This window comes from Cydia amplana, chromosome 26, assembly GCF_948474715.1.
Source record: "Cydia amplana chromosome 26, ilCydAmpl1.1, whole genome shotgun sequence".
NCBI lineage: Eukaryota > Metazoa > Arthropoda > Insecta > Lepidoptera > Tortricidae > Cydia > Cydia amplana.
This window is the reverse complement of record NC_086094.1, coordinates 4,927,939-5,060,131: the sequence shown is the minus strand read 5'-3', so window position 1 is coordinate 5,060,131 and position 132,193 is coordinate 4,927,939. Positions and strand designations below refer to the sequence as shown.

General features: G+C 40.3%; 4 protein-coding genes and 2 non-coding genes across 6 annotated transcripts; 2 read left to right on the top strand and 4 right to left on the bottom strand.

The window, feature by feature from the left end:
- Nucleotides 1–1,963: 1,963 nt before the first annotated feature.
- Nucleotides 1,964–8,348, top strand: LOC134660062 (cytochrome P450 6k1-like). Its single transcript, XM_063515762.1, has 6 exons — nucleotides 1,964–2,609; nucleotides 3,354–3,475; nucleotides 4,199–4,301; nucleotides 6,052–6,157; nucleotides 7,483–7,651; nucleotides 8,130–8,348. The coding sequence occupies exons 1-6, from the start codon at nucleotides 1,964–1,966 to the stop codon at nucleotides 8,346–8,348; spliced, it is 1,365 nt and encodes a 454-aa protein (XP_063371832.1).
- A 1,357-nt stretch (nucleotides 8,349–9,705) lies between these two features.
- On the bottom strand, nucleotides 9,706–20,976 carry LOC134660335 (uncharacterized). Its single transcript, XM_063516085.1, has 3 exons — nucleotides 20,838–20,976; nucleotides 10,765–13,299; nucleotides 9,706–9,813 (listed from the first exon to the last, which is right to left on the bottom strand). Exon 2 carries the CDS (start codon nucleotides 13,072–13,074, stop codon nucleotides 10,768–10,770), a length of 2,307 nt encoding a protein of 768 aa, XP_063372155.1. The 5' UTR covers nucleotides 13,075–13,299; nucleotides 20,838–20,976; the 3' UTR covers nucleotides 9,706–9,813; nucleotides 10,765–10,767.
- A 15,667-nt stretch (nucleotides 20,977–36,643) lies between these two features.
- Nucleotides 36,644–126,876, bottom strand: LOC134660061 (uncharacterized). Its single transcript, XM_063515761.1, has 51 exons — nucleotides 126,693–126,876; nucleotides 124,823–124,939; nucleotides 123,249–123,371; nucleotides 121,498–121,683; nucleotides 119,709–119,846; nucleotides 117,746–117,882; nucleotides 117,124–117,253; nucleotides 115,248–115,331; nucleotides 113,883–113,978; nucleotides 112,183–112,277; nucleotides 110,878–111,025; nucleotides 108,608–108,736; nucleotides 107,645–107,758; nucleotides 105,412–105,526; nucleotides 100,338–100,447; nucleotides 98,411–98,547; nucleotides 97,613–97,743; nucleotides 96,840–96,955; nucleotides 95,350–95,383; nucleotides 94,165–94,247; nucleotides 94,030–94,072; nucleotides 92,797–92,918; nucleotides 83,347–83,460; nucleotides 81,583–81,702; nucleotides 80,807–80,957; nucleotides 78,925–79,027; nucleotides 78,167–78,281; nucleotides 77,212–77,397; nucleotides 76,421–76,483; nucleotides 75,295–75,390; nucleotides 74,320–74,472; nucleotides 73,980–74,120; nucleotides 73,640–73,795; nucleotides 73,125–73,280; nucleotides 72,107–72,196; nucleotides 71,033–71,161; nucleotides 67,207–67,322; nucleotides 65,962–66,138; nucleotides 64,088–64,166; nucleotides 63,019–63,147; nucleotides 60,814–60,936; nucleotides 59,986–60,163; nucleotides 53,974–54,961; nucleotides 52,210–52,331; nucleotides 48,972–49,100; nucleotides 42,958–43,108; nucleotides 41,292–41,394; nucleotides 40,167–40,288; nucleotides 39,157–39,272; nucleotides 37,561–37,708; nucleotides 36,644–36,741 (listed from the first exon to the last, which is right to left on the bottom strand). The coding sequence occupies exons 2-51, from the start codon at nucleotides 124,863–124,865 to the stop codon at nucleotides 36,655–36,657; spliced, it is 6,855 nt and encodes a 2,284-aa protein (XP_063371831.1). The 5' UTR covers nucleotides 124,866–124,939; nucleotides 126,693–126,876; the 3' UTR covers nucleotides 36,644–36,654.
- LOC134660233 (uncharacterized) lies at nucleotides 57,387–58,804 on the bottom strand. Its single transcript, XM_063515978.1, has 3 exons — nucleotides 58,402–58,804; nucleotides 57,814–57,921; nucleotides 57,387–57,562 (listed from the first exon to the last, which is right to left on the bottom strand). Exons 1-3 carry the CDS (start codon nucleotides 58,802–58,804, stop codon nucleotides 57,387–57,389), a joined length of 687 nt encoding a protein of 228 aa, XP_063372048.1.
- On the bottom strand, nucleotides 97,035–97,107 carry Trnaa-agc (transfer RNA alanine (anticodon AGC)). Its single transcript has one exon. It is a non-coding gene; the product is annotated as a tRNA-Ala (tRNA).
- Nucleotides 126,877–128,156: 1,280 nt separating the features above from the next.
- On the top strand, nucleotides 128,157–128,260 carry LOC134660341 (U6 spliceosomal RNA). Its single transcript, XR_010097877.1, has one exon. It is a non-coding gene; the product is annotated as a U6 spliceosomal RNA (small nuclear RNA).
- The last annotated feature ends 3,933 nt before the right edge of the window (nucleotides 128,261–132,193 follow it).

Here is a 132,193-nt window from a genome sequence, read left to right as displayed (position 1 = left end):
ACACGATATAGTTAGAAAAACTTTATTTTTTAATTTTCTCATTTACCCCCCAAAAATGGCCTCCATATTTAAAATTCATTTATTTACGTTACACGTCCATCTTTGGGTCACAAACCTACATATGTGTACCAAATTTCAACTTAATTGGTCCAGTAGTTTCGGAGAACGGACAGACAGACAGACGAGTGATCCTATTAGGGTTCCGTTTTTTCCTTTTGAGGTACGGAACCCTAAAAACTGGTTATAGAACCATTCGCTTCGTTCAGGATTCAATGTACGCCCTCGCCGCTAAATATGTCATTTTGCTCCCTAGTGACACAATTTTCTATTTGGTTATCTCAGAAAACGCAATAACAATAAAAAGTTGACTGACCTACATAAAGGATTGAAATGGAACGGCCCGACCTTTCGATATCAGATAAGCTCAAAGTAACCTTCAAGTTATTCGAACGCAAACAATTATCAGACAAATTACGTGATTCATGTCACTAGAGGTACATACAGGGTGTTTAACTCTATTGGGGAAGAGAGGGGAACCTCATATCATCGCAATATATCGTGGCAATAAACATTATTTTATTTTTATTTTTTTATATCGTCAGGTGACAAGCAAAACTCAAGCTAACTACCATCACAAGTTCATAACCATATTAGTACTAAAAGAAGGTTGATTTTTATTTCAATATTTTTTAGTAATTAGTGAGTTTTGCTTGTCACCAGAACCCGTACCATGAGTCACTGACAGTGTCAAACTGACGCTATCGAGAACGTAATTTACTTTCTATACATCTCGTTCGCACTAATATGCGAGTACGACGAGCGAGATGTATAGAAAGTAAATTACGTTCTCGATAGCGTTTATGTCAGTGCCAAACTGATAGTAGCCGTACTGACGATATATACGACAGGTACCGCGTAAACTTAACTAAATTTAGTCCATAACCTACAACTTTGGTCCATTCAAGTTTTTTTTTTTCTTTTTTTTTTTTTTTTTTTCATTTATTTAGGTAAACAAACAGCCACTACAAGTTATACTTATTACACTAATTACCATAATATCTACCATATGTGTGGCCCACGGCGCTTACCACTAATTATATAACTATAACTAATAATATTTATTGAGGGGCTTTAGTCCATTCAAGTTCGTGTAATTAGTATATTGTGTTATAAACTGAAATAGATGTCATAATATATTAAAGAAAAAGTGACAAAGCCCTCCAGTGGTGAAGGCCGGATTCGAACCGGGGTCTTTAGCAATCCGGGCTAACGCCTTGAACCCCTATTAGGCCCCCCGCCACGGTGGAACCCGTCCCAATTTCTTGACTATATTGTGTATTAAGAGCTGTAAACAAGAATTTACGAACGAGTGTGAATTGAAGCCCGAAGCCGAAGGCTAGAGCTAGGGCTTAATTAACACGAGTTCGTAAGTCCTCTACCTACTGGGGCCCGTGGCACATACAAGACTTTTCATCACACTGGTGAAGGAAAGAAGGGGGAATAAAACTTCGCCTAATTTCGGACGCCCTAAGTTAAAATTTAGGATTTTCGGACCGGATCGTCTACTACATATAATAAATAACACCTATTTACGACCAAATGTGATTTAAATAACTATCGGTATACCCCAACAGTCCCTATGTAATTTTAATCTCTAGGTTGCATTATTTACATAATATGTAGACATCATGTCTACTCACATCACATGCATCGTGTGAGCGAAGTGAGAACTACTGCAGTTCAACATTAGAGTTCTTTTTGAAATCTTGTTGCCTATTAAAATACTGGTAAATAAATAAACACAGGACTTCTTAAAAAAGGAGATCTTCGCATCCGCTGTATGATGCGCACATTCATGATTGCAGAGAAATCTTATAATTTATTTAGAACAAAACAGTCACCCAAATTTCGCCGTTTCGTACGGAACCCTAAATCATCATATAAAGGTCCACCTATGAAGCTAATGCCACAGTCCACATTCAACATGGAATCAAGCAACAGTTTTATCTTCATATCACTGCTGTTTCTTGCAATTATTTGCATCGTTTACTGTCGTAAAAAGCTCTCCTACTGGTCTAGTCTCGGAATAGAGCAGCTGCCATCTCCTCATTGGTTCTTCGGGCACTATAAGGAAGGAATTCTATTTCAAGCAAGTCCAGGCTGGCATTTAGGCCAGCTGTACAAGCGAGCTGGCGACGCGCCGCTCGTCGGCTTCTACATCTTCCACAAGCCATGTTTGCTTATAAAAGATCCTACGATCATCAAACAGATATTCATTAAAGACTTTAACAAGTTCCCTGACAGACATTTCGCGGGGAATACTCAGAAAGACAGTATCGGCTTGAGGAACCTGTTCGCTGTGAGGGGTAAGGACTGGAAGTATATGAAGCAGAAGATGGGTCCGGTGCTGAATAAGTCGTTGAGGCAGATGCTGCCGCTCATGACGGAGGCTGGGGAGCCGATGATGCGGCACATCGACTTGAACATGGGCAAGGAGTTAGATATGCAGGATTTGGTTTACAAGTCGACTGCCGATCTGATCGCGAGCGTGGCGATGGGGACGAAGATTGACTCTTTTAGTGATCCGAACGGAGAGCTACCTCGTCGTAGTGAGTTTGTATTCTTACTTATTTGCATGTTCGTCTTTTGAGCGTCGGCGTCTAGTCAGCACTATGAAAAATGGCGTCGCCGTCGCTGCGCTGCGACAACTTTGCGTCGAGCAGCAGCCATAGAGTTGACCAGACGCCGACGCTCGGGGACGCTAGTGTGGGGTGGCACCCCGCTTGACTGACCAATCGTAAACTTTATTCCAACGTCATACAAATGCAAATAGCCCAGCCAAGATGAAAATCGTCGGTAGAAAACGTCAATCAAAACATAAAGAATGTAGGTATGAAAATAGTCGCATAACTTTTCGTAGCTTTTGTCCCCCCGGCTCCCAGTTAAGAGTGTTACGCTGCGTCTTACGTAAGCGCGATAAGCGAAGCGGCGCGGTGCGGCGCGGCGGGCCCACGGCGTTCGCGTTCGCAACGAGATCGCCCACGTAGGCCACGTAGGACACTTCTATAGGTATCAAAGGATTGATTCACCCCGCGCCGCATCGCTTCGCTTCGCATTCGCGTGTTGTTCGCCCACGTAGTACGCTGCGTTACTGTTAGTGCTAAGTGTGTTATTGCAATAATATCTTGCACAACGAAGGGCGCAAACTCTTGTTATCCAACAAAAGGTTTCTCAAGTCTAAGTCTGTAAGGTATCTTAACTTAACTTATCTACCCGTATAGGCCTTAATACTCGTAGTTGCTTCATACCTACATAATATTGGATTAAATTAAATTCGTTCCAATATCTTGCAGTGTCGGAATACTTCTACAGCTTCGAGCGCATGCTGGCGCTCGTGTCCGTCTTCTTCATGCCCGACGCCGTAGACTCGGTAATCGGATCCCTCCTCTTCTTCAAGTCTAAGTTCATCAGAAAGGTGGGTCACAAACGTTCGGTTTTCACCGGCTGTATTTCTGTAGATACTGACCAAAAATGGTACCTAACGCTTTGAATACATTTTTAGGGTACCGTAGCCAAAGGGTAAAAACAGGAACTTATTACTATAATATATGTATAAGACTCCACTGTCCGTCTGTCCATCTCATGAACCGTGACAGCTTATGACATTTTCACAGATGATGTATTTCTGTTGCCGCTATAACAACAAATACTAAAAAGTACGGAACCCTCGGTGGGCGAGTCCGACTCGCACTTGTCCGATTTTTCTAATATAGACAAGAGAGATCATACTTACATATTTTAAGAACCAGAATATTTTAATATGACTTAAAGTATAAATAAAAATTAGGCTTAAAGTCCGTTTTATGATGTCCATAGGAAAGAACTTAAAGGATGACTCATGTTAGAGCAGTCCGGGTCCGGGCCGAGACTTCCGACGCTTTCTGTGATGGGTGATCGGAGATCACTTGATGCTTAATATAGAAAACTGAAATGTCGGAGGCGGCCTAGCCAAGGTGACAATCGCTATCGCTTCGACAACGAATCCCTTTGTGTCTCTCCTAATACGAAAGAGTGATAGAGAGACACAAAGCGATTCGATGGCGAAGCGATAGCGATTGTCACCTTGGCTAGGCGATTCGCCCCGTACCGTTCTTAAGTCGTCCTTAACCCATAGGTACTAAATAAGTTTTTGACCCAGGTGTTCTGGACCGCGATGGAGGAAAGAGAGAGATCGGGAGAGGAGAGGGGAGACTTTGTGGACCTCGCTAAAAAGATGCAGAATGAGCCTCAGAGCCCGTACGGTAAGCATGAGCCTCAATTCATCCGCCAACCCCCTTGACATGCACTTCGTTTGTCGCGACACTCGTGACATCTAGTATCAAGTAGCGGTACTGATAAATCCGCTACTACCGCTAAATGTCGACTACATAAATAAGCAGGGTTTTGGTTACGGGCATGTCAAGGTGATTATATTGCGGTCCAGGGCCATGTTGCATAACAAACTACAATGTAACTATTAATATTATAAGCGGAACTCCTTTTTCACAACAACAAACAATACACACAACAACAACAACAACAACAAACAAACAATATATACGGACAGAGAGTGTGGAAATGCGTCTTACCGAGCACCTTGAATAGATTTTCATTGGAACTATTAAAACTTATAGAAGGACGGACGAGTAAACAAGCTAGAAATATTATTAAAAAATACCTACTTAAAATGAGAGGGCAGTGCACCGAAATCACTTAATTACGGCCTTGTCTATTATGTACCTAACCATTAAAAATGAATTTGTAAATAATTTAAGACTCCTTAACTCAAAAATCTTTTTAAGTTAAGATTAGTAGTTAAGTTTAGTAAGTAATACAATGTCTTTTTACTGAAATAAACAGTTTAATTTTTTTTTTTTTTTTTTTTTTTTTTAATTAGTGAAATTAGAAAAGGAGTTCCGCTTGTAATATTAGTTGTAGTTTGTTATGCAACATGGCCCAGGTCGCGTAGCCAACGTGCTAAACGCTTACGCTCCGTAGTAGCGAACGATACGCAACTGGGCGTTTTTTTTTGTTGTCCCCTACACTTTTTTTTCAAATTTGGGATTTTTTATGTTATTTCTACTCAGAATCACGAGCTCTTTCTATCCTAATAGGAGAAAAATGTGTCCCAAAATTTCCATACCTTTTTCGATCTTTCCATTACGCGACCGCCATACAAAGTCTATGAAAAATGGTGACGGAATGGAAATAAAAACCTTAGGACACTTTTTTCTCCTATTAGGATAGAAAGAGCTCGTGATTCTGAGTAGAAATAACATTTTAAACAATCCCAAATTTGAAAAAAAAAGTGTAGGGGACAACAAAAAAAAAACGCCCAACTGTCACTGTCACACTAACATGGAAGAGTGATAGAGAGACACAAAGCGATTCGGTAGCGAAGCGATAGCGATTGTCACCTTGGCTAGGCCGCCAGTAATTAGTCTCTTACTAAAGTAGGTAAGTATTATTGGGCGCTTTTATACTTTATCTTGGTCGTCAACGGTAACAACACGATTTTATCGCAACGAATCAGCAGGGGCAAAAACACATTCTGAGATTACAATGTCGTCGCTTGTACACTGACCCGGACACAGAATAAATAATAGTACTAAGTACAGAAGACTCACTCTCTAACAAAACGCGTCTGTTACGATCAGCACAGATACTTATGGCCGCTAGGTGGCGACAGCGCCACGCGCGGCTTATGGCTTTCCCCAAAATTGGGGCCGGAACGGATGTACTTTTAGCTACCTGTAGCAAAGCGACGAAATCGCGGAGTGAGACACGCCTGACCTGGACGTTTACGATGAATCGTGGACGATATCAACAATCTTACATTTTGGTCTCCTGGCCCCGTAAGCGGTAACCGTAGCCCATCGATGCCTGTGACGTCAGTAACAGTGATGTTTTACAATTGTCGCACCTGTCGCCATAGTAAAATAGGGGCCGCTGTGTTGCTAAACGCATAAGCATGTAGGTATCAAATGCCACGCAATCGCCAATATGTTTCAGAATTCTCTGGCGACAACCTGATACACCAAGCCGGTACATTTTTCTCCGGGTTCGAGTCCAGCGCCGCCACCGCCGCGTTCACGCTCATGCAGCTTGCTAGGAACAGGTCTGTGAACATGATGGTTCTTCTACACGATGGCCCAGCGCTGGACCAGCGAGATGGCCATGTGATGGTTATGACTACTCTACACGATGGCCCAGCGCTGGAACAGCGAGTTGGCCATGCGATGAATCGAGAGCACGCACTAATATGGAATGGGGCACGTGTGGATGCGTACGCCCCATCGCTGGCCCACTACCTTTGATGTACGCACGAAAAACCGACACCGTGGCCATCCCATCGCCATCCCGCCGCGCCATAAGCCATCCGACACCCCCTCCGTCTCTACACGCTGGCCCATCTTAGTGGGCCAGTATGATGGGCCATCGTGTAGAGGACCCATTAATAGAATTTAAATGGTGCCACTGGTTGCATTGCCTAATAAGAAAGTCGATGTGTGTAATGACCAATGCACACGCGTTTCATACGACGTTTTTCAACACACTTGCGAGCAAAAAAACGTATCTAAATCATCAATTTTAATTGTTAAAACAGTAAAAGTAATTTTTTTTTAAATAGTGCATGGCTCTAAATGTGTTTGACGTTTGGGTTATTTAATCGTTCTTGAGATATTTATAGCGATGTGACGGAAGAACAGAGTAGCGCAATAAGAGTTCCTTTTTAGGTAAATATAAATCTCTTATTAGGGTTCCGTAGCCAAATGGCAAAAAACGGAACCCTTATAGATTCGTCATGCCTGTCTGTCTGTCTGTCTGTCCGTCTGTCCGTCTGTCCGTCTGTCTGTCCGTCCGTATGTCACAGCCACTTTTCTCCGAAACTATAAGAACTATACTGTTGAAACTTGGTAAGTAGATGTATTCTCTAAACCGCATTAAGATTTTCACATAAAAATAGAAAAAAAACAATAAATTTTTGGGGTTCCCCATACTTCGAACTGAAACTCAAAAAATTTTTTTTCATCAAACCCATACGTGTGGGGTATCTATGGATAGGTCTTCAAAAATGATATTGAGGTTTCTAATATCACTTTTTTCTAAACTGAATAGTTTGCGCGAGAGACACTTCCAAAGTGGTAAAATGTGTGTCCCCCCCCCCTGTAACTTCTAAAATAAGAGAATGATAAAACTAAAAAAAATATATGATGTACATTACCATGTAAACTTCCACCGAAAATTGGTTTGAACGAGATCTAGTAAGTAGTTTTTTTTTTACACGTCATAAATCGCCTAAATACGGAACCCTTCATGGGCGAGTCCGACTCGCACTTGGCCGCTTTTTTGAAAAAAGGGTTTTGGTACGGAAACCTAACCAGAAAGAGACGTGTATTTTCAAATGTATTATACCTATGGTTAATGTTATACAATAATCAGGTCTATTCAAGAGCGGGCGAGGGCAGACGTCCAACGGGCGGTGCAGAAACACGGCTGGACTTACGAAGCCTTCGTGGACATGAGATACCTGCAGCAGTGCCTTCAGGAGACCATGAGGATACATCCGCAGGTGTCCACCCTGGACCGCGTCGGCGGGGAGGACTATCAGGCAAGTTAGACTTACAAGGCGTTCTAGATATGACTGATGAGATAGGTACCTGCAACAGTTCCTGCTGACCATGAGGATACCTATTCCTACATTCACAGGAGGTGCTACCCTGGACCATGCTGCTCGGTCTATCGGTCAAGCTAAGTTGGACTTGAGTTATCGGTTTTATGTCGTTCGTCTTCAAATTAGTGTGGTACTAGACAGGAGGCAAGAAGGCCACGGAGGATTTTCCTGTTTCTGATGCGCGTTCAGATCGTGACACGTGACACTTTTATGGCACCGCTGGGGCAGTACGTAGGTGCACGCAAAGCCCACTCCGAACGTCGCTTCGCCCGACCTTTGCTATGATATGCACCGCATGCGTCCAGTACATAGGAGCTTGCAAAGCAGCCTTATGCTAGCGGCCCGCGGCTGAAACTTGATACTATAATTATAACCATATGTACAAACATACTATACGTATAACATATATACACAGATACCAAACACCAACATAACCATAAAGAAAGGCACAGCCGTGTACGTTTCCATCTACGGGCTACATGAGGACCCGCAGTACTTCGAGGACCCCGGGACCTTCGACCCCAGCCGCTTCGACCAGGGCAGGGGAATTTCCGAGGCCTACATGCCCTTCGGAGCCGGGCCCAGGATGTGTCTCGGTGAGTTTCAGGTCCACGCCCAAGTTTCACCAGCTTGACAATTGGCACCTGACGGTAATCAATGTAATCATTTCCTGTACCTACCTACTTTTCTGGGCCGTTGGTAACGACGTTACATCGCGACAATGTTTACTACCTAGTTGGACCAACAATGTACGGTGTCGGTGAATTGAGACGCGTAGGTATTATAGTTTTCGAGAAATTTGACTTGTTTCAATCATGATGTGTTTCAATTGCCCCCAGTCTACCCTATTACCTTTTCTTAACCTTTTCAGTAGGTAGGTTCAACGCCATACACCGATTAATCGGTCACAGACCACAGAGCAACATCGACCTATACGTGCATAATACATAAAGTTCAACTTCGGTTTTGACACTTCAATGACGTGGCGTCCGAGTGACAGCTTTTGTGTTTGACGTGGTTTGACACGGCATCGAAAAGGTTAATGTTAATACCAAAATCGCATTATCTGACGGATGGATTTACCCGAGTTTGAAGTTTACGATTGTCAATAAGATCGATGTCAGGCGACCAGGCGACAATTGTCATCGTGGTCAGGGACCAGTCACGTGACATTTTTTTATATTATTTCAGGTATGAAGATTGGGTACTTACACTCTAAAGTAGCGACTGCGATGGTTCTGGCCAGCTACGAAGTGTACCAAAACCTCGATGAACGACTGACCCTGGACCCAAGGTCCACGTTCACCGCGGCTGCCGACGGACTCAAGCTCCGGTTTACGAAACTCGACGACGAACAACGGATACCTACAAATGTAGTTTAATTACTACTAATAAAACTATTTAAATTAATTAATTTGCGTTTAGAATTTATCTAGTTGTATCCACAGCTACTTTTTATATTATTTTTATCATCAATATTATATTTATTTATTATTTCAAATAACAAATTGCACCTTACAGCTAATGCCAAAGCGGCACAATACATATAGGCACGTACTTGCAAAGTTTTAAAACGATACGGCTATTAGAAGAAGGTTATGGCTCCTCTACACGATGGCCCAGCGCTGGACCAGCGAGATGGCCATTCGATGGTTGAGAGCACACACTATGTAATGGGCCACGTGCAGATACGTACGCACCATCGCTGTCCCACTACCTTTGATGTGCGGAAAACCGACACCGTGGCCATCCCATCGCCATCCCGCCGCGCCATAAGCCATCCAACACCACTACATCTCTACACGCTGGCCCATCTTAGTGGGCCAGTATGATGGCCCGTCGTGTAGAGGAGCCATTAAATTAAAATTGCAAAATTGTATTATATTCTTACAAGCGTTGTTAATACCTATATTTTCCGACAAGGTTCACGATGACGCACCGCACACGATAGGCGTAGAGACTAGAGAACAAAGGGTTAATAAAAAAAGCGATTCAATTATAAAATTATTTATTTCATTTATTAAAATTTCATTGTAAAACGATCCACTTAATATAGGGCTCGTGTAGTAACAGGCCGCGGCGGCGACACACAGGCATAACTGCGGACAAACAGACATACCGATTAATATGTACAATGAGACCATACGGAAAACCATACGGAAAGATAAGTAAAGAAAGAATGGTAACTCCATACATCAGTTTTCTTACCAAAACGCGAGTTATTTCGTAGTCGACATCTAGCGTCAAGGTAGTGGAACTATCAGTACCGCTACTTGACACCAGATGGCATAAGTTTCGCTACTGACGAAAAATTTACAACTAATATTATAAGCAGGAGTTGAAAACATAGTTCCGGTTAAACCGGTTATAATATTAGCTAAAAATTGAGATTTTGTTTGCCGCTACATCTATTGTCAACTAGCAGAACTGATAATGTCCGCTACTTGACGCTAGATGTCGACTACGAAATAACTCGCGTTTTGGTAAGAAAACTGATCTGTGGAGTTACCACTCTTTCTTGCGGTAAACTAAAATACACCTCGAAGAACTTATAAAGTAATTATATAACCTACTCATATAAGCCCAAGCATCGTACAGTCAGCAGCAGAAGTTGCTAAGCGGGCGAGGTGTTCAAAATTACCTTGACACGCTCTTATTCTCTTAACAATAAAGTCGCGTCAAGATCATTTTGCACAACTGGCTCGCTTAGCAACTTCTGCTGTTGACAGCTCTCGCGTAGAATGATGGTCCCTAAAGTCCCTGACAGTTCAGTTTAACATGGGGTAGCTGTCAGTGCTGTCACGTAAAATGTTTGTAGACCTTTTTTGGAAGTTTAGCACTAATATATTTAGAAACTAGCGACCCGCCCCGGCTCCGCGCGGGTTAACAAATTATACATAAACCTTCCTCTTGAATAACTCTATCTTTTAAAAAAACCGCATCAAAATCCATTGCTTAGTTTCAAAGATCTAAGCATACATAGGGACAGACAGCGGGAAGCGACTTTGTTTTATACTATGTAGTGAAGAATGAATCAGTTGTCAACTCACCTCTCACTCATTCGCGGACACATCTAAATTAACATTAACATAACTGGCCCCCATATTCTCCCTGTGGCGAGGCGACACCACATGCCTCTTGGCGTTCTCGGTCTCCTCAACGTCCGCGTCGCACACCCCACACTTCAGCTTCCCAAACTCGTAGTACACATACTTGTTCCGCCCCAACATGTTTATATTATGCTTCAACTCTAGGTAGAAACGGAACACGTTTTCAGAAGTGGGCTTCTCAGGGAAATGGTCAGCGAACACCAAATGCATCAGCAGCGAGCGGATCGAATTGAAAACCCCTTTGCATGTGACGCAGTTGAAAGAAGCACCTTCGCTGTTAAGGATGTAGTTCCCTTTCATGTACACGCTGATTATATCCCCTTTGTTGGCTTTAGTCACAGCTTCGACTAAAGCGTTCTGATGTTGGACACTTGATAAAATATGGGTTACGGCTTCGGGAAGATCGGGGAATGTAGCGTCGCAGTATTCACACTTAATCTCCCCAGCGGCGGTAACTTTATTGTGATGTAGGAGTTCCTTGTCGACGTTTTGCTCGTAGAGCGCAGAACGGATCAACTTAGCGATAGTCTCGATGTGGAGATCGCTTTCGAAATGCTCGACGATGGCGGCGAAGGAAGGCAATGCGACGAATTTGGGGCAGACGGCGCAGACGTAATAGTTGCCGAAACTGGCATAATACTCGGAAGGTCTGCACTGGTTCCTGTACAACAGCTGGAGTTTGTGCGGCGCTGCGTTGCGCAAATGCTTCTTCTGACGGATATGGTTGAAGAGCACCTGTCTGGGGCCTTTTAGAGTCATGTCGCAGCAAGAGCAGTAGTTTGCGATCTTTCCGGAAGGCTTGATAAAGTTCTCTATAACGACATGGTCTCTGTTGTTCAAAGGCTTTCCGATGCTGGCAAGGAACTTAGCCCAGTCCAAGCTCTTCGGTCCCCATTCGTCAGGAATAGCCCCATCTGGGTTATTAGCCTTTACTTTCCGGAATATCTTGTCGGAAAGCTTTCCTAGGTGGTTCTCCTCTAGGAGATGGATCACCGCAGCTTCGATGGAATCTACGGAAGTCTTGCACAGCCCGCAGTTCAGTCCGTTGGCGTCCTCGCTAATGCTGTGACTGAATAAAAACTTCTGATTCATCTCTTTAATATCCTCTATGTTTCTGCTATCTATGGAAGACGGAATGTGCTTGTCAGCCTGGAGGATGGAAGCTAGGTTGTGGATGTGCGTTTCGCTGAACACATGATTCAAAACGGAATCGTAACGGAATCTAAGAGTGTAATACTCGCACGCCATGCAGAAAAACGCGCGTTTTCCCGTCCTGTCATCAACTAAAGATAAAAGCTTGTGGTTAAGGAGTAACTTAACGATATAGTTCTCAATGGGTCCGTAGTAACGGTATTTCTTAACTTGATTCTTGTTCGGTTTTTCAGGAGCGTCGTTGTCTTCATTCTCGAAATTTTTGTTCGCGTCAGCAGAGAAATGTTGGTTCACATTGTCCTTAATACTCATAATGATCGGTGCGACGGAGCTCGTGAGAGCGGAGAAGTCCACCTTGTCCTGACAAAGTTTGTCGAATGCCACGTGGTAGAATTTCATGGCGGCGTCAATGCTAGCTTCCGAGTTATCGGGCAAATGTCTAATCAAAGACGCCTCAAGTTTGCTCGAGAACAATCGATCTAGTTTCTCAGTAGGCTTGTTGTTCATGATCTGCATCAAATGCGCGGCGATGTCGAGGGTCTGCGCAGGTGTCTCACCGCACGCCATGGCCGAGAGCCTCCGAGACATATTCGGCAGTATTATAGGCTCCGCGACGTCGATGCTCTCCCGTTTCATGACCTTGGGTTTCGGCATGTGGACCTCCAAGTTGAAATGCTTCTGCAGGGACTCCATCAGTGGCTCCTCGTCGTTCAGCTCTATCTCCACGTTACAGTCAGTACATATGTGCACCTGTTGAGCGTTCTCGTCACTCAGAATCTGCTCCGTCTTCAGCAACTCGGGCACCTCGCTCACCGGGAGACTGTTGAAGCGTTGTCTCTGCAGACTACTCTTCTTCTCAGTCGTAAAGATATACTCCACCTCGACGCCTTCGCGTTTTTGAACGAACACCTTTCTATGGGTCTCGTTCAAGTTGTTCAGATATTTCAAAATGACAGGACTCTCCTGCGTGAGCGGGTGGTAGATGACGTTTCGGAAATGCACCGCTAGACGCTTCACGTCCGTAAGTTTCCGGAAGGAGAGAACGTTGATATCCTCCATCATTCTGGTGACATCCTCAATGGATCTGTCGGTAGCCATGTTGGCTTAAAAGATTAAAAAATAAAAACTGTACAATGATATAGACTTCTTGGAATTTTCTGCCAAGATATGAGTCGTTTAGCTAAAGAGCTAATATATGCGGAGCTTAAAGCTTGTTGCCCGTACGTGGCCGAGGTTGCGATGAATTTAAGGTCGGAAGAGATTCGTCGAATTTGGATTTTTTTTAAAAGCTGGTTTGTGTGGACTATCACCGCATTTCAGGATCTGGAATGAGAGAAAAAGCAACATTAGCAATATATCTAAGATTTCACAAAAAGAGGAAAGTTTTTTTCACGAAATCGCAATATGGCAGATGGAGTACTAGTGTCCGACCGAAACCGGATTTTTTCTACCTAAGCCTAAGATTAGGTTTTGCTTTAGATTTGGCCGAACCCGAACCTTCGGCCGAAAATCCTGCCGAAACCGAAACTGGGCCGGACACTCCCGAAAATACAGTCCTACACCTTCGGCCGAAACATGATTTTTTTGCTGAAACCGAAACAGATATTTCGGTCGGACAAAGGCGCTTATCAATGGCGTTTAACTCGCTTAACCGGTTAAATAACAACCCGTTACAAACTATATTCGTTAATTTCGTTATAATTGAATAGGTTAAGTGCATACTTCAAAACGGTCTTTGGCTAAATATAAACTTGTCTTATGATTATTAGCACTGAAAGGTTATGAAATATGAATCCCTGGTTTCGATGTATGAAGTACTGTGTCTGAATCGCATTATAGTAGGTACCTTTATAAGTTTGTATGGTAACATGTGTCAACACTGTGATTTAAATATGTGAATTTGAAAAGCAAAGAGCTAAGCTAAACAACGTGAATAATATTCTGATACCTTTGACTACATTACGATCGAGAAAATGCGTTTCGTGTCGTAAAAAGATAGCGGGCATGGAAAACTGTTATTACAGTCTGGGTGCTGAGGCCCGTTTCTAAAAAGCTTGTAACTTGTAATACAAGCGGATGGCACTTTTTGACAGCTGTTGTTAGACTTGTTAGAAAGGGACTTTCACTTGTATTACAAGTTACAAGCTTTTGAGATACGGGCCCCTGGTGCGCGAAGGCGAAAACTTTTCGGAGTCGCACCAATTCTTTTACCTTTTTGGTACGGAACCCTAAAACAAACGGAGCGAAAGATATAATATCATAGACTACGGACTTTTCCAGGGGTTCCGCAACAAATGACAATTGAAACCATTATACATACATACACATAAATCATATTATCACGCCTCTTTCCCGGAGGGGTAGGCAGAGACCACGAATTTCCACTTGCTACGATCCTGACATACCTTTTTCGCTATAATCCATGTGTTTTTAACTTTAACTTCACTAAATTACGGAGTTTTTAAATGCCCTTTTATCTAAAAAAAAATGCCCTCCCATATTTTATTGTTTTTAAAAATAAAGATATATCTGATTACCAGACTGATAAGTAAATCGTAGTGTTATCTAAGTGTAGTATATTTAATTAAATGCACATAACGAGTACATATAATCAGTGATTATACGGCAACAAATTATTATTTGTTTATCTAACTAAAGAATAGTTTCGAGGGCGATTCCGAAAATATCTAACTACAACTTCACTTGATAATTAATAATTATAGTAGTAGTAACGTTAGAATTATTATTATGCTCTTGTATATCTGATTAGATTGCTACATTTAAATTATAATACCTATTTAAATTCGTATGGAAAATAAGATTATTTTCTGTTTACTTAGATAACAAATTTTAAAAGTCCAAATAATCTTTTACTTTTTGTATGGGCATTGAAACTTTCCGAAACGTTAAAATTAAATTTCTTATATTTCTGTGAAATTTTCAAGATATTTCTGAGAATAATTCTGACTTTTTGGAGACTTTCCGCAACTTGCACTTCTGACTAACTATATTTCGTTTTTTAGCATTAGAAAGAGGGTAAACAATCTTTTTATTGAATAACACTTTTGAATAATAATAATAATTCATTTATTTCAAGTAACATGACTCATATAATTTGTTAGTATACATTACATTAGTACACAATGACAAACGTGTAACAATACACACAGGGGCTATTCATAAATTACGTCATTTCGAATTAGGGGGGGGGGTCTGGACATCGGATGATGGTAGCTGACGTAGGAGGAAACGGGGTCATTCGAAGCATTATTTTTGGATGATTGGGGGGGGGGGTCAAAAATAGATGACGTAATTTATGGACAGCCCCACACAGCAAATTGTAACAGTTACATAGCACTAACGACCCGCCCCGGCTTCGCACGGGTTAACAAATTATACTACATAAACCTTCCTTTTGAATCACTCTATTTAAAAAAACCGCATCAGAATCCGTTACGTAGTTTTAAAGATCTAAGCATACATACAGACAGACAGCGGGAAGCGATTTTGTTTTATACTATGTAGTGCTAGTGATATATGATCATCTATATTCTTTTACATAGTTTCATAAAGTAATAGTAACTAATTCTTTAAAGCGTTTTCCAATAAAAAGACATCAAAATTAAACCCTTTTTCTAATGCTAAAAAAACTAAATATACCTAGTCAGGATATAATTTCAAAATTGCCGTCAGTTTCTTCCTAATTCTGGTCAGTTTGAATTATATAATCACCACAAAAAGGTAATCTAGATTAGATATCAAGTTATCTAGGCCCCAACAGGTGACGAGTGTTATTTGTGTAACACGTCGCACCGCGTGGCAAGCGAGGCAGACTCGTATTGTGCCAAGGGCGCCCAAGTAAACAACATATATCACACTTGTATTTATTATTGTCGGAGTAATGTCGGTATGAATTATACTATTAGGGCATTTTCGCTTAACTGTGTACCATTAACGGCCAGTACGGCTACCATCAGAGGGCCTACCGCGAACCACGTTCGACGTGTTGCCTCTCTGTCGCACTTGTAAATTCGTACGTAAGTGTGCCAGGGAGGCAACACGTCGAACATGGTTCGCGGTAGGCCCTCAGTTTGGCACTGACATAAACGCCGTCGATAACGTAATTTAGTTTCTATACATCTCGCTCGTACTCGCATATTAGTGCAAACGAGATGTATAGAAAGTAAATTACGTTCTCGATAGCGTAAATGTCAGTTTTGACACTGTCAGTGACTCATGGTACGGTCTCTGTTAGCAATCGTTACAAAACTGACGGTCAATGTCAAACCCCATATACCTACATTTTGTCAGGAATGTAACGGTTAGACGTTACTGAAACACGTCTTAAGTCGCGCTTTAAAGTACAAATAAAAATGGTCATTAACCCAAAAGAAAAGATGTTAAATCTAGATTAGATATCAAGTTATCTAGGCCCCAACAGGTGACGAATGTTATGCCACGTCGCTCCGCGTGGCAAGCGTGGCAGACATCTTGACGTAATGTGCTAAGGGCGCTCAAGTAAACAACAGCGCTCTTGTAATATTACATTCGATATATATGCAATATATATTCGGAGCAACTAGACGAAAGTGGAAGACAGCCCTGAAATCGCCTTTCCATATAAACGTAGTCCCCATTTTCCTCTTGACCAGTACCGTCTTTACCATGGGGGACACGGGGCCCGTGCCCAGGGCCCCCATCCTCAGGGGGCCCCGCTCCTCAGGGGCCCTAAGGACAGACATTAACAGTGAGCAACCGGGTTATGTGCATAGAAAATGAGATCCTTCAACACATTGACTTTGAGGATATTTTTACTTTCCAAAAGGGCCCCAAATTCTTGAGTGCCCAAGGCCCCAGCATAGTTTAAGACGGCCCTGACTTTGACACAATTTGATGTAAACCTGTCGAATCCCACGATATGACGTCACCATAAGCGTTCTGGCTCATATATGAGCCGTGGGAGCTGACAGATATAGGGTCAAAAGTAGCTCGAAATGGTTCGTGTAATGTTACACACGGTTGCTCCGTCGCCAGTTTATTTTTCTTTGAACTTGGCTGGACACGCTACCGCGTGTCTAGATCAACCACAGCTATGCCCTTTCCTCTTAAAAATCACAGATCTAGAATGACGCCTATACGCTTAAAGGTAGAGTTGAAGTGGGGAAAAGGAACGCCGTCCTGTATATTCTGAACACATTAGGGCCACCCCACATAGCGTCTCCCAAGCGTCGGCGTCCAGTCAACTCTATGGCTGCTGCTCGACGCAACGTTGGCGCAACTGCGAAGCGACGCTATTTTCCATAGCGCTGACTAGACGCCGACGCTCGAAAGACGCTAGTGTGGGAAGGTCCATAGTAGGGTCATTTGGTTTTTGGTTTTAACAAGCCAGTGTTAGTGGCTGATTAAAACGATGTTACACAAAAGAAGCTACAAGCCACAGCCATTAAACATTTTCCTGTTTTGAACTGCTATTATTAAAATACAGTGGTAAATAGTGGACTTATTACATTTACCTACATATGCTCCTTGTACGTACAGTCACTACACGGGAATGTTACGCTATTTAGGGTCCTAGCTAAATTGGTTGTTCATACTTATGCTATGGTATGTCCAATTTAGGTAGAACACTAAATGGCGTAACAATAAATACGCGTACATATAACTAAACTAAAAGAATTAAAACCACGCATTATGCCAAAAAATCCATTTTATACCAAAAATACCTCACATAATTTTGGAAAAGGGCTGACACTCTTCAAATGCTGAATCGATTTCTATCAAACATAGCTAAGAACGACCGTAAAGAAACACGCTTTTGCGTAAAAAACCGAATCGAAATCGGTCCATCCGTATATGTCGGTATATGTCCGTCACACAAATAACACCCCTCTTTTTGCGTCGGGGCTTAATATTTTTATTTAATAGTTATAGTAAATAGGCTATACTATAATGACTATTCAATATATAATGTACTTTGTTTGTACACCTGCAAAGGGAGAGTCTTGGTGAGACCAATGTATTGAAAAATAACTAGTCCATACCTTCCATGTAACTAACATCTCACAAACAATGATACTTAGTGTAAGGCCTGAGTGGACGCTGAGTGGGCGTGCAGCGGGGCGGGGCGTGCGGCGTGCATGCGTATAGCAGCGGCCTTAGTGCACACGCTGCTCAAACTCGTCACTTGTGAGCCCGTCGCCACGCTGCCGGCCCCGCCGAACGCTCCGCTTCGAGCGTCTACTCAGGCCTTACACTTATGGTTATACAGCTGTGTGCAACATACTTATAACAGCAGTCTATAAGAAAATGAAAATTAAATCCCATTTCAGGGTGCCTATTAGCCCTGTGGCGAATAGTTTGCGCTACGACAACGAAGCACTCTTGTCTCTCTAGCATAATAAGAGTGCTAGAGAGACAAAACGTTTTGTTGTCGTAATTGGCATCCTGGCTAGCCCTCAGTACTGAACTAACACATTAAAATGACATTCAGGAAATAAATAAGGATAATTAATATAAATATTGTCATAAGGGTATAAAAACAACAATACTAAGTTTTGAATTATTAAACTCGTGCCGCCCACCATACAAAATTACAGTCAAGGAAGTTTGAATCTTGTTGTATTTTCATTGGGTAGAATTTCATTTGTTCGAAATTTTTACGAGACAAATGAAATGCAACCTACTCTGTTTTTAATTAAGGTTGACATTCCATCGAAACTGAATGTACATCCTAATGTACATTGGGCGGCACATGGGCGGCACATGGGCGGCATTGGCTTAAAATTGTTCAACTACATAGTATAATACTAACACAAAAGAAGAAAGTAAGAAACAGCATTTTTGCGCAAGCTGACTCATAGACCTTTGGTAAAGGGGCCCACTGATTAACAGTCCGCCGGGCGGTATCGGCCTGTCAGTTAGGAGAAAAAGTTGACAGTTCCGAACAACTGACAGGCCGATATCGTCCGGCGGACTGTTAATCAGTGGGCCCCTTTACTCACTCGGTCAAATATGGGACGATCTTACACAAATCAACCTAAATCCACAGTAAGCTCAATAAAGCTTGTGTCGTGGGTACTATGTGGGGACAAAGAGCATTTGAAATAGAGTCAGATTGTCAAAGTAAATTATGTAGCCACGGTAAATTTACTGCCATCTTTCGACAGAAGATTAAAACTGTTAGAACGCCATTTGACTTTGATCCTTATTCTTTCACTGATATGTGTCAATTTAATAAATGTTCTCGTGACTAGGCCAAACATATGGTGTAACTTTGGCCTACTGTCGAGTAGATGGCGTTCATTTTCGACATTTAACAAATTGACATATATCAGTGAAAGAATAAGGATCAAAGTCAAATGGCATTCTAACAGTTTTAATCTTCTGTCGAAAGATGGCAGTAAATGTACTGTGGCTACATAATTTACCATGACAGTAACTCTCTATACACTGTATTCTCTTTGGTGGGGACAATGATATATATTCGTTTTTTTTTTAATATCCTTGACTGCAATCAAATCTGATGCTATCATTTATATGATTGTGTTGTGTTGTGTTTATGTGTTGACCACAAATAAAACTACACATTGTTAATATATAAACACACTTACAATTAGTGTCCGACCGAAGATTCGGTTTCGGTTTCGGCCAGTTTCGGTCAATAAATCATGTTTCGGCCTTAGTTTCGGTTTCGGCCTAAAAACGGCCGGGCCGAAACTTACGAAATGGTACTTTGCACTATGAATAACTGAAACCTAACTTTGTGACAACAACCAAAAGTTGAGGAACAAGTAGGACAACAATATTAATGTACTGGTTTATTATTTATGTAAGTATACAGAATTGAATTGGTTTATTAGAAAACACAATTCCCCTAACAAGGGCGCCACTGGATGGTCGGACGCAGTCTTAATAATAAGGACGCAGTCTTAATAATAATATGTGTATTAAAAGCGGGTTTAAGACATTTTTTCAACGATTTTAACAGGTCTGCTAAAGTTTCGGTTTCGGCCGAAACTAGAGCCAATGCCGAACCTTCGTTTTCGGTTTCGGTAAAAATCATGTTTCGGTTGGACACTACTTACAATAGAGTCTGTGCGGAAAGAGAAGAGTCGTGGAATGTATTGGGCCCCATACATTCCACGACTCGTGTCTTTCCACACAGACTCTATTAAGGAAATGTGTCAAGTGAATAAAATATCTCCGCATGGCATTTTCCATAATATAAAGATATAATATTCAATATTTTCCTAATTCATTGCATATACTTGTGCAATATAATAAATTTTAATAATATAACGAAATAAATCTGAGTCAAATGAAATTCACTCTACTCAGAACTTGCATATCTAAACAAGGCATAGAAAAAAAAATAGCATAACAAAAGAGGTTATCAACCTACTTTACTTAATTTTCCTCTAAGTTGGTACAGAACATACACTATATACTTGTTTTCAAATCAATATTTTACGAATGAAAAACGGTATATTATAGAAAAAACACGCGCTAAGCCACATGCGCGTTGGTAATGTATGCGACAAGAAGGTATTTACATGAAAAGAAATGGACATTACACTCTTTCTATCGTGTTTTCTTAATCCAGATATGTAAAAGAGATTACGCGAAACCAATGTTTTAAACGGTAAAAACTGATTGTAAGACCACGATCCCATCATTTATAACATAAACGCATAACAGAAACTGTTACATTTAGCACCGAAACTGGTAAACAACGATAATTCATAAAATAAATACATTCCAAAAGTTAGGTTAGAATGACATAGCAGTGTGCAACTTTGGTGGAAATTTAAATGTTTGTATATTTAGAATGACGGGGAATATAGAAAAGGTACTGTATTTACCTTTAGATCTTGATTTTGTGCATGGCAGCAGGTACCGCCTTTACTTTTGTACGGGCACTCGGTGACAGTCGGAGGGTGACATGACAGTACAGTGACAACGGGCAACGTGATTGAACCGCAATGCGGCGGGTGGCGGGGTAATTATGATTACCCCGAAAGTGGGGTAAACAGTTATTTGGCTTTTTTCATTTATTCCTAAGCTATAGTTTGTTTTTTTAGCATTAGAAATAAGGTAAACAATCTTGATGTGTCTTTTAATTGAAAAACACATTTTGAAAATAAGTTACGGTAAATATGTAACAATTATGAATCTAATACGATCTTTTATAGTCTTCTGCTTTCATAAGTAATAGTTATTGATTTTCAAAAAGTGTTTTTCAATTAAAAGACATGTGAAAATCGCTTACCTTCTTTCAAGTTCTTTCTAATGCTAAATAAAACGAACTATAACTGTCAGAAACAAACATGTTTACCCGTAATTTTCCCTAAAAAGTCACAGCCGCAGCGTAGTCGTCCTCTCGAGCTAGAATTATCTGTCAGGGTAACCTCACACAACACAGTGTCTAACTGTCTACTCTGTCAAAGTCAATACACAGCCCTAACTATATAAAGGTAATTGAAATTGGGTAGTGTAAATGTACCTAGAAACGTTTTTAAAAATGCAACCTCTCGTAGGATTACAATCCTATATGTAAACATCTCTCAACTGTCTCAACTGTGTATAGTATAGTCAGACTCAGACCTAGCCTAGCTAAGTTGGCACTGGCAGCGATTTTGATAGCCCAGACACACACACACACACACACACACACGTTATTTATAACGTCAAACTCAAACTTCTATGTAATTATTAAATTAGCTTGGTCTAACTCTATGCCTTTCGTATAAATCAAATGTTTGCTTGCTAACCACTGATGATGATACATTCCTTTTAGTTATTAGTACCATTTGTAAATTCTTTAGATCAAAATTTTCTTTTATTTATTTTGGGATCGAAATGGGGAAAACAGATTTAAAACTGCAGCAACATTATAAAAAACTGCGATCAGTTTAATGGCTCCTCTACACGATGGGCCAACGCCGGCCACTCCAAGGGACGCATTTATGCGTTAGAGGGAGCAAGTGATATTGCTATCTCATTCTACCGCATGACTGCGTCCCTTGTAGCCGATTTAAACTCTCGCGCGAGCCACGAGACGAGCCGTGAGCCAAGCCACGAGACGAGAGTGTAAGCGGTGGGCTCGAGGCTCGTCTCGTGGCTCGCAAGCTCGTCGAGCTAATATAATTTAAACACTAACGGCACGGCATAAGGTTTATAACCGAATGACAAGCCGAACGCGAGTGTAAGCGGTGGACTCGCGTCTCGTGGCGCGGCTCGCGGCTCGTCTCGTGGCTCGCACGAGAGTCTAAATTGGATATTGGAGTGGCCGGCGTTGGCCCATCGTGTAGAGGAGCCATAACATGAGTTTAAAGGCTTGGCTTCGTCAAGCGCGATGCCATATAAAAAAAAAGGCGCCCGTCACACAGGCGCGTTTTCCAGGCGTGGCGTGAGCGGGACGTGAGCGTTTTATATGTAAAAGCGGCGCGCCCCGCTCACGTGCCGCCCAGAAAACGCGCCTGTGTGACGAAGCCTTAACACAAGTTTAACATAATTTACAGCCTTCGTTATTAAATAAAAATATGAAACAATTTCATGAATTATTATAATATGATATGATCATAAAATTTAACATATTAAACAAAAGAAAAGATACTGTCTTTAAATGAAAGCGATATTCATTCATTTGATACAACTCCTCATCGATATCAGTACGAGTCAGTGACAGATAGAAATGTAAAATGTATGGGACACAGTTGTATAATACAACTTAATGAAAACATAAGTAGATATGCGACCATGAATTTGAATGACTGTTTACTTAATCGATACCAGGTACATATATATTCTCCCGACTACACTTTTCCATAGGTACTTTTCTGTAGACGTTTTAACATACAACATTGTGCTCGAGACAAAGACAAGTTATAAAAGGGGATTGCACGGGAACGTGCATGAACTGTAGGGGGCAGCACAGGAGCCACTGTTAATTGGCGCTGTTGGTATGTAGAGGGTGTATATGCAATCGACACTGGCTTGACACATTTAATTTGAATACAGAAGCTCAAGTTTGAATGATGTTTAATTCAAACTTGAGAATGTCAATTACTCTACTTCCAAACGCCGTCATGTAATGTTGTGTTTATAAAGTTTATAAATTAAATAATAAATAATGTATTGACAAACTAAAGTGCCTTCCAGTATTTATAATAAACCTCCAAAGACCTCCTGCAACCAATTAAGAGGTTATGGAGCCCACACAATAAAGTAAAATAAGTGATTTTAGTGTTTCAGATAAAACGATTCAGCTTTCGTACACAAATATTTCAGAAGATAAGCCTAGCAACGGAGTTGTTTACAAAATAAGGCTAGCAACCAGACTGACGTTTCAGTAAACCGTACGTAATTTTAAATGATGGAGAATTCGGACTGCCTAAATAAATTGAATTTAAATTCCTCCTATCCTACGTGGCGTAAATTAGCAAAATTATTTCTGGACGCCAAAGGAGTTGGAGAAGACAGCGGAGATAAAGGTAAAGCCGCAAAGGCTAAATATTTTATTTTAAAATCAATAGATGAGAATATCTTACATTATGTTATTAATTGCTCAACTACAAAGGATATCTTCGATAAGTTAGATGTTGTCTTTAATTACAAAGTGGAAAAAGACAGCCACCTAAAGGTAATTGAATTCTACAACTATAAATTCAGCGGAGATATACTTCAGGATATTAGCAAACTTCAAAATATGTGTTTCGAACTACAATCTACCACAAATAAAATAAATGATGACATGCTTATACAAAAGATTTTAACAATCTTACCAGCTAATTTAAATTTCTTTAGAACTGTTTGGGAGGTAACTCCAAAATCTGATCAAACCATACATACTCTCATTGAACGTATTCAAAAAGAACTTAAGCTATTTGATAGTAGTCCTTCAGAAATACTTCCACAAACAGAAGAGGCCATGAAAAGTAATGAAAAGAAGTGCTTTAACTGTAATCAACCAGGTCATATTGCGAGATTCTGCTTTAATAAAAAGTGCACCATTTGCAATAAAAGTGGACACACTTCCAGTGAATGTTTTTCTACAAAAATATGCAGGAAATGTAATAGGAAGGGACACATTGAAAGGTTTTGCCGTACGTTCAGCCTGGTGAGTGAACAAATAAAACACACGACTAGTACTAGAGCTATAATTGATTCAGGTGCTTCTTCCCACATGTTTTACAATAATGATATCATAAATTCCACAGAAAATATAAATGTAGATATAAGATGTGCCAATGCAGAGAACCTCGTCGCTCAAGCAATAGGTACAGTCAACACAAATGGTTTTGAACTGGAAGATGTACTATATGTTCCTGCAATTTCTAGAAACCTGATATCAGTAAGTTCAATCACTGATCACGGTGCATCTGTACTCTTCGCTGGAAATAAGGTATCTGTAAAGAAACATAATAATATTATTCTTACTGGTTATAAAAATAGAAACGGTCTCTATGAAACAGAATTTTCTGCAAATATCGTTCGAGAGGTATTGTTCTCCGAGAATGTCGATATCTGGCATCGCCGGCTCGGTCACGTATCGGATGTGCCGCGTCTAGCTAAATTGGTAAACGGTATTAAAATTGGGGGGGCAAATCAAGAACATTTTTGCGAAATATGTGTCAAAGCGAAAATGACTAGAAAACCTTTCAAAAACAATAGAATTCAAGCTAAATTCCCTTTGGAAATAATTCATACGGATGTTTGCGGTCCAATAGAAACTCCCACTTGGGATAACAAAAAATATTTTATTACTTTCCTAGATGACTTTACACATTTTTGTGTCGTTTATTTAATTACTTTTAAAAGTGAAGCCTTTGACAAAATAAAACAGTTTGTGACTTTAGCGGAAAATCATTTCAATTCAAAAGTGAAAAAAATAAGATGCGATAATGGACGCGAATACTCGAACAATAATCTAATGTCATGGTGCAACTCTAAAGGAATAATTCTAGATCTAACAATACCCTACACGCCGCAACTGAATGGAAAAGCGGAGAGACTGAATAGAACCCTGTTAGAAAGAACTAGAGCATTAATATTCGATGGCCGTGTTCCAAACTATCTATGGGGCGAAGCACTTACAACTGCCAGCTTCCTAATAAATAGAAGCCCCACCGAAGGTAAAGACAAAACTCCAGCTGAGATGTGGTTTGGCTTCAAACCAAATGTATCGCATATAAGAAGATTTGGTTCAACAGCCTATTATAAAATAAACTCAGGTGTACGAAAGTTAGAAGTTAGATGTAATAAAGGAATTCTGATTGGCTATATCAGAAATGGTTACAAAATATGGGTGGATGAAACGAAAACAATTGTAAGAGCCAGGGATGTAAGAATAAATGAAGACGAGCAAGGTATATATCTAAATGAAGAAAATGATGAAAGCATTAGAGGTCTTTGGAAGATATTCGAAGAGAATGAAGAGACGGTTAGGGAAGGCACAACACGAAATAAAGAAGTTAATAGACAGGAAGAAAATCAAGGTGGTAGAGTCAACAATAATGAAGGTCGAGAAGGTGAAATGTTAGGAAAAAGAATGAGTAGTAGAAATATGGAGAGTGTTCGAGAAGGCGATATTCATTTGAGAAGATTGAGTAGTGAAACAAATGAAGACGAAACAAATGAAGACGAAACAAATGAAGGTGAAACAATTGAAGGTGAAACAATTGAAGGTGGAACAAATGAAGATGAAACAAATGAAGTAGAAACAAATGAATTCGAAACAAATGGCAATGAAACAAATAACAATGAAACAAATGAAGTTGAAATAAATGAAAGTGAAACAAACCGAGAAATAGAAGAAGAAGAAAGTAATGAAGAATACTATGATGGAAATGAAGAACCTGTTGATACTGAACTAGTTGAAAATCGAGTTGAAAGTAATCGTAATCGAAATAATGATAGTGATAATAATGAAAATAGAAGAGTTCAGCCTGCCAGAGAACGTAGACTACCCGATAGATATAAAGATTATTTAATGAATTATGACACTGAAGCATCGATGTTGACCTACGAGGAGGCAATAGAATCAAAAGAAAAGGACAAATGGAAACAAGCTATAGAAGAAGAAATTAAATCACTTGAAGAAAATAAGACGTGGTCATTTGTGGATGAACAAGAAGCAAAAGGAAGGAAATTAGTTACTAGCAAGTGGATTTTTACTGTCAAGTCTGATGGTAGGTATAAAGCCAGACTAGTTGCAAGGGGCTTTCAACAAAAGTACAAAATAGATTATGATGAGACATATAGTCCGGTAGTCAATACTACTTCTTTAAGAATTCTATTATCAATTGCGGCAGCGAAAGGTCTAAAGATGAAGCAGTTTGATGTGAAAACGGCCTTTTTACATGGAGACTTGAAGGAATGTATATATATGAAGGTGCCTAAAGGCTACAATGACAAAGAAGGCAAAGTATGCAAACTAAACAAGAGCTTGTATGGTTTAAAACAAGCTCCACTAATGTGGAATATCAAGTTTACAGAGTTATTAACAAAGATGGGTTTTAAACAAATGAAACTTGATCAATCCATCTTTGTCATGGAAGGTGAAAGGAAAATTATCCTTGCAGTATATGTCGATGACGGATTAGTACTCGGAGAAAGAGAAGAAGATCTATTGCATATAATAGATACAATTCAAAAATCCTTCGAACTAAGAATTTTAGATGAAGTAACTAATTATATAGGTTTGGATATAAAGCAAGATAAGAAGGGGATTAAAATTTTTCAGAAGACATATAGTGAGAAAATCATTAAAAAATTTAATCTTGAAAATGCAAAAGAATGTAAATGCCCAACGATTATGATAGAAGAACATCCATCTGTTAAAGTTGATACAAAGTCTCATGAGCTTTACCGCGAGATGATAGGGTCATTGTTATATCTCTCGAATAAAACGCGACCAGACATTAGTTTTCACGTAGGTTATTGTTCGAGGCATCAAAATTCTCCAAATTTAAATGATTTAAACAATGCTAAAACAATTTTGCGATTCCTTAAAGGTTCAGCAGGAAAAGGGATTCACTTTAGTAAAGATGATAAAGTTCTCAGGGGTTATTGTGATTCGGATTTTGCGGGAGATCCAGACACTAGACGCAGCACTTCTGGTTTTGTGATTTGGCTGAATGGTGGACCAGTGGCATGGAGCTCAAGAAAACAATCAGTAGTCGCATTAAGCAGTACAGAAGCAGAATTTATAGCAGCAGCAGAATGTTGTAAGGAACTACTGTTCGTAAGGGATCTGATCTATGAGATAACCAAAGAAAAACTCGAAGTTGAGATGAGAGTGGATAATCAGTCTGCGATTTGGCTTATGAAGAAAGGAATCATGGGAAAAAGAAGCAAACATATAGACGTAAAATACTATTATCTAAAGGAGAAAATCGACGAGAATCAGATTACAGTAAAATACTGTCCAACTGGATCACAGCTGGCTGATATACTAACGAAAAGTTTACCAGCTGTAAAATTTGAAAAATGTCAACGAAGATTAGTGTTTTAGTGATAATGTGAGCTATTGAGTGTAGACAATGTAGTATAAGTGCGGGCTAAAGTGAACGTTAATAATTATTTCGAATAAATGTCGGGGTTTTTTCTTTTATATTATATCGTAGTATGTAAGTTTTTTATAGGGTGTGTAAACTTTTATATTATAATACAGAAATATATACTTATTGAAAGAAAACTTGAGGATCAAGGATTCTAGAAACAAAGTGTATTCAAAATTGAGGGGGTGCTTAATAATGATTCACTTAAGGGGGTGTAAGTGTAGAAAGTGTAACTGAATCATTATTTAACCTCATCCACCAAAAAAGAAGAAGAGTAACATTCCCTTTATTAGGTACATTTTACATCGTTTCTGATAAATATCCTTGAGTTTTTTGTTTATAAGTCTGTATTTTAATATTTTATAATTGGTATTAGAATTGTTATTAGGTATAGATTATTAGTGATGTTGAAGAGTTGAGTCGGTGAATAAAGGTTTTATTTTATATAATATGATTAGTATGGAAGAATCGAGTGGGAGTATAAAGGAAATATAGAAGAGGATTACTGTTGATGAGTCGAGCAGGAGAATAAAGGATTTATTAAAGAGTGGAAGAATAAAACGTTTATTATAGATAATTTGTGGTGACGTATCGAGTGGAGGAATATTTGAGTACTTATCTTGTTGAATGAGAATTTACTGTAATGTATTTGTTGAATGGAAATATACAGGGTGATGTAATATGTTGGAAATATACAGGGTGATGTAATATGAGGGAAATATACAGGATGTGTTATATTTTTTCTGGTTATTGTACTTATATGAAATTATTTATTGGAATATTGTCTTAACTAAAGAATAGCGCTGTAAATTAATGCTTCAAGCAGAGTCGATTGAGGGGGTGTGTTGGTATGTAGAGGGTGTATATGCAATCGACACTGGCTTGACACATTTAATTTGAATACAGAAGCTCAAGTTTGAATGATGTTTAATTCAAACTTGAGAATGTCAATTACTCTACTTCCAAACGCCGTCATGTAATGTTGTGTTTATAAAGTTTATAAATTAAATAATAAATAATGTATTGACAAACTAAAGTGCCTTCCAGTATTTATAATAAACCTCCAAAGACCTCCTGCAACCAATTAAGAGGCGCGAAGTGGAAATGTCAAGTTTAAGCTTCCAATAGAGTCCAAAAGATAGCAGAACCTACAAATCCTACAATGCACAAGAAAACGTACGTGAACTGTAAAGGGCAGCACTTGCTTTGGCGTGAAGTGTCAATGCACATGCACAGTTTATGTTTCCGATTCAGGCCGCAAAGTGGCAGACCCTCCAACGCGCACAGTCCCTCTTGTGTAGTAAGACTAGTAAGAGCCACCATGCACCAGCTTACCAAGTTCTTTTGTAATCCTTTATAGATACCTAGTTTATAGATCCATATATCGTTGTCGTCGCAATGCCATCAGACGAGCTGTCTGACTCAGAGAGTCTGAACATTTAAAATAGGTAGGTACGGTACGAGGTGTATAAATACATGAAATCGAAACCGTTTTTTATACTACGACGGTGGTAAATAAGAATACGGCCCGCCTGATGGTAAGCAGTCTCCATAGCCTATGCACGCCTGCAACTCCAGAGGTGTTACATGCGCGTTGCCGACCCTAACACTCCGCACCCTCGTTGAGCTTTGGCACCCTTACTCACCGGCAGGAACACATTTTAGACCCTACTTCCCCAGTTGGGTTCTGCTCTAGATCTGAAATGACATCGGCTGTGCTGTGCCTTACCACAAGCGAGATAACATTCACAGTCATTTCACAGTGCCCGTACCTCTCTGTTGAACGTAGTTTAAGTGCCCCCAACACACGAGCGCTTTTTCAACGCGCGTTAAAAAAGCGCTTGTCTGCACGCTAAATTCAATTTAATGACCAAGGCTTAAGTCGAAAATCCTACACCGCTTGGTAAAAAGCGCCAACGCCATCGTGTGAATAAATACACATGTATCCATTTATGTCCGTCAAACGCTTTTTTAACGCGCGTTGTAAAGCGCTCGTGCGGGCCTAAGGACATACCCGGGTCCTCATTTTTACACGACTGGCCAAAAAAAGGAGTATTGTTTTCAGCGTTCATGTTTGTATATACTTGGTCAACCAGATCTTGACAGTAGAAAAAAGCGGCAAATTTGAAAAATGTAGGCGCGAAGGGATATCGTCCCATAGAAAATTTGAATTTCGCGCCTTTTTTTACTGACAAGATTTGGTTGACTAAGTATATATAGAGGTATGTATTTCTTTTATCATCATATCATATTACGATATGACTAAGGTATTACAAATTCACCATATTTATGCGATATAATATATAAATAATTAATTCAATACTTCAGTTGCCAAAAGTGTGTCATTTAGTAGCAGGTGTGTAAACAATGCAATACATTCAGGTTTAAAAAATAACAATGTACCTACCACCTATAGTTTTTTTTGTTCCTATTTACTGATAAATTGGTTTGACCATCTATAGATGGTCAAGCAAATCTTGTTAGTAGAAAAAGGCGTGAAATTCAAATTTTCTATGGGACGATATCCCTTCGCGCCTACATTTTTCAAATTTGCCGCCTTTTTCTACTGACAAGACCTGCTTGACCAGCTATAATAAATTCAAATCCTTCAAGGTTGTTTAAAAATGTCTAGCATCCAGGTCATAACATTCCGAAAAAAAAAGAATTTGACACTATTCGTAGGATTGACAGTGACAGGTATATATACCTGAGGTATAACGCGTCCGTCACTCGATCACCGTCAGTGTGCCGTCAGTCAGACAGTCACTTGTAAAAAAGAGTGAGTCGGATCTGAGCAATAAATAACAAGATTTTAATCGATTTATACAAATGTAGTTATAGTAACCATCACAAAATGAAGAAATCTGAGCGTTCTGCTAACGCAGACAAGTCCAGCGAGGTTGTGCTATGCGAACAGGACGAAACGACCTGTTTAGTTTGCTTCGCCGAATTCCTCGATCCTGACGATTTGGCACTCCACATCCAGCAAGTACATCCATCTGGGAAGCTCGTCGAATGTCAGTTTTGCGATAAAATTGTATCAGATGCGGAGGCTTACGTTTTACACATAAGAGATGCCCATTTACTGGACTTCAAGAGCTGCTTGATTTGCTACAGAATTTTCGCCGATAACACACAGTTGAGGAAGCATGAAGCGAAGCACCCACCTTCCATGCGTGATGGACCTTTCCCCTGCTCACATTGCGGCCAATTCTTCCTTACCAAATCTGAATTACGCCAACACGAGTTTAATAATCATTTTAGCTCGGGCGAAGGAGTGTTTCTAGACAAATACTTTGCCTTACTGTCATCCGTAATCAACATTAAAGCTAATATATTTATAAAATCGATTGAAAATGAAGATGAGTTCACTGGAAAGCAGTTTACATATGTCTGCACATTTTGTAAGTACCGAAACACTGATTTAGAAGCGTATGTAATGCATTTAAGAAAGAATAATTGCCAGACACTTACTTGTGAACAGTGTTGTTCTGTTTTTAAGAAAAAGGCTGGCCTCGCCCTTCATGTAACCAAACAGACTGACTGTAGTTCAGTTATAGAAGAATTGTGCAAGCCAATTAAAATTAAACCTAAGAAGTGTGCGAAATGTCAGAAATATTTTGATAGTAAGAGTATGAAAGGTCACGTTTGTATTCAGAGCTTGAAATGTTCCCACTGTGAGACTGTGTTTACAACTATGTACGAATTCTCCGAGCATCAGTCTAAAGCACATCCATTAGCGGTAGAGCTGACCATGTGCAAATTTTGCCGGAAAGAGTGTGTCGGAACGGTCATGTTAGAAAAACACTTCCAAAGATCCCATGGCCATGAGCTACATCTTTATAAATATACATGTTCGTATTGCGACACAACTTTCAAACACCCACAGCGACTATTCGCACACTATTTTATGAAACATAAAGACATTGAACCGTATCTTTGCAAAATTTGTGACATAAAGTTTAGGATACGCAAGTCCTTCACTTTACATATAAAACTTAAACATAAAAGTGAGGGTTTTGTTGAATTTGATGATAGACTCCATGTCTTTTTCACTGATAAAAAATCTGAAAAACCTTTTCAACCTGTCTCCAAGTATGGCCAAAAACCGCCTGAAGCTGATACAAATAAAAAACAAAACACTACAAATGATAAAAATCAAAATTTGCAGTTGACAAGCATGGAATCGGATGTAAACTTTACCGAAACAGAAGGGAACCAAACTGATGCAAATGAAACAAAAGAAAAGTCGAGCCGGCCTGTCCGTAAGCGTAAGAAACCTGAGGTAGTCTTGGAATTATCTGATTATGACAGTGACGATGAACCACTTGTAGTCACAAAGAAGAAAGCGAAGCTAAAGTCACAATTAAGAAAAAGACCACTACAATGGAAAAAGAAAAATCTAAAAAAGCCCTCGAAAGGCACATTCACATGTACCATCTGCAAAAAGTATTGCTACACGTTCCAGAACTATCAAAACCATCTAAGTATGCATTTCAAAGACGAGACGAAAAGGTGTATAAAATGTTCGCTTTCGTTTAAGACTAAAGCTGACCTGGAAAGACACATGAGGGATCAACATTCTAGTTCACGATTGACGGAAACACTAAAGAATATACTAGAAAGGAGAAAGAAAGGGGAACAGACACAGGAGATATCGGCCACAAATAAATTCCTCAACACCATAAAGAAAGTCGAAATTGAAAAGGATAATGTAACTGCTACTATTAAACCTATTAGTAAAGAATTGTCAGTGCAAAAATTCATAGAAAGCTTTACACCTGAAGGTGGGGAGGTTAAAAATGTTCAAATAACAAATACTGCTACCCTAATCAAAGTTACTAACCCAGTCTCAAAGGAACCCATAATAAAGCTAAACAAATTCAAACCAGCACAAGAAATTAAGGAATCACTCATCCAGCTAGCAATGCCTGTCAAATTTAAAAAGTGTAACGAAAGACACAGTGTCACTGTTAAAAAAGTCAAAGTTATGCCAGTCCAAAGAAGGATTAACTTCACTTATGATGATGATGGTAACCAATTTCAAGATGACAATGATTACAGCATTGACAATTATGAAAAAGAAACTAAAGATAATATTATTAATATACCAGAAGCAGAACAGGAAGTAACTCTAGAGGGAACAGAAGAGGTGCCAAAGAGAACAGCAACACATAAGATAGTTATACCAAAACTGCCTAAAGAATTAAAGTCTATAAGGATAGCACATCTTTTACCGGAAGCACCTTACTATAAAATAGTCAAAATGGATGATATCATGAAGCAACAGCAACAGGAACCAGTTAAAAAAGACGATGGAAAATCAAATGCTCCACCCGCAGAAGTCAGGTTACCGGACGGGACAAAGTTAGTCCATGTCAATCCTCTCGCACATCTTCTCGGAGACAAACCTGTGGAGCAAATTGTGAAACCCAACAAATATTACAAGACTGGCCCAAGAAACTTCCAAGATCTACTAGCAAATGCTTTGAAAAAACTAGATAATCTACCCAGAAAGCAGGTTAGAAGGAAAAGTGGAAAAACAGAAAATATAGTTAGAAAAGAAATAGAACTCCCTGAGAAAGAGAGTGAAACTGCGGTTGATGTATCAGATACTGTTCCTCCAGAGCAGGGCTCTCCAAACCCCGGCCCGCGGGATCCGGACAAAGGTGACTATGAAAGTATGATCGATGTTGATCGTAATGTTCCAGAAGGGAATCTTGATTGTCAAACTTTGATTGATACAGAAAAAGACAAAAACATTGAAAGTGATAAATGAAAAAATGGTCACGATTGTATTACTACTTTCGAGATTACTATTACGATTGAAAAAAAAAATAGTTTTCCTAATATCTAAGAAAATAATAATAATTGTCTAATTATGTGTAATAAGCCCAAATACCTAGAAGGGCCCCAGGGGGCCTATACAAGATTATCGTACAGGGAAAAACGACAAACGCCAAAAAATTTATCGGGATGAGATACTCGTATACTACGAAAATTCACTTGATTATTTCCATACATTATTTAAGCTTCATATGGCGTTTTCAACCAACGATTGTCACATGGCTAAGCCCCCTGGTCTATATAGAAGCAGAGACTAAAGTCTTATTGCTTGTATGTAAATTCAATGTTGACGTGTAAAAGTGCCCTTGTGGCCTATTTGCTGAATAAATGTTGAAGTTGAAGAAGAAGTTATGTTATGTTTCGTTCCATTTCCTGCAAAATATGCACAAATTTCACTGGTAAATTTTGTTTCTTTCTCGTATACCTAGCTCGGTTGTAAGTACCTGGTAAAATATAATATACTAGCGACCCGCCCCGGCTTCGCACGGGTTAACAAATTATACATAAACTTTTCCTCTTGAATCACTATCTAAAAAAAACCGCATCAAAATCCGTCGCGTAGTTTTAAAGATCTAATGATCACAGACAAGCAAGCAAGACAGACAGGGAAGCGACTTTGTTTTATACTATGTAGTGATAAGTGATGTAATTAAAAATCGGTATTATTTCAAAATATTTTTTTATTACAATCGAAGCAAATCCTTTTAAAGAATGACCAGTTTATTGGATAATACATCACAGTAATAGATACATACATGCAAAATCGTACAACAAATGATTTTATAATATTATAACAATGTTACTTATTGTATTTTACTTAAGTTTATTTTATAACAGAATGTCAGTTGGTACAGTATATGCATTATGTTATATGCTAGGCTAAAATTCATTTATATAGCAATTCTGATGTTGAATTATAAAACAGTGTTTTTAATGCAAACAAATGTACTATGACGATTCTAGCGAGCCCAAACTCATTTGTATTGCAATTCTAAATTCGAATTCAATAAAGTTAATGTAAAAAAAGTAGTATATTTGCAAAAAAAGAATAGCTATAGCATATAATTTCGATTTTATTACTGTAATTTAAGTACGAAATAAATGTGAAAATGTAATCAAACAAATGTCAAAACTGTTAACAATATATTATTAAATTTAAAATCTTACATTTTTGGTTTCATTTATATTACAATTTGGGAAGTTCATTATCCTAAAAACGGTTGAAATCTTTAATTGCATTAGTCATAAACCTGCTACAAGCAACAATTTGCTATTAACCTTTTGGACGCCAATGACCGATATATACGCACCGCAGGTCCAACGCCAAAGACGTATTAATCGGTCATAGACCACAGAGCAACATAGACCTAGGTGCATATGCATAAAGTTCAATTTCAGTTTTGACACTTCGGTGACGTGGCGTCTGAGAGACAGCTTTTGTGTTTGACACGGCGTCGAAAAGGTTAATCGTTTGTCTTAATCTGTCATTTTGACTCATGTACTTGTATGAAAGGGACACAACATAAATTAACTAATTGAGGCATGTAAAGTTTTATGAATAAGGGGATCTGTTTGTAGCATATATCATAATATATCGTCGCTATACTTACTCAACCTCATATCTGCAATAATCATTTGATGGAAATGTCGCTTTTCTTTCAATAGGAATACGGGTGTTTTTGTCATCAAATGAGTGTTGCAGATACGAGGTTGAGTAAGTATAGCGGCGATATGAACCAAAATATGAATATAGAAATATTTTATATTCAAAATTGAATGTTTTGAAAGGAATAAATGTCAAATTACCGATAGAGGCATTGATGTGAAGATGAAACTGTACAATTAAAATTAAACCTAAAATTATGGTAGATTTTACTCATGTAAAAGCGACCTTATTAACTTATAGACAAGACTTAATTTATTTTTTACATTTTTTAGGAATTAATCCGTAGCTCGATTAAAACACTCCTTAGTATACTTCCGATTGAGTTTAATAATAATAATAAAAGTGTGCACGACCTTTTAAATGACAAATAAAAGTACGGGAGTAGAAAAAATAAATAAAAAGTGACCAAGCCCTCCAGTGGTGCAGGCCGAATTCGAACCGGCATCTTCAGCATACGCGGCTAACGCCTTGGACCACTAGGCTACCCGGCCACGGCAGTACCCGTCCCAATGGCTCCAGTATATGCAATTCTCATTTATAACATCATAATCACGTATTTTGGTTAATATTGTACGTATGTGTATAATTTTATTAAATTTCAAATGTCACTAAAATAATTTACTACGTTCGAGATACGGATTTAACAAAACGCTTAACTTTCTATTATATTTAAACTAAACCAACGACTTACTAAATGTAGGAGAGTTGTAGTTTATGAAATAATGCCCCGAGTTTGGCAGCTGAAGTAGATGGCGCTGTACGTCGCCATGGTTTTTGGTGCCTGGATTGTCAAACGTAAAATGTTGACAACCAGTTAACGGTTAGTATGTGAAACCTTACAAGTCTTCTACAATTAGTAGCTCTGACTATACAAAATTATCAATACAGTTAAAAACTCAACCCTGACTGACATCTATATATAATTTTAATTTATTTTCAAGCTAACAATGCATTAAATGACCATAGAGTTGAAAAACGACATGCATCAGAGTTGCTCTTTTAGGACGAAAGTTGAAGACCCGCGCAAAAACGCCTTTTCATACAAAGTCAGTTATTAGTTATTGAATATACATATTTTGACACAATTGGTGGTATATATCATAGTTATGTTATGATTTTTGACAATGTCAAAATCCAGAGAGTAAAATGAGGACTACGTTTGTATGAAGAAGCGGCCACCCCTTTCCCCTTAAAATAGAAAAACGACATGTATCAGAGTTGACTTTTTAACAGAACCTTAAGTTACTATCGTGAAAACCGTCCAACCTTAACCCTTAAGGGTTAATTATCCTCTTAACACATTCAGTGCCGAGAACCCTATCGGGTATTTTATGATTTCGTTCCCAGGCCGGACGACCCGATAGTCGGGACCGTGGTACTACAGCTTTATATGACGAATTTTTTGTGGCCTGGCGCGGATGTCTTGTTGGCTGGGTGGCAATGAATGTGTTAACCACAACAAGTGAAAACTTCTTTAGCGGCGCTGTGCACTTTTTGTGACGGGGAAAAAATGTTAAACTCGCGAGAGCGTAAGATGTCATTGAGTTTTCACTTCTGTCGGCACTCCCGGAGTGCAACCTGTTGTTTTTTTTTAATACAGCTCGTTTACGCCTGTATCGTGGGCCTGTGTGGGGAAGTGTCTGACGACTCTATGCACATCTCTGAGGCCTGTTCGGCGAGCTCCATCGTGATCTGTCGATAAAACAATAATATTTGTAAAAGTTATATGGCGTTATTCATAAACGGCTGCTAACTTAATTAGTTGATGATCGTCGTTTGTCCCTATCTGTCGTTATGCCATAGAGAAGCACAAACGACGATCATCAACTGATTAACTTAGCAGACGTTTACGAATAAGGGGAATCATACATGATTTACCGCCCAAGAATACAAGTACATCTGTGTACGAGGCGTTTGAAACTTCGAACCCCTATTTAGGGGTTGAATTTTTCATGGCCCTCGGGTAGAAATTTTTAATATTTTTTGGTGTATTTAGAACAGACATTGTAATATGTTGAGGATCATTGTAATTTATAAGTATTGTTGTTAAAAGGAGGTTAATAAGTTTGTGTACTTACTAACATTAGTTGCAAGATTAAAATATGTCACTAACGAAATTGATCCTTTGTTGGTCTTTAACAAATTTATTTAATCCTAAAAAAGTTAAAATTTTCAATCTATCGGCGAACTGATTCGTGGCCAACACATTCCATTAGGATGTGATAGACGACTCCCTCTACATTAATTACTCTGAACAATTTGGTGATGGAACTTTACGTACGTGGCAAATTTGTTTAATGGTATGTGTCCACTTCAGAGTCTCATAGCAAGTGCTGTTTCCCTATGATTCAAATTAGTCTTCAAATCAAGGTGCGCGTGGAAGTTGTGGCTGAGTCTCAGTTTTATACCTTCTGTCATGCGGTGGCGGTGCAACTGAGAGACAGCATCTTCTGTCGCGTCCTACAGACTGAAAGAGAGGGTGTGAGAACAGACTGAGAGAGACAGTAGTACCTTCTGTCGGGCGGTGGCGGTGCAGTCGGGCGGCAGCGGCAAGGCGGCGAGTAGCGCGGCCAGGTGCGCGGGCGGCTCGCGCGCCGCCACGGCCAGCTGCAGGAGCCGGGCGCCCATCTCGGCTCGGGCTGCGGCGTGCCGCGGGGTTCTATGGAGACAGAGTCTTAAGTGACCACGCTAACTTTACACAAACTTAACAGTTACAATTCATTTTTTTTTATTAAAAATGGGCTTACTCATGGCCACAGACTAGCCGAGGCGAAGACGTGGCCTACGATGGAGTGAGTCTGCCCAGAAGGTGCCTGTTCACCCTTGATTTGAAGGTTGCCGGGTTATATGAGCTCGGAAATATAGACGCCGGCAAGGAATTCCATTCCTTGGCAGTGCGCATAAGGAAAGAGGAAGCAAAGCGCTTCGTGCGGATTCGTGGAATATCATTAATTACATTACAAAAAAAACGATTTTTAGGGTTCCGTACCTAGAAGGAATCAAAACGGAACCCTTATAGGATTTTAATTTAATTGCAGTGAGACGCCTCATTCGGTTCTCGTATGTTTTTTTTTTCTCGTAATGTGTTAATCATACAGGATTGTGACTCTTGGAGACCCTATACATCTCTAAGGATAATTTGATAAACTATGTTATTTTTTAGTTCTGACACTTAGAGACATTTACACCTCTAAATAAGTTTAGATTTTTTTTTCCATGTATCTGTTTTGTTTTTATTTTAATATTATTATTATAGTTTTTTTATGTAATTCGACATTAAGAGACCTTATACATCTCTATGTAATTGTATTACGTTAGTTTGATTTGGTAGTTGTAGTTGTATTTAATAATTGTTGATGTATAATTATTATTATTTTGATTTTATGTAAATTCAATGTTGACGTGTAAAAGTGCCCTTGTGGCCTATTTGCTGAATAAATGTTGAAGTTGAAGTTGAAGTTGAAGTTGATCACTCGTGAGTCTGTCTGTCCGAACATCCCCCCCCCCCACCCTTTATTTCCGAAACAACTGGGTCAAAAAATTTGAAACAAAAATACACAAAATAGTTCTTTAGATGAGACGAAAATCTATTACACATGTGCATTCAAGCCTGACCAGTGCAGTGACCTAAAAAAATACATTATTAAAAATTGGGTAATGTACGGAACCCTTGGAACGCATGTCCGACTCGCGCTTGACAGGTTTTTTAGAATGATATCAGTTAAATATAGACAATAGACTAGGTTAAAGAAGCTGGATATCTGATCTGACTGATTAATTTGTCTATATTTCTATTGTATAGTTGCTTTATATCTTTCTAATTCTTTCCAATTTTTAGTGTATTTTCCCCATTCCTTTTTGTGTAATATATGTATGTTTATCCTATACATTTTGTATGTATTTATATCCTTTATCTTTCTGGTACTTTGTTGTACATTTTGCTGCATTTGTCACCCTCTTTTCACTTTCTCCTCTCATCTACTCAATGGTTAACTGGAAGAGATCCCTCAAAGGGATAAGTTCACCTTTGTACTTCTTACTAATTGTATGTTATTTTTAATATGTCTTTTTGTACAATAAAGAGTTTACTACTACTGCTAGACTCACTTGACAGCGAGGCCGGCTTGGGCGCGGCACGCGGCGGCCACGCGAGGCCGAAGGGCCTCCAGGCGAGTCTGGACGCTCTCTCGATCGGCCTCCACACACGACACTAGGCTGCGGATCTAGAACAAGACAATAAAGGAAATAAAATTTAATAATAATAGAATAGATTAATAACATCTGTAGGGTAGATGAGCGTTTTCCAAAAAAAGTGTACATTTCATTCATGTCTTCAAAATATTGACTTCTTGGGCTCATTTTACTCAGAATCATTTGTACATTCACGCCTCATACATAAAAAAATGTGTCCAAAAAATTCCTTTCCAGATCGTCACATTCTTGTATGAAATTATTTTTTATTTGTATGAACGTGACGCACTGGAAAAAAAATTTTTTCATACAAAATTTTGGGACACATTTTTTCATGTATGAGGCGTGAATGTACAAATGATTCTGAGTAAAATGAGCCCAAGAATTCAATATTTTGAAAACATGAATGAAATGTACACTTTTTTTGGAAAACGCTCAGATGATAATTCCACTACTTGACGTTAGATGTCGACTACGAAATACTTAACTCGCGTTTTGGCAAGAAAACTGATGTATGGAGTTACCACTCTTTCTTTACTTATATTTCTCTACTGTCACCACCTACGTCAATATTTTTTTAGAAAATAGTCTTGAGGATATAATAGATAATATATATAATAGATATAGCCAAACGGAGACGCCTTGTCTGTAATTATCTGTACAAAACAGTCTGCCGATTTTTGCGGGGGAGGGGCACGTCAAATGTATACGTAACGTAAAAATAGCCATCTCAGATAAACGTCAGTCCATACATTGTGTATGACCATTGGCCGCCTATTTTCGACAGAGGGGAACGCCTGTTAATGGCTACTCCGTTTGGTTATATCCTAAGGCTAAGGTACAAGTATCAGCCACTGACTTCATGCAGTTCTGCGGCCTCGCGAGGCCTAAACGAGGCCTCGGTTAGCTGTACACTAGATATATACCTCGTCGCACACCCTGATGTAGTGGTGCAGTGCTTGCCCGCCGTGCTGCCAGCCGCTGACTTCATGCCGTTCTGCGGCCTCGTTTAACTGTTCGAGCAGCGGTGCTATACTGCGCAGGTCATCTGTGGACATGTGGACATAGTTACAATCGGAAATAGATAAGGGGATAATTAGTTTAAAATATCTTACCCTTTAGCACTGACAATCCAACCTCTAGACTGAGCTTAGGCCAATTCTTTCAGGAAACCGATGCTGCCAAAAATACGGGGGTGCGGGGGGACGAGGTGAGCGAATCCCGTGCCGTGATTGGTCCGTTCAAAGACACGGACCAATCACGGCACGGGATTGACTCGAAGATGGAGTAACGCTACCGTATGTGTGGCAGAGGGGTAGCGCGACTATGCTATGTCTAGAGGTTGGATTGTCTGTGCCCTTTAGTCCGTAGCGGCAACATACCTGCCATCGTACTTGAAACAAAAACGCATCTCTACCATAAGAATTAAGGTTGGAAATCGAATAACTAGAAAGGAATGTCAAATAGTTAAAGGGTTAACATAAGTTATCATTTATTCCTTGTTTAGTGTGTGTACAAAAGGTCTTATGTGTAAATCATTACATGTCTCAACACAACCCTGAGAGGGTATTGCAATACACTCAAGATCATCATCATCCTCATCTTCCTAGCCTTGTCCCGGCATTGCCAAGGCTCACTTCGAGGACAGAGCCCGGGGTACAAATCACAAGAATGGGCACAGGCACTAGTTTTATATATATGTAGCAATACAGAGCCATATGTTTACCTCCTTCATAATTTACCTTTTTGTGACAATCAATAACTTTGCCACAAAAAAAAAGGTTATTTATTAGTCTATTTAATTTACATCAGGCTAAGAGCGGTTTCGCACTACGTCCGATCCGAATCCGTGAAAATATGGTCCGAAGTAGCCGTAGAAATATTTCTATGGTAATTTACGCATTCCGTCATCCGATTTCGGAAAGAAATCAGACGGATCTAGTGCGTAAATTAACATAGAAATAGTTCTACGCCTATTACGGACCATATTTTCACGGATTCGGATCGGACGTAGTGCGAAACCGTTCTAAGGAGCAAAATGTAATAGTTACCGGCCAACACAGCTTCGGGTAGCAGTTCTTCTAATAGCACTTTGTGAGCGGCGTTCCATTGTTCGGCGCCGACTAGGTGCTCCGCCTCTACCGCCGGTAGGTGCTAAAAAATGCATTAACATATTGACTGTACATAAGATAAGATAATTTATTGACCATGTAATATACATTACATTTAGCACGGCATACATTACAGTTTATTCAAAAATTATATTAATAATATTTCAGACACTTTTTTTTCAAAATTAATTCACTAAACTCTTTTATAGAGTACACAGGGTTTTTTTCCAATAATCTCTTGATTTCTTTCTTAAAGTCCTTCTCTGGTAAAATAGTTATATCTGTAGGTAGTATGTTGTATAGATAAATTTTGATAGACTTTCCTTGCTTGTATAATCTCTTTGTTTTCAATTTAGGCATACATAACTGTTCTTTATTCCTCGTATTCTATCTATGAATATCTTTCTTTTGTTTAAAATTACTCTTATCTTTGTGTATTTCTAGAAGACTGTTGTATATAAAAAGTGAGATAACGGTCAGTATCCGGTCTTTTGCAAAATCTTATGTAATAGGTTCTAAGTTATCTAGATAATAAGTTAGCTATAAGACTAAATATTTGTACACCTATATGGTAGATCACAGAGTACTGTATCAACTCGCTGTCATCTGTATATAACCTGTGTTTCACAAATAAATACTAATTACTGCTATTTGTCATAGGGTATAGTCCGACAAGAAATAGTAGAAATTAAAAAGTGGCAACATTTGAAAGGGACACTACAATGTTGCCACTTTTGAATTTCTACTAATGACTTTTTCTTAATTTTTGAGGCACGTTTTTTCATTAGTCTTTATCATAGACTAGGAATCCTCTAGACGGAGTTTAGAGCGATTATTTCATGAAACCGATGCTGCCAAAAATACAGGGGTGCGTGGGACGAGGTGAGCGAGTCCCGTGCCGTGATTGGTCCGTTCAAAGACACGGACGTCACACAAAGACACTTTGACTCGAAGATGGAGTAAAACTACCGTATATTAGTGGCAGAGGGGGTAGCGTTACTATGCTCAGTCTGGAGGATGTCTTGTATGTGGTCTTTATTCATGTTATACGGAGTTATATATATGTTTTTCTACTCCCGTACTTTTATTTGTCATTTAAAGGGTAGTGCACACACCTTTAAAACCCTACCTTATAGTTGTCAAGACAAGTCTTTAGTCTATTCCCCAAAAAAGAATTTGTGCATACACGCAGTATCTTTTTGGCGATTTTACGATACTTCGTGTAATGACCACTTAAAAAATATTGAATGAAATACAGTGTTGCCAACCTTATTTTAAATGTCATATCTGACAAATAAGTGAACCATAGACATGTTTTTTTTAATTTCATTCTTTTCCCGCCCGTACCCTCCATTTTTGCTACTTCTTGAATTAAAAATATTTGCTATTTTTCCAATTTTATTTCAAAGTAAGTGCTTGGTCGTAGAAAAAGTATTGTATGCAACGTTGTTTAACTGAGTCAAAAAATACTCGTGGCGTCTTTATTAACATTTTTTTCTCCTATTAGGATAGAAAGAGCTCGTGATTCTGAGTAGAAATAACATAAAAAATCCCGAATTTGAAAAAAAAGTGTAGGGGACAACAAAAAAAAAACGCCCAGGCTCACCTCGTACTTGGCGCGGTGCGCCTGCGCAAGCAGCAGCCACTTGCGCGGCACGCGCAGCGCGGACACCAGCTCGAGGCGCGCGCGCAGCTCCGGCGTGTCGGCCCGCGCCGGCGCGTGCCGGGACAACACGCCGCGGATCAAGTGCCCGCGTCTGAAATATATAGTTTGTCAAAGGACTGTCTCATTTCAAACACATGGTCTAAGAGCTAGCCACGGAAATAGGTATGCAATTTATAGAGCAACGAATTCCCTCTAGTTAGTATGCCATACTATCATTATTAATTAATCCGGGCGCCTGGCAGCTGTCTAGCGGTGGGTGTGGGAGTGAATGGGCAACAAAGTGGTTGTAAAATCAATTGAAGGTGTGCAAGTTATAGAGCTCTGTGTTTGGTGTGATATAATAGCTAATTATGTATTTAATTCAAATATAACAATGATAGGCGTTTTATTTGGGGGAAAAGTAGTGCCAGGTGATGAAAATACACAATCACTTTGTGCGCCTGCAGGAAGTACTCACAATTGCTTTACGCATAGATTGTGAGTCAGGTGCAATTTGCTCGTGATCTTCCTACAGGCGCACAAGTAATTGTGTATTTTTATCGATTTTTATCACCTGGCACTACTTTTCCCCCAAATAAAACGCCTGGCATTGTTATATTCATTAGGGTGGTGAGCCAACGCGTGCACGGCGAGGTGCCACGCCCCCGCCGCCTCAAGCTGCTCGGCGACTCCGGTGATGCTCTCTATAGAGGGGCTCCCGAACCACACGCCGAGCAGGCAGCTATACAAACAACATGTATACACTCACGCGGCCTCATTAGGGTGGTGAGCCAGCGCGTGCACGGCGAGGTGCCACGCCCCCGCCGCCTCAAGCTGCTCGGCGACTCCGGTAATGCTCTCTATAGAGGGGCTCCCGAACCACACGCCGAGCAGGCAGCTATACAAACAACATGTATACACTCACGCGGCCTCATTAGGGTGGTGAGCCAGCGCGTGCACGGCGAGGTGCCACGCCCCCGCCGCCTCAAGCTGCTCGGCGACTCCGGTAATGCTCTCTATAGAGGGGCTCCCGAACCACACGCCGAGCAGGCAGCTATACAAACAACATGTATACACTCACGCGGCCTCATTAGGGTGGTGAGCCAGCGCGTGCACGGCGAGGTGCCACGCCCCCGCCGCCTCAAACTGCTCGGCGACTCCGGTAATGCTCTCTATAGAGGGGCTCCCGAACCACACGCCGAGCAGGCAGCTATACAAACAACATGTATACACTCACGCGGCCTCATTAGGGTGGTGAGCCAGCGCGTGCACGGCGAGGTGCCACGCCCCCGCCGCCTCAAGCTGCTCGGCGACTCCGGTAATGCTCTCTATAGAGGGGCTCCCGAACCACACGCCGAGCAGGCAGCTATACAAACAACATGTATACACTCACGCGGCCTCATTAGGGTGGTGAGCCAGCGCGTGCACGGCGATATGCCACGCCCCCGCCGCCTCAAGCTGCTCGGCGACTCCGGTGATACTCTCTATAGAGGGGCTCCCGAACCACACGCCGAGCAGGCAGCTATACAAACAACATGTATACACTCACGCGGCCTCATTAGGGTGGTGAGCCAACGCGTGCACGGCGAGGTGCCACGCCCCCGCCGCCTCAAGCTGCTCGGCGACTCCGGTGATACTCTCTATAGAGGGGCTCCCGAACCACACGCCGAGCAGGCAGCTATACAAACAACACGACGTAACGATGCACGTTACTATAGGCATCTAAATCAAAAGTATTATTTAAAATAATGTGAAATTAAGAAATTAACATAACATTTCTGTGCGCGAGTGTACTTTCGGCCGAACGACCGATGTCAGCAGTTTTGCCCTACTTATACCACCGGCCATCACTCCGCGCCCCACTCTTCGTTCGATCGTCTCTAAGGACGGACGCTGCCGGCCGCGTTCACGAGCCGTGAGCCGTGTCCTCTCACGCGCCGGCGCAAATTAAAATAATATTTTTTAAATCGGCAATGCTAGCCAAGTGTAGCTAAATCTTTAAAATTTGCTATAAGCAAATGATTTTAAGTACTAGTTAGTTATACCCGTCCCGCACCCCGTTTGGGTAAGTGTTGAACGTTTCTTAGTTTTAAGAATCTAGTGTGCTAAATTCTATTGTGCTAAAACGCTTATTTTCAGTACCTAGTGTTAATTGTGCCTTGCCTGTGTCATGTATTTTAAAATAATTCCTCTCTAGTAAGTGTTGTTAGCCGCCGCGTCGCGGCGTAACGGTAAAAGTACCGTTATAACATGGCGTCTCATACATTTTGCCCAGCGTGTTATTTAACTTCAGATTATTAATAGCCTTAGCTCACAAGCTTAGCTTATAGCATTTTTATCATTTTAGTTGATCCCCATTATTGTAATTTAATTTTCTAATCTTGCACTCTGCTTTTGGTACCTACTTGCCATATCACATAACCGCTGTAACTCCGTTCTGGTTATGAACACCCACCATCTACTTTTTGCTACTCCCTTGCTTGCTTAGCGTCATCGTTGGGGTTCATACCGAGCGGCCAATTAATACGTGGACATAAAGCTGGACGATGTACATTCCAGGGTGCAATTAGACGGCTTAAAACTACGGCGGCAGGGGGGACCTGCTGATCCGACCGCAGAGTAGGAGGCCCTCCAGAGGCTTCCCGGCTTCACGCACCAGCTGACCTCGGCGCTTCCCGAGACGTCCCGGCGTCCGAACACAGGGCTCGCACGACCACCTTGCCACGTCAGGGGAGTACCCACCTACGTCAGTGAAATCAGACAGGCTAATTTAAAATTTAACGGACCACTACCACGACCACCGCTCGGGTTTTTTTTAAATAAATTTATTTGTTATAAAGCGTTTGGGACTTTAATTTAAACCTCCCAACCCTAACCGCTTCATTGGCGCCCTTTAACGTGGTCAAAGTCTGGTTTCACTGCGTAGAAGTAGTTGGTGTTTGTTTTTTTTTTTGTGAAACGTTTGCTTTGTGTTTTTTTTTGGTTGCAGCAACTAGTGTGTACGGGGGTTTATTGTTAATTATTGTAGTGTTTTTTTTACAAAATTTAGATGAATTTTATGAATTGTATACGGATTTTTTAAGATTTTTTACGCAGTTTTAATAATTTTATTGTGGAATTATTTATTACATTTTCAATTTTAAATTATTAACGTGATTTTAGTACTTTAATTCCAATCAATAATTAATTATTTTATCATAACGACTAAGGTTTTTTTTACATTGAATCGCATTCCAAGTTTTGCTCTGTGTTCTTTGTTACTCTATGTTGTTTTGCATCTTACGTACAATAGTCACCACAAGTGTTACGGATTTTATACTGTGATATTTTACTTTTACTAATTGTTTTATTTTATTGAATTTTAATTTGTTTTAGCTGTAGAACTCTAGCTCAGTTGAGTCACGCAAGCGATTTTATTATTATTATTATTTGATGGAATTTTACTATTGTGACAGTACACACTAGTTGCATTTATTTTATTTTTTGCTTTCTGTTGCGCTGCTTTCTTCTTCTCTTTGGGTGGCGTTGTTTTACTGTTTTTCTAGCCAGTCATTAATATCTATACATTTTATCAACCATAACGTTATCATCAGTTTATTTTTGTAACAGAACGGAGTAGTTATAAGTTGTAGCGCTCAACATTTACCCTACACGGTTGAATAATATATTTTCTTTCGCGGAGTATTATTATAAAGATTTTTTTTTATTATTATTAGAATGGCTTTCCGAGTTTACTCATGAATCTTGTAATTGTTGTTCTCGTAGTATGACGATAATGATGTCTCTCAACTTTCGTTTTTTAACGATCCTCTCAGTTGGGATACATGTCGTAAGGTAGTATGTCTCTCAACTTTCGTTTTTAACGATCCTCGCAGTTGGGATACATGTCGTAAGGTAATATATGTCTCTCAACTTTCGTTTTTTAACGATCCTCTCAGTTGGGATACATGTCTGACATAGGTCTATAATTATGGGTCTCCAAACTTTCGTTTTAACGATCTTCGCAGTTGGGATACACTAATAATAAACCTTTTAATTTTTTTTTTTTTTTTTTTTTGTCTTTATTTCTTTCCTCTGTGATCTGTTGTCTTAGTATTCGTTTGGGTCTCTCGTCTGATAAATAGACAGTGTACCTTACCAATGGCAGGTTGCGTTAATAATCGTATAATATTATTTTCGCTTAGTTGAATGCGTGAAGAATGAGAGATTTTTTTTGGAAGGATAATGCGAATACATAGGTACTCAGAATTAGTGCGGATTTTATTAATTTAGATTAATAAAATCCTTCGGTTTCGCGCGGGGTAATGTAACGATGCACGTTACTATAGGCATCTAAATCAAAAGTATTATTTAAAATAATGTGAAATTAAGAAATTAACATAACATTTCTGTGCGCGAGTGTACTTTCGGCCGAACGACCGATGTCAGCAGTTTTGCCCTACTTATACCACCGGCCATCACTCCGCGCCCCACTCTTCGTTCGATCGTCTCTAAGGACGGACGCTGCCGGCCGCGTTCACGAGCCGTGAGCCGTGTCCTCTCACGCGCCGGCGCAAATTAAAATAATATTTTTTAAATCGGCAATGCTAGCCAAGTGTAGCTAAATCTTTAAAATTTGCTATAAGCAAATGATTTTAAGTACTAGTTAGTTATACCCGTCCCGCACCCCGTTTGGGTAAGTGTTGAACGTTTCTTAGTTTTAAGAATCTAGTGTGCTAAATTCTATTGTGCTAAAACGCTTATTTTCAGTACCTAGTGTTAATTGTGCCTTGCCTGTGTCATGTATTTTAAAATAATTCCTCTCTAGTAAGTGTTGTTAGCCGCCGCGTCGCGGCGTAACGGTAAAAGTACCGTTATAACATGGCGTCTCATACATTTTGCCCAGCGTGTTATTTAACTTCAGATTATTAATAGCCTTAGCTCACAAGCTTAGCTTATAGCATTTTTATCATTTTAGTTGATCCCCATTATTGTAATTTAATTTTCTAATCTTGCACTCTGCTTTTGGTACCTACTTGCCATATCACATAACCGCTGTAACTCCGTTCTGGTTATGAACACCCACCATCTACTTTTTGCTACTCCCTTGCTTGCTTAGCGTCATCGTTGGGGTTCATACCGAGCGGCCAATTAATACGTGGACATAAAGCTGGACGATGTACATTCCAGGGTGCAATTAGACGGCTTAAAACTACGGCGGCAGGGGGGACCTGCTGATCCGACCGCAGAGTAGGAGGCCCTCCAGAGGCTTCCCGGCTTCACGCACCAGCTGACCTCGGCGCTTCCCGAGACGTCCCGGCGTCCGAACACAGGGCTCGCACGACCACCTTGCCACGTCAGGGGAGTACCCACCTACGTCAGTGAAATCAGACAGGCTAATTTAAAATTTAACGGACCACTACCACGACCACCGCTCGGGTTTTTTTTAAATAAATTTATTTGTTATAAAGCGTTTGGGACTTTAATTTAAACCTCCCAACCCTAACCGCTTCAATGTATACACTCACGCGGCCTCATTAGGGTGGTGAGCCAGCGCGTGCACGGCGAGGTGCCACGCCCCCGCCGCCTCAAACTGCTCGGCGACTCCGGTAATGCTCTCTATAGAGGGGCTCCCGAACCACACGCCGAGCAGGAAGCTATACAAACAACATGTATACACTCACGCGGCCTCATTAGGGTGGTGAGCCAACGCGTGCACGGCGAGGTGCCACGCCCCCGCCGCCTCAAGCTGCTCGGCGACTCCGGTGATGCTCTCTATAGAGGGGCTCCCGAACCACACGCCGAGCAGGCAGCTATACAAACAACATGTATACACTCACGCGGCCTCATTAGGGTGGTGAGCCAACGCGTGCACGGCGAGGTGCCACGCCCCCGCCGCCTCAAGCTGCTCGGCGACTCCGGTGATGCTCTCTATAGAGGGGCTCCCGAACCACACGCCGAGCAGGCAGCTATACAAACAACATGTATACACTCACGCGGCCTCATTAGGGTGGTGAGCCAACGCGTGCACGGCGAGGTGCCACGCCCCCGCCGCCTCAAGCTGCTCGGCGACTCCGGTGATGCTCTCTATAGAGGGACTCCCGAACCACACGCCGAGCAGGAAGCTGTACAAACAAAATAAACATCAATTATCTTTCTAATGGAATAAAAATTAATAAATAAACGTTTCTTCACAAATCTTGCTTACAACTAATTGGGTCAATCGACTATTTCTTGTTGTTATTCTGTCCCATCAGCGAGTAGACAATAGTAGCATAGATTGTTAGAAGAACTGCCATACCATGTTCTACTAACATGCTCAGTAGATGTCCCATTATGGAAAGGTCTTATAACTACCATAAAATGCAAGTTTGGTTCATTTAAATACGAAAAACCTAGAATTTTAAGAGTGACTCAGGAGACCGTAACCATAGCAACGTGTGACAAGAAAAAGTTGATTAACCCAATTACATTTATTCTTCTGCCACTGCTGCTGCTTTCTGTTGGCAGACGAGGCTCCTAAAGTTTGTCTTTACTGCTATCTACTTAACTCGTAGGCTAAAATAATTTTATGGTGTAAACTCACGTATTTTTAGTCACTCGCGCGACATGTTTCGGAGAGCCTAGGGGGGCACTTAAAGGACACAGTGGGCTCTGAATAATAATCCCTCGCTTTTACATTTATTTGTCTTAAAGGGGCTCTGCGCTGTTGGCTTCGGCCCCACGCAGAAGTTGCTAAGCGGACCAGGTATTCAAAATCTTGGCGCGACTTTATTGTTAAGGAATAAGAGCGTGTCAAGGTAATTTTGAACACCTCGCCCGCTTAGCAACTTCTGCTGCTGATTGTACGCCTCCCAAAGGAGTTACTAATATGTTGCAGAAAGTTTTTTGACATATATTTGTATTGCATAATGTTACTTGGCAGAAATGTCGTTTGGCAGAATTACCTTTCGCATAGTATAATTTAGGATACAATCACTTCGCAGAGTTTTATAATCCAGAACCATATTTTGGCATACTGTTGATGATCATAATAGTATTTTAAACGAATATTGATTTCGCAGATAAATGTATTGTATACTATTTTGGTGGCATAAAGCTATCAGGTTTAATTAAAAGTGATGTTATAAATGGTTTTAATTGACTTACCAATGTGCTGCAGTACCTAGTATGCTCTAACATAATCTGTTTTTTATGGCAGTTGATCTTACTTTTCTGGTAGCCATTCGTTATTGTAGGAGGTCGCAGCTCTAACCTAACCTAACCTATTTTTCTGACAGCCGTTCGTTTTTGTAGGAGGTCGCAGCTCTAACCTAACCTATTTTTCTGACAGCCATTCGTTTTTGTAGGAGGTCGCAATTCTAACATAACCTATTAACCTTCTTTTCTGGCACACGTCCAATTTTGTCGGGGTCGCAGGTCTTACTTAACTTAACCCACTTTTCTGCTAGCAGAAAAAAACATTATGCCATAATAAGAGTATGCTGCAGGATGGTTATGGTACATACAATTATGCTAAATGAAAGTCGGCAACAGTAATTTTCTGCTTAATGATATGCTGCAAAATGTATTGTATGCGTAGTAAATAGTAATGCCAAGTAATAGTTATGCAACATTATTATTCGACTAAGTGTTTCTGCGATACATGTTATGCGAAATGTATTTCTGACAAACAATATTATGCCAGATGAGGGGAACCCCTCCCAAAGGTCCGGGACCATGGTCCCGAGGTATGGAAAGGCAGACAAATAATAATATTGTATGTACCTTAAACTGTAGTCTGTAGGGTCGGGGGTGTAGGAAGCGGGGTGCAGTTTGGGCCGGTGGTTGAAGCCCCGAGCCCTGAGCAGCTCGTAGCGGAGGTCGAGCAGTGGACACAGTGGGCTTTGCCCAGCAGTGGGACACAGTGGGCTCTGAATAATATTGTATGTACCTTAGACTGTAGTCTGTGGGGTCGGGGGTGTAGGAAGCGGGGTGCAGTTTGGGCCGGTGGTTGAAGCCCCGAGCCCTGAGCAGCTCGTAGCGGAGGTCGAGCAGTGGACACAGTAGGCTTTGCCCAGCAGTGGGACACAGTGGGCTCTGAATAATATTGTATGTACCTTAGACTGTAGTCTGTGGGGTCGGGGGTGTAGGAAGCGGGGTGCAGTTTGGGCCGGTGGTTGAAGCCCCGAGCCCTGAGCAGCTCGTAGCGTAGGTCGAGCAGTGGACACAGTGGGCTTTGCCCAGCAGTGGGACACAGTGGGCTCTGAATAATATTGTATGTACCTTAAACTGTAGTCTGTGGGGTCGGGGGTGTAGGAGGCGGGGTGCAGTTTGGGCCGGTGGTTGAAGCCCCGAGCCCTGAGCAGCTCGTAGCGGAGGTCGAGCAGTGGACACAGTGGGCTTTGCCCAGCAGTGGGACACAGTGGGCTCTGAATAATATTTTATGTACCTTAAACTGTAGTCTGTGGGGTCGGGGGTGTAGGAAGCGGGGTGCAGTTTGGGCCGGTGGTTGAAGCCCCGAGCCCTGAGCAGCTCGTAGCGGAGGTCGAGCAGTGGACACAGTGGGCTCTGAATAATATTGTATGTACCTTAAACTGTAGTCTGTGGGGTCGGGGGTGTAGGAGGCGGGGTGCAGTTTGGGCCGGTGGTTGAAGCCCCGAGCCCTGAGCAGCTCGTAGCGGAGGTCGAGCAGTGGACACAGTGGGCTTTGCCCAGCAGTGGGACACAGTGGGCTCTGAATAATATTTTATGTACCTTAAACTGTAGTCTGTGGGGTCGGGGGTGTAGGAAGCGGGGTGCAGTTTGGGCCGGTGGTTGAAGCCCCGAGCCCTGAGCAGCTCGTAGCGGAGGTCGAGCAGTGGACACAGTGGGCTTTGCCCAGCAGTGGGACACAGTGGGCTCTGAATAATATTGTATGTACCTTAAACTGTAGTCTGTGGGGTCGGGGGTGTAGGAAGCGGGGTGCAGTTTGGGCCGGTGGTTGAAGCCCCGAGCCCTGAGCAGCTCGTAGCGGAGGTCGAGCAGTGGACACAGTGGGCTTTGCCCAGCAGTGGGACACAGTGGGCTCTGAATAATATTGTATGTACCTTAGACTGTAGTCTGTAGGGTCGGGGGTGTAGGAGGCGGGGTGCAGTTTGGGCCGGTGGTTGAAGCCCCGAGCCCTGAGCAGCTCGTAGCGGAGGTCGAGCAGTGGACACAGTGGGCTTTGCCCAGCAGTGGGACACAGTGGGCTCTGAATAATATTGTATGTACCTTAGACTGTAGTCTGTGGGGTCGGGGGTGTAGGAAGCGGGGTGCAGTTTGGGCCGGTGGTTGAAGGCCCGAGCCCTGAGCAGCTCGTAGCGTAGGTCGAGCACGCGGCGTTGCTTGCCGTTCTGCAACAAATGGATACGTTAACACGGTGTTAAACAGCAAGTTTATAATATTCTTTCAACTGTTTGAATTAATTTTAAGATTTCAATTCAACTATTTATTAGTGATGTACCGACTATGGTTTTGGCCGACTAGCCGACTAATCGCTTGGATGGCCGATTAGTCGGCCGACTAGTTGGCTAGTCGGCCAAGTTCATAGTCGTCACTTTCCGATAAAGATTACATTCGTATATCAACTGTAGTAGCTGTATTCAAGTTTGTATGCATTAGATAAACATTTTTTTTTGCTCCTTGCGTCGTCGCGCTTTCAATATCAACTGAAAGGTGTTCTGTGCTACTGCTACGATACACCCACATACTAATTACCTATACATGAACTTAATATGAACACAAGCTCATTTTTTACCCTAAATACGTATTTGAGTAAAATGGACATGTAACATTTGATTAATATTAGCTTTTTATTTTATTTATGTCCTGTTTTCTGTAATTAATAATAGGCCGACTAATCGGCCTGTTTTGCCGACTAGTGGCCGACTAATCGCCGACTACAAATGTGGCCGGATAGTCGGCTATCCCGACTAGTCGGTACATCCCTACTATTTATTTATTATTAAATTGTACAACGTGATACTTAATCGCGTATCTAAGTTTTAAGATTTACCTCCGACGTTTCGAGGACGGCGTTGTCCCCGTGGTCTCGGAGAAGACTGGCTTAAGTTGACATCGGCATCTTCTAACCGCGCGAGTTTTTCGAGTTCGAAAACTTAGATACGCGATTAAGTCCTGTTGTACAATTTAATAATGTGTAAAAATCGTGAAAGTTTAAATCAATTATTTATTTATTTCGATCATATAGATCGATAGGGTTAGGCTCTCGTACGCGCGCACCACGTGCTCCAGGGAGGGGACGGGGGCGCAGATGTATCTGTACACAAAAGGCTACATGACTATTTTTTTTATGGTATCAATCGATCGGGTTTGTTTTTAGGATCAAATGTATATATGGGACCCATTGCATTAAAGTTACACAAAAGTCAGAAATTGTAGTCAAAGTCCGACAGTCGCACTTCACTCGCGAAACGCCCTATACAAAACGGCCAGAGGCCGTGACGTCATCGCCCATCTTGTAGTATGGACAAAACAAGAAAATTGCGTTTTTGTCGGTGAAATATTGCGTTTATGTATATAGTTGCTATACAATATTTTTTGGATGAAATGTAAGGAATCGAATGGTACCCTTACTTTTATCGTTTTTGGAAGTTAAAAAAAAACTTAAATTTTGAAACTTTCACGTCCTGTAATTTTGTAATTTTGCAATATTTTATTTTAATATCCACATTATTGTGATAAATTGCTCGTTTGCTATCTATTTTACTAGATTTTGTTATAAAATTCAACATCTGTCATCATCCCTAATGCCAACAACCCTATACTCACATCGTGGACGGTGACGTCATACTCCGCCATATAGGGGGGCAGGGGACACCTGAGCTCGGCCTGGTCGTCCAGCACCACGGTGAGGTCGGCCTCGCCCTCCGGCTCCGGGACGAAGAAGCTCTCGTACGTGCGGAATACGTGTTCCAGGGAGGGGACGGGGGCGCAGATATATCTGTACACAAATGTCAACAACCCTATACTCACATCGTGGACGGTGACGTCATACTCCCCCATATAGGGGGGCAGGGGACACCTGAGCTCGGCCTGGTCGTCCAGCACCGCGGTGAGGTCGGTCTCCCCCTCCGGCTCCGGGACGAAGAAGCTCTCGTACGTGCGGATTACGTGCTCCAGGGAGGGGACGGGGGCGCAGATATATCTGTACACAAATGCCAACAACCCTATACTCACATCGTGGACGGTGACGTCATACTCCGCCATATAGGGGGGCAGGGGACACCTGAGCTCGGCCTGGTCGTCCAGCACCACGGTGAGGTCGGCCTCGCCCTCCGGCTCCGGGACGAAGAAGCTCTCGTACGTGCGGAATACGTGTTCCAGGGAGGGGACGGGGGCGCAGATATATCTGTACACAAATGTCAACAACCCTATACTCACATCGTGGACGGTGACGTCATACTCCCCCATATAGGGGGGCAGGGGACACCTGAGCTCGGCCTGGTCGTCCAGCACCGCGGTGAGGTCGGTCTCCCCCTCCGGCTCCGGGACGAAGAAGCTCTCGTACGTGCGGATTACGTGCTCCAGGGAGGGGACGGGGGCGCAGATATATCTGTACACAAATGCCAACAACCCTATACTCACATCGTGGACGGTGACGTCATACTCCGCCATATAGGGGGGCAGGGGACACCTGAGCTCGGCCTGGTCGTCCAGCACCACGGTGAGGTCGGCCTCGCCCTCCGGCTCCGGGACGAAGAAGCTCTCGTACGTGCGGAATACGTGTTCCAGGGAGGGGACGGGGGCGCAGATATATCTGTACACAAATGTCAACAACCCTATACTCACATCGTGGACGGTGACGTCATACTCCCCCATATAGGGGGGCAGGGGACACCTGAGCTCGGCCTGGTCGTCCAGCACCGCGGTGAGGTCGGTCTCCCCCTCCGGCTCCGGGACGAAGAAGCTCTCGTACGTGCGGATTACGTGCTCCAGGGAGGGGACGGGGGCGCAGATATATCTGTACACAAATGCCAACAACCCTATACTCACATCGTGGACGGTGACGTCATACTCCCCCATATAGGGGGGCAGGGGACACCTGAGCTCGGCCTGGTCGTCCAGCACCACGGTGAGGTCGGCCTCGCCCTCCGGCTCCGGGACGAAGAAGCTCTCATACGTGCGGATTACGTGCTCCAGGGAGGGGACGGGGGCGCAGATGTATCTGTACACAAATGGGGTGGTTATTATTAGGGTGAATCAACTTTTTCTTGGCACTCGTTGCCATGGTTACGTTCTCCTGGGTCACTCTTAAACCTCGTAAGACCCACCATACAAAGTTTTCAAATTTTTAATTTGAACCTTATTCTATAAGTAAATTAGAACGAATTTAATTTGTTTTAAAAGCAATGAAATAAAATAAATGCTACTTTATTTGGTTCACGAAAGGTTCAAATTAGACTGCACGAATATGTACATTGTAATGTACGTTAAGTCTCAGGAGGTTAAAACCTTTTTTGTGATACTTATAGTCCCTTTCCAGTGAGGGTCGTCTATCAAGCGTGTCAGAAGGTGGTGTACAATGTCTTCTAACAAACTATGCTACTATCGTCTCTTGGCTGACCGAACAGAATAACAACAAGAAATAGTTGATCCACCCATTAAAAATCTTAACAAAAAAAATGAAAATGACTATTATTAACGCGGAACTTTGCGTAGGGGGCGCCACTCCCACAATCAGTCACAATCTAAGGGTCTACCGCAAACGAGAGAGTCGAAATTTTGTTATCTAACCTCTCTATGGCTCTTGCATATTCGAGCGATAAAGAGGCAGATTGCTGAGTTTCGATTTCGCGTTTCCCGGCAGGCCCTTTGTAAACAATTGTGTCATATTGATACCTGGCAGTGGCATGTAGCGTTTGTAGCCAGTCGCCTTCCATGAGCTTAGTCCCGGGCTCTCTAAGCCAGCGAGGAGTTGTAAGGAAGCCAGTCGGTGGGTTGATACTGTGCCTTCAGCTTCTCACGCCATTGTGACAGCTATAAGACTAAGGGCCTGTTTCACAATGTCCAAGTAAAGTCCTGAATAAGCTACTTGCCACTTATCTGGCGAATAAAGTCATCGTTGGCGTTTCACAATCTTCAAATAAGCTTAACTGGTAAATAAAGTGCTAAGTAAATTATAGGTTAGATCACCTATCAGATAAGGAAGTTTTTTGGCGGTTTAAGTTATTTGACAGATCGATTTAAAAAGTTTTGTATGTCGTGAAATCGAAAAATACTAAAAATGGATCTATCTAATGAGTTTTCAGACGACGAATTAAATGATTTTTTTGATCGCTTAATGGAACCACCCAGAGATCCCGTGTATCGACAACGTTCTAATCACATGGAGACATTTAATTAAAATAATGGACATTGTAGCTAGGTGGCCTGGAGCATCACACGACCAAACCATATTTAATAATTCGTTTATAAAACAAAGGTTTTTGAACAGAGAATTTGGTAATAATATGATTGTTGGTGATAAAGGTTATGAAAATACATTTTATCTTTTGACACCACTTCAAAATCCTGTTACACCAGCAGAACATCTTTACAATGAATCACAAATAAGAAGTAGGAATGTTGTAGAGCGAACTTATGGTGTTTGGAAAAATCGGTTTCCTGTATTAGCAAAAAAGATAATATTACATTTGTCCCGTGTCCAGTCCGTAATTGTAGCATGTGCGGTGTTGCACAATATTGCAATTCAAATGAAAGATGCTCATTTTGAAAATGATCCTTATGATGACAGTGCACACATTGAAATAGAACCTGAATATAATGGGAACGTGCAAGATAATACTGTAAGAAACAACATAATAAATGATTATTTTGAATCATTGCTAAGGTGATTAATTTTTGTTATGTAAAATAAAAAGTATATAAAAAAATAAGTTTTTATTCATTGAATAGGGATGATGACACATGTTGAATTTTATAACAAAATCTAGTAAAATAGATCTAGCAAGCAAGCAATTTATCACAATAATGTGGATATTAAAATAAAATATTGAAAAATTACAAAAATACAGGACCTGAAAGTTTCAAAATTAAAGTTTTTTTTAACTTCAAAAACGATAAAAGTAAGGGTACCATTCGATTCCTTACATTTCATCCAAAAAAATATTGTAGGTATAGCAACTATATACATAAACGCAATATTTCACCGACAAAAACGCAATTTTCTTGTTTTGTCCATACTACAATATGGGCTCCCAGAGACCTTGACGTCACGGCCTCTGGCCGTTTTGTATAGGGCGTTTCGCGAGTGAAGTGCGACTGTCGGCCTGTGACTACAATTTCTGACTTTTGTGTTACTTTAATGCAATGGGTCCCATATAGACATTTGATCCTAAAAACAAACCCGATCGATTGATACCATAAATGAAAATTAGTCATATAGCCTATTCATTTAATTTTTTCAGCAACAACTTTTTTTCTAAGGCCCACATTTCTCTCTTGTACTCCCTTTCCTCTTCTTCAAAAGCCCATTGAATTTTTTTATTTTTATACTCTTCTTCTAAAATTTGCATTTTGGCATCGGCCACTTTCTCGAATGGCCTCTTAGGTTTCGGCTTACCTAGAACAAAAGTAATGTATAAATAAAGGATAACTCACGCTAGACCGGCACGGGTCAGGGTCGAGGCAACCGACACTTCATTTTCTATGACAGGTGACTTGTGATCAGATGAAGCTTTCTATAGAAAACCAAGTGTCAGATGCCTCCGCCAGGACACAGGCTGTTGTTGTAACATGAGTCATCCTTTAGAATAGTGTTTAATAACAACAATTTTTAGAAATAAACTAGATACTATATGCTATACAACTTACATAAAGCAGGATGTTTTCTTGATCTGAATGAGGCAGGCTTCCACTGAGACCATTTTGTAACTGTCTCGGAACTTGCTTCCCCCAAATCAGCTGCATCCTGAGTGTCAACTGCAAAATAAAAGAGGTAATGTGATATAACAATATATGACATTATTAGACGTGTATTTTGGCAATATGTTTGCAATCCGAAGTACAAGAAAGGTATATTTCAAACTTACTTCGGATTTTCTTTGCTGGACGAACAGGTGTTTCTTTAACATTCTCTTTATTTTGTTCACTGGATGGTGAATGTATGATTTCTGAAACAAGTACAAAAAACAATGTTAAAATAATATTGTTTTATGTCTCCTTCATATCACCGATAAACATTATTCAATACATACCATCTAGATTATCATCTGGATCATATGAAGGGTCATCTTGCAAAATCACTGAAATTGGAAAATAAATAAATTAGTAGGGCGTAAATAATAATAAACGAATCTTTATCTGTTGCAGTCCCAGGTGGTTGCCCATATACAGTCATGATCAGTTATAAGTTGTAAAGGTTTTGAAACTATTTGTAAACCAATGTAAGCAATAACTTACCTACTGTATTTGGCAGACTGTCAGAGTCAAAATTGCTCTCCATGCCATCAACAGAGAGCAAAATCATATCCTTGACTTTTGACTCACTGGGAGTCAAAACCGGCGCCGTACTGGAGCCTCCTCCTGTGCGGTAGGTTTCCGCTCGTATTAGTGCCGACTTTTTTCTGGTATCTCGCTTGATACCCTCATACTTCAGCCGCAAATTTTTGGAAGTGCGATGTGTACTCCCACTGGCAGCGTTGAAGGAAAGCTCGATAGCTTTCCAGCATTCTTCTTTTTGGCCCCAGGTTACAGCATCACTCTTCTTATTTTCAAGAATGTGTTTATTGACTTCGACCAGTTTGATTAAAATGTCAACCTCCTCTCGCGTGAAATTAATGCTCCTCTCACGTTTTTGAGACATTGTTGTCTTTGCAAAACTACGCAAAACTATGAAAAACTAGGCGAGCAAAATAATTAACACAACGACAAAACAAACCCAACCAAGCACGCGTTTTTTTTTCTTTGACATTTGAATTACGTTTCGTTCCACATAAAAATTAGTGATTTCTAAAATAATATTTTCGGATCATTATAATTGTTACAGGATATGCATTTAAAGTATATCAATACGTAACACAAAATAATGCATAAAAGATGCACTTTTAATACTTTTCAGAGTGATGAATTAAATTTTTTTTATATGCTCTCACATGTTCCGAAAATCGAAACGTCAAAGTGCGATGTTGCCATCTGTAACTTAAAAGTAGCAAACTGGCACATAAACTTAATGGGTAGACGTTTGTGAAACAGGAACTATTTTATCAGGAAGTTTTATCTGGCAGTTAATTTATTTGTTAATTAGCTATCCAACACTTTACTCAGACTTTGTGAAACAGACCCTAAAAATGCTTTTAAAAGATACCTGGCAGTGGCATGTAGTGTTTGTAGCCAGTCGCCTTCCATGAGCTTGGTCCGAGGGCTCTCTAAGCCAGGAAGGAGTTGTAAGGAAGCCAGTCGGTGGTCTGACAAGATGCCTTCAGCTCCTCTCACCATTGTGACATCTATAAGACTACAAAAAGCTTTTAAAAGATACCTGGCAGTGGCATGTAGCGTTTGCAGCCAGTCTCCCTCCATGAGCTTAGTCCCGGGCTCTCTAAGCCAGCAAGGAGTTGTAAGGAAGCCAGTCGGTGGGTTGATACTGTGCCTTCAGCTTCTCACGCCATTGTGACAGCTATAAGACTAAAACTGCTTTTAAAAGATACCTGGCAGTGGCATGTAGTGTTTGTAGCCAGTCGCCTTCCATGAGCTTGGTGCGAGGGCTCTCTAAGCCAGCGAGGAGTTGTAAGGAGGCCAGTCGGTGGGCTGACACTGTACCTTCAGCTTCTCACGCCATTACGACAGCTTAAGATTAATAAAAGCTTAACAAGATACCTGGCAGTGACATGTAGTGTTTGCAGCCAGTCGCCTTCCATGAGCTTGGTCCGAGGGCTCTCTAAGCCAGGGAGGAGTTGTAAGGAAGCCAGTCGGTGGTCTGACAAGATGCCTTCAGCTCCTCTCACCATTGTGACATCTATAAGACTACAAAAAGCTTTTAAAAGATACCTGGCAGTGGCATGTAGCGTTTGCAGCCAGTCGCCTTCCATAAGCTTGGTCCGAGGGCTCTCTAAGCCAGCGAGGAGTTGTAAGGAGGCTAGTCGGTGGGCTGACACTGTGCTTTCGGCTCCGCACTCTCGCCATTGGGACAGCTGACGAGCTATGAGGCTGCGGAATACCCCGTCACCTGTAAACAGTTTAAGAGTTACAACAAATACTCTTTACAGTACATATGGTGCTACTTTCCAGAAGTAGTGCGGGAAAGAGCACTTTCCGCGCGTAAGTCGAACGTTTAAAGTGCCATATGTACTGTAAAACGTTGTACGATACATGTGTGAATAATATTCATCGATAATTCGCAACTCGTGTCGATTTAAAACACTTCCCTCGGTCGTGTTTTAATTTTTCACCACTCGTTTCGAATTTCCTTTTTTCCGCACATGTATCGTAAATAACTATTATTGCACACCTCAATAAAAGAAAACAATACAAAAATAAAACAGAAACACAAGCAGTGGTTAACAACAGGCGGACTTATCGCTATGTGGTCGTCACTCAAGACGCTTTTTTGTGCCTATAACTCTACATACAACACAGGTATCCCCTTCAAACTATTTTATTTTTGAAATCAAAATGTTGTTTTGAATATTTTGTCAGGTATTTGTACCGTAAAAAATGGGTCATATTCCCTCATTGCAGGCGCTCTTCCAATGTGATGGGAGCTTAAAAGTATCTTAGTCACTCACTGAACATATATGTATTGAAACAAGATTTAAATAATATTCTCAATTTCTTAACTAAATATCTTTGAATATCTGTGTCTGTGGTACAACTTACCGGCTGCCTGCGCGATGAGTGAGGCCATGTGCATGTCTCCATGCTCTCTGGAGACCTTGCAAGCTTCGAGCAACCGACCGCCTAACAGCAGGGTCCATACACGCGCACTATGCCCATCTGACTCTGAAATATATAGTTGGTCAAACCAATTAGTCAGTAAATGAGAACAAAAAAAATATACTCGTTTTCTTTTGGGTACTAGTACTAGTGTAAGACAGATATAGTATGATTCTCTCTGTCTATGTTTGAAATGAGACAGTCCTTTGACAAACTATAGTAGTTGTTGTCGCAGAAATCGCGAAGCGTCTGGTTGACGTAACTGGTGACCGAAGAGCTGGCGGCTACCTCGCACAACGTATCAGCATTGCGATACAGCGAGGAAATGTCGCCAGCATCCTTGGTACAATGCCTCAAGGGCCTATTTTAGATTTAAGCTAGTTTTTAATTTCTTTTAGTAATACCACTGTATATATCTTGTTTGTAAATAAATGATTATTTTTAAATATAGTAACATTATTAACTGAGCGAAACAAAGTCTAGTCAAACAGGACGAGAACAACTACGGGTACGCTTTCTGTGTTCAAAACATGGAGAAATGTAGTATCGTAAAATGGGGTGAGTAGGTTTCGCGGGGAGAGGTGGGTTATGAATGGGGAGAGAAGGTTTGAGAGGGGGGTGAGAAGGGATTTTAAGGCTACTGCTACAAAAATAATGTATTCCAATTTAAAATGGAGCTATAGTAATACGCACAATAAAAAAATATCGATCCAACATTCTTCCAAAATCACCTTTGTATGAAAAGCCCTCTCACCCCAAATACGAGGCACTACGGGGTGAGGTGGGTTTTCCTCTTTATCGTCAAAGTTATGAAATGGAACTACCCAAAATAAGATAAAAACTAAAATACAAACGTCCGGAACACTTATTATATACACCATTCAGTTTGCATATGTAAAAATAAAATGTTATCGAGGTTTGAATGTCAGTTTTGCGCCTACTCACCCCATTTTACGGTAAGCTTAGATTGGTTTTGGCACCAAAACATCTAGCATCGAGTAGCGGAATTATCAGTACCGCTACTTGACAATAGATGTTGCGACGACCGAAAAGTCTAAAGGGGTCCACTGATTACCAGTTCACCGGCCGATATCGGCCTAGAGTTTATATAGATATATGTATCTATTTATGTATCGTCCAAATATTTATAAATAAACATGTTCCGGTTTTATAAATAAATTACAGTGTCAAGTGCACATTCTGTTGTATTCTGCTTCGGTTTTGTTTTTATGTTCTGTGTTGTTTTGTGTTTGTTTTAAGTGTCAATGGGTACACTGAAAATCAGCGTCGTAACACAACTCATGTGCTACGACACATGCTGAGTGTTATCCTTTTTTGGAACCCCTCGCAACATTGTTACTTACCTACTAATTTACCTAGATTTAAGCCTATTTTAGTTGTTGTGTATGTGTGTTTCGAATAAATTATCATTCATTCATTCATTCATTCTATCAGTTGTTCGGAACTGTCAACTTTTCCGTTTAACAGACAGGTTGATATCGTTGACAGGTTGAGGAAGCGCTGGTGGCCTAGCGGTAAGAGCATGCGACTTGCAATCCGGAGGTCGCGGGTTCAAACCCCGGCTCGTACCAATGAGTTTTTCCGAACTTATGTACGAAATATAATTTGATATTTACCAGTCGCTTTTCGGTGAAGGAAAACATCGTGAGGAAACCGGACTAATCCCAACAAGGGCCTAGTTTACCCTCTGGGTTGGAAGGTCAGATGGCAGTCGCTTTCGTAAAAACTAGTGCCCACGCCAATTACTGGGATTAGTTGCCAAGCGGACCCCAGGCTCCCATGAGCCGTGGCAAAAATGCCAGGACAACGCGAGGAAGATGATGATGAGACAGGTTGATATCGTCCGGCGGAATGGTAATTAGTGGGCCCCTTAATGCTAAACAATTTTCAACTGTTTTTGTTGAGGTTGGAAAAAAAAATGCACGTATTTTGAGTAATAGGTTCCTATAGTTTTTTTGTGATCACTAAACTCTATTGTGCCGGGAACTTGCTACTTGTACACTTAGCGCCATTTACACCATTTCATTAACTCGAGGTTGACCGGTTAAACCTGGAGTTACCACGGTTACCAATACAATTTGACACATGGTTAACGGTTAACCCCGGGTTAGTGCAAGTGATACTTACCATCTTCGGCCTCTGGTCTGCACGGCTGTTCTAGCTCGCGGTCAGTAATGCCAGCCACTGCCTCCGTCAGCCAACGTAACAGCTCTCGATGGCGATTTACCACAGACAAGTCATCTGTACCGGGAATTCCTACGAACAAGTAATATCATAGAGAAAAAAATACATAGAGTGCTCACTCCATACATCAGTTTTAGTACCAAAAAGACTATTAGCATCTAGCATCGAGTAGCGGAACTATCAGCATCGAGTAGCGGAACTATCAGTACTGCTACTTGACAATAGATTCCGGTCGGTGCTACATCTATTGTCAAGTAGCTGTACTGATAGTTCCGCTACTCGATGCTAGATGTAGACACTGAAATTAATAGTCTGAACCGATGTATGGAGTGAGCACTCTATGTATTTTTTTCTCTATGGTAATATTCAATAATGTAGAATATTTTTTTAGAATGATGAGTGCACCCACATTTTTACACTTGACTGTACTGTACGTCATATTACTATTTCAGTAATGACTTTTCATGGTATTGACCAGGGATGTTGCGAACATCCGCATCCGCGGAACTTCCGCATTATTTTCAACATCCGCATCTGCATCCGCATAAAAACGATGCGGAGCTTATGCGGATGCGGATGTCGAACAAGTCGGTACAGGAACGTCTTAGCGGCGGCGTAAGTGCTAGGTAATTTCGACTTTACCTATAACGAAATCGTCTAAGTAGATCCAGAAAAGTCGGCCAAGTTACTGTTTATTAAATATAACGCACCGATATTCTTGCTCAAATACTAAACGTTTCGTTTATTTTATAAAAAAATACTAAAAATGTAATATTTGACGTTTTCTAAGTACCTAATCTTGACATCCACATCCGCATCCGCGGATGTGAGCCTTTAAATATCCGCATCCGCGGATGTCAAAAAATCTGCATCGCGACATCCCTGGCTACTCGTATTGACAACACACTGGATGTTCGAAAACTAAAATTCTTATCAACCAACCATTGGTAGTCCTTATCACGTCGCAATAAGGTATACAAAGAGTCAATTAACTGAGCAGATTGTTACTTACCGCCGTTATCTAAGTCTGCGCCCCACAGCGCCTCGCACAGCGTCCACACTTCATAGCAGTACGCTCCCGACACGCCAAACTAAAAAAAAACAACCATAGAACTTATCTTATTTTAATATTCTTAACCACAGTATACCACAGAGCAACATAGACTTACGTGCACACGCATAAAGTTCAATTTCGGTTTGACACTTCGGTGACGTGGCATCTGACTGACAGCTTTAGTGTTTGAGACGGCGTCGAAAAGGTTAATTTGATTAAATGCAAGAATTACTGTTTCTTGATTGAAGAGTAGATTCGATAGATAATAAAAAAATGTGATTTATTTTTTTTCACCTCAGCAGCTCGAACAAGGGTACTTTGATTCTTAAAAACAGTGAGCAAAATGCGATTTTGCTCACTGAGTGAGACAAAATGACATTCAAGTGACCTTTATAGTCAAATGTCATTTCAACATGCGGGGTCTAATAAAAGTTCGAAATACTTGGGTTCTATTATCTCTGTCCCTTTCACACTGTTAGCAAAAAGAAACAGACAAAAAAAAGTTAAAACGACATTCAACAGTATATTCACGGTTTATAATAGACCCCCGAAAAACTTCAGACCGCATCGTTCCAAACCACGTACGAGTATGAATTCTTAATAATTAATAAATAAAAATAAAGTTTAAGATTTCATAAAAACTGATAAAATACTATATTTTAGGTATTTTATTGTACAATTAAAATAACGAACTCAAAAAATACACAGATCATCACGCAAAATTAATTATTTTACTTTTAAGAATTTCTACCATAGTTGACAAATAGTACGTATCCGCAATTCGGACCGTATCTTACAAAGATTTTTTTTGTTGTCAAAGTTGGCGATTGAAGTGTCAGTTAATGTTTGTTATTTCTATATTATTTTACTGAATTTATTATTACGTTTTGTTTTTGTGTTCCATTGCGGTAATTAAACTTAATTGTTTGTATATCTTAAGAAAACATGAGTGCAGGTATTAAGTGATGAAGAAGGATTACATTTTTCAAGTTGTCTAATAGGTATGTTCTCACTGCGCTGAGGTGAAAAATGTTGTGTACTACACGAGATCAAAGTTATTTACATCTCGTGCGCTTTTGAGTCCCTTCCTACGCTCAAGATTCTAAATTAGATTCACTCGCTACGCTCGTGAATCTATTATAGAATCTTTCGCTTGCACGGGACTCAAAATAAGCACTCGAATAAATATCAAACTTTGATCACTTGTTGTACAAATAACTATTATTTTTCATGAAAGCAACAAAAGTGTAAGTTTTTTACAAAAGCAAGTTCATAGGAACCGATCTTAATCCTATAGGTACAGTGCGCAGCAGAAGTTGCTAAGCGGGCGAGGGGTTTATAATTACCTTGACGCGTTTCATGCGCTTTTATTCTCTTAACAATAAAGTCGCGTCAAAATTATTTTGAACACCTCGCCCGCTTAGAAACTATTGCTGCTGACTGTATGAACACTATTCTTTTTTACAAGCTTTTATTTACTTTCACCTGACCGTTGTCTGTTTGACTGTCTGTAATCAAATCTTGCAAGTTAAATTTGATCCACTTCCCGGTTTCCGATCGAGCTGAAATTTTGCATACACATGTAAATCGGGTGACAATGCAATATTATGGTACCATCGAGCTGATCTGATGATGGAGACAGGAGGTGGCCATAGGAACTCTGTGATGAAACAACGCAACGTAATTGTGTTAGGGATTTTTAGGATTGTCTCGATGAGTATTAGTTGTCAGTCGTAAGAAAAGTACAGTCAGTGATAAAAGCTTGTACCAAAAATGAAATTTTTGCCTAAAACTTATTTACTTTTGGTTACCAAACACGCTGTACTTGTTACCTTAGTGGTCCGGTCCCGGTCCTGCGCGGCCCGCTCGCGCAGCGCCCGCAGGGCTTCCCTGCGGTCCCGTGGCGCCTCTTTCAGCGTGAGCCGCGGACAGTGCTCCGCGGCTGACTCCTCAGAGGGAAAAGACGTCGACCATTCCAGGAGGGTTTCCATCTGCTTGGTGAGCGTTGACTGGAAGAAGTAACGGCGTTAAGCTTCATTTTTATATCCCGGATAACGAAATGACAGTTCGATAATTAAATAGTATTTTATACGATCGTGATGTAATAGAGAGCTTTTCAGTCGAGTACCGAGGCAACGAAGCTTGCTGAGTTGCCTAAGTGAGGTACGAGATTGAAATGCTTTACAATACTTTTTTTCGCGACTATTGTCGCCCGTTCAGTCTTTTTTATGCGAGCGCGGCGGCACGTGATTGGTATTTTTTTTATAGTTGACTACAGCGTATCTAAATTAATATTATAGTTGAGTTGGGAACCCATATATAAAAAGTACGCAATTATAGTTTGGTATACGAAATGTTAATTCAACCATACAGTCCACGAGTAGAAAAATCACATATTGCTTTTTACCAATTTAGTACTAAAAAGTTTAACTCGTTAGTAATCCCCTTCTTACCGCCCTTGAGGCACAATGTGCTATAAACATGCCCCGAATTTTCAGCCGGAAATCAAATAATCTTGAATTATACACGGGATTATTCGCTATCCGGGGACATTTTGAAATAGAAAGCTGACTGGAGCAGTCTTATCGCTTTTTAGCACCTGTTGTTTACCTCTACTTTTGTTTCCGTTTTCTTTTTGTATTGTTTTCCTTTATTGAGGTGTGCAATAATAGTAATTTGTGTTACAAGGGATCAAAATGATATATTTCCGTCAAGGTCGTACATTGAATCCTGAATGAAGCGATGGATTCTATAATACGTTCGGGATTCTAAAGTAGAATCCTGAGCGTAATGAGGGATTCAAGTGTTAACGCCCAAGACGAAATAATTTTGATACCGTGTGACACATACTGCTTTTCACATCAACTATGAGGAAAATAAAACAATCTTAGTGTTGACACAATCTGATGCTTAAACAGATTATTTAAGATAAAAAAAAAATGTGCAAAAAAATGTAAAAATAGTGTGCTAGAACAGAAAAGTGTTACTTTGATCCCTTCTAGCAGGGAAGAAAAAGCTCTTTTTCGAATAGGTGGTGTGAAAAGAGTATTTGTGTTGTATTGTATTGTAGAGCTTACCATAAAGTTGTTGGTGGTGTCAGTATGTCCTATGGCCAGCCTGGCGACCACGGGCTCGCTCCAGTCGTCTTCGGCGCGCCCCGCGACATATTTGCCGATCTCCGATAGCTGAGCCGCTGAAAATATTCAAAATACACACGTCAACATTTCAGAGTTAGTCATAGCCACTGACCATCCAGCCTCTAGACATAGCATAGTCGCGCTACCCCCTCTGCCACACATACGGTAGCGTTACTCCATCTTCGAGTCACGCCTACACCGCTTACTTCAGTCGGCGGACCGGGCTCGGTCTAGAAACTTCGGTAGCTCGAAGAAGTTTTTGCTATCAAAAATGCATTATTGTTGTGTCAAATTGTGTGGCAAGAACATTAAAAACTCTGGTGTACAAAAAAATGGCATTTCATTTCACAGGTAAGTCGATTTTTAGAGATTTGGATAAAAAAATATTTTAATTTAAGCGTCTCATCAAATTTGACAGCGCTTGAAACTCGATGACGTCTTTTAAGAAAGTCTCTTTCTATCGCGCTGCATCCGTATACATCCTTTCTTGTCTTTTATTACGTGACATTCCTAAGCCCAAACTAGTGATGTCCATATCCATAGAATGTGATTGTTTACTATTGATAAGGTCATTCAATTCAAATCGCATAGGTATTTGCGAAAAATTCACTATAAAACAAATAAATAATATGAGAATTACACTTACGGTCAGGTACCAATTTTCCCTTGAACATAACCGATATTGTCAATTCAGCACTACATAGGTACTCGTATTACTTTTAGCGATTATAAAAACATTGCAAAAATTTATCACAAGACCAATTTTATACAAAAACACACGGTTGCAATTTAAAATGCATTATTTTGATTCCATTTTTGTTGAGAATAGTGGGCGCCGGTTTAACTTTTTAATTTTTGCTTTTTTTCTGTGTACGACTGCCAACATGGCAATGATACTTGAACTTTCGGCCAAATAATTTAAACCTCATTTAGTTAGATTGTGTTAAATAACATTTCATTTACATAATAACAAATCAATATTTGATTTAAACCATGTAATAACTCTTAATAGAATTATACAGGATGTTTTTAATGGGTGGGTATAGTAGGATACCGCGAATACAGGGTGGATTTTCTTTTTGGCTCAGTGAGGGCAGCTACCAGATCCCGTACTGCTACGAGAAAACGGTCTTAAGAGACCTTCCCTCGATTTTAAATTAATGAAGATTGGCATTTACAGATTTTGGAAAAAACATACAGGATACGAGAAAAAGGTCATTTTTGACAAACTTTTTTTTATGCCAATCGATCCCATTCCTATTGAGGATCAAAAGCTTGTATTTTTTTTTCATGCTAGAAAAGCCACAAATCGAGGAAAACTTTTCCCATAATATTTGAATGAAAATGAAAACTTTTATTTTTCACATGCTACTTTTGTATGCCAATCGATTCCATTCCTATCCAGTATCAATAGTTTCCTAGGGGTCGACTTACGGTAATGTACTAAAAAGCCACAAATTGAAGAAAACTTATCCATACATTTACTATGGAGAAAACGTGAAATTTAATTCACAGTTTTCTATCTGGCCAATCAGTCCGGTCCTGTTACATTTAAGAACCATAATACTGTATGAAGACATTGCTGTACGAATGATGGGCGAGGTAGAAAATTGTGAATAAAATTTCACATTTTCTCCATAGTAAATGTATGGAAAAAGTTTTTATTAATTTGTGGCTTTTTAGTACATTGCCGTAAGTCGACCCCTAGGAAACTATTGATACTGGATAGGAATGGAATCGATTGGCATACAAAAGTAGCATGTGAAAAATAAAAGTTTTCATTTTCATTCAAATATTATGGGAAAAGTTTTCCTCGATTTGTGGCTTTTCTAGCCGGAATTTTTTTTTGCTTCCATACAAGCTTTTGATCCTCAATAGGAATGGGATCTAATTTGAAATCGAGGGAAGGTCTCCTAAGACCGTTTTCTCGTAGCAGTACGGGATCTGGTAGCTGCCCTCACTGAGCCAAAAAGAAAATCCACCCTGTATATAAAGCCGCAACCCGACTGATTAATTGACATAATTGCTCTCCCAGAAGGGGGTTCCTGGGGTATTTGACTTTGATACGGTCGTATAGAGGGGGTGGTTTGGTGACTTCCAGAAAAATCCGACTTTTGGTCTACCGGATTATCCGACTTTTGGTCACTAAACGGTGACAGATACGTGGGAGATGCTCGACCAAATGTCATAGAGGGACGCTGACAGTTTCTGAAGCCGCCATTATTTTTTCAAAATGGCCGATTCAAAATGGCGATCATTTTTCAAAATGCTCCCAGCGCGCTAAAATTTTGGTCACGAAAACTCGGGGTCACCTAGCTGTATTCCTATGGATTTTTTTTAATAAAACCAATATGGCGGTAAAAATGGCCACTTATTTTTTATGAAAAGCTTCAAAGGTGAGAGATAGGTGGGGGATGCTCGACCAAATGCCATAGAGGGCCCGAGACAACACAAATTGCATTTAAAAAGTTTCAAAATGTACTAACTAACATAAAAACACCTTGTAATACCATGGTTGCAATAAAGAATTATGATTATGATTATGATTATGAAAATGGCCGTCTTTTTTTTTCAAGTTGGTCTGAGCGCGTTGAGATTTGGCATGCGGCGAGCTTGGGGGCCCAAGATTAGTATGTAAATTATTTTTTGAAAACACTCAAAATGACGGCGGACACGGGCAAAGGAAAATTTCCAAGTAGGTTAAGCGAACCCGAAGGGCGAATATCAGGCTGGGAGGCCGAAGGCTGACCCGCCGAAGGCCCGAAGCCTTCACCCCGACTCCCAAGCGTGCAACCCTCAGTAATTTAAAGCGAGGCCGAAGGGCGAGCTGCGTGAAGAAGTGCTTCCAAGCAGGGATGTTGCGAATATCCGCATCCGCATCTCGTCTCGTCTCGCGCTTCTCTAAATCCCATAAGACGCCTTTTTACCAATAGTTTATTTTTAAATTAATTATATAAAGCAGATACACCTGCTAACGAAACCACAACGTTATGGGTTAATGTTTTCGAACGAACGAATCAACATAGCATTCAAAACATGCTTGCATATTATTACTGTTATTACATTATTGACCGTGATTGACAATGTTATTATTCAACGTGTCACATCACTAGCGCCCGGCAGATATTACTGTCTGACGCCCACGTGTGTTTGAACGGACCAATCACGGCACGGGACTCGCTCACCTCGTCCCCCGCACCCCTGTATTTTTGGCAGCATCGGTTTCATGAAAGAATTGGCCTAAGTTGAGTCTAGAGGCTGGATGGTCAGTGGTCATAGCTCTAAATATCTATATGAACTCTAATCACAGAATGAAAAAATATCTATGTAAGACATGTAAGTACAATAAACTTAAGTTTTAAACAAATAAACCATTTATTCACAGAGACAGCATATTCTTACAAAGGTACAACCTCCGCCAAACTGTATAACAGTTTGTTGGCAGAAATAGGCTCCTCTCTTTACATACTGTTTTAGGCTATTTTACTTATTTAGGTGTTTAAACTATTTTTTAGATACTAGTGTAAGTTACAAATATAAGTTCAATATAACACGACATTCTTTAACTTGAGTGTATCCTAGATTAATATTGCTTCAACATGAGTTTGTTTTATTTAGACTTAAATAAATTTTTGCTGGCGCTTTTTCTAATATTTAAAGGTATGTTGTTATAGATTTTAGGAACGAGATAGGGCCTGGTACTCTTGCCATAATAATTAACTGTTCTAGGTACAATCAACTTACAGACTTATATGTATCTATTTACCTCTAGGCAGGTCGACTAGTGCGTCATAAGTGGAAGTTAAGACCATAGCGCCGCCGGGACCGAACCCGACACGGCTGTGGCGCGCGCGACTCACTGATAGGTCAGCTATGCATGCCGCGTCCAATTTACCTATAATTTTGTGATATAGAAGTGTGAACAATTCTCTATTATAGATAATATGGGTGTCAATTAGTGTTTAAATGGGAAAATGGGAAGCGGTGGTGGCCGAGTGGATATGACGTCCGACTTTCAATCCGGAGGTCGCGGGTTCAAATCCTGGCTCGTACCAATGAGTTTTTCGGAACTTATGTACGAAATATCATTTGATATTTACCACTAGCTTTTCGGTGAAGGAAAACATCGTGAGGAAACCTGCATACATCTGCGAAGAAATTCAAAGGTGTATGTGAAGTCCCCAATCCGCATTGGGCTAGCGTGGGGACTATAGCCCAAGCCTTCGCGCGCATGAGAGGAGGCCTGTGCCCAGCAGTGGGACGTATATAGGCTCACATTATTATTATATTTAAATGGGAAAATTATAACTTTAGATTTTTATTTCATTAGATACAATACAATTTATGCACTTAAGAAACTAAAACCCGTTCTGAGCCATGCCGGGTCCAAAGGTCCCCATCACACTAGCAGAGTTACTCCGCTGTATGGCGATGGAGACCTGTTGGACAAGCCATGACTATTTATTTAAATTATAAAACCTTATGCCGCCATAAATCATTATTTCGCAAAGGAAGTTTTAATCTAGTTTTATTATAAAATTTCATTTCTGCGAGAATGTTAGTGATTAAAAAAGGCTCCTTTAAGAAAAGTTGAATTTCAATTAAAACAGTGTGTAGTTACATTGTTTTCTACATTGGGCGGCATGAGGATAAAACAGTCACGTTATATGTATACATAGATAATGACAGACACAGCCTAAACCGAAGGACCTTTGAACTTTTGAAACGTTTATTCTTCAAATGTTTAAAATATAATTTATTCACAAGTTTTCGACTTAGGTGGCAGACCATCTACCAAGAACAGTCCCTATAGGAATAGGCTAAAAAGTGTCATAGTTACCAGCTATAGTCAGTTTGAACGGCAGCACTTTCCTGTGGTACTTGAGTACGATTATCTCTGGATTCACGATGAGCGGCCGCATAGGCAGATCTGTAAGTATTATATATTTGTAAATACACCATAAATAAATGAATGAGTTTTTCGGAACTTATGTACGGAATAATACTTGTTATTCACCACTAGCTTTTCGGTGATGAAAAACATTGTTAGGAAACCTGAATACACCCGCGGAGAAATTCAAAGGTGGATGTGAAGTCCCAAACCCGCATTCGGCTAGAGTGAGGCCAAAGGTATGGCGCCATCGCTCGAAAAAATTGCACCATACCTTTGGCCTCTCGAGTAGGTGGCGTTAATTTTTGATATTTAACACATAAAACACATATCACAAAATTAACACATATCAGTGAAAGAATAAGGATCAAAGTCAAATGGCGTTCTAACAGTTTTAATCTTCTGTCGAAATATGGCAGTAAATGTACTGCGGCTACATACTTTGACGATCCGCCTCTATTTCAAATTCTCTTTGTATTTATTATGAAACTAGCGACCCGCCCCGGCTTCGCACGGATAGTTTAACGAATTTACACAAAACCTTTACAAATTATACACCAAAACCTTCCTCAAGAATCACTATCGATTTCTATTAACCCGTCATATCCCACGGCTCATATATATATGAGCCAGAACGCTTATGGGTGACGTCACACGTGGGAGTTGAGAGGTTTAGGTGAAAACCGCATGAAAATCCGTACACTAGTTTATCGCGAACATACAGACAGACAGACGCGGCAGGGGACTTTGTTTTATAATATGTATTGATGTTGAAAGCAACTATTTGTTGAACTTACCCACGCCAGCCTGGATGTCGGGCAGGTGCACTAACGCCCCGCCCTCCACGACGCGGGGCAGGTTGTCGCGCGGAGCGAGACGGAACACGCTCCGCGGCGCGGGCACCTGCTGGTCGCCAGTCGAGGTGGACGTGCCGACGTCCATGTCCATATCTATTTGTTAGACTTACCCACGCCAGCCTGGATGTCGGGCAGGTGCACTAACGCCCCGGCCTCCTCCACGACGCGGGGCAGGTTGTCGCGCGGGGCGAGACGGAACACGCTCCGCGGCGCGGGCACCTGCTGGTCGCCCGTCGAGGTGGACGTGCCGTCGTCCAAGTCCATATCTATTTGTTGGACTTACCCACGCCAGCCTGGATGTCGGGCAGGTGGACTAACGCCCCGGCTTCCTCCACGACGCGGGGCAGGTTGTCGCGCGGGGCGAGACGGAACACGCTCCGCGGCGCGGGCACCTGCTGGTCGCCCGTCGAAGTGGACGTACCGTCGTCCATATCCATAACTATTTGTTGGACTTACCCACGCCAGCATCGATGTCGGGCAGGTTCACTAACGCCCCGGCCTCCTCCACAACGCGGGGTTGTCGCGCGGGGCGAGACGGAACACGCTCCGCGGCGCGGGCACCTGCTGGTCGCCCGTCGAAGTGGACGTACCGTCGTCCATATCCATAACTATTTGTTGGACTTACCCACGCCAGCATCGATGTCGGGCAGGTTCACTAACGCCCCGGCCTCCTCCACAACGCGGGGCAGGTTGTCGCGCGGGGCGAGACAGAACACGCTCCGCGGCGCGGGCACCTGCTGGTCGCCAGTCGAGGTGGACGTGCCGACGTCCATGTCCATATCTATTTGTTAGACTTACCCACGCCAGCCTGGATGTCGGGCAGGTGCACTAACGCCCCGGCCTCCTCCACGACGCGGGGCAGGTTGTCGCGCGGGGCGAGACGGAACACGCTCCGCGGCGCGGGCACCTGCTGGTCGCCCGTCGAGGTGGACGTGCCGTCGTCCATGTCTATTTGTTAGACTTACCCACGCCAGCCTGGATGTCGGGCAGATGCACTAACGCCCCGCCCTCCACGACGCGGGGCAGGTTGTCGCGCGGGGCGAGAGGGAACACGATCCGCGGCGCGGGCACCTGCTGGTCGCCAGTCGAGGTGGACGTGCCGTCGTCTAAGTCCATGTCTATTTGTTGGACTTACCCACGCCAGCCTGGATGTCGGGCAGGTGCACTAACGCCCCGGCCTCCACGACGCGGGGCAGGTTGTCGCGCGGGGCGAGACGGAACACGCTCCGCGGCGCGGGCACCTGCTGGTCGCCAGTCGAGGTGGACGTGCCGTCGTCTAAGTCCATGTCTATTTGTTGGTCTTACCCACGCCAGCCTGGATGTCGGGCAGGTGCACTAACGCCCCGGCCTCCACGACGCGAGGCAGGTTGTCGCGCGGGGCGAGACGGAACACGCTCCGCGGCGCGGGCACCTGCTGGTCGCCCGTCGAGGTGGACGTACCGTCGTCCATATCCATGTCTGAAACAAGAGTAATATGGGGCATCATCTATGAAAAGGGACCTTATTGTCGATGGCGCTTACATCGCACAGCGTCGCGCGCGGCATTGTATTTATATTGGAGCATCGTTAATAATGGCGTAAGCGCCATCGACCATAAGGTCCCATTTCATAGATAACGTCACATATGACAGTGGTGGTGTGTTAAATAAATCTAAAAACAAGCCATAGCTCATTTATAACTACTTTTTAAGACTAGAACGAGTGGAAAGATGTGATAAAATACTATACTTTTCAAAATAGACAAGCATCTGGAAATCTACTTCCATAGATAATCATCCATGCTAATCAGCAACTCCATTTTTAATTTATTTCTAAGCTTTATGACATCGTTGGCAGTCGTTTCTGCATAATACTAAATTAATTAAGAGTATCCTTAATTATTACTGTCTGTAAATTCAAATTAACACCCCTCTCTCTATATTGGGCGTTTTCTAAAATAAATATTGAAAACCCGATTCTCCCAGATCCTGGTGTTTTTGGGTTCTTTCAACTCAGAATCACTAGCATATTCAATCCTGATGATAAAAAAAATTGTCCCAAAATTTTGTATGAAAATTGTACATTCCACTACGTCACGTTACATACAAGTGAAAATTTTTCTCATACTAAAAACGTGACGTAATGGAATGGACATTTTGGGACATCTTTTTTTAATGGTATGATGGAGAGTGCTGTCGATTCTGAGTAGAATGAGCCCAAGAATGTCCAGATTTGAAAGAATCGGGTTTTCGATATTTATTTTAAAGCCCTATCAGATGTGAAAACATAACCCTCACTTACCATCAGCATAAATAGATGCCTTCATCAATTGCACATGGTGGCTCTGTCTGTTCTCCAAGCGGGCCAGTTCTGCAGTCGGACTCTTCACTCCAAATCCTGGCGTCAAAACAAATTATTCTTAAAAAAAACCGGCCAAGCGCGAGTGGGACTCGCGCACGGAGGGTTCCGCACCATTAAAAAAAAATAGAGCAAAACAAGCAAAAAAACGGTCACCCATCCAAGTACTGACCCCGCCCGACGTTGCTTAACTTCGGTCAAAAATTACGTTTGTTGTATGGGAGCCCCACTTAAATATTTATTTTATTCTGTTTTTAGTATTTGTTGTTATAGCGGCAACAGAAATACATCATCTGTGAAAATTTCAACTGTCTAGCTATCACGGTTCGTGAGATACAGCCTGGTGACAGACGGACGGACGGACGGACGGACAGCGGAGTCTTAGTAATAGGGTCCCGTTTTTACCCTTTGGGTACGGAACCCTAAAAATTAAACAATTCTTATATGTGACGTTATCTATGAAAAGGGACCTTATTGTCGATGGCGCTTACGCCATTATTAACGATGCTCCAATATAAATACAATGCCGCGCGCGACGCTGTGCAGCGTAAGCGCCATCGACAATAAGGTCCCTTTTCATAGATAATGCCCCATGTATATTTCAATTTCAAGGATCTCGGAAACGGCTCTAACGATTTCGATGAAATTTGCTATAAGGGGGTTTTCGGGGGCGAAAAAACGATCTAGCTAGGTCTTATCTCTGGAAAAACGCGCATTTTTGAGTTTTTATATGTTTTCCGATCAAAGCTCGGTCTCCCAGATATTGTTCAGATAATTTGGAACGCCTCGGCCGCTTAGCTAGTTGGTCAAACCAAATTTGTCAGTAAATAAGAACAAAAAAAAACTATAGTAATCCTGTTCTTTTGGGTGCTAGTACTAGTGTAATACAAAGACAGTAAGATTATCTCTGTCTATGTTTGAAATGAAACAGTCCTTTGACAAACTATACTTCTGATGTAGGCATTTATTTTATTTTTAATTTTATTTATTAAATACAGCAACTATCCTTACAGGTAACCCTAATGCAATCGAGCTATTCCTGAATATGTAGGTAATTTTGAAGTCTTACCTCTGGTAGAGTCGTAAAGGCTCTGAGACTCGCCGTTGTCTTCTGTCGTGTCCATCTCAAAGGCTGCAAATTAAAAAACAACATATTTCATCTTTGAAATAGATTATATTATAAAAACCGGCCAAGTGCGAGTCGGACTGCGGAGGGTTCCGCACCATCAACAAAAAATAGAGCAAAACAAGCAAAAAAACGGTCACCCATCCAAGTACCGACCCCGCCCGACGTTGCTTAACTTCAGTCAAAAATCACGTTTGTTGTATGGGAGCCCCACTTAAATCTTTATTTTATTCTGTTTTTAGTATTTGTTGTTATGTTATAGCGGCAACAGAAATACATCATCTGTGAAAATTTCAACTGTCTAGCTATCACGGTTCGTGAGATACAGCCTGGTGACAGACGGACGGACGGACGGACGGACAGCGGAGTCTTAGTAATAGGGTCCCGTTTTTACCCTTTGGGTACGGAACCTTAAAAAGCAGTTAAGAATATAGAAGTCATATAATATTCTTATCAAAGCTTCGACTTGGTAACTTAATAACAAAAAATTGTTATTTTTTAATTCTACACGGGAACACGATTGCAGCGCCATCTCTGTCAAGTTTTGCGCGTTTAGAGTTGGACCAAGTTAGTTGGCAGCGATTTTGATAGCGATTGTGCAAGTGTTATTTAAACGTCATAGTTTCATAGAAGTTTGACGTTTATAATAACACTTGCACAGTCTGGGCTATCAAAATCGCTGCCAACTTAACTTGGTCATACAATATACATATGTTAGAGGAAAAAAGCTTTACCTTTCCCAGCCTGACCCAGCAGATCGAGTGACGTATGCTGCATGGCATACAAGCTGTCATCTCCCAATCCTGGCGCCCCGAGGCCGCCGAGGCCGGGCCCGCTGAGGCCGAGGCCGCCCAGCCCGGGGCCGGCGAGGCTGCTGAGGCCTCCGAGGCCGGGCGCTGCTGATACTGGTGGTATTTGAGCTGTGAAAAAAATTAGAACAGTTTATTTAATGAAAAATCACATAAATAAAGCGTTAATTCAAGTTTTCGATTTGGACCATAAGGTGGTAAACTCTCCCACGCGTACTATAGGCAGGGCTTGTTAACGTTACCAATTCACATTATAAAGTAACGTTACCTAACGGTAAAATCATAAAAATACCTTATTACCAGTAGTAAATTGTAACGTCACTTGATAACTTAACATTATTATAACGTTACCTAGTTAACGTTAATTTTATCGGTAATTTTACTTTTTATTCAACTATAGGTACTTACTGTTATACAGGGTGGCAAAAAATAACTGCATTCCCGTTGCCAGGGGGGTTTTGGGATAATACTGAGCAACTTTTACTATGTGACCAACCCCGAAATCTTCTTGTTGACAAATGGTCAGTATAAAAATCTCTAAAATAGCGACTTTATTATCAACACCATAAGATTCAAACTGCAACGTCACTCAGACAGTAAAAGTACCTGGGGCAATGAAATTAGAATGATCATTGATTACTAAAATATCGACTTTATCATCAACACCATAAGATTCAAACTGCAACATCAAAGTACCTGGGGCAGTGAAATTAGAATGATCATTGATCACTAAAATACCGACTTTATCATCAACACCATAAGATTCAAACTGCAACATCAAAGTACCTGGGGCAGTGAAATTAGAATGATCATTGATCACTAAAATACCGACTTTATTATCAACACCATAAGATTCAAACTGCAACGTGACTCAAAGTACCTGGGGCGGCGTTTTTCTGCAAATTCTCGTCGACCAGCTGCCGCTTGAGAACCGTCGGCGTGGGGTCATCCTCCTCGTCGGAGTCTGTCAACCCGTACTTGCTGAAATGCTCCACCTGTCGACAAATGTATCATCATAGCTATCGTATCACTACATAGTCACAGAATAAGTAATAGTATTATCATACAGAACGGCCACGCACCGCCCCGCCCCGACTCGCATTACCTCGCCCCGCGACATGAATCTGACGGACTTCTGGCGTGCTCTCAGTAAAGCGACTTACCCACACATACACAATGACGCCTGTATAGACGTGCCGCGCGCGCATATAAACGCAAATGATTTTTCATGTATGGACGATCCGCCCTGTGACATAGTATAAAACAAAGTCGCTTCCCGCTGTCTATCTGTCCTTATGTATGCTTAGATCTTTAAAACTACGCAACGGATTTTGATGCAGGTTTTTTAAATAGACAGAGTGATTCAAGAGGAAGGTTTATGTATAGTTTGTTAACCCGTGCGAAGCCGGGGCGGGTCGCTAATTTAAATAGTCTGTTCTTGTTGGTCTGTCTTGGAAGTGACAAGTGAGTGTCAAATTCGTATGAAATTTAGACGGCGCGCGAACTCGTATACGATTTTAGTTACATTGCGGACCATTGAGGTTACATCGACTCAGCCAACCGATCAAATGACGCAATGAAACTCGCATGCGAGTTTTCGCACCGTCTAAATGAGCCCTAAGTCTTTTGAGCACTTACCCGGAAGACCCAACTGCCGGTCTGCGGGCGGTATTCGATGAATTTCGTGTCGTGTTTGTCGCACACACGACGCAGCTTACCCTCGTAGTCCATTGTTAGTAATCTGTAACGAATGTGTACCTCAGTTAATAGTAATTTGTGACGTCCCACGGGTAAAGGTACCTTATGGCGGTTGGCGCCTGAGCGTTTTCCAAAAAAAGTGTACATTTCATTCATGTCTTCAAAATATTGACTTCTTGGGCTCATTTTACTCAGAATCATTTGTACATTCACGCCTCATACATGAAAAATGTGTCCCAAAATTTTGTATGAAAAATTTTTTTTCCAGTGCGTCACGTTCATACAAATAAAAAAAAATTTCATACAAGAATGTGACGATCAGGAAAGGAAATTTTTGGACACATTTTTTTATGTATGAGGCGTGAATGTACAAATGATTCTGTAAAATGAGTAAAATGAGCCCAAGAAGTCAATATTTTGAAGACATGAATGAAATGTACACTTTTTTTGGAAAACGCTCGCCTACGCTATTATTAACGCCGCTCCAATACAATTGCGGCGCTATGCGACGTAAGCGCCAAGTGCCATAAGGTACCTTTTCCCGTGGAACGTCACATTTATTGATGTTATGAACTAGAAGCATATAAAACGTAACGTAATTGTTAATAGGGAATGTTACGCGAAACTCTGCGTAGGGGGCGCCACTTTCACAATCAGTCACAATCTAAGGGTCTATCACAAACGAGAGAGTCGAAATTTTGCTATCTAACCCCTAGAATATTCGAGAGATAAAGAGGCAGATAACTAAATTTCCATTTTCGCGTTTCCCGGTAGGCCTTTTGTAAACAAACCGCCTTGATGCATCAATGTCATATTTTATCGTCTGTGAAAACTTGACAAATACAGTTTAACCTCCTAAGCCATATAAATGAAATATCCGAAATTTCCTACTGAAATTTGAACCTATTTTGTAGGGAATAGAGTTGATTTTCATTTGTTAGAACTGAATGGAACAAAGGAAATGCAACTTTATTCCAATTGAATATGATTTAAATTTCATCGAACTGAATAAGTACTATAAGTAAGACCTTAGGCCGTAGGAGAATAAGGCACAGTATGTTATAATTTACTCTATGGTTTATGAAAGGCGCTAGTGTTGCACTCTGGCAGCGGAACATTGCAGTAATACATTAAATACCTGTGTATCTGTCCTGTACATTATGTACCTGATGCACAGAATATTATTGTGAACTGTACCTCTCCGGGTCTACCGGGTGTACTTCCTTGTTTAGGAAGTGTACTGAAAAATAACATTTAATAACATAATTGTGTACTGTACCTCTCAGGGTCCGTGATGGGGGTCTTTTCCGTCTTGTCCCTGGGCCAGATGCGGTCGAGCGTGACCACGGCGCGCCGGTCAGACCCTGGCCTACTGGCGGCTTGTCGGAGTCCTCGGGGTACACTATCACCTTGTTTAGGAAGTGTACTGAAAAATAACATAATTGTGTACTGTACCTCTCCGGGTCCGTGATGGGGGTCTTCTCCGTCTTGTCCCTGGGCCAGATGCGGTCGAGCGTGACCACGGCGCGCCGGTTCAGACCCTGGCCTACCGGCGGCTTGTCGAAGTCCTCGGGGTACACTATCACCTTGTTTAGGAAGTGTACTGAAAAATAACATTTAATAACATAAGTGTGTACTGTACCTCTCCGGGTCCGTGATGGGGGTCTTTTCCGTCTTGTCCCTGGGCCAGATGCGGTCGAGCGTGACCACGGCGCGCCGGTTCAGACCCTGGCCTACTGGCGGCTTGTCGGAGTCCTCGGGGTACACTATTAATTCCTTGTTTAGGAAGTGTACTGAAAAATAACATAATTGTGTACTGTACCTCTCCGGGTCCGTGATGGGGGTCTTCTCCGTCTTGTCCCTGGGCCAGATGCGGTCGAGCGTGACCACGGCGCGCCGGTTCAGACCCTGGCCTACCGGCGGCTTGTCGGAGTCCTCGGGGTACACTATTACCTCCTTGTTTAGGAAGTGTACTGAAAATCAACAATTTCATTAAGTAAAGGGTAGTGTACTATAGTTCGTTTTGTTAGAATTAAAAAAAGACTACGCGATCTTGACGTGTCTTTTAATTGAAAAACGCTTTTTAAAAATCAGTAACTATTAGGTACTTATGAAAGCAAAAGAATGTAAATAATCGTATATGATTCATAATTGTTACATATTTGCCGTGACTTATATTCCAAATGTGTTTTTAATAAAAAGACATGTTACCTTTGTTCTAATGCTAAAAAACCGGCCAAGTGCGAGTCGGACTCGCGCACGGAGGGTTCCGCACCATCAACAAAAAATAGAGCAAAAAAATCGTGTTTGTTGTATGGGAGCCCCCCTTAAATTTTTTTTAATATTTGCTGTTATAGCGGCAACAGAGACACATCATTTGTGAAAATTTCAACTGTCTAGCTATCGCGGTTCATGAGATACAGCCTGGTGACAGACGGACGGACGGACGGACGGACAGCGAAGTCTTAGTAATAGGGTCCCGTTTTTTACCCTTTGGGTACGGAACCCTAAAAAACGAACTTTAGTGTGGAGTACGTGGCTCTATGAGTATAGATCAAGATACAAGTTAATATTTCAAGGGCTTGTACAGTAACTTACCTAACGCGTCGAGATCAAGGTTGGCAACGTCGACCTCGCAATCGTAAAACACGTTTCCGTAGTTCTTTCGACCAATAGTCAGGTGTGGCACCACGCACGACCCATCCGGACGCATGTATGCTGCAGAACAAAAGTCGATATTAAATCTATTGAATATGTGGCTTTCCATGAGAGAAGGGTCCTTACGCTTCATCTGGATATAATGGGAATTAATTACCCATGTGGATATTAAAATAAAATATTGAAAAATTACAAAATTACAGGACCGGAAAGTTTCAAAATTTAAGTTTTTTTTAACTTCCAAAAACGATAAAAGTAAGGGTACCATTCGATTCCTTACATTTTATCCAAAAAAATATTGTACAGCAACTATATACATAAACGCAATATTTCACCGACAAAAACGCAATTTTCTTCTTTTTGTCCATACTACAAGATGGGATCTCAGGGACTTTGACGTCACGTTCACTTATCCTTTTGTGAGCGGCGTTTCGCGAGTGAAGTGAGACTGTCGGACTTTGACTATAATTTCTGACTTTTGTGTTACTTTAATGCAATGGGTCCCATATAGACATTTGATCCTAAAAACAAACCCGATCGATTGATACCATAAATGAAAATTAGTCATGTAGCCTATTAACTGGTTTGGTTTGACGTAAATAAATGTATTTTCTTTCTTTCTTTCTTTCAAACATGAATGATATTGATTTGTTCACTTACCGACCATCTCTTCTAGTGAGGGTATGGTGTAGTACCCGGGTCTGGTCAGCTTCACGCCTGCCGGGTGCGGCGCGGCCGGCGGTGGCTCGCGGGTCATGTGGTGGAGTCTGGTGGAGTATTCTGTACCCCACGACAGAACGGGAGCCCTAGAACACTGTATAAGGCGACACTTACCGACCATCTCTTCTAGTGAGGGTATGGTGTAGTACCCGGGTCTGGTCAGCTTCACGCCTGCCGGGTGCGGCGCGGCCGGCGGTGGCTCGCGGGTCATGTGGTGGAGTCTGGTGGAGTATTCTGTACCCCACGACAGAACGGGAGCCCTAGAACACTGTATAAGGCGACACTTACCGACCATCTCTTCTAGTGAGGGTATGGTGTAGTACCCGGGTCTGGTCAGCTTCACGCCTGCCGGGTGCGGCGCGGCCGGCGGTGGCTCGCGGGTCATGTGGTGGAGTCTGGTGGAGTATTCTGTACCCCACGACAGAACGGGAGCCCTAGAACACTGTATAAGGCGACACTTACCGACCATCTCTTCTAGTGAGGGTATGGTGTAGTACCCGGGTCTGGTCAGCTTCACGCCTGCCGGGTGCGGCGCGGCCGGCGGTGGCTCGCGGGTCATGTGGTGGAGTCTGGTGGAGTATTCTGTACCCCACGACAGAACGGGAGCCCTAGAACACTGTATAAGGCGACACTTACCGACCATCTCTTCTAGTGAGGGTATGGTGTAGTACCCGGGTCTGGTCAGCTTCACGCCTGCCGGGTGCGGCGCGGCCGGCGGTGGCTCACGGGTCATGTGGTGGAGTCTGGTGGAGTATTCTGTACCCCACGACAGAACGGGAGCCCTAGAACACTGTATAAGGCGACACTTACCGACCATCTCTTCTAGTGAGGGTATGGTGTAGTACCCGGGTCTGGTCAGCTTCACGCCTGCCGGGTGCGGCGCGGCCGGCGGTGGCTCGCGGGTCATGTGGTGGAGTCTGGTGGAGTATTCTGTACCCCACGACAGAACGGGAGCCCTAGAACACTGTATAAGGCGACACTTACCGACCATCTCTTCTAGTGAGGGTATGGTGTAGTACCCGGGTCTGGTCAGCTTCACGCCTGCCGGGTGCGGCGCGGCCGGCGGTGGCTCTCGCGTCATACACTCCTCCTCTGAAACTAATACAGTTATTAATGTCCACATTCGGTGCTTTTACCATCATACTTCAGGGTTTTGGGCGCGGGAAAGTTTTACACTAGCCAATAAATAGGTAAAAACTGTAAATATTTTACACTAGCTTTTGCCCGCGACTACGTCTGCGTGGAGTTAGTAATTTGGGTAGCTTATTTTTACCCAATCTGCTTTTTAACGATTCCCCATACAAACTTCCACCCCCCTTTTCACCCCCTTAAAGGGAGATTTTTGGGATAAAAGCTACCCTATGTCTTTCCCCGGGACTCAAACTATCTTCATACTAAATTTCAACTAAATCGTTTTTGCGGTTTAAGCGTGAAGAAGTACAAACAGACAGACAGACACACTTTCGCATTTATAATATTAGTATGGATTGGCGGTTGCTGCCAATTTTTAATTCATAGTTTACTAAGAATTACACAATAAACAAAGTTATAAATACACGAAATCATTACCGCGTCCAATAATCTACGGTATTTTAAAATTTTAACAAGCAGAAATGTCTGCGATCGATGCGGTGAGTTCAAGTCTCACCCAAGACAGTAATTTTTCCACTTTTAAATTTAACCTACGGTATGATTTATCACCGACTGTACGTTTACATTTTAATAACATGTTAAATAAATAAATATTAGGGGTCATGTTACACAGATCAACCTAGCCACAAACTAAGCAAAGCTTGTACTATGGGTGCTAGGCGACGATATAGATAAATACATACTTATATACAGATCAAAACACCCATGACTCAAGAACAAACATCTGTGTTCATCACACAAATAAATGCCTTTACCGGGATTCGAACCCAGGACCATCGGCTTAACAGGCAGGGTCACTACCCACTAGGCCAGACCGGTCGTAAAATTTTTAATGTTTGTATAACTCCACTGTACAGAACATGTAATAGTATTTCATATTCAATGGACACGCTCCACATATAAGTACTGGGACACTGTATTACTGATAGTATGGTGGGAGGTAAGGTCAGGTAAGGTAAATAAATAAATATTAACCATATATTCCGCTTATCTGTTGCGACATATCGCATGAGGTGCGCGGACTCTGTCCTCCCCAGAACTGGAACACGCTTGACGTACTGGGATACTGGGATTCTATGGGAGAAGGAAATGATGGGTTAGGATAAGGTAAGGTAGGACTATTGGGGTAAGGTAAGGTAGGAAATAATAGGTTAGCGTAAGGTAGGACCACAGAACAAGTAGAATGGCGATGCGAGCGGGGTACGTGTCGCCGCCGGTTATGAGCAAACGCTCGCATGCTAGTACTCGCCCGCGCTGACCGAAAAACGTAAACATGTCTTTTGCGCCACAATAACGTTCAGATTAAGAAGCCAGACATCAAATCTGTCTAAAGGAGGCGTATCCATTCACCAGGCACACAAGTTTTTACTACCGTTGCGCGAGAAATGTGGAAATGTGGAGAGGAACGAGCGGCGACACCGGTTCCGATACTAACCTAACCTCTTTAATACTTTCTGTGGGTAGGACTATTGGGGTAAGGTAAGGTAGGAAATAATGGGTTCGGGTAAGGTAAGGTAGAACTATTGGGGTAAGGTAAGGTAGGAAATAATGGGTTCGGGTAAGGTAAGGGAGGACTATTGGGGTAAGGTAAGGTAGGAAATAATGGGTTAGGGTAAGGTAAGGTCACAGACTACATATATACAGACGCTGCTATCCCATACATTCAAATGTGACCGCCTAAAAGCGCACCATTACCAGATGGCGTCACTGAAAAAGCACTGTTGCCTATCATGGATACAAGATGGCGCTGTGTCACATCCAAATCATAGAATTCCTAACGACATCTATACGTCTTCATTGAAAGTTAGTAGACATATGTCGTTGCCAACGATTAGAAGTAATCAACAGATGTCGCTTTATAGCGTATTGAATAAATCATGAATCTAGTTTAAAACTGGATCAAGCATGAGGGGTGGAAGGAAATGACCGAACAGGATAGTCTTATGTATCTTTCAGTATGAGTAAAGAGAGTTCGGGCACTTAAGGAGTACAGGGAGGGAAGGGAGAGGCAGGGTACAGAGAAATAGCGTAGCCAAACGGTATAACCATAAAGTAATTTCGGAAAACGATACTGTGGTGATGATAATATTTATATATTATAAGAATGCTACATAAGTCTTGCCGAAACTATTTAAACCGGCTGAAAATAAATACCTGTCATAATAATTTTGCGCATGCTACCATTGGTGCATGGCAAAAGGATTAGACATTACTACTGGCGTAAGTCCGTCTATATGCCACCATGCCACTGGTACTTGAGCGTTTCTTTATATTTTTTTAATCCAATTGCTCAAAAAGTTTAGTTTTTGTAGCTGCAAATCGTGCGTAAAGTTTGATTTTTTTACACTAGTGCTAAGAAGTAATCTGATTGATACATTTTAAATAAATGAGTATTATGCGAGACCCGCTTATAAATGACCCACCTGAACAACGCGCGATTGGGCATAAAGGAGTATTATTCGAGACCCAATAGTATTACTTGAACAACGCGCGACAGAATGAAGCTGACGTTCGTACAATACACTTTATACACTTAATATAAATGTAATTAATTAGATATATATCAATATAATGAAATAACAAAAGATTCATGTTTTTTTACATATAGCTGGTCAACCAAATCTTGTCAGTAAAATAAAGGCGCGAAATTCAAATTTTCTATGGGACGATATCCTTTCGCGCCTACATTTTTCAAATTTGCCGCCTTTTTCTACTGTCAAGATCTGGTTGACCATGTATAATTATATGTTCTGAAAATTAATTTTATTAATTTTAATAATACAATTTCTCTTCAATTGGCATAATGCTGACAACAGTGACAACAGAATCCACATTGAAAAAAATGGCAATTAAAAGTAAAACTTTTTTTATTCCCTTCCCGCCTTTTTTATTCAACATTTAAAGTGATTTATGTTTGTAAGTAATTGCCAAGAAAGCATAAGTTATTAAATAAAAATGAGTGATTCAGACGATTTTGGAGTTAATTTAACGCCACCAGATATCAAAGCAAAGGCATCCGTTGTAAGTGACAGGGCTATAACCGCGAAAATCGAATTTTGCAAATTGCGGGCATTTTTCTCTGTCACTCTAATTACGCCTGCATTGGAGTAAAAGAGAAAGATCCCCGCAATTTGCGAATTTCGGTTTTGGCGGTAGCCCCTCAGTATATTTCCGGAAAAATCGAAAGCTCGGTACTCGTGCAAAATGACATACTTCTCGCACTTATATCGAAAACTACTATTTTTTGCCATTTTTTATATTGTGATCTTTTTTGCCACTTTTGTGTTATTTGTACTCAAATTCACGGGCTCTTTCGATCCTAATGAGATAAAATACCTCAATTCATGCTCAATTCACTCTTATCGTGCCTTCTAAAAATTTACGATACAAGTTGCATTGCAATAACTATAAAAAAGTAACTGATTTGACTAGTACGAAAATACCCTATTGTAACAATACGATGCGACGTTGTCGAGTTAAACTGGACTCGCTTCGCAGTAACTCATAGCAGTTTGGCAACGTCGCGTCGTGCTTTTATTTTTAAGCAACAGATTTGTACATGATTTGTACCATCTTAGTACCTATACATACAAAGATATGTTTTCATAACGTTCCTTTTCAACTTCTCCCATGGCAAAACCCGTACCTATCAAACCTGAAATTATTATACAAAAGCATTTAATGTTTGTTTTAATAAACTTTTTCTGTTATAATTAGAATAAATATATCTAATTTTGCGTATATTGACCAGGCAGGTGTTTGTATCACTAATTATGTGACCTATAAGTATAGACAGACAACAGCGTGCACAGAAACGTCAAAAACGGCATCAAGTAATGATTATTGCTATTTTAAAATTAGTCCCCTACTTCAGGGTAATGTTATACGCCTGTTCCTTAAAAAAGCTGAGGGCCTACCGCGAACCACGTTCGACGTGTTGCCTCCCTGTCACACTTACGTACGAATTTACAAGTGCGACAGAGAGGCAACACGTCGAACGTGGTTCGCGGTAGGCCCTCAGAAATGGACACTGAGGCATAATTATCATTATTTTGGAATTTAAGTACTATATAATATTATTTGTAGTCTTTTGGAATATCATATTTTATTTGAACTAATAATATTGTATAATAATAAATCATAAAAGCTCTATTTAGGGACAAGAAAGAACTTTCAACGGCAACACTAAAAATAAACTGTCAAATAGTCAAGTCGCCACAAAGCGGCACCGCGTTTGTTGGTTGCCTTTGCTTTGTTTCTGTTTATACAAACTTATTAATTTCATATTATAGCTTCATTTGAACTATAGTACAAGTACGTGAATAGAATACCTAGACGTGTCTTGCTTGGTGCAGTTGCGTAGGTATGCTAAAAGGAAAGTTGGAAGACCGATGTGGCGCTTTAAAGACTGTGCTAAGCGTGACATGTGCCCAAAATGTGGGAGGTCGTGCCGCTCACGCATCGGCCTCCACAATCACCAAACCCGTTGTCTAAACAGCAATGCATAAATCGTCTGCAATAGACGAAAAGACCTGTGATGATGACGTGAATTGCCGATGTAGTAACGGAACACTACTAATGGTAAAACCTACATATTAATCTGACAGTGTCTACTGTTTGCCAATAAATGATAAAATTGATAAAAAATTAACACTTCAGGTAAGTTTGTTTTGAATACAAAGGTTAATTAAATAATTTATCACCACACCAACTGGTAAAGGCACCCTTGATTGTTCAAATACTAATGAGAAAATTGCATTTATGATTTATCCCACATGTGGGGCAAAGTAATCAGATCTAAATTTTGAGTTTCCTTATGTTAGCTGGTAGAATTTACTTTTAAATGATGATTTTGAATTATAAATTCTTTATAATGTTCATGTGGATTTGATTTTTTTGGTATTTTATAGTTGGTATTTTCCCTGCATTGGCATGGTGATAAATTCTGTGTTTCATTAGGTGGCAATGTTTGTTTAACCCTCGTGCCTTGAATTCTCACAACGCTCAAGATTCCACTTCTCGAACCACTCGCTACGCTCATAGTTCAAATCTTCTGCTTGCCCTGGAATCAACATTAGCATGAGCGGTTAAACAACTGCTTTGCCCCCTTGCCCACTAATAACTATTGTCAAGTTTTATTTTAACCCCCCATGCTAATATTGATACCCGAGCAAGCAAAAGATTCCAAAGTATTTAGAGTTAGAGCAAGAAAGAAGAAAGGTACGTCATAATTTCAAAGATGTTTGACATTTAAAATAACACATGTACTGCGCAGGCGATCAATATCGCTGCATACTTTTCTTGGTCTAAATCTATACAATGGTTAGTGTTTGCAAACAGACTCCAATGTGAAGGCAATGTGTATTAAACTTTATTGTGATATTATTACATTTTATATATAAAAAATATGTTTCTGATTTCAGGACCCAGCCTCTAGCCACTAGAAGTTACAATGTATGCAACAAGAGAGTGAAGATGAAATAGTCAATGCATCTCTGTACAGTCGCCATCAGATATATCGGAACGGCCAAGGTGTTCACAATATCTGAACACGCACTCTAACGCCCTGACAATAGAGGCGTGTTCAGATATTTGTGAGCGCCTTGGCCGCTCCGATATATCTGATGGCGACTGTACCACAAGTAAAATATTTTGAGTGGAAGATGGTTGAGATTGATTCCTGTTTCAACGGACAGACACATGCTATGAAGATTCTCTTAAAAATAATAAAATACAATTAATAAATTCAATGTTTAACATGATAGTGACTTTATTTTGTCTACCCACTAACAACCAATTTGTTCAATGCTGGCGGGCAATGGCGGTAAACTTAAATATTTGATGTGGTATGAAGCTAAATGTTTTGAACATAATGGCAAGCCACTAAAAAGTTTTAATCCTAGATTAGCCATTAAACTGTGGCTACCAGTCTGATTTGTTAATTGTTATATAAGTACAGTCAGCGTCATATAGTAGGTAGCATCCAAAGTATTCAAATAGTTCGGTACACCATATTATTTGTATGGCGTACTGAACTATTTGAATACTTTGGATGCGACCTACTATACGACGCTGACTGTACTTAATTTAAATATATATAAATTGTATATTATTTCTACGGCCTCCTAGCTAGTCAGTAGTGACAGTGACCCTGCTCTGCTATGTGCTAAGAAGTAGGAGGTCCTGGGTTCAAATCCTCATAGGACATTTATTTGTTTTTTAATTGTGTGTGTATATATTAATGGTCTATATCTATTCCCATCTGTCCACACCTCTTGTATGGCGGCGGGGACAAATGGGCCACCACCATGGGACACCATATTAATACACTTTTAGGGGGATCCGAACCTAGGACTTCCAGCTTTGATATGATCATAAAATATAAGATATGTATGTATTTACATTTACACATTGTATTATTGCTCTCATACATATAGGGATATTTTTTTAAATGTCGGATGTCTCTTCTCTTTTGAGCATGAATAGAAGCAGGGGATAACTGACAGAACGGGATAGTCTTATGTATCTTTCAGTAGGAGTAGCAGCGAAAGCGCTATTATTGTTTGTCCTTGTCACAGTCTCACATCTTGTTTTATTCCCCACCGTAAATTGACCACCGTGATTGGTCGAATTCATTTGTTGCCCACCATAACAAATAAATTCGACCAATCATAGCGGCGCAATGCGACGCTATGATTGGTCGAATTTACATGTTTTGTCCCTCACGGAGGCACGCGTACACCACTTCTATAGGATGCTACCTTCTATGCTTTTGAGCAAGTTTTTGTCACCTGCCCTGCTATTCAAACTACTCAAGAATTTACAATGTTTTGTTACCAAGTAGGTCGATTAGTGTAAGACTGTCCTAAAATATATGTATAGCTATATGAGGACAATTTTGTAATGCGTAAGGTTAAGTAAATTAATATACAAACAGCAACACTCCTAACTGTACATCGGTACAGTTAACACTTAACAGTGTGGCTGATGATACCATGTAGGTTTAATATATTTTAATTATTATCACGTTTCTAAGAACAATAGTACATTATTGTCGAGGTTCGGAAGTAGCTACTTGCAAGCTGAGGATTCGTTTTAAACGGACGACCTTGGGAGTCCGTTTAATTGAATCCGAAGCCAGCAAGTAGCCTTCCAGCCGAGTCATATATAGTGCTTTTCTCAAAAATGGTGCAAGAGATATTTTACAGAAGCAACGTTCTAATTTTCACAGAGAAAAGTAAAACCATTAAAAAGATTTGCTTGCCGCCTTTAAAAAAAATAGAAGTGTATTTTTCTGCTGAAAATACGCCAACGTATTTGAGACACCTAAATAGTCGCGGTACCAACATTATATTAATAATAAGTGCTGATCATCTGTTCGGCTGTTTAATGGACCTATGCCTTCATTTGATATGGCCATTTAAAGTTTTAAAAAGTTTGGAACTCGTTTAATAATGGAATTTGTATGCAACATTGCAGTCCCGAAATCGAGACAGCAATGTTTTTAACTTTTTAATTTTTAGAATGACCATAAACTACACACTTCGCGACCTATTTTTTAACCGGCAACGTCGACTTTGCCGTCCATTTTTGAGAAAAATTATATTATTTATTACTTAATAATGTTGATATGTTGTCTGTGATATGATCATAAAGTATGAGGATTTACTACAGTGACATCTATTGATAGTCTTTCTCAAACAATCGAGCTATTTAGTGTGTTACAACGGCAAGAAACTAACTGTCTAGTAATGCGATAGATGGCGCTTAGAATAGTTCATGCCATTATTTATTTATTTTTTTCTGCGTCGATTTACTATGTGTAAATGGATGTTTTAAAAGGTTTTTGTTGTAATATGCTAAATAAATTAGAACTATACATGTTAATTTAAAAATTGGCAAGATTTGAAATAACACAAATATATATTTAGGCCCAATGGTGCTCTGAGTGACATCTCTTGGATTTTTGTGGAACTAAGCGAGGCTTGTATGGGCCGATTACTCTATACTATACTTACTTTATGGTAAGGTAGAACTATTATTATTACTGTAAACATTTTGGAAAAAAGTGGACCGACGCCTTTGATGTTTGCGTAAATGCCGACAACGCACAAGAACACAGTAGGGTTGTCACAGACTTTTACACAACTGCCCAAGACTTACACTCGACTTACTACACACGCTAGCCCTGTAAGTAGTACCGAGCTACTAACAATGGCGATGTATGCAGCTCGGGTGCGCGCGACCCACCCCTCGCCTCTCGCACCCCGCACGATTGTCCAGGCGGCCTAGGCAAGGTGACAATCGCTTGCGCTTCGCCATCGAATCGCTTTGTGTCTCTATCACTCTTCCATATTATAGTTCGTTTTTTTAGCATTAGAAAGAACTTGCAAGAAGGTAAGCGATCTTGACATGTCTTTTAATTGATAAACGCTTTTTAAAAATCAAAAACTATTACTTATGAAAGCAGAAGAATATAAATGATCGTATTAGATTCATAATTCATAATTGTTACATATTTGCCGTAACTTATTATTAAAATGTGTTTTTCAATTAAAAGACACATCAAGATTGTTTACCTTATTTCTAATGCTAAAAAAAACGAACTATAGTGTGACAGTGACAGTTGCGTTTCGTTCGCTAAGTAGCGTTAGCGATTGGCATGTTGTCTACGGGGCCTGTCTAGACTCGTCGAATGACTGTATTGTTTTAGTATACAGGGTGGCGCATTCAGATCGGTCAGTATGGGAAAATCTGAAACTATAAGACATACGACGATCTCTTCTTAGGAACCATGTCATCGATTTTAGTAAGAAAAACTGCATTCATACATTTAAAAAAAATGTGTACTCAGCTCGGGAATCGAACCCGGACGTTTTGAAAAAAAAAAAATCTAAAATTATTTATATTTAGATATCGATTGTGTAGGTCTTAAGCAGTAAATGTTACTATGAAACATGATGTCTGAAATGAATAAAATGCATTGTTTTCATATCCTTTAATTTATTTTAGTATGTTTTCGAAATGGCCACCATTTTTTTCAATGCATTTTACATAAAAAATATTTAAATGTATGAATGCAGTTTTTCTTGTTACTAAAATCGATGACATGGTTCCTAAGAAGAGATCGTCGTATGTCTTATAGTTTCAGATTTTCCCATACTGACCGATCTGAATGCGCCACCCTGTAGACTTCGTATTGGTATAGGCTGTGGCAGCGATATGCGCAGCGGCTTCGTTGTCAGCCTGACATACAGATCTAGGTCTACACATGTCACTCACCGGACAAGCTGTCGATGTTCTCCTTGTCTCTTTCGCTCCTCACGCCGAGTTCCCGCAACGAATGTTCGGCGGACGTTTCGGCGGCGGCCGGCGGCGGTTTCCGAAGGGGCTTAGTTGTTAGCCTGTTAGAAAACGTGTTGATAAAATAAACTAAAGTGTCATTCAATAGAACTTGCTAACTATGTAAACAAACCGCCATACTAAAACTGACACTAAATGTCAATTTACTAGTAACTTTTGTTTACATAGTTAGCAAGTTCTATTGAATGACACTTTAGTGAGCTGTGGATATCAGTCTAGCAAATATTATTTATTTAGTTTTCATTTTTAACAAGCAGAAACTTCTGCGAACGATGCTATTAAGCTTAGAATAAATTTAAAAGTGGAAAAATTACTGTCTTAGTATGGGCATAGAGAAAAAAATACATAGAGTGCTCACTCCATACATCAGTTTTAGTACGAAAAAGACTATTAGCACCTAGCATAGAGTAGCGGAACTATCAGTACTGCTACTTGACAATAGGTGTAGCACCGACCGGAAAGTCTTATGCTGTTGAGATAAGACTTTCCGGTTGGTGCTACATCTATTGTCAAGTAGCAGTACTGATAGTTCCGCTACTCGATGCTAGATGTAGACACTGAAATTAATAGTCTGAACTGACGTATGGAGTGAGCACTCTTGTCTTACTATATTTCTCTATGGTATGGGTAACTGTTGAATTTCCAATATTACTTGGAACTCCGGTAGCCGTTTAAGAAGTGTAAAGCTCTTACGGTAGATGTCGCTAGGATCTTCTTGACCAATATGGTGGAAAGATTTATTGGCTATGGATGAGGTCTTGGTGGCTCAGATGGTAGGGCGCTGAAGTATCGATCCAGAGGCCGTGAGTTCAAGTCTCACCCAAGACAGTATTTTTCCCACTTTTAAAATTATTTACTTAGGTTAGGTATATGTACAGAGTGGATCAACTATTTCTTGTTGTTATTCTGTCCGGTCAGCCAAGAGACAATAGTAGCATTATTTGTTAGAAGACATTGTACACCACCTTCTTCTGACACGCTTGGCAGACGACCCTCAATGGAAAGGAAATAAGTATCACAAAAAACCGTGTTTGGTGAATTTGAATGCCTAAAAATCTGGTTTTAAAGAGTGACCCAGGAGAACGTAACCATGGCAACGAGTGACAAGACAAAGTTGATTCACCCACATCCTAGTGTGTGACGTGAACTTACCAGCTGGACCGACGTTCAGGAAACTGTGCCGGCAACTCTTTATCTGTAAACAATAGGGATGGCGTTACGTTAAAAGTGGCGCGGGTAAGTTGTTCCGATGATAAAGTGTACCTAGTGATTTACTGAAGTGCTCACCTAAATCAGGATAGAGTCGGGAAGTAGGCTCCTCTTCGGTTTGCCTGTCCTTATCGCTCCATGGACCCTTTGGAGAACTGTGCCTAAAAATATGTAACCGAAATTAATAAGTTTTTGGCAAAAATTTCATTTTTGGTACAAGCTTTTATCGCTGACTGTACTTTTCTTACGACAGACAATTAATACTCATCGAGACAATTCTAAAAACCCCTAACACAATTAGGTTGCGTTGTTTCATCACAGAGTTCCTATGGCCACCTCCTGTCTCCATCATCAGATCAGCTCGATGGTACCATAATATTGCATTGCATTGTCACCCGACTTACATGTGTATGAAAATTTCAGCTCAATCGGAAACCGGGAAGTGGATCAAATTTAACTTGCAAATTGTTTAACTTGCAAAGCGTGTTAGAAACAAGATTGTTATACTTGGTCAAGCAATCTTGTCAGGTGAAAAAGGCGGCAAATTAAAAATCGCGGGTTAGCAACACTACGTTTGAATAGGGTGTTTGACTGTATTTAAAATAAATTATTTTACACCATGCATGAAATAAAGCATCAGAAGATTAATAGAGAAACGTAGACAGTAGTTATTTTAGACATAATTTCTATTTTAAAACCCGTAATATAAAACTATAAAAAGTAGGTAATTTGATTGTGACGTCACAGTTTTGACAGTTCGAAAAAAGAAACTGATTTGACTAGTAGTCAAATACTGTATTGTTCGAAAATCGCGTGACATTTTATACCTTTTTTTTTTGACGACCGGTCTGGCCTAGTGGGTAGTGACCCTGCCTGTGAAGCCGCGGTCCTGGGTTCGAATCCCAGTAAGGGCATTTATTTATGCGATGAGCACAGATATTTGTTCCTGAGTCATGGTTGTTTTCTATGTATTTAAGTATTTGTATATTATATATATCGTTGGCTGAGTACCCACAACACAAGCCTAGAGCTTACCGTGGGGCTTAGTCAATTTGTGTAAAATGTCCTCTAATATTTATTTATTTATTTATCTTATCTGTGGAACTGTTTTGTTTACATTTCATCGTCGTTCGATGTACATTGCTGCTTTTTGTTTGTTTCCTAGGGATACCATACTTTGGTTTGCTTTACATTGCTACTGACATATCCAGCTTGACAGACTATAGTTAACAAGATTGAATGGAAGATTATTTTACAACTCACCAACTGGCATGTTTCTCTGAACTGAGATCGACATCTGTAATAAATTAAAAATAAATTAATAAGAAGTTATGCAGCGCAGAAGATTAAAACTGTTAGAGCGCCATTTGACTTTGATCCTTATTCTTTCACTGATGTGTCATAATTTGTTAAATGTCAAAAATTTACGCCATCTACTCGACACTAGGTTCGCCTTTGTACTGTCTATCCTGTGCCATATATTTGTGTTTTGTACAATAAAGAGTACATACATACATCATACTAGGCCAAAGGTATGGTGCAATCTTTTCGAGCGATGGCGCCATACCTTTGGCCTACTGTCGAGTAGATGGCGTTCCGTTGACAATCCTCTATTTCAAATTCTCTTTGTTAAAAGTACTATTATTTATTCTGTGACGTAAATATATATATTTTTTTTTATTTATTTATTTAGGGACTTTTAATCTTAAGATTACGCCAGTGCCATCGTACAGCCAGCAACAGAAGTTGCTAAGCGAGGTGTTCAAAATGATCTTGACGCGACTTTATTGTTAAGATAATAAGAGCGTGTCAAGGTCATTTTGAACACCTCGCCCGCTTAGCAACTTCTGCTGCTGACTGTACTATTATTTATTCTGTGACGTAAATCTTTTTTTTATTCATTTATTTATTTAGGCTGCTTTTAAAAGCGCTGGTGGTCTAGCGGTAAGAGCATGCTACTTTCAATCCGGAGGTCGGGGGTTCGAACCCCGACTCGTACCAATGAGTTTTTCGGAACTAAATGTACGAAATATCATTTGATATTCACCAGTCGCTTTTCGGTGAAGGAAAACATCGTGAGGAAACCGGACTAATCCCAACAAGGCCTAGTTTTACCCTCTGGGTTGGAAGGTCAGATGGCAGTCGCTTTCGTAAAAACTAGTGCCTACGCCAATTCCTGGGATTAGTTGCCAAGCGGACCCCAGGCTCCCATGAGCAGTGGCAGCAATGCAGCAATGCCGGGACAACGCGAGGAAGATGATGATTTATTTAGGGACTTTTAATCTTAAGATCAGGGATGTTGCGAATATCCGCATCCGCAACCGCGGAACTTCCGCATTATTTTCAACATCCGCATCCGCATAAAATCGATGCGGATTTAATGCGGATGCGGATGTGGAACAGGTTGGTACAGGAACGTATTAGCATCGGCTTAAGTGCTAGACTGCTAGGTAATTTAGTCATTAGCAAAAAAAAACCTATTAGAAATGAGCAGTCAAGCGTGAGTGGGACTTAATGTACGGAGCCCTTGGAACGCGAGCCCGACTCGCACTTGGCTGGTTTTTTGAAATAAAAATTACTAAAATGTAATATTTTACGTTTTTTATGTACCTATCTTGACATCCGCATCCGCGGATGTGAGCCTTTAAAAATCCGCATCCGCATCTGCGGATGTCAAAAAATCGGCATCCGCAACATCCCTGCTTAAGATTACGCCAGTCCCATCTTCCCGTGATGTAAATAATGAAGCTCACTGTTGTTGTTGTTGTTGTTGTTCCGCCGTCGTTCCGGGTCGTCGTTAGAGTTCACATCCGTCCGCTCTTTTTCCGTCTGCGTAGGCACGTCTCTATGGTTCTGCTCGTCTAACGATCTGCGAAAAAAAGCTTCCATTGTTTATATGTATAAAAAGTTTTTAAGCTTAGAAACAAATTAAAAGTGGAAAAATTTACTGCCTTGGGTGGGACTTGAACCCACGAACATTGGATCGCTAGCCCAGTGCTCTGCCAGCTGAGCTACCAAGACCGTACCCAATACAGCGAATATTTACACCATATATGAGCCTTAGGGAGGCTCTAGCGACATCCATCGTAAGTCTTACATCGTTATAATATAACATCGTTCGTTGTTCAGAAGTTTCTGCTTTATGCAAAAGTAATACAACCGCTGACTGTACTTAATTTCCACAGACTGGTTCACAATAAGGGAGCGTTCAAGTATTACGTAACGCAATTTTTGGACATTTTTGACCCCCCTTTCCCCCCTATGTAACGCACCGTAACGTTTTTCTGTACCCCCCTCCCCCTAGTAAAACGTTACGTAACCACCAAGTGACCATTTTTTTACCGAAAGGCCACAATTATGTGGCGTAAAGTACCGTAAAGTGGCGAAAAGTTCTGAAGGGTTAAAAAACAATGTTACGTAACGCGTAGTTCTAACCCCCCCTCCCGCCTCTGTAACGCATCGTAACGTTTTACAAGACCCCCCCCCCCCAAATTCGTTACGTAATACTTGAACGCTCCCTAACTACCTGTGTTGTGTTTCCGGTTCCGGCGTGGCGGTATTCTTAGGCCGCAGCACCAGACGTTTTCTGCTCGGCTTCAGAGTCAGCTGGTCTTCTAGACTGGCGTCGTACTCTTCTAGACCGTCGAAAAGCGATTTCTGAAAAAAAAAAAAAAAAAAACATACGAATGTAACGCACAATGTCGTATTCCACCAACTTCCCTATTAGTGTTTGTATTGTAGTTGGAAGTTCGATTTTTTTCGCAGGGGGGGGGGGGAGGGTCTTGCATTGTTCCGATCAATGATTAGGATTGACCAGGGCTCGGAACCGGTTTTTTTGTAAAACCCAAAATAACCCAATATTTTTAATTATTTTATGCTCTTTACGTAGGACTGAATCATGTATTTAGGTAGCAACTTCGTATTATTAGATTGTCCCATTAAAAATGAAATAATAAACGAAAAAACGAAAAAGAACGTAATAATACCGGTATTGTTTGTATGAAAAAAAAAAACCGGTTCCGAGCCTTGGGATTGACACAACTTGACGACCCTTTGCGGGCACGACAGGAAAAATTACTGTCTTGGGTGAGACTTGAACTCACGGCCTCCGGATCGATACTCCAGCGCTCTGCCATCTGAGCCACCAAGACCTCATCCATAGCCAGCAAATCTAGTTCAAGTCTCACCCAAGACATTATTTTTTCCAATTTTAAATATATTCCAGGCTTGATAGCATCGTTCGCAGCCGTTTTTGCTTGTTAAAAATTAAATTTGCATAAAAATTGCCCCAATTTGGTTGTCCTTAAGTGTACTTATAACGTACCTGAGGGTGCGAGGTGGCCCTGGGCAGTACTTTGAGCCGTGATACAGAGGAGCCGACTCTGTAGTTAGCGTCGTTGGCCAGCACAGCTGCCACGGCCGCTGGATTTGTGGGTCTTAGAGCATCTTCCGATGTTGTGGCTGAAAATACGACAATAGGGTATTTGACTGCGTTTAAAATAAATTATTTATATTATTTCACACCATGCATGAAATAAAGCACCAGATAATTATTAGAAAAACATGGATAGCAGTTATTTTTAAACACAACTTCTATTTGAGAAATCGGATAGAAATATAAAAACCGGCCAAGTGCGAGTCGGACTCGCGCACGGAGGGTTCCGCACCATCAACAAAAAATAGAGCAAATCAAGCAAAAAACGGTCACCCATCCAAGTACTGACCCCGCCCGACGTTGCTTAACTTCGGTCAAAAATCACGTTTGTTGTATGGGAGCCCCACTTAAATTTTTATTTTATTCTGTTTTTAGTATTTGTTGTTATAGCGGCAACAGTAATTTTCATCTGTGAAAATTTCAACTGTCTAGCTATCACGGTTCGTGAGATACAGCCTGGTGACAGACGGACGGACGGACGGACAGCGGAGTCTTAGTAATAGGGTCCCGTTTTTACCCTTTGGGTACGGAACCCTAAAAAGTAGGTGAGTTGACCGTGACGTCATTGTGTAATGTTTCATATAAATTCCATATTAGCAAATCATTTTGACAGGAGAATACCCTATTATTAACAATAGTATGTTAGGAAGGCCGTAACAGCTTAAAGACTAAACTCTCAGAATTAAAAAAAAAAATTTTTTTTAGTCTTGGCCGTCACCACAGGGCGGACACGCCATACATCAAAAATCATTTGCGTTTATATGTGTGCGCGGCACGTCTGTACACGCGTCATTGTGTATGTGTGGGTAAGTTGCTTTAAGCTTTGGATTCCTCCGAAAACGGTGCCGTCATATGACGGCCGTCTTTACGGTGGCGACATGTGGAAAGTACCACGGCGTCATAACACACCGTCATCCACCAAGGTCAAAGCGGCAAATTTGAAAAATGTAGGCGCGATGGAACGTCCCATAGAAAATTTGAATTTCGCGCCTTTTCCTACTGACAAGATTTGCTTGATCATCTATAATTTACTTGGAGGATGAAATATCATCAGAAGAGGAAAAGAATCGTAGTACGGAATCATTTATTCAAATCTCGTGTCATTTATTCAAAATGGCGTCACCGCTATCTAATAAAACGTTCACGAAACTATCGACACCGTCATGACGGCCGTCATCTTACGTTACGTTGACAATCAACGTAACGTAACGCCGTCTAGGAAACCGCGCCATCTTGTTTACATCGACAACGTTCTAGTGACGTCAGTCAACGCTATATAGCGGCCGTAATATGACGGCACCGTTTTCGGAGAAATCCAAAGCTTTACTGAGAGCACGCCAAAAGTTCGCCAGATTCATGTCGCGGGGCGAGGTATTGCGAGTCGGGGCGGGGCGGTGCGTGGCCGTTCTGTATGATAATACATACTATTATAGCTGGTCAAGCATATCTTGTCAGTAAAAAAAGGCGCGAAATTCAAATTTTCTCTTCTCTCTTCTTCCTCGCGTAATCCCGGCATTTTTGCCACGGCTCATGGGAGCCTGGGGTCCGCTTGACAACTAATCCCATGATTTGACGTAGGCACTAGTTTTTACGAAAGCGACTGCCATCTGACCTTCCAACCCAGAGGGGAAACTAGGCCTTATAAATTCAAATTTTCTATGGGACGATATCCCTTCGCGCCTACATTTTTCAAATTTGCCGCCTTTTTCTGATCTGCTTGACCAAGTATACTTATTCTGTGCCGTCACTATATATATATATATATATATATATATATATATATATATATACTATATTTGATGGTGACTGTACTTACAAGTGTCAGGCACCAAGTCTTTGAAGAGCGGCGAGTCTCCGTAGGGGCGGGCGACGAGCGACAGGATCTGCTCGTGAACGTTGCTTTGAGGGGCGGCTGAGAGGCCGCTCCTGAAACAAATTCAATAGATCGGTGACGTCAAAAAGTGTGTCATATTCTTATAGTAATGTCATGTTCAAATTTAAAAAAAAAAACGCGTTCCGGCGGCATACGAGGTAGGGAGGGCGGTATACGAGGGAGGGAGGTCGGTATTTTTATTTTATTTTTTATTTTATTTTATTAGGTACACTAAACAGACATCGTACAATATCATGGGTAATACAATTGTACATTATGGCTTAAATCTAGCACGAGATCCAAAACAAGTGTACACAGCATGTTTTACAATTTAGCGGAAATATTACAAACTAATTAACACCATATTATAGCTACAGTGAAAAATATCAGAGAAGAAAAAACTATCTAAACATTACAATATAACGAGTAACGAACTTTACATACAAAGACTATTAAAAATCACAGATGAAACAAACTTAGAGGATTAAGGCAGATCTCATCAGTTTAGTGGGAGAAGAGGACGCCAGCCAAGCACTTCCTAAACCTAGCGATGTGAGGGTCAAAAATATCAATGCCCCTACCGCGATGATCACCGGCTGTTAAATCGTTATATTGGCGGCACATTCTTGTAATTGGATTATAGAATGAAGTGTTGTTTTTGTACACTCTAAGTGCGAAAAGTTTAGTGTTACGACCTCTAAATCTAGGTGTGTTAAAGGTAATGGATGATAATAGTGCAGCAGCGTCAATTTTTGACTGTATAATTTTATATAAATTCAAAAAGTCATACATCTTACGACGAGCTTCTAGTGTGGGGATATTGAACTTGATTAGTCGACTAGTATACGATCTGTATGTACGTCCCAGTTTAAATCTAAACGCAAGAACTTTCAAAAATTGCTTCTGTACCGCTTCTATAGCGGAGCTGTGTACAGAGTAATGGTATACGAGGGAGGGAGGGCGGTATACGAGGGAGGGAGGGCGGTATACGAGGACTTAAGCTTTGGATTCCTCCGAAAACGGTGCCGTCATATGACGGCCGTCATATAGCGGCAGCAAAAGACGGCCGTCTTTACGGTGGCGACATGTGGAAAGTACCACGGCGTCATAACACACCGTCATCCACCAAGGTCAAAGCGGCAAATTTGAAAAATGTAGGCGCGATGGGATAACGTCCCATAGAAAATTTGAATTTCGCGCCTTTTCCTACTGACAAGATTTGCTTGATCATCTAAAGTCCGTCAACCAAATCTTGTCAGTAGTAAAAGGCGGCAAATTTGAAAAATCGCGGGTTAGCAACACTGTGTTCGAATAATTCCAAAATGCGTGTCATCTGTGTTTTATCTGTGGAATGTGGATCGTGAACGACAGCCGTCACCTTATTTGTTTTCATTTGGTTTTCATTCTGAATCGTTTCTGTTTCAAAGAGATATTTCTGCTGTCACCATTAAATACCAATACATTAAATTAAATAAGAATAAGCAAAGCTAAGGGGCCTACAATGTACAATCATGCTCGTTGATGGTAAACATTACTAAAAATTGAGGTTATGACAAGTACATACTGGAAGAACTCTTTCGAACTTTTAAGATTATGTTCAGTTTTTTTGTTTTAGGGTTAAAAGGCATAAATAAAATTAAAACGTATGCCTAAATCTATCCAACAAGACCATAAATTGTGTCCTGGAAACCGTCCATAGGCCCACATGTCTAATATTTTCAGCAATCAGTTGTGACTATTTACAAAGATGCAATAATACTACAGAGTATTATGCTTGGTTGAAGTGACCCGGTAACATTGGTAACTTCATTATATTTTTTCAATTAATGACCTGAATTATAGTGTAAGCTAAAGTGACCCTTATCTTATTTACTTACCTTTAAATTAAATAAACACCCAGATATCAGTTGTTTTATTTTTAATATGTAATCCTATTGTACAATATATACCAATCAAAAAAATTACACAGGTATGTCATATTCATCCAGAAGAGTACACTAATTTACATTAACAAGTGGCATATTATATTGTAAATAACAAATATATGCACTATCTAATTATCTGCATTTTGATATGATTTTATTTTAGTAAACATAGAAGACATAGATAGGGAACAAAGAGAATATAAGCACTACGATAGGCAGTTGTTTTTGATATCTTCAAAGGGTATAGCCGGGTAAGCATGGCCAAACTGCCCTTAGCGAAAAAAACAATTTCCTTTTACTGGATTATTACCCTATATATAAGTAGTGCTTTCACCAAATATTAAGCCTCAAATGCTTCAGATTTAAAAAAAAAATGCAAAAAAAGAAAAATCATTTTTATTTTATTACAGCCAAAGTACTAATCCGATTTCTTTGTAATTTGGGTATGTTGTATATACAATTAAGGTCGCTTTCTGAAAAAAATTATATTGAATTATCTCTTAAAATAATAGTAAAAAATTGAGATGAAAATTTTCGGAAAAATAAAAAAAATACATGCGAGATAGCGACAGTTATCAAATTTACATATTTCATGTAGAATTTAACAATGTTTAACATATATTTTTTTCAAAAATTAAAATCGGGATTAACAGTGTGAAAAACTCGAATTTGTAACATCCCATAATACTTTCTCTTCATACAAAATAACTTGTACGTTATACTAGAAAGTTATATTCCCAACGCAATTTGAATTTAGAACGCGACTTATTTTGCTGAGCGCGGACCTTAAACTCCGTGGCTGTATGCGGCTAGGGCGAACGGCATTCAGAGATTTAAAAAAAAAACCGGCCAAGTGCGAGTCGGACTCGCGCACGGAGGGTTCCGCACCATCAACAAAAAATAGAGCAAAACAAGCAAAAAAACGGTCACCCATCCAAGTACTGACCGCGCCCGACGTTGCTTAACTTCGGTCAAAAATCACGTTTGTTGTATGGGAGCCCCACTTAAATCTTTATTTTATTCTGTTTTTAGTATTTATTGTTATAGCGGCAACAAAAATACATCATCTGTGAAAATTTTAACTGTCTAGCTATCACGGTTCGTGAAATACAGCCTGGTGACAGACGGACGGACGGACGGACGGACGGACAGCGGAGTCTTAGTAATAGGGTTCCGTTTTTACCCTTTGGGTACGGAACCCTAAAAACAGGAACAGGAACGGGAACAGCGCGGGAACAGGAAAATAGGCACGAATTTTATACAGAGCGTTAACGATTGAAAAATGTCTGTTCCTTTGATGAATAAAATACGTCACATTCTAAATTCAAATTCGTAAAGACTGCGTTCACAATATACTTCATTCGTTTATGACTACTTAGCTTTGCTTGTATGAAGAGAGAGTATTATGGGATGTTACAAATTCGAGTTTTTCACACTGTTAATCCCGATTTTAATTTTTGAAAAAAATATATGTTAAACATTATTAAATTCTACATGAAATATGTAAATTTGATAACTGTCGCTATCTCGCATGTATTTTTTTTATTTTTCCGAAAATTTTCATCTCAATTTTTTACTATTATTTTAAGAGATAATTCAATATAATTTTTTTCAGAAAGCGACCTTAATTGTATATGCAACATACCCAAATTACAAAGAAATCGGATTAGTACTTTGGCTGTAATAAAATAAAAATGATTTTTCTTTTTTTGCATTTTTTTTTAAATCTGAAGCATTTGAGGCTTAATATTTGGTGAAAGCACTACTTATATATAGGTTAATAATCCAGTAAAAGGAAATTATTTTTTTCGGTAAGGGCAGTTTGGCCATGCTTACCCGGCTATACCCTTTGTTCATCATTTTGATTAACATTGTTTTAACATCGCTTTTAAATTGTCCGTCCATGTTTCAAATTTTTTCAATAAACCGCGAATGACAATTTGAATTAACGTACGCAGGGCGCGCTCAGCGGAAAAAAAAAACTTTTGGTTCGATGTACATTGCTGCTATTCTTAGCGCAATACTGCTCTTTGAGTGTTGCCCTACTTTAGTTTGCTTTACATTGCTACTGACAAGATTTGGTTGACGGACTATATAATTTACTTGGAGGATGAAATATCATCAGAAGAGGAAAATAATCGTAGTACGGAATCATTTATTCAAATCTCGTGTCATTTATTCAAAATGGCGTCACCGCTATCTAATAAAACGTTCACGAAACTATCGACAAGGTCATGACGGCCGTCATCTTACGTTACGTTGACAACCAACGTAACGTAACGCCGTCTAGGAAACCGCGCCATCTTGTTTACATAGACAACGTTCTAGTGACGTCAGTCAACGCTATATAGCGGCCGTCATATTACGGCACCGTTTTCGGAGGAATCAAAAGCTTTAATGAAGGTCCTCCAAGAGAAAAATCTGCCGATGATATTAACAAAGAGAATTTGAAATAGAGGCGGATTGTCTAAGTAAATTATGTAGCCACAGCTGCCATCTTTCGACAATAGATTAAAACTGTTAGAACGCCATTTGAATTTGATCCTTATTCTGATATGATATAAGTGAACGAATAAGCATCAAAGTCAAATGGCGTTCTAACAGTTTTAATCTTAATATGTCTCAGTTTGTTAAATGTAAAAAATTAACGCCATCTACTCGACACTAGGCCGAAGGTATGGTGCACTCTTTTCGAGCGATGGCGCCATACCTTTGGCCTACTGTCGAGTAGATGGCGTTAATTTTTGACATTTAACAAATTGACACATATCAGTGAACACATATAAGGACCAAAGTCAAATTGCGTTCTAACAGTTTTAATCTTCTGTCGAAAGATGGCAGTAAATGTACTATTAGCTACATAATTTACCATGACAGTAACTCTCTAATAGACAAACACTCTATTATCTTTGATATTATATATTCCTTTAAAGTATATATAGTTTGTCAAAGGACTGTCTCATTTCAAACATAGACAGAGATAATCATACTATATTTGTCTTACAAGTAGTACTTGCATCCAAAAGAAAAGAATGAGCATAGTTTTTTTGGTTCTTATTTACTGAGAAATTGGTTTGACCAACTATACTTACTGTCCCATGAAGCTGTTGTTCGCTCCGAATGTCTGTTGCGCGCCCAGACCACCCAGCCCGCCGAGACCACTCGTGTTGCCGAACATACCACCGCCTAAGCCACCTCCTAAACCATCTGTAAATATAACGTGCTTAAAGCTTAATCTACGTGTACATGATCATAATCATAATCATAATCATTTATTTCTTGAATGTGGTACAATAAAGATGTAAAAAAAAGAAACAATTTTTGAACAGCACATCCTGCCTGAATAGGCATAGAAATATTGAATACCTACTACCAGTGAACGCATATAACTACCTATAACTATGACTAGATTCTTATGACCTACCATGCAGCATGCAAAAGTAATACACGATATTTAAATACTACATTATACTATAAAACCTGCGGCATATAGTCTAAAAATTCTTTCAATGAGTAAAAAGCATTTTGTACCAAAAAGTCCAACAAATATTTCTTAAATAAAGGCATTTCGGATTCTCTTATTAATTTGGGCAGCTTATTATACAATTTGGGTGCCATGCCATAAACACTTTTTGCACGCAAGGCTGTTTTTGATTGCTGATATGAAATTTTGTGTCCCTGCCGCGCACTATTATAAGCAGGAAATTGATTAATATTTAATTTGACATACATAGCAATTTCAAAAATATATAAACATGGCACAGTTAATATTTTCAAATTAATAAAATATGGCTTGCATGAGTCAGGTATCTTTAGTCCACAAGCAGAACGCAGACACTTCTTTTGAGCCATAAACACCAATTCTCGTTCAGTTGAGTTACCCCAGAACATGATACCATAACGCAATGTAGCTGTTACATATGCGTGATAGGCAGTAAGTACCTCAGTCTGGCTTACAACTTTATTTAAATTATACAATGCATATGAAAAACTATTTAACTTCTTACATACAGTGTCAATCTGGTGTTTCCACGTCAGTTTATTATCGTTAGTTTATGATTCGAGGATATTCTAGGGTAGAGGGGGACAATATGTCGTGACGTAGGGTAGCGAAGGCGTATATCGAGATCCGTAATTCCGTATTGGCCGCGATATGTGTGACGCGACACACGCAACTGTGTCGCTCCGACCAGAGATGTCGCTATGAGTCTCGTACTGAACACCGTTATTTTTACTACAAGCGTAACATCTTTAACTAAAACCGGTTAAGTGCGAGTCGGACTCGCGTAACTCGCGTTCCAAGGTTTCCGCACATTACCCAATTTTGAATAATGTATCTTTTTATGTGGCACGTGAAAAATGTCTTTAAAAAAAACCCGTAGGGATCGGATCAAAAACTAATTAAGTCCGACTCACGCTTGACTGCACTATCGGTAAAGAACTATTTAGTGTATTTTTTTCAGAATTTCAGACCCAGTAGTTTCGGAGATAAAGGGTGATAGATGGTCGGACAGACAGACAGACGCACGAGTGATCCTATAAGGATTCCGTTTTTTCCTTTTGAGGTACGGAACCCTAAAAATGGTTTTAATAAGTAACCTGACCGCTACAATTTTTGCAAAAAACGTATTTTTTATAAATTTAGCCTAGTTAATGCCACCTGCGTTGTAAAAACGATTGACACCTCACTACAGTAGATTTGACGTTACGTTGGGCTGGTAAACACGACGCTTCGGCTTTACGTTTTGCGTATTTATATACACAAAGTTATCACCATAGACTAGGAATCCTCTAGACGGAGTTTAGAGCAATTATTTCATGAAACCGATGCTGCCAACAATACTGGGGTGCGGGGGACGAGGTGAGCGAGTCCCGTGCCGTGATTGGTCCGTTCAAAGACACGGACGTCACACAAAGACACTTTGACTCGAAAATGGAGTAAAACTACCGTATATTTGTGGCAGAGGGGGTAGCGCTACTATGCTGTCTGGAGGATGTCTTGGCTGTAGTTATCACCAAAGCGGCTTAGCCGGTTTCACAGACAAGACATTCTCCAGACTGAGAAAAGTAGCGCTACCCCCTCTGCCGCAAACATGCGGTAGTTTTACTCCATGTTCGAGTCAAAGTGTCTTTGTGCGACGTCCGTGTCTTTGAACGGACCAATCACGGCACGGGACTCGCTCACCTCGTCCCCCGCACCCCTGTATTTTTGGCAGCATCATGAAATAATTGCTCTAAACTCCGTCTAGAGGATTCCTAGTCTATGGCCGGTTTAAACGGTTTTCGTTAAAGGTATAACTAGCAGAGATAAGGCTGTAAACATACCAGTTTTGAATGTGTTCTGTTGCTGCGGCTGCTGGAAAAGCGAGCCACCGCCAAGCGAACCAAACGTGGGCCCCGCGGGCTTAGCTTGGAACGTGTTAGCGCCCAGACCACCACCTACAGAAACAACACAATTGGGTACTTTCCTCTACTTAAAATAAATTATTTCACACCGTGCACGAAATAAAGCACCAGATATTTATTAGAAAAATATAGAGAGCAGTTATTTTTAAATACTATTTCTATTTAATAAATTGGATTGAAACATAAAAAGTAGGTGAGTTAACCGTGACGTCACTACACACGTTTTCATATAAATTCCATATTAGAAAATCGTTTTGACAGTTCTAAGAAAGAAACTGATTTGACTAGTAGGAAAGTAGCCAATTTTACAGTACGGTCAGCAGCAATAGTTGCTAAGCGGGCGAGGTGTTCAAAATGACGTTGACGCGACTTTATTGTTAAGAGAATAAGAGCGCGTCAAGGTAATTTTGAACACCTCGCCCGCTTATAAACTTCTGCTGCTGATTGTACAGTCAAGTGTAAAAATATGGGTGCACGATGCATACACAAAAAAAAGCGTGTTTGGTAAATATAAATGCCTAAAAAACAGGTTTTAAAGAGTGACCTAGGAGAACGTAGCCATGCCAACGAGTGACAAGAAAAAGTTGATTCACCCATCTATTTGATACTGACTGTACAATAGGGTATTATACTGCATTTAAAATAAATTATTTCACACCATGCATGAAATAAAGCACCAGATAATTATTAGAAAAACATAGATAGCAGTTATTTTTAAACACAAGTTCTATTTAGTAAATCGGATAGAAATATAAAAAGTAGGTGAGTTGACCGTGACGTCACGATGTAATGTTTCATATAAATTCCATATTAGCAAATCGTTTTGACAGTACTAAAAAACTGATTTGACTAGTAGGAAAATACCCTATTATTAAGTCTTACCAAGCGTGGGCTGGTTAAAGCCGAAAGTGGGTTGTGTTGCAGGCTTGCCAAATGTGTTGTTGGCCCCAAACAGACCGCCTGAGGTACTCGTCGTTGTACCGAAGCCAGATGTGTTCAGGGAGCCGAAGGCTGTTGACGGAAAAACAGTATTTTAGACGAACTAAGTTTTCCACGAAATAAGTCTATTAAAAGTGCGAGTCGGCCTCCCCACCGAGGGTACCGTACATTTAATAATTTCCTGTAATTTTTTTTATTGTTAACTGTACTTTTCCAAGGTTGCTAACTGACTAGGTCATCTTAGATCAAATAGAAATTAATATCAAATACTTATTTAAGACATCAATCTATGCGTCCAAAGTTAAAATGGCCGTTTTTGTTTTGAGTTCATAGATCGACGAATCCAGCAACATAAAAACTAGTTTAATGTATTCAAAAGGTACTTAAATACAAAATACAGTACCTAGCGGCCCCTTTTTTAAAAATACATGTCGTTAAATTGAAATAATCACGATTATTTAGCAGTGGCGCTAGTGTGCACGTTGATGGGCTCTTAAGCTAGTCAGAATACAATCCTCAGGAGCTGTCAAGAAACACCGAACTTCTGAAACTCGTAGTAAATCAAAAATGTATCAGCACTAGTACATTCACCATCAGATATATCGGAGCGGCCAAGCTGTTCACAAATATCTGAACATAGCCTCTTATCAAAATGTTAAGTGCATGTTAATAGTATTTTATGCAACCGTTGTTTAAGAGAGGTCAAAAAAGGCGAGTGGCGTGAGTAACAATTTGAGGCGAAGCCGAAAATTGTTAATAAAGACGCCACGAGTATTTTTTGACTCAGTTAAACAACGTTGCATACAATACTTTTTCTACGACCAAGCACTTACTTTGAAATAAAATTGTAATTTAACAAATATTTTTAATTCAAGAAGTAGCATAAATGGAGGGTACGAGCGGGAAAAGAATGAATGAATGAAATTAAAAAAAAAAATATGTCTCGTTCACTTGTTTGTCAGAGATGACATTTAAAATAAGGTTGGCAACACTGTATTCCATTCAATATTTTTTAAGTGGTCATTACACGAAGTATCGTAAAATCGCCAAAAAGATACTGCGTGCAAGCACAAATTCTTTTTTGGGGAATAGACTAAAGACTTGTCTTGACAACTATAAGAGAGGGGTTTAAAGGTGTGTGTGTACGACCTTTTAAATGACAAATAAAAGTACGGGAGTAGAAAAAATATTTTTCTCAAAAATGGACGGCAAAGTCGACGTTGCCGGTTAAAAAATAGGTCGCGAAGTGCATAGTTTATGGTCATTCAAAAAATTAAAAAGTTAAAAACATTGCAGTCTCGATTTCGGAACTGCAATGTTGCATACAAATTCCATTATTTAACGAGTTCCAAACTTTTTAAAACTTTAAATGGCCATATCAAATGAAGGCATAGGTCCCTTAAACAGCCAAACAGATGATCAGCATTAAGCCTATAACAGACTATCGCACCGCACCGCGACCTTGGAGCGTCGCACCCATAAGTGAGAGCGTGAAACAGATTATCTCTTTCTCGCTCTCACTTATGGGTGCGACGCACAGGCTTAATGCTGGTACCGCGACTATTTAGGTGTCTCAAATAGGTTGGCGTATTTTCAGCAGAAAAATACACTTCTTTTTTTTTTTAAAGGCGGCAAGCAAATGTTTTTTAATGGTTGTATTTTTTTCTGTGAAAATTAGAACGTTGCTTCTGTAAGTTCTGTAAAATATTTCTATTTCTTGCACCATTTTTGAGAAAAGCACTATATATGACTCGGCTGGAAGGCTACTTGCTGGCTTCGGATCCAATTAAACGGACTCCCAAGGTCGTCCGTTTAAAACGAATCCTCAGCCTGCAAGTAGCTACTTCCGAACCTCGACAATAATGTACTATTAGAGCACGCAAATAATGGCGACTATATTTGGTATATCCCGGTATGTCCCGGTTTTATAAATAAATTACAGTGTCAACTGCACATTCTGTTGTATTCTGCTTCGGTTTTGTTTTTATGTTCTGTGTTGTTTTGTGTTTGTTTTAAGTGTCAATGGGTACACTGAAAATCAGCGTCGTAACACAACTCATGTGCTACGACACATGCTGAGTGTTATCCTTTTCTGGAACCCCTCGCAGCACTGTTACTTACCTACTAATTTACCTAGATTTAAGCCTATTTTAGTGTTGTTGTGTATGTGTGTTTCGAATAAATTATCATTCATTCATTCATTCATATCGTACCCGGTGCAGCCTGGCCGAAGGTGGAGGCCTGCGCGGCGGGCTTGGCGCCGAACAGGCCGCCGCCGCCCGCGCCGAAGGCCCCGAAGCCCGAGCTGGGCGTGGCGCCGAACCCAGTCGTGGCTGGCTTGCCACCGAACAGTGTGCTTGGCTGAAAACAAAAGTTATAGCAGTGTCATACATGGTCATAATTCCTTAACTTTTTTGTACTTTTTCTGTTTAAACCATAGAGAAAAAAATACATAGAGTGCTCACTCCATACATCAGTTTTAGTACCAAAAAGACTATTAGCATCTAGCATCGAGTAGCGGAACTATCAGTACTGCTACTTGACAATAGATGTCGCCACCGACCGGAAAGTCTTATGCTGTTGAGATAAGACTTTCCGGTCGGTGCTACATCTATTGTCAAGTAGCAGTACTGATAGTTCCGCTACTTGATGCTAGATGTAGACACTGAAAATAATAGTCTGAACTGATGTATGGAGTGAGCACTCTATGTATTTTTTTCTCTATGGTTTAAACAATCAAACTATATTCCACACGGCCTTTACCACTGGAGAGCTTCCTCACTTTTTCTTTAATATATGACATGTATTTCAGTTTATAATTTATAATATCTGGGAGACCGTGCTTTGTTCGGAAAACATATAAAAACTCAAAAATGCGCGTTTTCCCAGAAACCTAGATAGATCGATTTTTCGCCCCCGAAAACCCCCACATAGCAAATCTCATCCAAATCGTTAGAACCGTTTCCGAGATCCCCGAAATATATATATAAATAAATATATATATTTATAAATAAATAAACAAAAATTGCTCGTTTAAAGGTATTAGATAGATAGATATAGTAGTGTGACTACTTTAAAAAACACAAATCAAAATATTTAATAAAATAGTGAATCAAAATATACGTTTAGTTTTTTCCCCGCAAGTGCGTTGAAAAACTACGTATGAAACACTTGTGCATTGGTCATTACACACAACACACCCGCTTTCTTATTGCGCGCTCGCTTTGTCGCACACACACGCGCACACTTGTCTCATAATGTACCATTACAAGGTTCTTGATGCAACCGGTTCTAAGTAGGTGCTAAAATATTTATTTATCTCACACCTTCCTCGCGTTGTCCCAGCCTTTTTGCCACGGCTCATGGGAGCCTGGGGTCCGCTTGGCAACTAATCCCAGGAATTGGCGTGGGCACTAGTTTTTGCGAAAGCGACTGCCATCTGACCTTCCAACCCACAGGGTAAACTAGGCCTTATTGAGATTATTAATAAAATTTATTATCTACTAATAATAAATTACCTGTGTGGCTGTGTTTGTCCCAAACCCTCCGAAGGTAGATGTGGTGGTGCCGAACGTAGGTGCCTGTGTGGTAGTCGCTCCGAACAAGCCGGTACCTGTAGATAATACGCGTATTTCAAAGCAGGGATGTTGCGAACATCCGCATCCGCAACCGCGGAACTCCCGCATTATTTTCAACATCCGCATAAAATCGATGCGGAACTTATGCGGATGCGGATGTCGAACAAGTCGGTACAGGAACGTCTTAGCGGCGGCGTAAGTGCTAGGTAATTTCGTTATTAGGTACCTATAACGAAATCGTCTAGATCCAGAAAAGTCGGTCAAGTTACTGTTTATTAAATATAACGCACCTATATTCTTGCTCAAATACTAAACGTTTCGTTTTTTTAAATAAAAAAATACTAAAAATCATGGTCTAATAAAACATGGTCTTCTCTTCCCAGAGTGTCACTTGCCTACGTCACAATAACATTGCCACTTTATTTCAACATAACATGTTACATGGGTATATTATATCTATGGTTAATAAGTTAAAATATTTCTTTATAATTTTATAATTTTCATTTATATGTATTTTATCTTAAATTTTACAATAACACGTCATTTTTAATTATTCGTTAGCAATATCTTCCGATTCACGAAATAAATTTCAGACGTTCGGGTAATTCTGTTTACACTACTGGCAACACAGGATAGCGCTGTCACATTTGACAATCCGCCATTTTGTCCCTGACCGTCATCCTTGTCGAACGCGTGTTAATTGTTATTTCCTTCTCGCTCAGTGTCAGCAGTCGCAGTGTTTTCCAAACTTTTCACGTCGTAAGCTTGGTAATTAATGTTTTGTTACGAAAATGGTTGGCTGCTCTATTCGGAACTGTAAGATTAGGAGTGAAAAGTGCAGTATAGATTTGCTTTATTTTACTGTTTCTACATGAATAACTTAAAATTAATGCCGTTAAAATAATTTTCACCGTTGGTTAAAATTCTCCCACATTTTAAAGTTTGAGAACCTGTAAACAGCATGATGACGTAGGCAAGTGACAGTTAGGTCATTCGCGAATCTCGGAAGAGAGTACCAGGCGGAGTATATTATTATACCATGCTAAAAATGTAATATTTGATGTTTTCTAAGTACCTAATCTTGACATCCGCATCCGCATCCGCGGATGTGAGCCTTTAAATATCCGCATCCGCATCCGCGGATGTCAAAAAATCTGCATCCGCAACATCCCTGTTTCAAAGGTAGATGTTTAAAACATGATTTTTCCGTTTGTGTATTTTTTATTGTGCTAACCAGCCGGACCACCATTGTGACTAACTTCCGTTTCAGGAAAGAAGTTCTGTATTCTGTGTGGATTTTTTTCTAAATTATGTTTATCGGTAATTCCGTACCTATTGATTTATAATGGATGTTGTGCGTGTTGAAGCAGTTTGTGTACTTTTAGAAATAAATCGTGTTACAGTATGTACATATGGTGCTACTTTACGGCACTAATGCGATAATTAGCACATTACGCAACTATGTCGAAAATTTAAAGGGCCATAATCTACTGTAAAACGTTGTACGATACATGTGCGAATAGGTAATTCGCAACTAGTGTCGATTTACAACACTCCCTTCGGTTGTAATTTATCACCACTCGTTTCGAATTTCCTATTTTTCGCAATTGTATCGTAATGTACTATTATGGTTTACATACCGACGGTGGAGGTGCCCCCGAATGCAGGTTTGCTGGCACCAAACAAGGAATTGGTTTGCGTCGTGTTTTGCGCCCCGCCGCCGAATGAAAATGTGCCTGAAAGTAACGATTGTTTTTAATATGGGAGTAAAATGCGATATTTCATCCATGTTGAATCTTAACCTTTTCGACGCCGTGTCAAACACAAAAGCTGTCACGCTGACGCCTCGTCACCGAAGTGTCAAAACTGAAAATGAACTTTATGCATATGCATGTAGGTCTATGTTGCTCTGTGATATGTGACCGATTAATCGGTCTTTGGCGTTGAACCTACGGTGCGGATATATCGGTCATTGGCGTCCAAAAGGTTAAATGAAGTCAAAGATTTCTAAAATCTTGAGTCTAGCCTAGAGATTCATAAATGATGGTATTATTCATACCATATACATTTTCATCAGCATGTATTAAGAGGAAAGGGGATGGTTGCTTGTCCATATAAGCGTAGTCCCCATTTTCCTCTCTGGATTTTGTCATTATGTAAAACATTTTTACAAAATTTGCTGTATATTAACCATAGCTATGCCTCTACGTTTGACTTTTTTCGATTTTATGATTATTGTTAAAACTATGAGCGAAAAACCGATTTCATACAAATTTTAAATGCTCCTAACTCTTATAATATAAAAATCAAATAGCTGTGGGTGATATACAACAAATTGTGTCAAAATATTTTCCATAATGTTAACTAGCAACCCGCCCCGGCTTTGCGCGGGTTAACAAATTATACGTAAACCTTCCTCTTGAATCACTCTATCTATAAAAAACCGCATCAAAATCCGTTGCGTAGTTTTAAAGATCTAAGCATACATACAGACAGACAGCGGGAAGCGACTTTGTTTTATACTATGTAGTGATATCCAGAGAGGAAACTGAGGACTACGTTTGTATGAAAAGTCGATTTGGCACGGGTCCTCCACTTTCGTCTTAAAATTCAACTTTATTTCCGGCTAGCGGAAAAAAGTAAAAAGAAAGTATAACGGCCTCCGTAGCCTAGAGGGTAGTGACCCTGCCTACGAAGCTGGAAGTCCCGGGTTCGAATCCCGGTAAGGGCATTTATTTGTGTGTTCATCACAAGCATTTGTTCCTCAGTTATGGATGTTTTCTATGTATTTAAGTATTTATATATATCTATATATTATATATATCGTCGTCTAGTACCCACAACACAAGCCTTATTGAGCTTACTACGTCGATTTGTGTAAGATTGTCCCATAATATTTATTTATTTAATGGAAAACCGAAATAAAACGATTACCGATTTCCATCCAGGGCAAAAAGACAGTTTTTCGAATATGAGGCGTGTAAAACATGACAGCGGCTACTCACTAGTGTTCCCAAAGCCGGTGGTGGAGGCTCCGAGCGCGCCGCCGCCGAACACGCCCGAGCCCGTCGTGGCAGGCGCACCAAACGCTGCAACACAACACCATTTATAGTTGGTCAAGCAAATCTTGTCAGTAAAAAAAGGCGCGTAACTCAAATTGCAAACTGTAAAATTAAGATAAGACTTATCCAATAACAAGACTTAAACTATTATTACCTACTTTAACTAGAGATCTTTGTAGTGGTTTTTTGTTTAGATTTTTTTTTTAACCCGCATAAATGTCAATGTGGTTCAGTGAAGGGGACGGACTGAAAATCAGCGCTGCGCAGGCAATTTGTAATGAAATGACTGACGCAGCGTATGCTGAGCCCGTTCCTTTTGCCGCACAATTATTCTTATTTTTTCAATCCTTATGTTTTGTAACCTGTATGCTTTTTGTGTTGCAATAAATGGTTTCTTATTCTTATTCTTATTCTAAATTTTCTATGGAACGATATCCCTTCGCGCCTACATTTTTCAAATTTGCCGCTTTTTCTACTGTCAAGATCTGGTTGACCAAGTATAATAACATTATCTTATTACATATTCATTATTGATTTATTATTACTCATAAATGGAACTAATTTCTAAGGAAAAAGAAACTTTTTTTAAACTGGCAACATGTAAAAAAGTAGCCCCTCCTCTTCTTTCAACTTGGTTTATGTCGCCCGCATCATAAAATAAATAAGTTGAACAGTTGATACAATAGTTTTGACTGTACAGTGGCACAGTTGAATTGACTAACTATAAGCGGGCGTTTTTTTTTAAAGTTGTCCCCTACACTTTTTTTTTCAAATTTGGGATTTTTTATGTTATTTCTACTCAGAATCACGAGCTCTTTCTATCCTAATAGGAGAAAAAAAGTGTCCCAAAAATTCCATACACTATTCGATCTTTCCATTCCGCGACCGCCATACAAAGTCTATGAAAAATGGTGACGGAATGTAAATAAAAACCTTAGGACACTTTTTTTCTCCTATTAGGATAGAAAGAGCTCGTGATTCTGAGTAGAAATAACATAAAAAATCCCAAATTTGAAAAAAAAGTGTAGGAGACAACTTTAAAAAAAAACGCCCAAATCTAACCACACAATAGGGTATTTTCCTACTAGTCAAATCAGCTTCTTTTTTAGAACTGTCAAAACGATTTGCTAATATGCAATTTATATGATACATTACATCGTGACGTCACGGTCAATTCGCCTACTTTTTATATTTCTATCCGATTTAATAAATAGAACTTGTGTTTAAAAATAACTCCCATCTATGTTTTTCTAGTAATTATCTGATGCTTTATTTCATGCATGGTCTGAAACAATTTATTTTAAATACAGGAAAATACCCTATTGCCCAGCTGGCTGCCAAATTTCAACTTGCTAGGTCATCTAGAAGTGGGTTAGGTTTTTGATGTTAGGTGAGTCAGTCTTCAGTCTATAAGTCAGTATCTTATTAACCGGTTGAGCTATATTCATCAAATTTGGGGGTCTAGTTAGCCTTAAGGGTCTCAATAAATGAACCAAATTTCATAATATATGTTTATGTTTAATAGATTTTGAGTTACGTAGGGGTCAAAAGTGGCTCCAAATGGTTCGTGTATATAACACACGTAGTGATCCAAAAGACGAGCCCTGTTAGCTCTTTTTTTAGGGCTCGCCTCATCTCTTGACGCCTATAAAAGGCTAAAAGCCTATTTTACTATTGAAATAAAAAAGGCTTTTAGCCTTTTAGGCGTCAAGAAATGAGGCGAGCCCTAAAAAAAGGCTCACATGGCTCGAGTCTTTTGGATCACTAAACACACGTCAGTTCTCTTCTTTTGAACTTGGCTTAGATACAAGATACTTACTGGACCCGCCGAAAAGTGGCTTGTTCTCCTGCGGCTGAGTGAAGCCAAACACCCCTCCCCCCTGCGCCCCCTTTCGGCCCGCCGTGTAGTCTTCGAGCCTCAATTCTTCCAAAGATTTGTTCTCATATTCCTGTGGAGAGAAACATTATAATTAAATAAAAAATAAATATTAGATGACATCTTACACAGATCAACCTAGCCACAAACTAAGCAAAGCTTGTACTATGGGTGCTAGGCGACGATATACATACTTATATATATAAATACATACTTATATACAAAGAAAACACCCATGACTCAGGAACAAATATCTGTGCTCATCGCACAAATGAATGCACTTACCGGGATTCGAACCCAGGACCATCGGCTTCACAGGCAGGGTCACTACCCTCTAGGCCAGACCGGTCGTCAAAACATATACATACTTATATAGATAAATACATACTTATATACATAGAAAACACCCATGACTCAGGAACTGTGCTCATCACACGAATAATTACCCTTACCGGGATTCGAACCCAGGACCATCGGCTCACTGCGTTCGAGCACCAAACTACCAAGGCAGAAATGAGTGCCTTTCATCCCTTGGTTAACAATCTACTATAGTTGGACATGTTACCTTCATACAAGTGATGCAATGGTGCTTGATGTTGATGTTCTGCGAGGTCCCAGACTTGACGACCACATCGGTGCCAACCACCGGGTTGTATTTAGCGTGGGCTGTGCCCGTGGCAGTTTGTTGTTGTCCAAAGCCTCCTGTGGATAAAACAATTAGGAAAAATCAAACCGGCTGACTAACTAACTTCATGTATAAAAATATTTTTTAAATGAAATGAAAAATATATGTAGGCAGATAGATAAACCGAAATAGATGTTATCTACGAGAAACTTAATTCACTCACGTGACTGTTGTCTCGGAGCCCTATACCTTAATCAACACTTTTTATTATGGTGGTTAAAAGTAGTCGTTTTCGAGGTTTTCGAAGTATTATCAGCGAGTGATGATATACATTAGCGCACGATCCATTTGAAATAGTGTTTGTATAGCGTAAATATATTGTGTAAGGGTCAATCAACTATTTCTTGTTGTTATTCTGTCCCATCAGCGAGGAGACAATAGTAGCATAGATTGTTAGAAGAACTGCTGTACCATGTTCTACTAACATGCTCAGTAGATGTCCCATTATGGAAAGGTCTTATAACTGCCATAAAATGTAAGTTTGGTTCATTTAAATAAGAAAACTTTAAGAGTGACTCAGGAGACCGTAACCATAGCAACGTGTGACAAGAAAAAGTTGATGACCCATAAGCACTTATTGATATGATAAGCAGTTTCGACTTGTGCGTGTACGGTCGAAAGTATTAATTTATGACCCATTTCGTACTTTGTCACAATGACAATCAATATGAAAGTCGCTAGATATCTTATACTATTGTCACTGTGACAAGGTACAAAATCAGGGGCGTATTTTGAAATTTGGCGCCCCGGCCCAATACGTTTCGCCGCCCCAGAAGTCAAGGAAGAAAAACAAAATGCAATCCGCTTTATGCCGCCCCATGCCGCCCTTGAGGGTTGGCGCCCCGGGCCATGGCCCGGATGGCCCTAGGGTAAATACGCCCCTGTACAAAATGGGTCATAAATTAAAACTTTCGACTGTACAGTCAGCAGCAGAAGTAGCTAAGCGGGTGAGGTGTTCAAAATTACATAGACGCGCTCTTATCCTCTTGACAATAAAGTCGCGTCAAGCTCATTTTGAACACCTCGCCCGCTTAGCAACTATTGCTGCTGACTGTACTTAGAATCGGTTGCATCAAGAATTTTTAATAGTACATTATGATACAAGTGTGCTACGTTGGCCATCGCACGCGAGGGGATATTGTACGCCGCAATATGTAAGCCGATGTGTTGTGTGTAATGACCAATGCACACGTGTTTCATACGATGTTTTTCAACACACATGCGAGGAAAAAAAAAACAAATATTTATCACAGTTTGTTAAAACAGTTCAAACAAGTACAATAAAAAAGCGGCCAAGTGCGAGTCGGACTCGCCCATGAAGGGTTCCGTATTTAGGCGATTTATGACGTATAAAAAAAAACTACTTACTAGATCTCGTTCAAACCAATTTTCGGTGGAAGTTTACATGGTAATGTACATCATATATTTTTTTTAGTTTTATCATTCTCTTATTTTAGAAGTTACATTACACACATTATACCACTTTGGAAGCGTCTCTCGCGCAAACTATTCAGTTTAGAAAAAAATGATATTAGAAACCTCAATATCATTTTTGAAGACCTATCCATACGTATGGGTTTGATGAAAAAAAAAAAATTTGAGTTTCAGTTAGAAGTATGGGGAACCCCAAAAATTTATTGTTTTTTTTCTGTGAAAATCTTAATGCGGTTCACAGAATACATCTACTTACCAAGTTTCAACAGTATAGTTCTTATAGTTTCGGAGAAAAGTGGCTGTGACATACGGACAGACAGACGGACAGACAGACAGACATGACGAATCTATAAGGGTTCCGTTTTTTGCCATTTGGCTACGGAACCCTAAAAAAAGTGTCCGTACGTACCGGTGTTGTTCCCGAACAGTGTCCCGCCCATGGCGGGCTGTTGGCCGAACATGCCGCCCGTGGCCGGAGCTGCGCCGAACAGAGTCGAACCCGGCGTGGTGCCGGCCGTGCTGGTCGATGTACCGCCGAACCCGAAACCTGGAGGCCAGAAAAAATATTCATACATACATACTATTTCCTCATACATACATAATATTTTCATTAGAGATGCTCCGGATATTCGGTTACTATCCGGTATCCGGCCTAACCGGGCCTATTTTACAAGCTTTTATTTAGTTTCACCTGTCCCGTTGTGTCTGTAATCAAATCTTGCAAGTTAAATTTGATCCACTTCCCGGTTTCCGATTGAGCTGAAATTTTGCATACACATGTAAGTCGGGTGACAATGCAATATTATGGTACCATCGAGCTGATCTGATGATGGAGACAGGAGGTGGCCATAGGAACTCTGTGATGAAACAACGCAACCTAATTGTGTTAGGGGTTTTTAGAATTGTCTCGATGAGTATTAGTTGTCTGCCGTAAGAAAAGTACAGTCAGCGATAATAGCTTGTACCAAAAATGAAATTTTTCCCAAAAACTTATTTTCATTAGAGATGCACCGGATATTCGGTCACTATCCGGTATCCGGCCTAAACGGGCCTAATTTTTAAAATTCGGCCGGATCGAATTTAAACTGTTGTGAGACATACTAACATTGAATAATTTAAGATGTCGCGCGAGTAACTTAAAACAAGTGAATCTAAACCGTAAAATTATTCAATTCGGCCGGATACCGGATAGTAACTATGCTTGATTTCGGAGTAAACAAATCGGATTTAAGCAACAGTCACTGTCATAATCATACTCGTTTATTATTTTAAAACTGTTTAAACATTCTATAGTTTGTCAAAGGACTGTCTCATTTCAAACATAGAGAGAATCATACTATCTTTGTTTTACACTAGTACTAGCACCCAAAAGAAAAGGATGAGTATAGTTTTCCTGGTTGTTATTGACTGACAAATTGGTTTGACCGACTATACTCACTTGCACGCGCACTCATTTCGAACTTAGAAATAAGTCCGCGCGAATGTTCACTACGAAACAGATCAAAACCTGCACATTGCGTTGCGCACCTGAGTAACCGAAATGTAGGTAAAATACCGCCAGCCGAATATTCGGCCGATAGTCAGGCCGAACATCCGGTATCCGGCCAAACAACTATCCGTTGCATCTCAAATTTTCATACCTCATTTTTATAGAACTTATCCTATTAGAGCGGTTTCGCACTACGTCATATCCAAATCCGTGAAAATATGGTCCGAAGTAGCCGTAGAACTATTTCTATGGCAATTTACGCACTAGATCCGTCTGATTTCTTTCCGAAATCGGATGACGGAGATCGGAACTAGTGCGTAAATTACCATAGAAATAGTTCTACGGCTACTTCGGACCATATTTTCACGGGTTCGGATCGGATTCGGATCGGACGTAGTGCGAAACCGCTCTTACTTGAAATATTGCTTGAAATAAATGTTGCTCTGCCACTGGTTCGTACCAAACGCTATGCATCCAGCTTTATCATGCAAACGGCTAAGGAGTGGAATTCACTTCCTGCAAATCTATTCCCAATCCACTATAACTTGGATCTTTTTAAATCGAGAGTGAATAGACATCTTTTAGGTAAGCATGTTCCATCCTAGACTGCATCGGCACTTACCATCAGGTGAGATTGTGGTCAAATGCTTACCTATTTCTAATAAAAAAAAAAAAAATTGACAGATAGAAAATAATTAGACTATTTTACCAGCCGGTTTCGCCTGGAAAGGCTGTTGCTGCTGTGCCCCGAACAGCGGAGCAGGCTGCGAGGCCCCGAACAGGCCCCCGCCTGACGAGCCGGCCCCAAACCCTCCGAAGCCCCCACCCGCACCGAACCCAGATGTGTTTGTAGCGCCAAAGACACCACTTGAAGCGTTGCTCGCACCAAACAAACCTAGGATTTATTCAAATTTATAGTAAGGCCACAGAATAAGTAATAGTATTATCATACAGAACGGACACGCACCGCCCCGCCCCGACTCGGATTTCCTCGCCCCGCGACTGGCCGCGACATGAATGTGTGCGTAAGTCGCTCCACTGAGAGCATGCCAGAAGTCCGTCAGATACACAATGACGCGTGTACAGACGTGCCGCGCACACATATAAACGCAAATCATTTTTGATGTATGGCGTGTCCGCCCTGTGGTAAGGCATAACAAACAAGGTAAACATGCATATTAAATATATTAAACGGGTCACTCACGTCGACGATTGCTAAACAACAACATGTTTCGCTATGAGCAGCTTCAACGGGATCACTCATTGGCGGCCCGACGCGAAGCGGATTCAAAAAGTAATGATAACGCTTGAAACGTTTTCATTATAGCGTTTAAGAGCCAACAGGAGCTAAGATTTAAATATTTTAGGTAAATATACCCGTCTCGCTAACAGAAGCGGCTCCTAAAACTAGTGCGATAAGGACAAGGCGAAAAATCCTGCGTAAAAATATCAAAAATCGAGGTTTCGTACTCGACTGTTTCCTCCTCCAAAACTTAACCAATCGTAACCAAATTTGGAAATCTTAATGATTATGACATTATCTGTGTCGGACCGTTTAGCTTTTTTGACTAATTGATGTCAGTTTTAAATAGCACGCCTCTCATTGCGGCATAGTCAATTAGGCCATTTTGGCCATTTTTTAAGGGCTCTAGCGCCTTAAAAAATGAAAATATCAAAAAAAGCAAAACGGTCCGACACAGATATTGACAATATTAATCTGTGTTGAAAAAATCATTGCTCTAGCTTCAAAACCCACGGAGGAAACAGTCGAGTACGTTTGTATGGAGAAATGACCACTCCTGTTGGCTCTTAACCCTGTCCTAACTAGGAGTTAGGACAGGGTTGTACGCAGCACATTAGGAGTAGGAGTGCTAATTCAGCCTGACAAAAGTGCCATTTTCTATAAAATTCGTTGTCGTCTATTTTATCCAAAATCGACTGTAGCCCTCGGGTCCAAAACTTTGGAGCCCCTGATTTAACCGATGGAACGTTCTAGTACATGTCCTTTACGCACACACGCACGCTAACGCCTTGACAATAAAAGCGTGTTCAGATGTTTGTGAGCACCTTGGCCGCTCAAATATATCTGATGGCGACTGGACACATTAACACACACATTATCGCTGGATATTATGTCTTAGCAACAAGATTAACAGTTAACTTACCACCTCCAGGTAAGACATAAATAACTACCAAACAGGTGTCACAGACAGTCCCCTATGCCGTGGATGAATGGAGACAGAAGAAACAGCCTCTCACGTGGTGCTGGAATGCAGCGGAGTGGCCCCATACAGGGCAAAACATCTCGGATCCCCGAGAGACCTCCCCGAGGTCCTACTCAACACCAAAGGTTTGATAGGATTCCTCGAGGAGCTGGGCTGGCAGGACTAGCCCACATCACGCAAAATAGGCGCAAGACGTCGAGTTGCGGAAAATCGCCCGAACTACAATACAACTTACCACCTCCAGCCGCGGGCTGCGCGGCGGCCCCGAAGGCCGGCGGGGCTCCGAACGCGCTGTTGGCGGTGCTCTTGAAGCCTCCGCCGAAGGGGGAGGATGTTGTTGCACCCGCATTGAAGGAGCCTGCAATATTTATTTTGATAGTAGGTATTTAAATGTTAACAAATAGTTCTAAATGTTATACCTATTATATAAGTAGTTATTAATCGATGTATGTATACTTATCGCTACTTTACTGTTGCTGTAATTAATGCTTATTGCCCTTATAGGGTGGTTGACTGTCAGGTCAAATCAAGTTCTTTTTTTTTTGTTTTCTCGAACTGTCAGAACGGTTAGATACTAGTTTATATGAAACGCACACACGACGTCACGTTCAAATTAACTTCTCCTTCTACAAATGTAAATGTACTAAATAGTTATAATTAAACATTATATATATTTATAGAGTCAACAACCCTATTGGACTTATGTGCTTATTGTGTCTTTTTTCTTTTTCCTTGTTTGTTTTATTTTGTCACTGTATGTTTGCGACAATAAATGACTTTTTATTTATTTATAAAGTCCTTTAAAGTAGGTCATAATGTAAGGCCTGAGTAGACGCTCGAAGCGGAGCGTTCGGCGGGGCGTGCAGCGTGGCGTCGGGCTCACGCGTGATGTGAGCAGCGTGCATTAAGGCCGCTCTCCTATACGCTTGCATTTGTTTAACATGCACGCCCCGCCCCGCTGCACGCCCAACTCGAGCGTCCACTCAGGCCTTACACATAGACTTCCGACTAAATCTGTCATTTGCAACAAAAATCGTGGCAACGTCAATATTAATATCAAATTTCTATGAAAATGTGACGACTGGTCTGGCCTAGTGGGTAATGACCCTGCCTGTGAAGCCGATGGTCTTGGGTTCGAATTCCAGTAAGGGCATTTATTTGTGTGATGAACACAGATATTTGGAGTCTTGGGTATTTTTTATATAGTTATGTATTATGTATTTATTTATATATTATATAATACTAGTGACCCGCCCCGGCTTCGCAAGGGTTAACAAATTATACATAAACCTTTCTCTTGAATGACTCTATCTATTAAAAAAAACCGCATCAAAATCCGTTGCGTAGTTTTAAAGATCTAAGCATACATACAGACAGACAGACAGCGGGAAGCGACTTTGTTTTATACTATGTAGCGATATCGCCTAAAAAGCCTTCTTGAGCTTACTGTGGGACTTAGTCAATCTATGTAAGAATGTCCTATAGTATTTAATATCTGGGTGACCGAGCTTCGCTCGGAAAACATATAAAAACTCGAAAATACGCGTTTTCCCAGAGACAAGACCTAGCTAGATCGATTTTTCGCCCCCGAAAACCCCCATATAGCAAATTTCATCGAAATCGTTAGAGCCGTTTCCGAGATCCCCGAAATATATATATGTATATATAAACAAGAATTGGTCGTTTAAAGGTATTAGATTAATTTATAATTACATTCCCTCACTATGTTCTATTCAAATTTTGCAGAAGTGACTGCCATCTGCCATACCAACCTAAAGGAAAATTTTATGTTACCATGGTGTTACTTACCGAAGCCGGAGGAATTGGCTCCGAAGGTCGGTTTCTGGAACATTGTCTCCAAAGTGCTGCTCAACTTCGGAACACACTTACACCTTACACCGTCTTCAGACTGAAGTCATGATTCATCTGTAGGTAATGACAAAGATAAATATAACAATTCAATTCAATTTTTTTTAAAACCTGCAAATGTTTTCAGTGGCGTAAGAACTCTCAAGGGTTAATTTTAAAGGTGACTTAAAGGGCCGGCAATTGTACCTTCAGAGCCCGAAGCAGGGGTTGCGGCCCCTGCCCTACGCTAAGGGGGCTGTTCAAAAATTACTTCATCTATTTTTGACGATTTATGACACCCTCTACAATCATCCAAAAATCCTGCTTGTTTCCTCCTACGTCATGTTACCATCATCCAATGTCCAGACCCCCCCCCCCCCAATTTGAAATGACGTAATTTATGAATAGCCCCTAATCAATCATTAGATTTTATGCCAAAAATGGGATTGGTCTGTTTTCCTAACAATTTTTTTCTTCACTGAGAAGAGACAGAAATATCAAATAATATATATATGGTACATAAGTTCTATAAGGCCTATGTCCAGCAGTGGATGTCTTTGAGCTGATATGATGGAGTTCCAATAAAGGATGCCTCCGGATTGAAAGTCTCACGCTAATACAAATTGGCTACCAGTGCCACTGACAATCCAACCTCTAGACTGAGCTTAGGCTAATTCTTTCATGAAACCGATGCTGCCAAAAATACAGGGGTGCGGGGGGACGAGGTGAGCGAATCCCATGCCGTGATTGGTCCGTTCAAAGACACAAACCAATCACGGCACGGGATTGACTCGAAGATGGGAGTAACGCTACCATATGTGTGGCAGAGGGGGTAGCGCGACTATGCTATGTCTAGAGGTTGGATTGTCTGTGACCAGTGCTTAAGCGTGTTTTTATAAACATTTATTTTAATCTATGCTAGAGGGTTACCACCACATGAGGTTATTGTTTTGTGCATCAAGCCTCTCCATTCTGCATGATTTAATAATAACAACATTGTAAATTTGCCTCACTTGCAAATTGCAACAACACGCTGAGTCAACCCATATCCTTATTTCATTGCTGAATGCTGCGTGCAAACCTTTTTTAGGCCCATATGAAAACATGCCGAGACAAATGCAATTTTGATTAGTCAACATTCAAAATAGATTGAAATGGGAGATCATTTAGGCTAGATGTTCAGTAGTAGTAGTAAACTCTTTATTGTACCATGACATATTAAAAGTAACATACAAATTAGTAATAAGTACAAAGGCGAACTTATCCATTTTAGTGTGGTTAAACTGATTTTGCACCTCTTTCCTCTTAATTTATACACAATGTTTCGTTACAAACATTGCATAATATTATTATAAATTCATTACTCATCTCATTTATTTATGAAATATAACCTAACTAAAACAATTGTTTTCAATAAAATATATTGAGTAAATGCTGAATTTGGAAAATATATTGACACATTTTTTGTAAACGAAGCAAAATCTATATAAATATACTTAGATTTGAATGTTTTTGCATCTTTTATGCAAAATTTTGCGATGTGTATATTACTCGACCAAAAAAACGTGGCTCAAGGTACCTAATACGATTAAAGAAAAAATGTTAACATACCTTCAATATTTAACAATGACTAAAATGTTTGAATCATATTCAATCTGAACCAAAATTTCAGAATCGAAATTGACATAATAAATACACTATTTTGCTAGTAAAAGTAGAAATTATAATTAATTTTTACCGGCGACCGTTTGAAAAAGACACTTTACAATTTGGTAGGTTATTCCAAACACCTCGAATGCTAAAACAAAAGTTTGTTATTTCAAATACTTACAGAATAAACAAATGTCCGATATTTTAAACCAGTGGTATCAACAAAAATACAATCGAGAATGTCACTGAAATCACTTAGGTATATTGTTCACTTTCCTGCAGAATTAATTATTACACACACGAATGTCAAGAGCGCTACCGCCATCGGCGATTGAAATAGCGTGAGAGTGACAGCTGCTAAAAGTGTTGCCTATGTTAAAAATGTATAGATTCGTTTCACGCAAAGTTTATGCGATATTATAGTTATTATAGACATGTTTACGTGATTTTTTTTCTATAGTTTGTCAAAGGACTGTCTCATTTCAAACATAGAGAGAATCACACTATCTTTGTTTAATACTAGTACTAGCACCCAAAAGAAAAGGATGAGTATAGTTTTTTGTTCCTATTTACTGACAAATTCGTTTGACCATCTATACTATAATATATCTGACAAGATTTGGTTGACCAGCTATATATACTCGTAACGTAAACGTAAAATTCAATTTAAAGTGGTATCCAGATGAGACAATTTTTCGCCAATCTGATGAAATTCTCCGATCGAATCAGCAGGTGCGGACACATAAATGCCAATTAAACAACTGTACCGATATTCGGAACCTAAAGTAATATATTGAGAGTGGCAACACTGTAGTTAGTCGTATTGTCCTTTTCTAGCATATACGTCCATCTCTCTCCCACACCCCCACCACTTCAGGCAGTTGCGTTTGACAATTTTGACAGTTAGAAACAAACGCAAATTACCTCATTGGCTTGCTGTTTTTCCATCTGGAAGGTCGTGAAGCTAAACTGCTGGTGAGTTTTTGAATTTGTACCCCAGTTTAGCTGACTATATTGAAAAACAGTTTCTAACGGCTTTTGCCGTTCGAAATAAATATTTAAATTTAGTTGTCCGTTAAACTATCTAGCAAATAAAAATGATCCGGAATAGTGATGTGCAAGTGTTTTCAAAGGCTGCCTGCGCGCACCGTGGCTATGCCAATGAAAATACTAAAACACATGGTAGAAAACACATCGAGCTGGTAAAGCGTGCACGTGTCACCATTATAATTTAATTTTATTAAGTCTCTTCCGAGTCTTGTTAGTTTAAATCTTTGTGTGTGTATAATAACGGTTGAAATTATATAATACTTAAATGGTGATGTGTGGAGGTATACCCTTTCAAGTGATTTGTGTTTTCGAATACGAATGGATCGGATAGTTAATACGTGTTACGTAGAACCTACGTATTAAGGTAGAAGCTTATAGACGTGTAGGTTTTTTATCTGTCCAAGTATCTATCAGCAATTTATCTTTTTATCCCGTTCCGGGTTAATATAATATTGCAAAATTAATTTTTTGGTAATAAACTTGCTGATAAATAACGTGTACCCGAATAGGAGTCGACGATATTTCCGCTCTAAGGGACACAAGGTAACGAACAAACCTACATCGCAAACATTGCATTTATTTTTGTGGAAAGTGAGTACTTCGGCAGTACATAAACTTAAATCTGACTAGACATAGAGAGAGATTAGCATGGCTCTGCGCAAGAATGACATGCGAATTCGTGAAGTATTTCACTCTGTATCTATCAACTTATATCTCTCCAACTAGATCTTTGATTTATGTAGGTAGGTACCTACTTAAATATATAACTTAGCAGGTACTTACAGCTTTAAAGGTTAAGGAAAAGAACTCTTGCATGTAGGTGCTATATGTGCTTGTGTTATTTTGAATTTGAATAACTTGATTATTAATTCTATACGTAACTACATACAAGAGGGTCAATTCTTAAGCCTACTTACCTACCTACATTAATAGTACACTTAAATTAAACGTTTCAAATAAAATCGAAAGCCTGTGACATGGAAGGGCATTAACGATACGGGAATCTTTAGATTGATTCATTGACGAAGACGCATGGTTTGGTTCATATTGTCAAATTATATTAGTTAACTGTAGAGTTAAAGTTTAGTTTTGGCAAATCTGCACGTCACCGTGAATGACACTTTCTAAAAGTGCCTGTTAAAGCCTGCGTAAAGCCTTTCACCTTGTCGAGCAAGGAACCCGCAACTTAGGGAATATTACCCATAAACTCAGGGTATTTGATTTGAATGATACTTATTCTTAAACTTACGTTTGTTATGGTTCCACCTGCTAAGGTGCGCCTAAGAGAATCTTTTATTCGTTCACAAACTAACGTCAAGTTATTTGTGATGAAACCAATATATTATGTACCTATCTAAACCTGCGCAAGGCTGCCATGTTTACACCTGCGTAAGGTGTGCCAAAAGAATCTTTGATTCGTTCACAAACTAACGTCAAGTTATTTGTGATGAAACCAATATATTATGTACCTATCTAAACCTGCGCAAGGCTACCATGTTTACACCTGCGTAAGGTGTGCCAAAAGAATCTTTGATTCGTTCACAAACTGACGTCAAGTTATTGATGATGATATTATAACCTATGTAAGCCTGCGCAAGGCACGTCAGACATATTCACAGAAATATAAATGATATGGTCATAACACAGGCGTGCGAGTAGACCACAATCACAAAAATATTACAAAGATTAAGTTGTAAATATCTCTTTTTAGAGAAAGTAAAAATGGTTTAAAATAATGTTTTGGGTAAAAATCAGTCGAAATAGGCAAGGCTTCGTTATTAGAGTTTTCATTTTTGTTTACCAATCTATTTCAAGGGTCCCGAACACCCTATTGGCTAAACCCGAAATTGGGCTAATTAACTGTGGTAAAAGTGAAAACTGCTTTCCATTTACATAACATTTCTAAAATTATAATAGGTAAAATAAAAACCTAAGATTCCAGGCCTATCTCGACTCATTTTTATTTTAAAGATGAAAAAATCTTTGCACCCTAATATAAAATTGTGGTCTGGAGACGCTAAGCCTCATAACTTGGGTGGCATAGATAATACTAAGAGATTTAGTCACCTAATTTCGACTATAAGCCCAGGCAGAATATTGATAATTAGAATAAGGAGTGGTCAATCCTCCAAGGTCCATACAATCTGTGGACTCTAATTAAATCAGGCTCGGTAAGCTCACGACACGACAGAGCTTACGATTCCATTCTGAAATAAGCTATGTTTACAATATATATTACCCATGGTGTGAAACAAACAGCCTGCTCAAGGTGTACAAAGGGTCCGTTTAACGGCCCTATAAACATCTACAAACCTTTGAAGTCTAGGCCTGCTACAATATGACAGACTAGAAATAAATACATATGATCCCAATGTAAGAGCAGCTCACAGTTGCATAAATTATATTTGGCTGGAGAGCACTTGTCTTTCAGTTAACATGTTTACGAGTACCTACCTATGTACACGACATGACCAAGGTTACCTACCTTTTTACATAATTATTATATCCCTGACTGCCATGGTATATTAGGAAAATTATCATGTGCTGGCGGTGCTGCACAAGCATGTTTGAAATAAAATATACAAAACTGGCCTAACGGGCGTTTATGAATTATGTATTTTACACCCTTGTGTCTGTATTGTGACCCTGGAAGTTTTAAACCACCTGTATCGTAAGTGCTCCTATGCACGGATTAAGTTTATAATAAACTACCCATGCCCTAACCTCAAGGGCAAGTGCTTCTATGCACGGACCAGATACTGTTATCACTTATTTCACTTATCATGACTTGTCATAGTTTGATACTACACGTTTAATAAATTTAAGACCGTGGAATGTACCCACTACAAAAGGTTTTTAAAAATAGTGACTGAATGGTTTGCACGAACGGTTCTAGCACAGTTTCTGGGCGGTCACGTCTAGGGCATGACCCTCTAGTTCTCAATTTATACAAAATTATAGCATTGTGATACTGTTCGCTTTGCACAATAAAATAGGGGAACAGGAGCACGCCTTGCGAGAAGGCGAAGCTATTTTGAAACGCAAACCTTTCAAAAATAGATTGAAATATATAAATAATTATGTTTTTGGTGTGGAACATGTAATTGTACACCCAAACAAATGCAATCATTTATTATATGTTAGCAAAACTCTGCCAAAGTGTTAGTCTGTCTCTACAGTGTAATCTGAAGGCATGAATGCACATGAATCTCTTGAAACATGGTGGATTAACTAATTTACACCCCGTCTGTGTCTTGCTCCTACCAAATCCACAAGTTGAGGACCTCAACCTATCTAGGCACCCTTCTTGCTCGAGACCTGAAAAAATAATCTCATGCAGTCAAGTGTCGGAAAACCAGGTCCACACTCTTAGCACTACCGTGAATATATCTAAGAAGTCTGTATACTGCCTTCCAGGAGGCGGGATGTTAATAGACTAGCCTATATAGTAGGCCAGAGATATAGTATACAAAAGCACACTGGCCCAAATCCAGTAATATTATATGCACTTCAGAATACAAAATAATTGACTATTCTGCGTATATTTGATATCAAAAAGTTACAATTACCTACCCTTAGGTCATAAGGAGGATAAATATACATAAATATCAAATATATTCGACAAAGTGTTGACCCTAGCATTGGATAAAATAGGTTCCTCTTAAACGGCATCTGCGCTGTTGGCTTTGGGCCCACGGGTGCCCGGCAAAAGGTCGGGGACCCCATGGTTCCGCACAGTTATTGCAAATAATGTAAAATCACAAAATAAACACAAATTTTCATTTTGGTTAAAAACACATATGCGATGAGCTAAGGTACCTTACTAGATAATTATTATCAAATTTGTCAATAATTGGGAGTTATAAATAAAAACTACTCGAGTACTTTATGGTTTTTATCTTTTCATATTTTAATTACATCACTCCATATCACAGATGTTGTATGCTCCCTGAAGAGTAGACTGACTTATCTTCTTTTACATAGTCTCACATACATATAATTAAGTACTATAGCACCCTTGTGGTGACTCACTTATTTTCGTTGAAAATTTATAAGTACCTACATTAAATACGTATATAAAATGGAAAGTTAGTATCATAATATAATGGTATATAAAATTGTATGCTTTACTAAATACCTCTCTCCTCACATGTATTAAAATAAAGGGTGTACTACATAATTAATTAATTAATTAAACACTCCTAATAAAATAATATTACATATACATAATATGTAAGTACATGTATAATCACATTGGCTTGGCGTCTTCCCACCACCAGGCGATAACAAACACGTCTCAATATATTACTTTAGGTTCCGAATATCGGTACAGTTGTTTAATGACAGCGTTTTACACAAAAATAAAACGCTAATTAAATAACTTACCATATTCGGAACCTAAAGTTTTAATCCTGCCTGGTGTAAATATGTATAATTTTGAGACAATGAGGTAATTTGCGTTTGTTTCTAACTGTCAAAATTGTCAAACGCAACTGCCTGAAGTGGTGGGGGTGTGGGAGAGAGATGGACGTATATGCTAGAAAAGGACAATACGACTAACTACAGTGTTGCCACTCTCAATATATTACTTTAGGTTCCGAATATGGTAAGTTATTTAATTAGCGTTTTATT

What these genes read in the sequence shown, in the direction of transcription:
- LOC134660062 (XM_063515762.1), top strand. Translation starts at nt 1,964, where the DNA reads ATGCCACAGTCCACATTCAACATGGAATCAAGCAACAGTTTTATCTTC. An exon ending in AGTCTAAGTTCATCAGAAAG is followed by an intron (nt 3,476 to 4,198) that starts GTGGGTCACAAA and finishes TTTTTGACCCAG; the next exon opens with GTGTTCTGGACCGCGATGGA. An exon ending in TGAGCCTCAGAGCCCGTACG is followed by an intron (nt 4,302 to 6,051) that starts GTAAGCATGAGC and finishes AATATGTTTCAG; the next exon opens with AATTCTCTGGCGACAACCTG.
- LOC134660335 (XM_063516085.1), bottom strand. Translation starts at nt 13,074, where the DNA reads ATGGCTACCGACAGATCCATTGAGGATGTCACCAGAATGATGGAGGAT.
- LOC134660233 (XM_063515978.1), bottom strand. Translation starts at nt 58,804, where the DNA reads ATGTCTCAAAAACGTGAGAGGAGCATTAATTTCACGCGAGAGGAGGTT. An exon ending in CAGTCTGCCAAATACAGTAG is followed by an intron (nt 57,922 to 58,401) that starts GTAAGTTATTGC and finishes TTTATTTTGCAG; the next exon opens with TTGACACTCAGGATGCAGCT. An exon ending in AAGAAAACATCCTGCTTTAT is followed by an intron (nt 57,563 to 57,813) that starts GTAAGTTGTATA and finishes CTTTTGTTCTAG; the next exon opens with GTAAGCCGAAACCTAAGAGG.
- LOC134660061 (XM_063515761.1), bottom strand. Translation starts at nt 124,865, where the DNA reads ATGTTCCAGAAACCGACCTTCGGAGCCAATTCCTCCGGCTTCG. An exon ending in CACCGGCTTTGGGAACACTA is followed by an intron (nt 113,979 to 115,247) that starts GTGAGTAGCCGC and finishes CGTTACTTTCAG; the next exon opens with GCACATTTTCATTCGGCGGC. An exon ending in ACCCGAAGCTGTGTTGGCCG is followed by an intron (nt 40,289 to 41,291) that starts GTAACTATTACA and finishes ACATGTCCACAG; the next exon opens with ATGACCTGCGCAGTATAGCA.